This window comes from Sebastes fasciatus, chromosome 12 (assembly GCF_043250625.1).
Source record: "Sebastes fasciatus isolate fSebFas1 chromosome 12, fSebFas1.pri, whole genome shotgun sequence".
Taxonomy (NCBI): Eukaryota; Metazoa; Chordata; class Actinopteri; order Perciformes; family Sebastidae; genus Sebastes; species Sebastes fasciatus.
Window position 1 is genome coordinate 5208233 of NC_133806.1, and position 125734 is coordinate 5333966.

At 40.9% G+C, this 125734-nt stretch overlaps 2 protein-coding genes and 2 long non-coding RNA genes across 5 annotated transcripts; 3 read left to right on the top strand and 1 right to left on the bottom strand.

Annotated features, from left to right (window-relative positions):
- Positions 1-6522: 6522 nt before the first annotated feature.
- On the top strand, positions 6523-51122 carry LOC141778484 (lamin-A-like). 2 transcript variants are annotated; one of them, XM_074652776.1, is made up of 13 exons: positions 6523-6669; positions 8436-8818; positions 35923-36079; positions 37960-38085; positions 39024-39194; positions 40893-41018; positions 41289-41509; positions 43149-43533; positions 43841-43948; positions 45355-45474; positions 45562-45621; positions 45708-45866; positions 48080-51122. In XM_074652776.1, the coding sequence occupies exons 2-13, from the start codon at positions 8481-8483 to the stop codon at positions 48113-48115; spliced, it is 2007 nt and encodes a 668-aa protein (XP_074508877.1). In that variant the 5' UTR covers positions 6523-6669; positions 8436-8480; the 3' UTR covers positions 48116-51122. The 2 variants fall into 2 exon arrangements, with proteins under 2 accessions (XP_074508877.1, XP_074508878.1); XM_074652777.1 differs by having other exon boundaries at positions 6667-6803.
- Positions 51123-51174: 52 nt separating this feature from the next.
- On the bottom strand, positions 51175-120349 carry pear1 (platelet endothelial aggregation receptor 1). Its single transcript, XM_074652775.1, has 23 exons — positions 120145-120349; positions 88807-88917; positions 86564-86665; positions 86365-86465; positions 79612-79704; positions 73811-74057; positions 70997-71099; positions 70480-70616; positions 69822-70034; positions 68816-68990; positions 68513-68633; positions 68166-68329; positions 66915-67017; positions 64993-65145; positions 64738-64869; positions 64477-64608; positions 63820-63942; positions 63373-63594; positions 61246-61355; positions 60898-61024; positions 59217-59279; positions 58205-58399; positions 51175-53758 (listed from the first exon to the last, which is right to left on the bottom strand). Exons 2-23 carry the CDS (start codon positions 88911-88913, stop codon positions 53619-53621), a joined length of 3063 nt encoding a protein of 1020 aa, XP_074508876.1. The 5' UTR covers positions 88914-88917; positions 120145-120349; the 3' UTR covers positions 51175-53618.
- On the top strand, positions 62328-65100 carry LOC141778489 (uncharacterized). The gene is made up of 3 exons (XR_012596083.1): positions 62328-62452; positions 63858-63956; positions 64972-65100. It is a non-coding gene; the product is annotated as an uncharacterized LOC141778489 (long non-coding RNA).
- Positions 73926-84726, top strand: LOC141778491 (uncharacterized). The gene is made up of 3 exons (XR_012596086.1): positions 73926-74064; positions 82667-82743; positions 84601-84726. It is a non-coding gene; the product is annotated as an uncharacterized LOC141778491 (long non-coding RNA).
- Positions 120350-125734: the final 5385 nt, after the last annotated feature.

The window sequence follows — 125734 nt, forward strand, 5'->3', positions numbered from 1 at the left end:
AAAAAAGGGACTCTCTGTAAAAATCAGAAATTGCTTGTTAACAGTGACACCTGTGGTTGGTTGAGACTGAACGTGATTGACAGGTGTATCATGTTGATAACTGTTAGCAACATTAGCAGCTAAAACCACGATATCACTCTATATTTCAGCTGCTTGGCAGTAATGTTAGCTGACCAAACGAAGGTCCTTCCATGAATCAATGCTGATCCTAGTGTCAACCTTTCCTGCTTCAGCGTCCTGACTGTGGTCGGAGAGAACAGGGGAGACACCGTAGTTTTGGTCTCCTGGGCCGAACTATAGAGAAGTATAAAATAGCATAAAATTCAAATAATTAAGCAAAGTACAAGTACTTCAGAGTCGCAGTTATGTCCTGAGGTAGATTAGTTATTTTCCACAACTCAGTCGTATTTTTACTTTATCGACAAAACTGTAAATGCTGGTGGAAACAGATGTGGCTCCAGAGGTGAGATTGCTCACCGCTGTAAAATCACACAGATATGATTTTCCAGCCCACAGTAGTTGAGGATTATTGGGTCTAGGTGTGGGTATACTGCCCCGTTTACAGCTTCCTCGACTTCCACCTGGGACAGTTAACTTCCTGGTGTTTGCTGATTGAGGTAACAAGACAAGTTTCTTGTTCATACCTGTTTAGTCGCGCTCAAGACCTCTCATCAGAGATGACACATTGTGTTGCCCGAACTCAGCAATATTCAGTCCACATTATGAAAAATTATAAAAATGAATTTGCATAAGCCCAAAGGCTGCGGGATCATGTTGAGAACAATTTGCATGGTAAGCAAAGCTAAGGCTCACAAAGGCAACGGTACCCAATATCAAACTAATGTTTAGCTTTACTTTGAAAAGCGAACAGAGGTCTGAAGAACAGGCTCTTGTGCGTTGGACAGAGATACGCTAACAGTCTTTTATTAATGATTAATGCACATTGTGTGAACAATGGTCTCTTGAACTGCAGAGATAACACAGTGAGAGACTGCTTTACAATTATAGCGGCCGCTGCTGCCGAGGTACGAAGCACACTCAAGGACAGTTGACGTGTTTCTGAGTATACCGACTGCTGGCTTTTCAAATGAAAGATTAATGCGTCTGTGAACTGTTAAATTGTTCAAATTAGTCATCTTTGTTTTCGCCACGTTATCTGAATCAATACATGAGATATACTGTACGTCTGAACAGGAAATGGAGAAAAGGTGATAAGGGAGGAAAACGAGGAGCTGCTCCTCAGGTTTTGAAACTGGAATGGGTGCATTGTGAATAGTGACCTTGTTACTTTAAAAACATTCTTAAAGAGTTCCCCTCCAACTCCAAATCTTCTCACGCTGAGTCCTTCTCTGTCATTGCCCTTTCTCTCCCAGGAGAGCAAAAAGTCAGTGGCTCATAATGGAGGAATAAAACCTCATGATTGCACAACGGCCACGCCTTGTTTTGAGCTGCCCGGTTGTTGGAATGTCATGAAGGCAGAAAGAGAGAGAGAGAAGTGAGGAGGAGAGCTGACTGCTAACACATTGTTCAGTACTACTTGTCTCGTGAGTTGCATCACAGTCTGTCACGCCTCCTCCTGTCTCCCTGCTTGATGAGTGCATCTGGGATTTTAGACTCCAAAAGACTCGAATGCATCGGCAGTTGAAAAGTGATGGTTTATTTTTTTAATTTGCCACATTTCATAATTTAAAGTAGGGCTGATGAAGGAATTTCACCTGCGGTGATAATAATTGGCTCAACAGCAGGATATGCGATATTATTGCCTTTTCTTTTTGAAAATTATTTAATTTATCCTGACTTTAGTGCTATATAAATAAGATTTATTGTTAGGCTATGATTAAAGGGACTGTTTGTAACTTCTTACACGTATAAATCGGGTCAGTGTCCCATGCGTGTTCGCGTGTGGCTCCAACACAAACTACACGGAAGCACCAAAACCGCAAAGTTCTATCTAGTGAAGCCCGTCTTGCAAAACAGTGTCAACTCTTCCTGGTGCAGCCTCCCGACCGCGGCCAGAAGACACAGGGGAGACTGTAGCTTTGGTCTCCAGGGCCGGAGTCGATGCTGCTCTGCTCCTCTGCCTGCTCGTTCTCACTCGCTCCACCTCTCACGTGAATGCGCGCACACTACACACTGCAGAAGACGGGAGGCTGAAGCAGGAAACGCCAAGATCAGCACTGATTCATGGAGAGACGTTCGTCTTTAAAGCAGCATCCTAATAATCGACTACAGTTATTAACTTTCTATTTTTTTATCTATTTCAAAAACGTTCTCTCGTTGTTGCATGTTTCACTCAGCGTACGTTCTTAGCTGTCCATCGTGTCCGATGATGACGATTGCTCCAGGGGGTTAGGGGATGGGGGAGGGGGTTCAGCGTCGTTGGCGCTGGTGCCACTTCATGTGACTGTGGAGGCCGATGCGTGAGCCACACACTCGCCCGCAGATGGGGCAAGGGAGCCCAGATGTTGTTGTAATGCCGGCTGCCCGCTGGTGTCGTTGGGCACGCCTTTCGGTCCTCCTCTGTTGGGTGGTGTGGTGTATTTGTTCGGTTGCTCTGGCACAGGTGACCTGCCAGGCTGACCTATCAAGTGCCAGATGTTCCAGATGGGTGGGGTTTATGTTGCAGCGCTTGAGGAGGTCTTTAGTGTAGTCCTTGTAGCGCCTCTTTTGTCCGCCAGCAGCCCGTTTTGCGTTGCTGAGTTGCCCATAGAGGGCTTGGCGGGGCAAGCGGTGGTCAGGCATGCGGATAGTATGCTCTATCCAGCGGAGATGTTTTTTTGCTAATGCTGCTTCCATGCAGATGGAGTTGGTCATGGAAAGGATCTCTGTGTGAGGAGGCCGAGGATTTTTTGGAGGCATCGAATGTGGAAGGCCTCCAAGTTTTTGATATGCCGTCTGTATGGGGTCCATGTTTCTGCCCCATAGAGCAGAGTGGAGGCACATACCGCGTTGTAAACAGCCACCTTGGTACTGATCTTCAGGTTTTTGTTTTGGAATACCCTTCTACGGAGTCGCCCAAAGGCTGATGAGGCTTTGTTGATGCGACTGTTTATTTCAGTGTCAGGGGAGCAGTCTGAGGAGATTGTGGAGCCAAGATAGGTGAACTGGTGAACTACTGTGAGTGGAACACCACCTGTTTGAAAGTTAGGGAGTGAAGGAGGTTGGGTAGTGAGTTGTGCCATGACTTCGGTTTTTTGAATATTGACCTGGAGACCAAAGGACTGGTATAGGCTGGAGATTGTGTTAAGGGCATGCTGCATGGACTCTGGGCTGTGTGCAAAGACAGCGCAGTCATCTGCGTATTGGAGCTCATGGATTTGGCATGTCTTTGTCTTTGTGTAGGCCTGGAGCCGTCGGATGTTGAATAGACTTCCATCAAGGCGGTGCTCCAGGTGAACTCCATCTCTGTGTCCCAGGGTATGGTGGAAGAGGTGGGTAGTGGCTGAGAGGAGAAGATTGAACAGGACCGGTGCCAAGACACAGCCCTGCTTCACCCCTGTGTTGACCTTGAAGGGCTCTGACTGGAGTCCTCCTGTGAGAACTCTGGCTTGCATCCCATCATGCAGTTGCTGCAGGATGGAAAGAAACTTGGGTGGTACCCCAAGTTTTGAGAGCTGTTTCCAGAGCAACTCACGGTTTATGGTGTCAAAGGCTTTGCTGAGGTCGATGAAGGCTATGTACAGGTCCTTGCGTTGTTCTCTGCTCTTCTCCAGCAGCTGCCGTAAAACAAAGATCATGTCAGTAGTGGATCTGGTCTTCCGAAAACCACATTGCGTTTCTGGGAGAGCACTTTCCGAAATGTACTCCACCAGCCTATTGAGCATGATCTTTGCCAGCACTTTCCCTGCGGTGGAGAGGAGAGAGATTCTGCGGCTGTTCCCACAGATGGCTCTGTCGCCCTTCTGTTTGTAGATGACCACAATGTTAGCGTCCTTCCAATCCTGAGGGACTATCTCAGACTTCCAGATGTTTATGATCAGGAGATGTAGGCGGTGTGTGAGGAGGAGCCCCCCATGTTTGAGGATCTCTGCTGGGATGCCATCAGGTCCTGCACTTTTGTTGTTCTTTAGGCTTTCAATGGCTTTATGAGTTTCAGAGAACTGTGGTGGAGTGTCAAGAGGGAGGATTGGTGGAAGGTCTGGGAGTTTATTGAGGATATGGAGATCAACGGGGTTTCTGTGGTTGAGGAGGGTCTCAAAATGATCCGCCCAGCGGCCAAGAATATCATGGCGGTCCTTGAGAAGAGTGTTCCCGTTTGCTGATCGGACAGGGGCGATGGTCTGCTTCCTGGGGCCATATATGGCTTTGATGGCATCATAGAAGCCCTGGGTGTTGTTGCAGTCTGCAAACTTTTGGATTTCTTGTGCCCTCTGCATCCACCATGCGTCTTCCATGGTCCGGAGCGCATGCTGGGTTGTAGCTCTTGCTTTGGCAAAAGTGGCTTTCAGAGTGGAGGATCCAGGGTTTGCCAGGAGAGCTATGTGGGCTTCATGCTTTGCTTTGAGAAGTGATTTTATTTCTGTGGAGTTGTTGTCAAACCAGTCCTGATGACGTTTCCTTGACAGGCCAAGTGCTTCCGAAGCTGCAGCGTTGAAACCATGAGTTCATTATCACAGATTCGTTCTATAATCTGGGAAACATGTCGATTATCGCTCCTTTCTGCTTCGGGGAACTTAGGGGAATTTTGAGCATCTCTCGATTTGATTAGGCAATGATTATTTTCATTGTCGATTAATCTGTCGATTATTCTTTCGATTTATCGATTAGTTGTTTGGTCTATAAAATTAAAAATTACTGTCATAGAGGAGTAAAGAAACCAGAAAATATTCACATTTAAAAACCTGGAATCAGAGAATTTTTTACTTTTTTTTCTTCTTGAAAAATGACTCAAACCGATTTAACTGATTATCAAAATAGTTGGCGATTAATTCAATAGTGGAAAGATGGAGAAAATCCATCATCAATCATTTCGACTGATATTGCAATTGCGATATGATTTGCAATATTAGAGGGAATAATATTTCTTTACATAATTATTATCATTTTGACTGAAAGCATGATTATGAGGTGATTTTGGCAGGGATCTGTACCAAACTAAGATGTTTTCTTAAGTTTGTAAAATATGATGTGTAGGCCAGGACGTCTCTGCAGCACCACAATATTTAATTTAATAATTGTCTTTTTAGACACACATTTCACTTTTTAACAAATATTGCGCATCCTGCGATTTGTAAATCGCAGTAAGCCATGTTGTGATTTCGATAAAACTTTTATTAATTGTGCAGCCCTAGTTGACAACTAATCGATTAATCGTTGCAGCTCTAGATCTGATTATTGTTGGTGCTCACAGACAGCACAGGAAAAGGCCAGGAGGTTTTGGAGAGTCGTAGAAAAGCTTGTTGGAGAGAGATGTTTGGGCCGCCAGCCAGGCATTCTTGTCTTAGTGTGACTTCCATGGAAACACACAAACTTAGGATGGAAAGACAAAGAGAGAAAGAGAGAGAGAGGGAGGTAGAGGTAGAGAGGAGGAGGTGAACAAGTGAGCTGTTTGTAGAGAGATGCGTGACGCAGAGCTTCAGAACAGAAGCTGACGGCTCCTTTCCACTGGAAGGCCACGCTGAAGCCAGGATACTCCCTTCGCCACTGGGCCTGCCCCATGCCCAAAAACAGAGATGCTGTCTTGCCCCTTGTTTAACCACATGCACTCACACACACATGAATAGACTAACCTCCATTTCCATGGTGAGGACATACACACACACACACACACACACACTCATGCAGAAACCGTCTTTTTCCCCTGCATCAGAACTTGATTGGACCTGTGACTCCATTAACTCCACCCCGAGGAAATAAATATAAGACCAGAATCAACCCGGTTTTGAGTGTCAGACCTTTGGACATCCAAGATGACTTGTGGGAATTCTCCTATCACTCACTGGGAATATGATACAAAAGATTTCTGGACCTTTTTCCTCTTTGGATTCAGTGGACAAGCTGGCTGACAGCTTATTTTTCATGCAATGGATAACAACACAACACCGCTATAAGAGGTGATTACCATGTACTTTGGACTTGTTTGATTACCTCGTGATGTAGTGTGTGCCAAGGTCGTCTCTGCTCCTCTCTCAAGCATTTTTATTTTTTGCTCTTTAAAAGTGAAACCGATATTCTTCCTTGCTTAGGCCGTCACGGTTGCTTTCAACCAGAAAATGTATTGTTCATAGCTGCAGGGTGGAGCAGGGTGAGATCCGCACATTCACACACTTTCACCCACCTGGGAGCTGTTCAGTATCATCGGTGTCACTGCGTTTTATTGACAGATCACTTGCACCAGTCGCTGAGGTCAGTCTGTCTGCGAGGGCGCTATGTGAGTGAAATGAGAAAGGAAAAGATAGGGCCAGTGCAGGGAGAGATAAAGCTCAGCAGTTGCTCTGAGTGTGTGTGTGTGTGTGTACACAGTCTGTCTAGCCTGACTCCTCCTCGCCGCCTCACCCTCCCCTCTCTCTGCGCTCCCGCCTCCTCTCTCCCTCTTCAGCAGTAGGTACATGTGTGGTGAGCGACAGCTAGGAGAGCAGTTCAGGGCACGAGCCAAAGGCGCACACACCCACTAGCAGAGAGCAAGGCTGCATTATTCAACGGATCCTCTTCTCTCTACACTCCTCTGGGGTATGGCACACACACACACACTCACAGCAGCTCACACACACTCACAGCGCGCAGATAAACTTCTAGAAAGGTCCTGTACTCTCACTTTTAGTCCCTTCAGCAGGCTGAAGTCGAGAGGTTCCCACACAGCCGAGGTAAGGATCAGAGAGTCTGCTCAGATTTCTGTCTCCCTCTGAGACTTCATGTGTTTTTGTTCCACTGATAGACAGCGCTTACAGATAATGTTTCTCATCATATAGTGCTTGTTTAACAGCTCAGAGTTATTGTCATTTTGTCAGGGGAGCGGGTGTGGAATAACTTTAAAAAAAGTTGTAGCTCATTTTACAGCCTGCTGTTTCTAGAAGAGTGGAACACCTGTTAACGCTCGCCACATTTCGGGAGCGTAAAGTGGATGCTTCATTTATTCAAAGTTAAGGCCAGAGAGTACTTGTGAGTGTATGGGTCTGCTCCTGTGGGCGTGTGCACACGCTATCATGTGCATGCATGTGTGCGCCATCCCACCCACATGGGCGTGCATGTCCTTGTGTGCACTTTTGGTAATGGGGCGGTGGAGGGGAGGACGGTAAAGTCCACCCACTGCTGAACCAAATGGAGTAGGCTTTCCCGCCGTTCAGTGGGGAAAGGGCTGAGATTTAAGTTTTGATTAAGTCTCACCTGTTTAGCCACAGTTGATGATAACAATACTGATATTTTTATTAATATTGTTGAAGGCCACATCCATAATTGCTGATATGGAAAATAACGTAGTCCATTTGCAGGGTTTTTTATTCAGTGATTTATCGGATTTACACCTCGAAAAGTTTGCGTACATGTGCCATGTTGGATGCATAGTCCAAGATTTCAAAGAGGATCATTTTCCCTTCCCCCCATATTTTCACCCTCCTGCACTCTTTCATTCATTCTTCTGTTAGCACACTTCTGAAGCGGATATACTGTATGTCCTTATAAGGGCATATTGCAGCATTTGTTGATATTATGAGTCAACACTTTGGTATTACCATTGGTGCTGGTGCAAGCTTTTTTTCTTGTGTGGTTTGCCTCCATTTGACCAAAAAGTCTGTGGAGAGCAGAGAAGGAGGAGAAATGTTTTCATTTATTTTGGTGTCCCTGGCTACGGCTGCATATTCTAAGAGTCATTATAAAATGTTTTAATTGCCTCGCGAGTGAGCCGAAGGTGCGGGTTGATTGTAACGTGGGAAATATGTTTGCTCAGGAGGGAACTGCAGGAAAGTGGCTTAACTGCTCCTACAACAATTTAATGGAGCCGGAGGAGAGAACAGCGAGGCATATGTTGCGACCGTGTGTTACACTTTGCAGTGGAAATACCAGTGTGAATAAGGGACATTATCAGGAGCACTAAAAGCAGGAAAAGGGCAGGAAAACTGTAGCACCTTCTTTTATACAACAATGAGGGTTTTGTATCCAAAAAAGTCCTAAAGAGAAACAAATTCCTGTGAACGAGCTCTGCCTCTGCAAATGACTTTTAATAGCAATTCAGATACAGCAGAGGGTGGGTATTAAATGAAGTTTTATAGATGTACTGACTGGCTGTGGAATCCTGGAACGTTATCATGCAGATCTGTGAGCAGACCCAGCACTGAAGGCGGGCTGCCCAGACAAGGATCAGGGTTACGCAAGACTGGAACATTTCTACACTATAATCCCCATTAAAGTTTAACGTGTGATTCAACCCGTGATTTGGTGCACTGCGTTTCCAGTGAGGGCAGATACTGTAGTTTTCATTAACTCTCCTTCCTCCCCCACAGCCAGTGACTCACCCCCTCTGCACCTCTTGCTGAGCCATTATTACCATGGAAACCCCGAGCCAGAAACGCGGCAGCCGCGGCGGCACCGTCTCCCCGGCCCGCATCACCAGGCTGCAGGAGAAGGAGGACATGATCAACCTCAATGACCGGCTGGCCGTCTACATCGACAAGGTGCGCTCGCTGGAGTCTGAGAACGCCGGGCTGCGCCTGCGCATCACCGAGTCGGAGTCCTCCATGACCCGCGACCAGTCGGGCGTTAAGGCGGCCTACGAGGCAGAGCTGGCCGACGCCCGCAAGACCCTGGACCAGGTGGCCAAGGAACGAGCACGCATGCAGCTTGAGCTGAGCAAGCTGAGGGAGGAGTACAAGGAGCTCAAAGCCAGGTAGGAGGAGCACGTGGGGGGCGGAGCTAGAAAGGGAGTGGCTTTGTTAGTAGTTGTAGTTGGTATTTTGTCCATCACATATCATTTCTGTTAAGTGCATTAGAATAAAACAGACTTTCATGCAGTTGTACTTCAGAGTCTGCAGATGCACCAGGAGCCATCCATAAATCTTTCACATTGTGTTGCACTACTGATGACATAACATTTATTTGCCGTTGTCTGGTTCAACTGCCTTTTTGGCAACTGATCCCACGGTAGCTTGGGAATGTTCCTGTTGCATGAGTCACATTACAGGCCAGTAATGTTTACTTTGTAGCACGGTACAAAATCAGATAAATCGTTGTTTTGGAGAACAGAGTTAAGCCGCAAAGGTAAAATGAGAATAAATGATATGTGACATAACTTATGGTAACGTTATTACGGTATTACATTATGTTCCTTTACGTGCTGTGGTACATCCACCAGCAGGTTTGTTCTGGCATTTGTGTTCCTTTTTTTAAAATGAACATTATTCATAATGTTCCAAAGCCATCAGCATTTCAGCTTGGAGTGAGAGGCTTTCTGTTCTTTATTGTGTTTCCAAAACATCTCACAGTAGTGGTTAAAACTGAATGTTGTAATTTTACCTTTTTGTGCTGTGATGCCTCCAGTTCACACCTGTTGTTCTGCGCAACTGTGGTGGTGCAACACCCTAATTTTCTACCAGGAATGCCTTGTGGAGCGTGCAGCCATACCCAACATTAGCTCCGTAGATTACATTCCTGGCGGTTAAGTTTGTATGACTCGTCAGTTAAGTCACATTTAGCCACATGGGATTGTAGAAATGACACACCTCCACCCAAACGGGCTACACCTTTAACACACAGCCTGCTCTGTTACTGCCCTGATGACAGAGTGTCTTTCATTACAGTGCTTGACACAACTCAGCTGCATAAAGCTCTATGTGATAATACAGCCCAGTATTGGCACAGTGGACAGAAACTTAGAATTCACATGTGTTGCACTTTTAATGGGGTTAGATCATCAACATGCTGCCCGGTGTTCACAGATCACAGTGGATCAAGAAACATGTGGAGTAGGAACATATCTAACTATAAACCTAGGAGCCTCTGTCTGTCTGTGTGTATATGTGTGTGTCCTTCACATATCTCAAGACCCGTTCATCCAATCTACTTCACAGTTGGCGGATGTATTATTGGGGACCCACAGGAGTGCAGTGTTGAATTTGGTCCAATTTGGACACACGACTCATTCAATATTAATAAACTTTGAATAAACAAGCGGGGGCGGGGCTTCAGGGCTCTGCGCACTGAGTCCAGCATGTCGTCTGCAGCGGGCCGACCGCGGCTCATTGACTGCAATTTACTTTTGCTTCTGGATGCTGGATATAATAACGTCGCAACCAAATTCTTCCTCACGTACCTGGAGTCAATGAGCAATGAGCGGTTCTCGAAAACTCTGCAAACAGCACTTCCGAGGGCCAAGCAATCGCCCGTTCTTAATGTCTGAATGGCCACGCCCCGAACAGCCACAGCGCAAATATTTTACTACATTAGGAAGTAGTAAGTAGTAAGTCCAATAAAAGTGACCCTAGTGCTTTTAAGCCAACTTGGCACTGAAGGTGTGTGTCTGTGGAGGGTAATAAATGATTAACTTCAGGTGGTGTGGTGTTAAAAGTGTGCAATTATATTACTCCTACTGTGTCTTTTGAGATGTATCTCAGAGTTTGTTGTCGGTATTTTCCTCAGCCGTGATTACAGCTACTTAGGTGAATGTCTGCAGATCAGACTGCTGCTGCTGTACGCCTCAGCCAGTGGTGGCTGTTGAGGAATGTGTCAACGTCTTGGCAAAGCGCACCTCGGGTTAGAGGGGTCTGAGAAAATGGAAATACTAAATGGAAGGTATTTGTACTCCCCCAGTACATTTACTCACATGTCAGACTACATGTGCTCCTTTACAGTCTGCATTTTGTAGCACACAGATTCCCTTTTTTAGAGAGTTACAGAATTTAGAGATAGAGACATTCAACACATGCCTTTTTAAAAAACAACTGCATTTCAACAAGGCAGGGAGTACTTTCCCCAAATTAGCGCCATTGTGTTCTCTTCACTAAGTTGATGTTATTATTGGATGTGAACTGTGAAGCATGTGAATGTGCACAAAACTCAGTGGGTGTGGCTCAGTGCTGCGTGTGGAAAGATGAATAAAAATGGAAAAGCTCTGCAGGAAATGTGCCTTTTTAATGTGGCTCATTTGTGTCTTTGTGTGTTGACCTTCATTGTGGTGTCACTAGCTCATCAATCTGTGGTTTGTAAATTTGCACATACTGTAGGTGGATGAGGATGTTGACTTTGTTGTGCGCTCTGGATAAAAGGCGGTGTGTGTGTGTGTGTGTCCTGAAAGTGATGAGAGAACAGTATTATAACATTTTCTATTCACTTCCAGACTATCCACCCGTGTCATTATAATTCTCCAGCTACTTGGCAAGAGAAGCACCAACAGCTCCCGCAGCAATATACTTTTCTAAAGGAAGCGGATCTTTTGACGCATGTGTGGTGGAAAAGAATCACTCAGTCCAGCCTGGGCCGGCCTTATCTGTTATACTTTAGCCTGTGTGTTTGGTGTTTGGTTGCCATGGCGCTCTGAGAGTCTTGGCTCTGCTGTGTGATGGGGGGCGGTGACTCAGAGGTTTTTCGTGGCCTTTGGAATGGGCTGACTGTGGACTCACTGTAACCAGGAAGTCAGGTTTATTAATACACGCTGTGACGGCGGGCTGCTTTGACCGGCACGCTGAGCTGAGCTGAGCTTCAGGTGGCGACAGCAGCAGACGGCAGCGCAACAAACACTAGACAGCTACACTATGTTGACTTTTCGTCGGGCGTCCTTGGTTATTCCTCTCGTGTTTTACAGAAACATACACAGCAACAGGTGGGGCCGTCACTGCAGTTCAGTTGACTGGACACACCTGTTTAGCCCAAAGGCATGACACTGCGTCTCTTCACACACATCTTTGTATGCATAACTACTAACGGCAACACATGCTGTAACCCCCTCCGCCCTCCCACCCTGAGGCAGTAGCTGTAGCTGCTGTTGGGCCAGAATGCCAAACATTCTCCCTAAAGCACTATTTGACTTGTAAATAATTAAAAAAAGACACATAAAAAACTTGGTAAAAGTGGGTGTGGGTGGAATGTGTTTATTTTAAAATGAAGTTAAAGCTTGGAGCCAGGTATGCAAGGAGAGTAAAACCAGGTCAGACAACACTAAATATGAACCCTTGAGCTTCAGCAGGAGCCACAGAACTCAAGACCTTCTTCAGTCGTCTTTCCTTTATTCCTGAAATAGTGGGTCAGGCTGGCGTCTCTGGCCCAGTCTAACCTCCAGTGGTGCCACTGGCTGTGAAACATGAGCCTGTGTGGGGGAACTGGCTCATCAGTGTCACTGGTTGCAGGACTTGTTCTCTAAATCCTTTGTTAACGCTCCACCCAGGCAGAGTAGAGTAGGGAGTATTTACAAACTACACATGCATATTTCATGTCACAGTTTGCTTTATTTTTTTTTTTTTTGCAAAAGACATGTGCTCATATTTGAACTATAGAGCTGAAACAAAAAAAATGAAAATAATTCGACAACAGTTTGGACAATCAGTTGAACCATATTCCTAATTGAAAATGCCAAAAAAAATCACTGCTTTCAGTTTTTCAAATGTAACATCTTCATGGTTTTACTTTAGGATATTAAACTAAATATCTTTGTGTCAAGCCATTTGAATATGTCAACTTGGACTTAAGGAAATAATGGGCCCCATGCAGGATGCGATTTAAGGAATAAGTTCTTCTTATTTTTGTTATTTTGATTATTTTGTTAGTACCCATTGATTTCTGGGATTCACCAGTGTTTTCTTATTTTTGCTCTTTTCTTTTGTAAGAGGAAATTTTATGAGTGGCCGAGAGCACTCTGACCAATATAAGACAAAAACCATCCTGTTTTCACAGTCTTCAAATTTTTTTAAATGTTTTAATTTGATGAACATAAAAAGAGCAGATTTGGAGGTTTGAGAACATTTGGTGCATCTTGAGTTGACTTAGTTTTTCTCTTATTAAAATTAAAAGGAAATATAAGAGAAATATAAGAAAATGTTGCTGCATGAGGCCCAATGATGGGCATTTTTTTCTATTTGCTATTTTCTTACATTAAATCAAGAGATTTGTTGGGAAAATAATCTTTACCACCAGCCACTGTTGACTATATTAATGATTATGTAGTATTATCTGTGCCTAAAATCAAAAGCGAACTATTTGATAGTAAGATACTAAAGTTTGAACAGCTCCTTTTGGTCAAAGTCTGTCTGATAAGGATTAGACTCAACTGTAAGGGTTGAAAATTAAACCGTCAAACCCTTTCCTGGATCCGATCTGCTTTGTATACATAAGAGCAGTGATTTACCTGGTCTGGATCGGCCCCACCTGTCGGCACAGAGTGGTTTAGGGTGTGGCAGCAGGTAGAGGAAGCTCTCAGACATTTTGTTGCAGTCAGTCATCAATAGGAACAATGTTTTTATAACATGGATGAAATGACTGCTATGGTAGACATGACGTGGTAGAACGTGTCTAGGCGCAGCACAGACTGAAGCTCAATATAAAACAAAGATCTAGTGCTACGCTGACTGTACATGTTCTTGTGTTGTATTCAAGGACTGATATGAAATGTTGAAGCCAACTATCAGAGAACACAGCAGGAACAGGAAGTGCTCTTATCTTATAGCCCATTTCCTGTCTTTGGAATATTTGCTTTGTGTTACACTAGTGCAGTGCATGTTCAGAGCTCATGGCCGTCTAGAACGGGCCGATTGCTTGGACCCCAGAAGTTCTGCTTACAGCGTTGTCGAGAACCGCGGTATGGCTTCTTGTACCCGCGCAGTGTGAGGTTGATTGGACGAACGCTTCTCGAGATATGCGAAGGACAGTCAATCATACATACTGTTCATACACAGACCGACAGACAGGGACAGATACTCCCTTATAGTTAGATGATGCTGCTACAGCGCCACCTATCAGCCAAATGTCACCAAATTTGTCATGGTCACTCATACATTATATCTACACATGTCTACCAAATGTGGTCCCAATAGCTAGAAGCGTTCAGGAGATATGACATTGTTTGTAATATACGCCCTAACTTTGAGGGCTAGCTATAGCAAAACTGTATGGAACAATCAAAAATCCAAAGAAGTAACTATTTCCGACTTGATCCAGAGATGTTCTGTGCCAAACTGGGTGGTGACGATTGCTCAAAATTTGTAGGAGTAGCAAAAAAACAGATTTGGACAAAATTCTAAATGGCGGAAAATCAGTCTAGACCAGGGCTGTCAAAGTTAACGCAATAATAATAACGCGTTAACGCAGAGACGTTTTAACGCCACTAATTTCTTTAACACATTAATGGGCGTGGCTTATATGGATAGATTTAGTTTCTTACGGTTCAAAAGCTACAGGCCAAAACGTAAAGTTCATTGTTCTAGCGCCACCATCTGGTCAAATTGCACCACATTCGACGCTGCAGTCCGTTGGGTCCCCAGCAATACACCCGCCAAGTGTGAAGTAGATCGGATGAGCGGTTCTTGAGATATGCGAAGAACAGACAGAGAGATTCCTTGCTGTATAGTTAGATATGACCTATGTGTTTTTGCAGTTTATTGTTGCTCATGATCACCCACAATCCTCTTTGATTCAGTTAAGTGTTTGTTATCCCATGAACTACTGTACATCTCCTCATAATGGCCCATTTAGATGTAAAGCTGTATTCTGACCTTTCTTGCTTGTTACTATCTGGAGGCTTCATTTACCTCGTGTAGCACGTGACCGTTTTTTTATTGCTGTCTCCGAGCTGACACAGCAGGCGCTGACATTTGTGGTGCAAAGGAAACAAACCTCACACACTAAGCAACGCAAACAATAGGATAAACAAAAGCTTTTTAATATTCATCCCATGAGGAAAAAGGGGAAGTAAAAGGGGGAGAGCGTGATGCAGCGGTGGCAGAGGTGGACGTCATAAAGCGGTCTAATATTAGTCACAGCTCGAGTTTCAGTGAGTAAAGTGTCTATGTTTAACTTGAGGGAAACTTTAAATGTGACTCTAAGGTGACACGTTCTACATCCGTGCTATTATGGGACATGCTGTGGATAACAGGAGGACTCCTTCAAGCTGCTTGTGTCAAGTTTGTTGAGATGAAAATATTTGCCTTCAAAGACTCTTCCTAAAATGGACAAGAGCAAGCCTGCACTCTACGTCTGAAGCATTTCAAATGCCTGGGCTGTTTTTTTTTTTTTAAAGTGAAGCTTTCTTTCAAGAGTCTTGTGGCAACAGTGAGAGCATTATACTGTCTTCTCTTTCTTAAGCGATTGGGAAAGTACCTCTGACTGCATCTCAGACTAACTCTGCTACTGTTATTATACCAAACAAGAAATCAGTTTGATGTAGAGCTGCAACGATGAAACAGTTAGTCACCAACTATTGAATTAATCATCAACTATTTTGTTAATCGATTAATCAGTTTGAGTATTTTTTTAAGAAAACAAGTCAAGATTCTCTGATTCCAGTTTCTGAAATGTGAATATTTTTTCTGGTTTCTTTCCTCCTCTATGACAGTAAACTGAATATCTATGAGTTGACATTTTAGGACGTTATCTTGGGATTTGGGAAACACTGATTTTATAGACCAAAAAACAAATCGATTAATCAAGAAAATAATCGGCAATGAAAATAATCATTAGTTGAAGCCCTAGTTTGATGCACACAACAGACTGAATTGTAAAATAAAATTGCAAATGATTTATATTTAGGAAACTCTAGGAAATAACCAAAGTATTGTAAACCCAGTTAATTCTTTGTTGATATATATATTTAAAAAATGCTTTATTTATTGGTAGTTACAACTAAAGAAAACCTGATACATCCCAGGAAAAAGAAACTAGGGCTTTGCCTAACGATTACTTTCATTATTGATTTATCTGCAGGATATTTTTTTCAATCAATCGCTTGGTCTAATAGTTAAAAATGCTCATCACAATTTTCTAAACCCCAAGATGACGTCTTGAAATTGCCTCTTTTGTCCGACCAACAGTCCAAAACAATATTCACATTTTAGAGGCTGGAACCAAAACCTAAAAGATGAATTCATTATCAAAATAGTTGCAGATTATTTCTCTGCTGAAATCTCTACAACAAATAATAAAAATATTCTGTAGTGCAGCAAATGTGAATATGTTACAGCTTCAGTCTAATCTATGGCATATTATACTGTATGCATCTTCCTTCCAACATCTAAAAGACGGATTATGTAGATTTGATAAAAAACGAATGACTATAATGAGCTGTTATTAGGTCAGAGTAGCTCGCCAGGTTCTTATAATCCTCGTTGTTTAAATGTCAAATAGCCAACTTGACGGGTATTTTTCTTTTAACACTCAATTGTGGAAGCTTAAAGTCGGTGACCACCTCATTCATAATTGACTGCATCACTATAATACAAAGCCAGCAGCCATTAGAACACATCTTTTATCATAATAATTGCACCAATAGACCTTTTTCTTTCACCGCAGACATTTTGACTTGTCATATCAGGAAAAGCCGGTAGAACTGATTAAATTAACAATGGATTAATTTCCAGTAAGTGTTCCAGTTAAGTCATGCTACCATGAGCCTGGAACTGCCGTCATTAATGTTATTAATCACACCACAATGACATCTAACAAAATGTCAATTTCTTTCTCAAATGCATCTCATAGTCAGTGGCACCCTCTCAGGTTTGAATGTGGAACAAAATTAAACAAACATTTAGCATTTCATGGATTAAATTGAAGCTCAGCGCCGTGCGACCTGCTCCCCAAGGCCAGAAACGGGCTGCGAACCACCGTCAACCACCGGCAGGCAGATTTCATTGTGCTGCTGTACGTCTTTGCTCATGCCGTTTGATCGCACGTCTCTTCTGTTCTTGTGGCTGCCTCGGGAGGGAGGGAGCGAGGAGGGGGAAACCCTGTGTTCCCCTCCGATGATCTCAGCTTGTATTATGTGACAGCAGACAATCGTCTGTCACATTGAGTCACAGGATGGCAGATAAGAGGGCAGAGATGAGCCCGTGGTTTTGGGTGTCATCCAAGTCACTCTCTCTAAGCGTCACAACACTGAAGACTTTCAGGCTGAATAACTTGTTCAAAAGTACAAAAAAAACATCCTTTCTAGTGCTTTGCATATGAGAGGGATGAATAATTTAGACCTGAATTATTTTAAAGAGATGCATTAGTAATTTTTAGGTGCTGTTTTTCCTGCCCAACACATTCGTCCTAAAGTTTCTCTACGGCATTTTGTGAAATTACAGCAGAACACTGAAAGTTAAAAAGTGAAAACTAAAGGAGTAATGCACGTTTTGTTCCGCAACAAAATTCACTTTTTGTATCAAGAGATTACAGCTACAATTTATGATAATTTTAATGTAATTATTTGCTCTTAAACTGCTAGAATATAGTGGAAAGTGGAAAAATAGTGCTCCAGGGATGACATATTTTTGTTGCCCAACCAGGAAGTTAGCATCACCCTGGTTCCCTCGGCAAAAAGCCAATGGGATTGATCCATTGGCTTTTGGATTATTGCAGAAAATAAACTCTGTTGCAAACACACGTTTATGGTACTAACATGCGTTGTTCAGCAAGATAATCTTCACAAATGAACACCACTATCCACGGCAATCGGCAGAAGTAAAAAGCTAACGTTAGGCTATACAGGAATTACACCACGGTCACATGAACGAGAGTATACACAACGAGGCCTGTAACGGTGGACGAGTCGGCGTGATGACGTTTAGTAGTCTCATTTAGACACTTTTTAGCAACCGCCTTTTATAAGACATATAAAAGTTTCAAAATTCATGAAAGGGATATTTACTATTTTATATTGTAGAACAAAACGTTCACAGAACTTATTTCAGGCGTCTAACTAAAAAGCCATTCAAAAAACCCATTGACGTCCAGACGAGGAAACCGGAAAAGCTAAAATGCTAACTCATTTCCAGGATTTAGGACTCATTCCTGTAGCACTCTATATCCCAGATCCCAAGGTCATGTGTCTTCAGATTACTTTGATTTATCTGCCAAACGGAAATTACATTTACAATTATATAAAACAGAAAAATGCAGCAAATCCTCTCATTTGAGGAGCTGGAGACAGACATTTTTTGGGGCATTTTTGCTTGAAAAATTGCTTAAAGGATTAACTGATTATCAAAAGAATAGCAGATTATTAATTAACCATCTCAGCTCTGCAACAGATTGATAATAGATACTGACCTTTTTTTATGCCTTCCCACCGTCGACAGCCCTGTCCAGAGGCATTATGTTTTCAGGGACGTACGTCTGTCTGGTGCAACGTCCACTTGGACTCAAGAATGAACTCATTAGATTTTGGTGGTCAAAGGTCACTGTGACCTCACAAAACACGTTTATGGCCACAACTCAAGAATTCATATGCTAATTATGACGATTTCACACAAATGTCTAACAGGATCAAATGATGAAGTGATGGCATTTTTGACAGACATGGATGTAAACTGTAAACTTGACTGGTTGGTGGAGGCATACAATCGTGAGGCGGTAATTCTAATTTTCTGATCCATAATGCCGAGGTATTATACTGTATATACTGTATAATAATACAGATTTGTTTTGTAAATATTTCTATATAATACAGACAATGTCAGTAGATGCTAGGGATGCACCGATACCAAGTACTTACATTTGGGTACTCGCCAATACCAAGTACCGATACGAGTACTTCTCTGTGCCAAAAGACCCTCGTTAACAGCCAGCTGGAGGGTGTGAGCGACACACAGTAGGCTGGGGAGTACCGCGACCGGCGGTGCGCCGCGATCGGCTCTAGGTCGGCTTGGAAAGGCTCGGGGCGAGGATGCTTCCCGGGGCAGTGGACAAAGTGCTCGCTGCGCCCTCTCTCCCCGCCGGGGAGGGACGGGCCCCCTGCTCCCGGTGCAACTGTCGACCGGACCCGAAACATGGTGACGAGAAGTTAATGTCACGCTGCCGTAAAGCGGTATCGGTGCCGTTGTATCGGAGCTGTTTTGCGAGTACCAGTACATGAGCACAGTATCGGACCCGATACCCGATACTGGTATCCGTATCGGTGCATCCCTAGTAGATGCTACAAGTCCTGATGAGAGTATGGCGACTATTTGTTCTCTAACAGAATACGTTGTAATGGAGAACAGATGTGCCTGTAGCTGTGCTGAATGGCTGCCGTATGTGTGGAGACGTCTCTGTCGGGTTTATTGGTGTGCGAGTAATGAGAGAGTCGGTCTTGGACTTCAGCAGACCAGAACTTGGTACCAAGCAGAGGTTTTGGCAGGCTGCTGTGTGTGTGAGTGGAGTTTATAGAATTAGAGTTTCCATAGAGCCTTCAGAGCCAGCCAAGCCCTCGATGACTCACTCGCACATGGACAGAGTAAATCACTTTAACATGGTGGGACTCCAGTCTCTCTCTCTCTCTCTCTCTCATAGTCTTTCTTTCTCTTGCTTGCTCGCCCTCTCTGCCCAAAGTCCAGCCCATCGGGGGGAGTGGGCAAGGTTGGCTGCTCTGTAACCTCAACCATCCCCGTCCCATCTGGTTCGTTATGTAACTTTTGTTCCGTTTCCAGATCTGCAAAAACAAAGCGAATTTACTCTGAAATGAATTGAAGTTGGATGTTTGGAGCAGTTTCTACTATATAATCTAAACAGGGCGCTGAGTTTGAATCAATGTGAGACGTCTCAGATGTTCTGCATTAACCGTGGTTGTACTCTTGTTTATTGGGACTGAGGGAATTTGATTAGGAGCCAAGTTTTTACATTTTGATGTGGTTCCTCATCAGTTACAGTTTGTTGTACTTTGGTAAAATAATTAGAGATGCTGATTATTATCATTTAAAATCTTTATCAGCTATTTTACTCTTGTGTAAATGTGTTATTTTACGCACAACCAAAATTATTTTTTGTAACCTCTTCCACTCCTTGAGGGTGCCGGCACCCTGTTTTTCAGAGGCTAGTACCAACCATGATGCAATACTAGCGTGTCAGGAAGGAGGCTAAAGTTGAGCTAAATTTTGGCGAGGGAAAATTAGCACGGCGATTTTCAAAGGGGACCTTTGACCTCAAGATATGTGAATGAAAAATGGGTTCTATGGGTACCCACGAGTCTCCTCTTTACAGATAATCACATGCAGTTTGGGGCAAAAACAATGCAGTTTTTTTGCGTGCAGATTTTCCGAGCAGTTTCCAGAACAGAAGCGCTCGCCATCCAATCCCTGAAAAAAATGCAATCCTTGCAGGAATCTCAAAATGGAAAAAGTTTTTGATCCCAAATCACAGCATGGCTTTTTCTACGGTGTTCCTCAAGGTCTTGGTGTCTTAATGTGGTATTTTTGATCAATCTTTAGTTGTTAAATTTTTTTTTCAAATTTAGCACCAAATCTGTGTAACAAATGGTATCAACCCAGAAGTCTGCAACAATTTATGAGACATACTAGAGCATAGGAATGACCATCATATACTTCTATCATAATGTTCTACGCTCTTATACACTTTAAACATTTATTTTAATTAATTAATTAATTGTTTTAATTATTTCTGATTCATGACTAGAACAGCTTAACACACAGTGCTGAGCTGCATCTCAAATTAATCTCCAGGTTCCAGCTTTTAGATGATGAACACCACTTCTATGTGTCATTTACTGCTGACCTGCTATCTCCCCCCAAAGACCCCCTGGCCTGTACCCCCCTAAAAAAGACAGAACTAGGTCTAAGAAAAAGAAGGGTGGAGTGGAAAAGGTTAATATCAGTTTGTGTTTTCCCACACACACACCCACACACACACACTCCTCTGGCTCAGCAAGTACTTTGGAAATAGTTTGCATGTTTTTTTTGTTTTTTTTTACTTGATGCCAGATGGGTGGGGTTTGCCACAGAGAACAGGACACGGAGTGCCAGAGTTTAGACAATCACAGGATAGTCAACGTTTTCAGCGTTTTACAGCTCACCTGACACTACATGAATCTTCCCGATGCAAACTCCACCTCCACCTTTTGCCTTGCTTGAACACATTTCTCTTTCTGTTCGACGTGTTCGAGCCCTCACCAGTGAGCTCTGCTGCGTTTCCTGTCTGTCTGTATTCAATGCCAGTCGCGTGAGAGCACCCGATCGCCGGGCTCGTCCCACAACCACAACTTGGTTCTACTCCAGGCATCAAATCCTTTTTTTTTTCTCCCCCCTCATACGCTAGCAAAAACTAAAGAATGCTGACCAAAGCTCATCACCGTCTCATAAACTCCACATGGGATTTGTTTAGCTTAAAGCTAACATTAGCAGCACTCTTTGTACCCTTGGAGTTTTCATTGTAACTCAGTGCAGCTGGAAAGAGCGCCGAGCCTCAACACAATCTGTTGTTACTGCGTGGAGCATAAGTGAGGGTGGTGATAACACCGGGGAGATTTCTTGTTAATGTAAATGAGAATTAAACTCTAGGATTCAAATGGAGACACTGCTCCAGTCAGAGGGATGTGAATTGCTGCAGCACCATACTGTGTGTGAAGAGCGTCGATGCTTATAAAGTCTCTTCTGGCAGCAAGGTATCCCTGTATACTTAAAGCAAAAAGGTTGGGCGCCCACTTTTAAAAACAAAATGACAAACCATCGTGACCCAATCATAACAGGCCTTATCTATAAATCGTGAGAATTTGTAAATGAAGGTTCCTGACCATTTTTACTGCCATTTCCGCATCACCTTATATTATCTTTAATAGGTAAATCAGCCATTTCAAAGAGATATGCATTTGATAAATCACAACTTTGTTTTTATGCCTGTGTTATTGAAACATGTGCACATGTTAAACATACTTGCCAACCTTGAGACCTCAAAAGTAGGGAAGATTTAAAACCAAAAATGTGAGTTTCAGAGACTTTGTTTCCTGCATTCTGGCGACTTTTAAAGAATTAAAATAACAAAATAATAAGTACACTGCAATGGCATTTTTATGTTAAATAGACCTACTTTTAATTTTACTTTTAATTCTCAGGAAAGAAAACTGAATAACTCGCCCCTCTGGCGTGAATCTGGTATAAACTAGGCTAATATTCATCAGTTTTCATTCATTCATTCATTTCTTTCTCTAGGTACTCTCCATTTCTCTCTCCTTCTCTCACTCGCTGAATGTCCTTTCAGACACAATGCGATAACGGCACCTTTGCGCTCTGAATCCTGTTATTTCCAATGGCTCGCGCCGCGCCACGATGGCTTTGCTGTGATGCTTTGATGTGTGGCGAGCGCAGCTCAAACCGCGCCACGGTGTAACGAGCAGCTCTCATCCGCCCAGAAAAAACATTTGGTTTAGCTCTATTGTCGTTTGGCTGGAAACAGTAGGGCTGTTTTTGCACGCCGTACAGCGCCAGAGACAGGTTGAGATAACGAAAAGGAGAAAAAGGAGTAAAACAATTGACATAAATCGTGAGGAAACTGGGAAAGGGCAATGAAAAACGGGAGTCTCCCAGGAAAATCTGGAGCGTTGGCAAGTATGATGTTAAATACTTTATAAATGAGGCTAAATAAATGGAGGTGGAGTTAACAGGCTCTCCTCTCATCAGTAAAACAAACAGAATGTACGCTAGTCTTTCATATTAGATTCAGTGTTAGCACAACAGTACGAACACTCAGGCTCCCTCATGTGGCTCAGAGGTGAACTGCAGATATAAATGTTAAAAGACGATGGAAGAAATTCTGCAAATTTATTTGGCGACCCTAATAAAATCAAGTCTTTGGAAATCTCTGATGCAAGGAATGTGTGTGCAGAGCGTCGATGTTTATAAAGTCTCTTCTGGCAGCAAGGTATTCCTGCATACTAAAAGCAAAAATGTTGAGGCAATGCAGCTCAACCTGTTATCTAAAGGATGCAAAGGTTTTTTCAGGCGCCTGCAGGCTCAGCAAGGGTGCGATCAGAAGATAATTAGACATGGATTAAGTTTGATTGTACATGTTTTTCAGGTCTGATCCAGATCGTTTTGTTGAGAGGAAACTCGTTGTGGGCAACTATTAATAGTAACAAATTTGTATTTTGATTCATCGCTAGCGTTCCTTATCTTTGACCCCACGTTCTTGTGTTCTCCCGCTTATTTTATGAAACTGTAAATTGGAAAGTGAAAGGGTGAAGTGTTTACCTCTGAGTCTTTGCACTGCTCTTTATCATCGCAGTTAATCTGATTCAGTACCAGTAAAAAGTCTCTCATAAACCAAACCAAAGACCAGGCAACCAGCGTGTGACTCACTCTCAGATGAATCATCAACTAATCATGCAGCGAGGAACAAGGGCTGTTTGATGTGCCTTTTGGCGTCTGTGAACACACACACACACACTTTTCTAAAAGGCGGGACACCTCTCTCTTTCATCCCTTGTTGACTGACACTGTGTTTGAGGAACTGTATTAACACATGTAAATTGTCGCATGCGTGAACGGCACAAAGAGAGCACGTATGATTCTTTGCAGTTTACAGAGTTTGCTTTGGAGACAGCTTAAACAAAAAAACATGAGTTTGACATGAGAGAACATCGCCTATCCTCTCCGGCTGTCCCCTCCCTCTGTGGTTGTCTTGTCAGAAGACGGCTCCTGAAATCAGACACGGTCGGCATTTGCTCTGCTTTAAGGCCGAGAACACTGGCAACTCTGTTCCCACTGCCACATGTGGATGTGTACGGGTGGCCCCCATGGCAAAGGCTGCGTTGTTGACGGTTTTCTGGTGATTTATCACATGCGTATACACAGACACAATCCCTGTTATTGTGTTCTTGATCCCTGAAGAGACACAGGAAACAGTCATGTGCCAGCCTGTAACGTTTATTTTAAGGCATGTTTCTTTGGTAGAGTTGCACAACACACTTGGAAAAGCTCAGTCGACTTGAGCTAGCAGGCCTGAACGGCTTTTGCATCATCGTTTTGCAGTCTGTGCTTTAGATCCTGGTTGATACTCCTCACATCTCTGTTTAACTCTTACCTGCTGTACTAACACGTGTACTGTATGTCTTCATTTAGTTTGCAGTTAGTAAAACAGTAGATCTTACTTAGAGGCTTTCTGCAGACCTCTAATGCTTCTAGTATTTTATTTATGGGTTAAAGTAGGTCACTTCAAAGTTGCATTTTTACAAATAAGTGCTGAAATGATCGACTAAAAATGAATCAGCATGAATACATTTTTGTGGTCATTTATAAAGAGGAAATAGGAAAACATTCACTCATTCCAGTTTCTGAAATGTGAGTAAATCTGACTCCTGATCCTGGTCTCCTCTAAAAGGGAAGTCAGAGGAGACGCTGAAATGATTTCATAGAGCTACCTATTTTTTTATTTTATAATAATATATTATTATTTATATTATAAATAATTTGTAATTATTTGATTTGATTTTGGGCTGCACGGTGGTCCAGTGGTTATCGCTGCCGCAGGTTCGCAGGTTCAAACACGGCTTGGAGCCCTTCTGTGTGGAGTTTGCATGTTCTCCCCGTGTTTGCGTTGGTTACCTCCGGGTTCACCGGCTTCTCCGGCTTCCTCCCACAGTTCAAAGACATGCAGGTTAGCTTCACTGTTGTCTCTAAATTGCCCATAGGTGTGAATGTGAGTTTGAATGGTTGTCTGTCTCTATGAGTCAGCCCTGTGATAGTCTGGCCGCCTTGTGCCTTAAACTTGCATTCTTTCTAACAGCCAGCAGGGGGCGACTCCTCTGGTTGCAAAAAGAACTCTGATTGTATAGAAGTCTATGAGAAAATGAGCCTACTTCTCACTTGATTTATTACCTCAGTAAACATTGTAAACATGAGTTTATGGTCTCAATCACTAGTTTCAAGATGAGTGTGGATTGAACTCGATGCCGTCCCAACAAGTAAGAGGACTTACCCATCCTCCCAGCATGCATTTGGGCCACTGCTTGTTAACCGATTAGAGACCTGAGGGTATTGGATGATCAATAAGACAAAACAAACAATTTGTCACTTTGTGCTCCAGGAAAATGTGATGGGAATATTTGGCTCTCTTTTTTTAAACTCTTGTAGAAACAGCCGTTAACTGATAAATAGAAAAAAAATAATAATTACAAGATCAAATGAAAATGATAATTAGCTACAGCGTTCTTCAAAGAAAGTGTTTTATTCTAATGGCCCATTAACAGCGTATTAAACTGTACTGCAGCTTGTGTTTCCCGGTGCCGGCTCTATTTCTGTTTGTTTACTAAAAACCCCATTATTCAACGACCTTCCTCTTAGTCACCTTTTCCCTCCAGTGTTCTGCAAATAAAGCCGCTCTGTGAACGGCTGAACTAAACGGTAGTGAGGATGGAAGAAGGAAAGAGGGGCTATAATTGGAGAAGGGAACATTTTTTCGACAGTCTATAGGGAATTTGGGAGAACCCCTTTTTTCCTCTGTGTTTGAGCAATGAGTCATCGGGAAACCCCACCCACACCTGCCCACACATTCTTGCCAGACGCTGTGTGTGTGTGTTTACATAGTAACATACAATACGGATCAATGGACTGTCAGATGAATTATTTGAATAGTACAAGAGGAAATGAACCAGGTGATGAATTGTCTGTAACTATAGCAGCCTCTCACACAGAAACAACTGCTTTAAACAAACTGGCAGGGAAAACCTCCTGGGTGAAGTGTATGAGATGCCCCCCCCACATCCCCCGTTCCTCCATAGCAGATGTGCCCATGTGCAAAGCGCTGAACCCCCGACTGCTGCAGGGGAGCTGCTCCGTTGTAAACAGCACAAGGCTGCAGCCGTAGTGGGCAGCTCCCAGGTGTCGGTGTGTGCATGCAGGTATCTCAATCCCTTGAAGCTACTTTGCTTTTTTCATGTAACCACCTTAAATATGTTAGTCAAGTTTCCTGAAAAGGTAGGAAAATTAGAAGATCTCACTTCACTAACCATAGAGATAAAACTGGTTTTATTTACCTTAAGGGGTTTGAAATCAAAATTTTCCAGATGTCTGTCGCCGCCCCAGTAAAATGTGGGTGAATTAAATTTCATTTATGATGCTCACAACAATGAAATTATTAAAAAAAACAACTGGAACATCTCTTGTTTTTCCTTTATTCTACTCGTCGCTATGAAAACTGTTGACTAGGGCTGTCCCGAATACCATTTTTTTAGGCTTCGAAGCTTCAATGAGGAATATTGGAAGGTATTCGAAGCTTCGCAGCGCACACCACCTCTACACGCACCTCTACACGCACCTCTACACGCACCTCTACACGCACCTCTAAACGCAACAAACAGCGGTTCCCATCAGAGAATAACTAATAATAATTAATGTTGAATATGAATATTGTTGTTGGATTATTCCTTATTTCATGGGGGATTTTGGGATTAATACACTATTATTACATACTTTTATATAAAACAATTTAAAATAAAAAAACAGAAGCATTCGAATACTGATTTGGAGGTCGATTACCATGGCAACGGTTGAAGCTTCGAAGCACTCGGGTCAGCCCTACTGTTGACCGTGAACTATCCAGAGAAATGGGGACATTGTTTCCGGAAAGAGATGTTAAATTAAATTACAAATGAAACTAATTAGCCATTTACCTCAATTATATTTGTGTGGCAGCAGACATTATTACAGAGACGATTATCTCAAAGCCTGGGCAAAAAATCCTCCGTCTGTATGTGTAGAGAGCAGTAGAGGTGAGGAAGGAAATATGTTTTACTGCGACTTGGGTGAACTAACCTTTTAAACGGGATCCAGTGCAGCAACGTGCAGGACAGACGAGTAGACTACGTTAACCCTCGAGTCGGTAGTGAGGGCATGGATTTGGTTTGCAAAGTTGGAAAAACGGGGGAGGGCTGCTCCTTCAGTGCAAAGCTTAGATGATGAAGCTGTATAATCTCAAGTGTTTTAAATGTGGAACTCTTGTAAAGTGGAGCTGGAAACTATTCTGCACACAGATTTAACTTCTGCTGTAGTTGTTTTAATCCAGAGTTTAAATAGTGCTTCTGCTAAATTATAAGAATTGTACATGAAAAAAAATTGTTTCTTCCTTAATTCAAATTCGGATCTGCTCTAAAATTGCTAAGTTTATGTTTAAAAATGAGGTTTTGTTGTAGTTCACGATGCTGATTAACTACTCGGCTTTGGTGTTGCTAAGGTCTCATAAAGTCCCTTTTTTGGCCGTGTGTCTGCAGTAATTCGTCCACTATATCTTGTAGAAATTATAGGTTAGACTTTCCTTCAGGAGCGTACAAGAGAGCACACCCCTCTGAGTCTTGAGACTTTTTTTAAAATCTGCACAGAAAAGTCTACACCTTTTTTTTTTTATTCCATTGCGTCCACAGCGTGTTGGAAATACTAGCAGGCCTGACGACAAGGCCTTGGTTACCACGGTAACGGCATAGCAAAACAGGGGGGAGGGAGTGGGCTTTTTTCTCTCTTTCACTCCACGAGGCGGGGTTCGTTTCTCGTTACTGGGGTGGACAAAGATAGCTGTGAGTCATCCTTGAGGCTGGGAGCCGAGCCAACACATTCCTCCTCCTCCTCCTCAGATTTCTCGTCTCTATTATTCCCCCTCTTTCTCTTTTTCTTTTTGTCTCTTTCTTTCTCGCATTTCCATTTCACACTCTCCCCCCCCTCCACCAGCCTCTCCTCTCCTCCTCTCCCCCATCTCACACTGTCTCCGTCCAATAGCTCCCATTTTGTCTTTGTGCCTCAAAATGTGTCATTTGCTCTGTAACAAAATAAAAAGCTCTGATATTGCAGCTAAGAAGGCGGAGTGATGTGTAAACCTTTATTATTTTACAGTAATCTTTTTTTTTTCCAAGAGGGCAGACATTAGTATGTGGGAGGAAGGAAGACAAGTGGTCTGCACTTAGAAAAATACGAATAAATCTCGCCGAAATTACTCTTCTTTTTCTGTTTTTAATTCCTCCTCTCGGAGCAGAGTATAAATCCTGCAGCGCTGCCCTTTCGCCACAGAGGTCTTTCTCAGTTTGCCAGCTCAGAAACAGAACTCCGCCGTGCCGCCTTGTTTTACTTGCAACAGATTGCCCTTATCTTGATGAAACAGGCTGGTATTTTTTGGGCTTTATTTGCCTAATTTCCCAAATGTAATCTGCATTTGTTTGCTCATCTGTTGGCTCGCAGCCATTCTCAGCACCACAGTTGTTAGTCTCATGCTGACTGTGTATTGTTTTGTAAATATTAAGAGTGTGATTCTTAAGAAATAAGTGCAGAGCGACTCCACACGTGTGTTGTTGAGCGCAGGCTGCGATGGAACAGAATGTAAACATGAAGTCAGGGGATATTTATGCTGAGGCTCTCTAATTACACACTTCATACTGGATTATATAAACAGGTAGTCCCAAGCAAACGCCTCACACAGATCCTGCACTAGATTATGTAAATAGTATATGAGAATAACACGTGCACAGGGACATATATGCACATGTACTCAGCATTAACACACATACGTACAGTGCACACATGGTGGTGCACACAGTTTTTGCAGCCAATACTCCCACACAGTGCAGAACAGACTCAAACATGCACAAATACGCCCACATATACACATGCACTTAAAAGAAATACAAATGCGCACATGCACCGACAAGGTTTTCCAACGTTGTCTTCCCGTTTTCTTCAGACGCCACACACTGTTTTCAGCTGACATGCAGGAGCAACATGTTTAAGTACAGTTCAGACTTGTCCGTCATACCACTCTGTGATATACCAACACCGTCATACCACTCCGTGTTACATACGTTGAACTGAAGCAGGTGGTCTTTGTTGGGATGTTTTCTCTCTTTATTCATCCGCTGATTACAGAGGATTTTGTCAGGACAGTAAAACCATAACATTTAAAATATCTCCGGTCATTTTATCATGATGTGTTTACAGCTTAATCAATTTAGATATTTGCCAGCAGACGAGGCGTAGATGTTGTCTCCCTGTCGTTTCTTTGTTTATTAGCTAGAGCCCACTGGGTGGAGCAGGTCGTCCTCTAACCACGAGGTTGGCGATTCGTTCCCCGGTTCCTATTGGCTGCATGTTGAAGTGTCCTTGATCGAGACTCTGAACCCCAAGTTGCTCCCCGCGCGCTTCACAGCAGCCCGAAATGCTTCGGGTGGGTTAAATGCAGAGGTCAAATTTCATGTACGTACCTGTATGTATGTATATGACGAATCTAATAAAGTTTAAGTTTAAATTGTAGCTTCGGATCTGGCCCACATCCACCCTTAATCTGTATTAAATTGAGAGATCTTGGTCACATCAGAGGAAGTCGACCCCTAACGGAAGCAGCCGAGAGAATGACAATAACAGCACGCTAAACTAAGATGGTAAAAATCTGCATAATAGCATTGTCATTGTGAGCATGTGAGCATGTGAGCATGCTGACTAGGGCTGCAACTGACGATTATTTTCATTGTCGATTAATCTGTTGATTATTTTTTCGATTAATCGATTAGTTGTTTGAGCTATAAAATATCAGAAAACGGTGAAAAATGTCGATCACTGTTTCCGAAAGGTCCTCAAATGTCTTGTTTTGTCCACAAAGATATTCATCAATTTACTGTCATAGAGAAGTAAAGAAACCAGAAAATATTCACATTTAAGATGCTGGAATCAGAGAATTTCTACTCAAAAGGATTAATCGATTATCAAAATAGTTGGCGGTTTATTTAATAGTTGCCTACTAATCAATTAATTGATTAATCCTTGCAGCTCTAATACTTACTTTAGCATTTAGCTCAAAGCACCACCGTGTCCGAGTACAGCCTCACAGAGCCGCTAGCATGGAAGTACACTCGGTGTTTTTCCACTGAAGAGTCGTGTAATTGGTGCATCTCACAGCGGCCACTTGTACTGAAGCCAGAATACTATAAGAAGTTTCTATTAAGAGCATTGTTGCGCTGCACGCCATTCTGCTGTAAGGAGCCCTCTCTGTCTCGCCGTCGTACTTGTGTACGAAGAGAACACAAACAGTCAAGCAGCATGTCAATATAAACCCACTTGTGTCCATTAATTCTCTGCTAGAGCTGATCCACTGGGTCCATTAGCACTAATGAGCATCACAGCAGCCACTTCCACACACTCACAAGAATCACGCTGTTAACATGTTTCATTGAAAACGCCTAGACAAATAGCTGTAAAGCTTCAAGTAATGTTTACCTCAAGTTGTAAAGACTTGTGCGTGTACACGTCACTAATGCTTTTACAACCCATTTAAGTAAAAACAAAACACGTCTCTTTTTGTCTCAGAGCTGTTTTGGGTTTAATATTAAAGTCCATGATATGTTAATGAGCAGCGTTGTGGTGAATTTAAAATGTTACAGCCTTGGAAAATGAGTTTTCATCACACCTAGAGAGAGTTATACGAGCCTTTGCCCCAACCGGAGCTGGTTAAAACTCTATTATTTTAATAGATAATAAAAGATAATAAAACATTTTTACAGCAGTAACCATGTCTCATTGTACCCCAGTTACTAATCCGCCTGTCTTGTAGGTGTCTTGACACTGATCGATGGCTGACATGTTCCTATGGGGCGACTGTGTCACTGTCGGCTCCAGTCTTTGTAGGTTCAAGAATTAAAGTGTCTGTAGGTGTTAATGCTGTGCCTTAAGCCGACATGCAGGAGCAGCATCCTGGAGGAGCCAGAGGCAAAGACGATATGTTTAAGTTCAGTACAGACTTGTCCATCACACCACCCTGTGTTACATACATTGAAGTGAAGCCAGTGGTCGTCGTTGGGATGTTTTTGCTCTGTATTCATCCGCTGATTACACATGATTTTGTCAGGGTGTGGAGGCAATTTCTGTGAAGAAGGACTCGAAAATCAAGAGAGAGTCTTTTAAAGGTTTAATAAACACTTGCAAGTGGGCAAACAACCATCAACATAAATGTTCAGGGCTGAGAGCCCTGAGTCTCTCCGTTTCGTGACATTTATACCCTTGCGTACAGGCTCACAGTCGTATATCTCACATTGTCTGACACTTCTGTCCTTTTTAGGGTTACTTGTCCTCAAATAGGTGCTACAAGTTCGTTAACTAAGTATTCAACACCGAAACACAAATAGGCCTTAAGGGCAATGAGTGTCACCTGTCATGACCTTAGGAATGTGCAGCATGTTTGTATTTTTCCAACACACAGGACCATAAAATAATTTAAAAAATCTCCGGTCATTTTATTACATCTTAATCCATTTAGATACTCACCAGAAGGTGAGGCATGGATGTCGTGTCTCATGAGCCATCAAGGCTGAATGGTCCTAAACTAGTGCCTGAACATTTTCTTTATTTATCAACATTTTCTTTTTACATTTTGGCTTCAGATCTGGCCCACATCCACCTTTAATCTATATCAAATTCAGAGATCTTACAAAAATAATAAGGCTGTCAAAGTTAATGCGATAGTAACGCGTTAACGCAACTTGCGATTTTTAAGGCTGGTATCATATTAAACTATCGTATGAAAATTTAAGGAATCCATTGGTCCTACTAGTTTGTCACGTAGGAGGTTAAATAACGCTCCGAACTTACGCTAAATTTTGGCGAGGAAAAACTGTAATGGCCATTTTCAAAGGCGTCACTTGACCTCTGACCACAAGTTATGTGAATGAAAATGGTTTCCATGGGTACCCACGAGTCTCCCCTGTACAGAAATGCCCACTTTATGTTAATCCCATGCACTGTGGGACTTTTGGGTCATATTTTGTATGCTAAATGCAGTACCTGTGAGGGTTTCTGGACAATATTTGTCATTGTTTTGTGTTGTTAATTGATTTCCAATAATACATATATACATACATTTGCGTAAAGCAAACATATTTGCCCACTCCCATGTTAATAAGAGTATTAAATACTTGACAAATCTCCCTTTAAGGTACATTTTTAACTGATATAAAATGTGAGATCATTTGCGATTGATGATTTTTTAATCACTTGACAGTCCTAGAGTATAATACCAGAAGATAATAATCATTGAAACATTTGTACAGCGGTAACCATGTCTCATTGTATCCCAGTTACTAATCTGCCTGTCTTGTAGGTGTCTTGACGCTGATCGATTGCTGACAGGTTTATATGTATGTCACAGTGTCACTGTCGGCTCCAGTCTTTGTAGACTCAAGAATCAAGGGAGTGTCTGCAGGTGTTAATACCGTGTGTGCATGTGTTGTTGACAGACAATAATCTTAAGTACTCGTACATCTGGGTCGTGACGAGTCACATTCTTGTGTCTCTTTGAGTAGAAGAATGTTGACTGAAAAGAAAAACGTCCCTATCTCTGTGATCAACTCAGATGTCCTCCAGTGTGTTCAGTTTGTATGGATGCTAAAGAGAGGTGTTTCTGTTATTTAGCCTGCCTTCATTGATATAAATGGGGTGGACAAAATAATAGAATACAATACAACTCGACAGCACCATAAACTGCATCCTCCAAAGTTGAATCAACATCTCTCTAAAACATTTTCAACGAAAAAGTGCAAGCAGCTGTTAAACGGTAGAACGCTGTATTTGAACTTAGAGGAGTTTATAAATATGAATTGGTGCATTGCTACAAAAAAAGAGCGTAATATATGAACATCTGGTCCCAACATCTGGTCATTTAAATTTGGTCAAGGGCTCTGGGGAAGGTCATTGTTGAGTTTCCGTAGAATATATATACACTTTACTTGCCAGTTTATTAGGTACACCTGTACACCAAATTCAGTGTAACACAATGAGGGTAAACTACATAAACAGCTCTCAGTGCAACACAAAGCAAGTCAACAGCACCACAAACTAAAACATTACCCAACTAAACGTTATAACCTTCCTGAAGGGAGGGTTTATTGCTTTAACCAGGTGCAGGGTTCAACAATAAGGATTGCCAAATAAAATGCCACGTCAGGCTAGTAAATCCAGCAACTCACTTGCCTGATTGGACAAGTGGTTTAAAAAAAAGAATTAAGCACAGGAAGTGAGCGAGAAGTGAGCCATCTCGCTTCCTTCTCAATAAATAAACATGAAGATTAAACACGACAATTAACTTTGCTGACATTTGATAACCGCTAATATATACTGTAAAATGTATAGGGGCAAGTAAAACAATGACTTCAGGCAAGTAGATTTCTGACCCACTTGCCCGATTGGGCGAGTGAAAAAACCCCCATTAATTTTAAACCCTGAGGTGTACCTAATAAACTGACAACCGAGGTATATAATCCATTGTAGTATTTGGAGAACTTGTCTGATCAAGTGTGTGTAGATGCCATAGGCCGTATCTAAAGATGGACGACGTGACAGCTCCCCAAAAGTGAAGCCAAAACATCTGGATCGCCCCCTGGTGGCTGGCTGCAGTAAAGGTCATAAAGCCCAGCCCCACCATGTTAGCGGATGGAACATGGGCCAAACTAAAAAGTTAAAGTGCTTATAAGTAGTTCTTATCACGCTGATGTACGTTCAAGTTTTCATTTTAGTTTGGTTTTAATTAGTTATTTGATGCTATAAAAAGGGGGCGGGACGTCTTGTTTGACAGCTGTGAGTCTCTCTCGCTAACAAGCCGCGTCCGTGCTCGGCCTGCGATTGGTTCTGGCGGGTGACCTCGATACCGCGGCTCCACCGCCCGATCACTACCGCGCAGACTCTGGCTCCAAATGACTTGAAAGGAGCAAGATAGCAGCTCCCGTATTTGGGATATTTTGGCTTCACTTCCGTACAGTGGGAGGAAGCGGAGACGCGTCGTCCATCTCTGTATACAGTCTATGGTCGACACTAGATTCACACACTGTGATTCAGTCTGTGTCTGTGCCTCCTTCTCATAGCTTCTCGTGTGTGTGTGTGTGATTGTGTACTGGGGTGGCCATGATGGTTATTTGATGTAGATCCACTCAAACACTGAGCTTCCTCTTTTGCTTTTTTCTAAATCTGAACAATGAGCAATGTGGGAGGCTTTTATATAATTACCCATTCAAGTTCTCCAAGCTTGATTGTACATCTGTAAAGCATCACGGATATGTTTCCTCTGGATTTAATTTTAGACTTTTTTTTTTTTTTTTGCTGGACATAAAAGACTCATTCAGCCACAGTGTAGTTCTGCTTTTCTTGTTGCTTCCTCTTTTTAGGAAGCAACATTTCATTTTTTTAAAGCTCTTCTTCTCGGCGTTTATTGAATGCAGTGATAGATATTAATTGCTGTGTCATGAAGCCGAAAAATTACAGTTTTCACTCCCGAGGTGATCGCTTGTGAATGGACTCGATCATTATTCTGCTGTGGAGTAACTTTGTGAGTTGTGAGTGTGTCTGCCTGCTCGTCCTTCCACTGGCTGTCCTAACACCCGGCTGGCGGTGACCGCAGGACTCTGAGGTCTGTGTGAGCAGCCTGGAAGCCGTCTCCTCCAGCAGATGGCCATTATTAGTGACAATGAAGACTGGCCTACAGGGCCAAATAGAATAACAGGGAGCCCATTTCCTTCTTGGCTGTGCATGAACCACCTATACTGCTAACAACCCCCCCCCCTCTCTCCCTCTCTCTCTCCCTCTCTCTCTCTCTCTCTCTCCCCTCCACTCACTTCTTCTTCTCCTCAGAATATATATTGTTTTTCCATGGCTGTATCCAAGTTTCTTTTTTTCCTTTCCAACCAGAACTCTAAATTGGTTCCTGTAGAGATGTTAGAGGAGAGGCGTTGCACACATGCACAAGCACATGCGCAACAAACGTGAATTCTCTTAATTCAACCTAGGCCTCCCTCCAGACAGAGTTTAATGGACTCTTATCCAGTGCAGAAGGCTAATAACAGTACGCTGATGTGTTGGCCTGAGTTCAGCTCACATCGACAGTGGACAACTGCTGCACCGTACAATGGCAGTTTGTGTCGTCCACAACGTCTGTCACTGCAGCACAGTTGTCCAGAGCTGATCGAGTTTCACTTTAAGCAGAAATAAAGCCACATGTTCTCATTAGTATTACTATTAACTTAGCAGATATGACACCTTATGGGGGCTAAAAGTAAATGTGACTCAACTGACTGGGTGAAGAGAATAGACTACATCATGTAAAGCTCTCACAGAAAACTACTTTTAGTGCACTAATCATAGGGAACCTCTGGGGTCTGAGAAGTGAAGCCAATGCTGAAGTGCCTTAAACTTGCATTCTTTCTAACAGCCAGCAGGGGGCGACTCCTCTGGTTGCAAAAAGAAGTCTGATTGTATAGAAGTCTATGAGAAAATGAGCCTACTTCTCACTTGATTTATTACCTCAGTAAACATTGTAAACATGAGTTTATGGTCTCAATCGCTAGTTTCAAGTCTTCTTCAATACAGCATGATGTTCATTTAGTAAACTATGGTGCCATTTAGAGTCAAATGCACCATAAAGCAGGGGATGCTTTAGGGTGTGGCTTCCGGTCTGGGTGTTGCCTGTGTTTTGGTCTTTTGACAACTTTAACCCTTTCACAGTGTGTTTTCAGTTCATGAAGTTTAATGGTAACATTTTGGTCGCCTGAAAATTATTCAGCGTTCGAGTTAGTAGTTAGTTCCATCCTCTCGTGTCACTTCTGGTTGCAAAAAAACAAGATGGGGACGGACGAAATGCCGACCTCGAGGCTTCAAAACGGCAGTCCACAAACCAATGGGTGACATCACTGTGACTACGTCCACTTCTTATGTACAGTCTATGCTTCAAACACAGAAGCAGTTCAGACTGATTTACAGAAAGCAAAGAAATGCATTAGAATGAAATTTGAAAACACAATAGAATAAGAGGTGCGTAATGTTAGTGCACTCAGCAACATTTGTCAGAGTTTTTAAAGCAACATGAGATGAGATACACAGCTCCAAAGAGGCAAACTGCAGAGTTAGAAAGAGCTAAATTATATATATATGTCAAAGAAAATAGTCCTGAATAACAGACAAGCTGCATCGCCAGAGAGGAAGAGAGGCTCACCAACAGCGATATGACGGACGTACAGAGCAGGGGATGATTATGGCACATACAGTATCGAAGGGACAGCAAACTGACGTCCACATCTTGTCTTGTCTCGTGTCTTCACAGGAACGGTAAGAAGGAGTCTGACCTGGAGGCGGCGCTGGCCAGGCTGAGGGACCTGGAGGCCCTGCTGAACTCTAAAGATGCTTCCCTCTCCACTGCCCTGGGGGAGAAGCGGACCCTGGAGGCTGAGTTGAAGGACCTCAAGGCCCTGCTGGCCAAGGTAAAAACATCTTTATAGGAGCTGAAGTCTTACATGTTACATTACATGTTGTTGGCACATTTTAATGGCTCAGGGCAAATACAAGCCCTTTCAGAAAGCTGTTCAGAAAAATGTCAGAAATGCCTGTTTATTTCTGTTTATTTATAGTGCTGTGGCACAGCGAGCATTTACACTGATATCAGGATGATTTCAGCTTAGAGAGGAAATCTTCCCCATTGCACATCACTCTAAAGCAGGCCTATTCAGTTGGCGGCTCATGGGATTTTCCTTTGATCGTTCATAAATATGAATAAAAGTATTTAAAAAAAATAACTAATTTTTTCCAATAAGAGTTTATTCCGGTTCATCGTTGCCGCTCACGCTATTGACGCTGCTACGGACTGTTTAAAGCAGTATCATTGTGTTTTAGTGTTTAATAACCTGTTAACATAACACCAAGTTTATGTGTTTACATTGTTTGACTATTAGAAGATCATCATTTTATGTCATTAGTTATGTCTTGATAAGCACAGAAATACATATTTTAGCCCTGTTTCCACCACAGGAACTCTCCCCTGGAACTCTGAACTCATTGCGTTTCGACCGCAGGGACCGGGGTCTGACTTAAGTTCCGGGGACATTTATGGAGCCTTTTTATTACCAGAACTGTCAGGGGTTGGGTTTGCAAGGATATCCTTCACCGATTGGTCAAACACTCAACTCGTGTACCGCTTAATTCATAAAACAAGGAAGTACTCTAGTATTGATTTGGCACCATTTTAGGACGAGAGCATTTCTCTTTGTTTGATAAAAAGTTGATTAAAGGTTAAAGTCAGGCTTCGCTGTCGGCTCACCAACTCATTTTAAAAACGACAGAGAGAAAAAAAGCGAGCTGAGAGGGCGAGCGGTAGAACAGAGAGAGAGACGTAGTGCGGCAGTTTTGTGAATGAGAGAAAGAAGAAGTTATTTCCATGGCGGTTACCATCAAACCATCAAACACTCAACAGATGATTTACTGTGGAGACAGACGCTCTTAGTTTCATTTTCCTCCGCTGCATTTCATTCATTACATCCAATATGCATCAGTAAATACTATGCAGCAGTGAATATCGTATTGTGGTTTATTTTTCAGTGTGTTTACAGAGTAAACTGGCGGACACACTGAACTGCAGGCTGCAGAGTGTATTTATTTACTCCTGTGACCACCAGCAGCCCTCATCATGTCATGTCAGGTTGCTTTTTCATACGTCAGCGGACTAATTTGTCTAATGTTTGCAGGGTTTAGACCGCGGTGGAAACGCAGTTAAAGGAACCTTTTAGGTCCTTGAAAAGTAGTTAAAAAGATGTTGAAGGCAAAATTGTATTTATTAAAACAATACTCTACTAAGATTAAAAAAAAAAAAAAATTAGAAATGTAAATGTCCGGCCTCTTGGCACGTCACTGTTTTTCAAATCTGGCCCATCTGAAAAATAATTGAATATGCCTGCTCTAAACTGTAAACAGATAACATTTTGGTCCTGTTACTGTTCAAATCAACATTCTGTTAACCTCCAAAGACGTGCATTGATTGTAATAGGGGGGAAAAGTTTAAAATCCTCAGTGGTTGGAGTGCAAAGCTGCAGTGACTGACATTTGAAATGAAGCTGCTGGAAGTAGTGATTTTATGTAAACCCTCCAGGCAGTTGATTATGAATGAGGACAAGGTGGCGAGGCAGACAAGGTTGCATTCTCTGCTGTTTGTTTTATCAATGAAGTTTACCTAAGGACTAACGTAGATACAGTTGTGGCCCTGCTCCACCTACTGGCCACACTCACGAACTACAGGTTTTCTCTCTCGAACAATGCCGCACACATCACACCTTTTCACTCACACGCAACTTTTCTCTCTCCTCCATCCCAGTTGGAGAGCAGCCTAGCCGATGCCAAGAGGCAGCTGCAGGACGAGATGCTGAGGCGGGTGGACGCCGAGAACCGCCTGCAGACGGTGAAGGAGGAGCTGGAGTTCCAGAAGAACATCTCCAACGAGGTTCCCACCCTTCACCTGAACCCTTCTATTTTTATTCAGCAGTCTAAGTCATCTGTCCTACTTTTCATCTTTTCCACAGGATATTGATTCACTTCCAACCTCCTGCTTGTTCGTTTTGCATTTCCCCTTCAGATATGTCTCTTCTTTCTGCTTCTTACTTCTCTTTATTTCATTCCAAGTAGAAATATATACAAATCGTATTATAAAGTATTTATATCATGGCTGCCCCATCTTACTAATCAGACTAATCGATAGTTTTGGTCTTAGTTGACTAAGATTTCTTTAGTCGATTAGACGTTTTTTGTAATTTTTCATGCTGAATGACTTATTTCCAAGAAACTTATGAGCACATCTTTAGTAAACACAAGATTTAAAGTGGTGCTTTTGTGTGATTCTTTGTGGAGAAACTCAGATCTGACGATCAACTAATCAATTAGTCGACAAAATCGTGTAATCGTGTTAGTCGACTAAGAATTTCTTTGGTCGAGGGCAGCCCTAATTTAAATGCTTAGATTTAAATTCTTGCTATAATGAAGTGACACTTTCCACAATGCTCTGGTCGTAGCCGTAGTCCTGACCAAAACTGGCAACAGAAGTGTGTTTTACAAATTTCAACATAATGATTAGGAGTTGCTTAAAGGTCACCAGGGAGTTAGAGTCCTCTGCTGGAGCTCTGAGCTTGTAAACAAGTAATTACTGCACAGCGACTGACTGACTAATCAATGCAATTAAGTTCATTGGCCATAACAGGTTTTCTACAGGTGGAGTCTTTTAAATTGTTTATAGTGCCTGTGAAGAAAATGAACCAAACATCAATACAAACGACTCTTTTTGTAGTTTAATAAAGAGTTGAGAAAGTCAAATCAGCTCCTAATCGACACAAGTCCAAGTTAGACGAGTAGTCCGAGAAACTAAAAGCAACCTGTTTGTGTCTGCAGGAGCAGCGTGAGTTCAAGCGCCGCCAAGAGACCCGCATTATGGAGGTGGACGGCAGCCGGCAGCGGGATTATGAGAGCAAGCTGGCCGAGGCCTTGATGGAGATGAGAGCTCAGCACGAGGAGCAGCTCGACCTCTACAAGGAGGAGGTGGAGAAGACCTACAACTCTAAGGTACAGCAGGAGACGCAGCTCTGTCGCCACCTAGAGTCCAACTACAGGCTGTTACTCAACTTCAGCTTTGTGTGGAGATGTTTTGCATTTTGCAAATCTCTTTAATGAGCTACGAATAGTCCAACATCCGCAGATCCGATAGTGCGCATTGATTTACACCCTTTTTACATTCAATCAGTGTATAAATTCCTTCCTTAGCTTGTCTCTTAACTTCTATCTGCATACAGAAGGGAAATTAATTAACAGCCATGATCACTGTGTTGTGGTGGGAGGAATGTGGATAAACACAACAGCAGTTTTTGTCTTTGGAATTAACTTGTAAATGAAACCGTAGCAATTCTTTGTTTTACTAGAACCCTTAATAAAATCTATTTTTGGAGTTACTGTTTCTAAATTAGTTAACTTATCTCTTTAGCCTATTATTTCTATTGTGGTGTTAAATGTCTTATTCATTGGATGAAATACAGTAAACACAACTCTGAGACCCCCTTTACACCTGGTATTCAATTAACAACAGAAAACAATGACAGATATTGATCCAGAAACCCTCACAGGTACTGCATTTAGCATAAAACAAATGCTCAAATCATAACATGGCAAACTGCAGCCCAACAGGCAACAACAGCTGTCAGTGTGTCAGTGTGCTGACTTGACTATGACTTGCCCCAAACTGCATGTGATTATCATAAAGTGGGCATGTCTGTAAAGGGGAGACTCGTGGGTACTCATAGAACACATTTACATTCACATATCTGGAGGTCAGAGGTCAAAGGACCCCTTTGAAAATTGCCATGACAGTTTTTCCTCGCCAACATTTAGCGCAAGTTTGGAGCGTTATTTAACCTCCTTCGCGACAAGCTAGTATGACATGGTTGGAACCGATGGATTTTGGTTTTCTAGTTTCATATGATACCAGTATCTTCACTCTAGCTTTAAAACTGAGCCCGCTACCTAAAAATAGCAAGTTGTGTTAAAGAAATTAGTGGCGTTAAAAAAAATGTGCGTAGATGTGATTTAACTTGATTAGATTTACACCTGGTATTAATATGTGTCTCTAGTGTCCACATTGAGATCTGATCGCTATGTCTGAAAGGACTGAGAGGATGGCTGCATACAAACGGGCTTGCAACCGAGCCTCAGCCTCAAAACGCTGCCATTTAGGGGGACAGGGCCCAGAAACGTGACTTTGGTACGACTACGCTGACTACGCTGAGCACAGAGCGGTGGCGGTGATTCCTCCCTGGTCACGGTGGTCTTAGTGACTGGAGGAGTGTGTGCTGCACACCCGGCCAAATCTTTGAATATTTGCAGTTGATCACTACTGAAGCTCCGGAGCTAAAAAAATGGTACTTAGGACAGCCATATTTCAGTCCATGTAGTTGTTAAATGTGGATTGAAAACACGATTGCATTTCCACTTGTGTTCAATGTGGTCACAATGCGTCGCTGACCACCTCCGGAGGTTGTTTGGTCGATCGCATCCCAGTCTGTCCTCAGTGTGTTTTGGGTGCATTTACACCTGTACTGTCATGTAGTCAAGCACCATCCGATCGCAATCCGATCACCCAAAACACATTTTAATGGCAGGTGTAAAGGGGGTCTGTGTCGATCATCAGTATCAGTATTTCAAACAGTCAGGTGGGTTGAGTGCAGGAAGCCGCTGTCTGATATCTGACCGTACCTTCTCTGTGTCCATCAGCTGGAGAACGCCCGTCACTCAGCCGACAGGAACAGCCACTTGGTGGGAGCCGCTCACGAAGAGCTGCAGCAGACCCGTGTTCGAGTGGAGGGCATGTCAGGTCAGCTCAGCATGCTGCAGAAACAGGTACACACACACACACACACACACACACACACACACACACACACACACACACACACACACACTCACACTCATAGAGTCTGTCAGGGGTTTGTTATCTATCTGCTGGTTTTACTGGCCACGCTGCTTTGTGGCTGACTGAGCACCATTGATTCGTTTAAGCTTCACCTGACTCACCAAGCAGAGTCACAGTGTTTGTACTGTTACGAGTACAGACTGCTTAATTGGTCTTAATTGACTGGCCTTTGTACGTGCACACTCTCTCTAAATCAGCTAGCGGCGAGCGAGGCCAAGGTGCGGGAGCTGGAGGAGGCCCTGTCGAGGGAGCGGGACCTGATGCGGCGGCGCCTAGAGGATAAGGAACGGGAGATGGCTGACATCCGAAACCGGCTGCTGCTGCAGCTGGACGAGTACCAGGAGCTGCTGGACATCAAACTGGCCCTGGACATGGAGATTAATGCTTACAGGAAGCTGCTGGAGGGAGAGGAGGAGAGGTGAGGACGTTAAACAGAAGCTAGACCGTTGGAACGCATCGGACACTTTGAGGCAGCTGAAGGTCAACAGGTTGTTACAGGAAGAGAGGAAACACTCAGAATACAAACAGTCAAGTCATTACGCTCTCTACCGACTTCAAGCAGAAATCGACTTAGCAAACAGTTTAGCGGGTAACCACTTAGAATCTCTATAACCCCACATACTTGTGTACTCATGGTCTGGGGCTGTTTTTCATGGTTTGGACTCCTTAATTTCAATAAAGGAAAATCGTATTGTTACAGCATACGATGGTATTTAAGACAATAGCGTGCTTTCAACTGGGGCTGCAACTAACGATTATTTTCATGGTCAATCGATTAGTTGTTGTGAAAAATGTCGTTCAGTGTTTCCCAAAGCCCAAGATTGCAACTCTACTTTCAACTTTGTTGTAACGGTTTGGCGAAGAGTCTCCAGGTCCATTAAGAAATAGAAGTAATATATATTACATATTATATATGTAATATGTATATATTTATATATATATATATATATATATATATATATTGTTTTATATATATATATATATATATATATATATATATGTTTTATATATAAATATATATATATATAAATATATATATATATATATATATATTTTATATATATATATATATTTTATATATATATATATATATATTTATATATTTTTTTATATATATATAAAAGTAGGAAGACCAGACTTCACCCAAAAATTCGGGACGGTCCCAAATTATGAGCAGTTGTCCTGAATCCTGTCTTGTTTGTCCCGAAAATTAGACTAAACCAGAGAAGTGAATATATAATGAATAAAATCAGCCAGGATATGGACAGTTATTATAATTTATTAACGTACAAAACCTTCAATTAATATGCTCTCCTCAAAGCCACCAGACTCCATTGACAGACACAGTAATTTTACCTCTGTGGTCATTGTAAAACAAACTTCATTCAAACTCAACAGAAACAAAATAAAACTCATTAAAACCATATTTGTTAGTCTTTCCACTGTTCCAACAATCACCCACTCTGGTTTGAGAGAGAAAAAAAGAAAGGCATACACGTCTACTGGCAATGGGAAAAGACGTCTATTGCAAATTTTTAGCGAGTTTTTCGGTGTTTAAAAAACACATATTTTTCCTTGCTACATTCGTGAAAATATAAAGAATTAGATTTCTCGTTCCTGCAGCCCCACCTGAGCAGCATTTCTCAAGTTTGTAGCACTTGGCTAAGTGTACCTGCTCTTTTACAGCAACGCCGTGTTAACAGATGAGCACAAACATATGAACGAAATAACAGGACCAGAAAGAGTGACTTAATATCACAGTGAACCGACAGAGAACAAGTTACAGGCTCAGTGAAAGCAATCCCAGGCAGGCAGAGAACGGTCACTAAGAATGGTCTTAACATTACAGTAAGGTAAAAGTGTTGTTGATGCAGCTTTTTCTATGAGCCAAAGGCAGTTTGCATCACTGGAGCAGGTTGGTTTCGGTAGCTACTGTGAGCGTACGAGTGTCAGAGCAGTAAGGAAGAGATTTAAAATGGCACTTTACCAACAGTGAGCCTGTTACACTCACTGCTTTGGTCTAAATCATCTGAATCTCTTCCTCCCTCTGTCCTCAGGCTGCGTCTGTCACCTGGCCCTTCACCCACCACCAAGGTCACCGTGACACGGACCTCCGGCTCAGGCCACAGTCACACCAGCCGCCTGGTCCAGGGCTCCGCCTCCGGCTCAGGCCACGGCCACAGCCACACCGGCCGCATGCTCGTCTCCGGCGCTGCCGCAGGCACCGCCAGTGGCACCGCCTCCAGCAGCCGCAACTCCTCCGGAACAGCCATCGCCAAGAAGCGCCGCCTCAATGACAACGACAGCGAGACCTCCAGCCAGGCGGGGGGCACCGTGACCAAGACTCGCATTAGTCAGCACGCCTCAGCCAGCGGTCGCATCACAGTGGACGAGGTTGACCTGGAGGGCAAGTTCATCCGTCTCAGCAACAAGGCCGACGAGGTCAGTGAGTCCATCTATCAGGTGGCTTTTCAAACCCTTTTAACCTGGTTTACGGTGATTTAACAGCACTCCAAAAGGTGGTAAAAGATTTATATAAAGACTGTCCCGGTTACGTAACAATACGTAACTAAAATGTTTTGATAATTTGATTAACCAATATTTGATCAAAAGTAGCATTCTGTTATCACTTTTGATGCCAGAGTAGAAGGATAGGTGTAATTATTTGTAGCTTCAGCCTTTTCGGCCTATAGAATATTTTTGTTTTACATGTTCTGTCCCATCCTCTCTTCCTATTCGTCTCACGCAGGACCAAAATCTGGGCAACTGGCAGGTGAAGAGACAAGTAGGTGATACCAACCCCATCATCTACAAGTTTCCCATCAAGTTCACTCTGAAGGCCGGAGGAACTGTCACCGTAAGTTACACCAACATTTGTCCGTTTGTTGAAGTGCTGCACAAGTAATTTAAATTTTTTATCAAAATCGCAATATATAATAATATGCTGCAATATTTGTTAAAGGGGAAATCTGTGTCAAAATACCATTTTAGATTAAATATTGTGGTGCTGCAGAGACGTCCTGGCCTACACATCATATTCTACAGACTTAAGAAAACATCTTTGTTTGGTCTCTGCAAAAATCCCACCACGACCATTTTAATGCTTTTCAATGAAAATGAGAATAATGATGTAAAAATGATCATTCCTTCTAATAAAGCAAATCATATCGCAATCACAATATCAGTCAAAATAATTGCAATTAGATCTTTTTTCAAAATCGTGCAGCCCTAGTTTGTTGATCTTTGCATTGTTAATTTGACTGTTGTTTCCCTTCACATAAAGTTACTATTCTTTTTTTGACCACTAGTAGTGCTAGTGGATTAGTGGAGCAGTATTTAGATGGTTTAGTGGGTGACGTAGTCCACAATCATGCCAATGTCTTTACCTCTTTCACTGATCAATAGGTGGCCGTAATGCGCCAAGAAAAGTATCAATGTGATAAAATCATAGACTGTTTGTAAGAAGTGGACAACCTCACCCGTTGGTTTGTGGACTGACGTTTTGAAGCCTTGAGTTCGGCATTTTGGCCGTTGCCATGTTGTGATTCGGAACCAGAAGTGACACGAGAGGGTGGAACTAAATACAACCGAACGCTGAATAAGACATTTTCAGGCAACCTGTCAACCACAAGGTAGCCCCGCCCCAAAGCATCCCCTGCTTTATGGTCTATTTGACTCTGAATGGGACCATAATTTACTAAATGAACATCATGCTGTATTGAAGAAGACTTGAAACTAGTGATTGAGACCATAAACTCATGTTTACAACGTTTACTGAGGTAATAAATCAAGTGAGAAGTTGAAGTGAAGGCTCATTTTCTCATAGACTTCTTCTATACAATCAGACTTCTTTTTGAAAGCACAGCAGTCGCCTCCCGCTGGCTGTTAGAAAGAATGCACTTCATTTTTCAGACCCGGAGTTAGCCACTGGCCGGTGACGTAGTCCACATTCCTGCCAATGTCTTGACTGATCAAATAATGCGCCAAGAAAAGTATTAATGTGCTAAAATGCAGGGAAGAAGACGGCAAACTTCTTAATATGGATTTAAATGAAAAAAATGGTTTAGAAAATGTAATATGTGGAGAGAAAGCAGGCCTCACACACTTATAAACACAATGTTTTGGATGTAAACAGAAGAAAAACTCCACAGGACACCTTTTTACATTTTTAATCTTTAACTCCTTTTTTTCTGTATGTGAGTAGCAGCTTAAGAATTAATTAGTTAAGTTGTAGATCTAAACTCTGACCTTTGACCTTGGCAGATCTGGGCTGCATCTGGCGGTGGAACCCACAACCCCCCCTCCGACCTGGTGTGGAAGAGCCAGAACTCCTGGGGCACCGGCGACCTCCTGCAGACCATCCTCATCAGCGCCAACGGAGAGGTAGGACGTCGCCTGTGTTTGTTTGAGCTCGTCTTATATTTCTGTTCCTTTTTAACTGAATCGTTTTGTCACTTTATTCACCACCAGGAAATGGCCATGAGGAAAGTGACACGCACCCTGTTCCATGAGGACGAAGATGATGACATGGTACGTACCTCTTCTGTTGAGGCATCTCCCAGTTGAGCAGTAAGTGTTACTCACTAACTCGCCCCGTTGTGTGTCGCCCCCTGCAGGAAGCTCACAGCACCAGCGGCGCAGACAACGAGTACAACCTGCGGAGCCGCACGGTGATCTGCAACTCCTGCGGACAGACGTCAGACCGCAGCGGCGGGGGTCTACCTGAGGGCCTCGTGGGACAAACCTTCTTCATGGGGACCAACGAACGCAAACAGGTACTGTACGGTTATTGTGTTACAACATGAGCAGCAATTACACACTGCAGAAAGTAGAACAAAATTTTACAACTATCACACATTGATCGCACAGTTTTTATCTGTTCAAAATGTACAAGGAGATTTTGTCAAGTATTGAATACTTTTATCTGCTTTATGCAAATGTATGTATATATTTATTATTGGAAATCAATTAACAACACAAAACAATGACAGATATTGTCCAGAAACCCTCACAGGTACTACATTTAGCATGAAATATATGCTCTAATCATAACATGTCAAACTGCAGCCCAACAGGCAACAACAGCTGTCAGTGTAAGATCGGAGCGTTATTTAGCGTTCTTCCCGACAAGCTAAAATGACATGGTTGGTACAGATGGATTGCTTAAGTTTAATAGTTTCATATGATGCCAGTATTCCCTTTAGCTTTAAAACTGAGCCCGCTACAACCTAAAAATAGTTAAAGAAATTGGTGGTGTTAAAACAAATTTGCGTTAACACGTTATTATCACGTTAACTTTGACAGCCCTAATTAAAATATAATAATATCGTTATCGTTTAGTTTTTTTTGGCCACAATAATCACATAGTAAAAATCTGATATTGTGACAGACCTAATTTAAAGTTGCATGAAACTTGATTTAAATTAACGTTTCTTTGATATCTATACGTCGGAATACACATGATGTTACTGAAAACATCAAATAACTAGAATTACTTTGTTGTGACTTTCTCACTAAAGCACACACACCAGGACGGTATGGGCGTTTCAATTAGATGCAAATGAAATCAATGACGACCACAGAAACAACGACTGTCGCTATAGCGATACACAAATGACATGGCAGATGTGGTGTAAAGGTAACAGAGGAATCCCACAGCCATAAACTGTAAGTGTTGACCGAGATGAGCCTCCAACAACCAGAACTGGAAACACCACAGAACAAGTTCAACCCAACAAGAAACCCAGTAGACCAGCTGGTGACTCACACACATCAAACAATTATATAAAAACTCCATATTTAACTCTGTGTGTGTGTGAGAGAGAGAGAAAGAGAGAGAGAGGGAGGTGTCAGCGATGTGGATGAGCTGTTAAATTTGTTCTCAAAGCTGCAGCTGTAAAATGTGTATGTATTCTAGCTGCCATTTCACAGTTAATTAGGGGAAAACTCTCCTGTTGCTCTGCCTCACAAAATTCCCACAACAGAGCCGCTCATAACTCACATAATTAACACTTATTTTGCCACAAATGTAGCAAAGTTTTCCGAGTTTCTTGAACTACAATAACACACAGGTGTTCCAGATGTTTTAGCAAGTTCTGTGACGGATGATGTGCATCATTCTTGGCGGATTCCTATTTGCTTTGAGTGGCTTTAAGGTCACCATCCGATGTTTCATTTTCTGTCCTTCATCACTCCGCATTAGTTTGATTTTTAACCACTAGGAGGACGAACACAAACAGTGCAAAAGGATGTATGGAAGACCGCTTGATTGCTTGGTGAAATGGAGGAGTAATCCGTTACTTTAGTATTAAAAAAAACTGGCCACTTCTTTAGAAAGTTTTGCCTGGAAAGAACGGCTCCATTCACACCCAAACAAATATCTAATTGTTATTCATTTGTTACTCAAAACTTTATTCTCCATTTCTGTTGAATTGTAGACAAATGTTTTCATTTGTACATATTCAGCCGACCTGCTGTGCGTTGTGTCGGCTACACCAGCTATTCATTTGGATTAATTAATTAGAAGCGCACCGGTTGAACACTGTTTTGTTTTTCTGTGTAATTAATAACAAAATTACATCAATATTTTCAGGAAGCTTTTTAGGAGAGGATCACAATATTATTTGAACATCACGGATCGGTAAAACAAGGCAGCTTGTTTTTTGCAAACTATTCTTTAATTAACTTATTTTCTCACTCCTTTTTTAATGTAAAAGGTATTTATTGTATTAAGATAAATTGTAAATCCTAGAGGGGATTTCTGACCTCTTCTGCGCAATCGATGCTGTTTCTTGTTATATACTTTTGTTTTTATCACTTCTTTTGTGCTTAACTAAACTTAAAGTTCAACCAAAAGAAACCCAACAATCACCTGTATCCACGGATAAACGTACAACGAGCTTTATGAGCAGCAATAGGCTCTTTTTGTGTCATTGCAGGATGATTTTTCTCCCCATTTAACGTTGCACTGTGTCACTTCCTCCTTCAGGGCCGTGCCAAGCCGGAGAACTGCTCCGTCATGTAAAAACCAGAGCGCACCTCACCTGAACCCAGCACCTCCTGCAGCCCACTAAGGAGGAGAATAACAGTTTTCTACCGTTGGGTTATTTGTCTTTATTATTTTTTTTTATATATATATATGATCTTATTTTTTGTACTCAGATTAATCTGCAGGTTAGAATTGCTTCGAGGTTTTTGGGCAAAGGGCACAGGATTCTCATATTCTGAGTTTGTATATTCAAGTTATGTTATTGCATGTGTGCTGTGCTTAATGCTTGTCCTGCTCTTCTTGCACGTTCTCACACACACACACACGCACACACACACACAGCTCCATTGACCAGTGCTCGTGCTTCGATCCGAGCCGGGGTTTCACATTTAATGGCCATGCTGTCAACACTCAACACGCACAGCTAGTGAACCCTGTCAGGAATACGTCTCTGCAGCCACACAGACGACAGGGAGACCGAGTCCTGTCGGGTTTGTTAATCATGTTTATCACCCATCAAATTGATCAAATCTTTATTTAAGGTGTTGTTGATGTTTACAATTTAAATGTCCTCGGGGGTTATTTTTGGAACAGTATTGTGCTATCTTTATATGCTACAGAGAAAATATATAGCATTTTGTTTTTGTTTTGATAAACTATGTTGGAAAAGTCTCCAAAGAAAGCCAAAGTACTGTAAGCTCAGGGTGTTCAGCAGGTTGTTTTTTCACCTTTTAGCCTTAGACAAACATGTCGTAGTGCGTTTTCTATGTGGATTTAGATCATACAGTTGGGCTGCTACGGTGCACACAGAGAAAATAATCATTTGAGACGAATAAATGTTTCTCTGCAGAGAGATGGCCCCCAGAGAGATGTATTTGGTTATGCTTTTGAAGGTGTGTAGAAATAAGGAGTTCTTGTTTGCTGGATAAGTCGAATGTACTCAGCTCTAAATGTGTATCTCAGTTTAAGACACGTTGCTTTATTAAGTAACTCCAAAGATGTTTTGTCATGATGATAGAAAAATTTAGGATTTTTTGGGGAAATATCAGGAATAGGTGCTATGTGTTGAGTCTTTACTGGTGCAGTATATACAGTATATATTTGTAGGATTTTACAGCTTATTCAACCAAATTGACATTATTCTAATAGTAGCTTTTTGGGAAACATTTTAACAAGATCTTTTTACAAAATGCAAATGTGCCTTCAGTGGACAGAACAACAATCACTGTTCTTTATGCAGTCTTGTGACTGTCATCTGTCTGATTTGCTCCTATAAACTGGTCATATGGGCTTTTCCTTTTCCTCTTAAGCTTACCGGCTTTGCAAATCCCCAGGCGTGGTTTTGGGATCTGAGTGGGGTTGTGGGGTTTCTATACTTTGTGACTTTGGCTTCATGCGCTGCTTTTATTACGGGCCTCAACAAATATGCACAGCAGCAGGTAGATTTGTACTGTAGTCTGGCAGCTTAAGTCATTTATACTCCAGTGAAAAGCATATCAAAACATTTACGGAAAATACTTGATAGCTTTTGATATTTTCTTTTTTTTGTATTGTTCTTATTAGATGGTATTTGTGCTACATTAGAATTTTTTGTTGCCTTTAGTAGATTTTGACACTATGATCCCCAAAGTGCCTTAAAAAGTCCATGACAATCGTTGGTTAAAGAAATGGCCAGCTCCAAAGATAACGCTGATTTATAATTAACAAAGACGTAGTGTTTATCTCATTTGTGCATGCAAATATGAGACATGATGACTGTGTGAAATATATGCAACAGAAACAGGTCATTTAACAGTTGTGGTCAGGGTGTTTCAGAGGCCTGTCAGACGGATTGTAAACCAGAAAGAAACTTCTTCTTGTTTTAGTGTTGACTTAAAGGGGACATATCATGCTCATTTTCAGGTTCATACTTGTATTTTAGGTTTCTACTAGAACATGTTTACATGCTAAAATACACATTATTTTTCTCATACTGTCCGTCTGAATATTCACCCTCTGTCTGAAACGCTTCGTTTTAGCATCCGTCTCTTTAAGACCCCCTTCTGAAAAAGCCCAGTCTGCTCTGATTTAGAGTAAATATAAAATATGGTGCACCTTTGCAAAGGTATAGTTCTCAAGCTGTGGGTGGAGATCATGGATGTAAAATAAGACCTGGATACGATGCCGTTGCTCAGCCTTGTTTCCAATTCTATTCCAGTGGACACTGCAGCCCAAAAAGGCATTTTCCACATTGACCACCATTGTGAAAGAGACGTCAAAACAAGGTCAATTATGACTCTGCCTATTATGAATTTTTGAACCATGAATGTTTTATAAAACTTTCCTTGAGCCGACAAAAGCGATTTTCAAAATCGGTGACGTCATCACAATGTCAAGGTTGTGTCAGACACTACTGCGCATATTCAGTGGGCCGCATATCCCGGAAACTAGAAACTTCCCATTGGACTGAATAGGCGCCATCTTGGGGTCCGGTATCCAGTTATAATACATCCATGGTGGAGATACTCAGATGGGGGGGGCGGTATATTCTAATGAGCCTGCATGTGACGTAGGAAGGGGAGCCAGATCTGAACGGCTTGTTGAATCACAAAAAACTGACTGGGTCGTCATAATCACAGTTTGTGGGTTGGTAGACACTCCAGATGACCCTAATGTATGAGCACAAGCACTGAAAAAGAGACTTTGTCATGATATGTCCCCTTTAAGAAACAGACAGCTGCTCTTTAACATGTATATGCAATGTTAGTTCAAGTTAAATTGAAACCACAGATGTGCTCTATGTGCCTAGAAAGGCCTTTGTGAGATCCTGAACCCTCCCTGTTAAAGTCATGATTGAAGGAATTGAGGATATAAAATGTTATTGAAAGGGATTTCTTATTGTGATGCCTTTAATGCCAAAGTTGTAATTTGATTGATGTAGGATTTGTGTCCATCATAACGATGCAGTTATCATTATGGAAAAGCCATTCAGTCGATGTAATGAATGTTTTTTTGCTTTTCTAAAATAATGCTGAGTAAAATTCTTCTTTTTTTTTCCCAGTGACTGACTGTTGTTGTTATTTCATTGATATAGAATTGTCATTCAAAACCACTGGTGAAAAGTGCAGCCATTTTTATTTACATTATATACACATGTTCCCATGGTTACATTCAAAAATATATGTCCATATGTTAACAAGCTGAAGCTCTACCCAAAACTATAGCATTTAAAGCACATGTACATTCTCTCTGGTACACAGGGTTTCTTCATATGATACAAAACATTATAGCATTTCTAAAATTATAACACAAGACTTTGGTTTACAAAAAACAATTTAAAACAGTTTAAGTCTAAGTACTCTTTTAAGTGAGATCCTTTTTGGGGGGTATTTTGGGTGAACCGGCCCTTTAAATACCACGCAAAGACAAACGTCGCTGTAGGACACTGCTTTGACATTCATAACGCTGCTTTGATTTGGCTTGTTATTCCCCCGTTTGATGATGGCTTATTATTATTCACAACATAATTATGTATCTATTAGTGTCTAACGTGTGATCTTTGGTCACAAGCTCCTTAAACACCTTAAAATAGGGCTTTACTGTGAAGCAACAATATATTCATTTTTATATTTACAAAGTTGTCATCTGACAGCAGCAATAAATGAGCCACGTTTGTTTAAACCAACGGGACGTGTGTGTCATTGTTGGAGAGAATACTGATATGAATTATTGTCTCAGACCAAAGTCTGGCACGACTTTTTTTTGCTGTACAAAACAAACTGTTACGTATCAGAGGACATCTTTAAAAAGGTCCCATGATCTTTGTCTCTTTCCTTTTCTGAGGTTGATTTGAGGCTCTTCTAATTTCTCAGTTTGTACATCCTTGATTCCTTTCCTCTCCTCCTCTCCTCACGTCTTAGTCCCTCCCACCTGAGATGCGAGGTGAGGAAGAGACGCGAGGAGAGAGAGGAGTCGAGGTATTTAACAAAATAAGACATTCTTGCCTCAGAGCCGTCATTTTAAAGGAAGTGTGTAGGATCTGGCGGTATTTAGCGGAGAGAGAGAGAGCGGCGGCATCGGGAGCGAGTAACGTTATCGACTCCGGCACAAGCAGGAAAAGTTAACAGAGTTTGGTTTATCCGTTCTGGGCTACTGTAGAAACATGACAGAGCAACGTGAAGAGGACCCGCTCCCTATGTAGATATAAACACCTCATTCTAAGCCAACAAAAACACAACGATTCTTATTTTCAGGTGATTAAACACTAAAGAAAACATACTTATTAATATTATATTGCATTCCTGGCAATAGATCCTCCCTAAATGTTACACACTGGTCCTTTAATTCAGTTCACAACGCGGCATAATGTGACAAGAAAGTGTCGTGCCTGTTTTAATACGTCACAGGTGCCTCAAAGACTTCCACAAAGGATACTCCCGTGCATCCTCGCTCATATAGCTCCTCCGGAAAGCCTCCACACTCCTCGAGATGCATTTTAGGAATTAAGACGTCCTTGAAGATGGTGCGCTGAGACTGATTTCTGGGTCACAGGGAGGAGGACAGAGGAGACGAGGAGGCACAAAATAGAGCTGCAATATTATGAAAAAAATATGTAATTGTGATTATTTTGACTGATATTGTAATTGCGATATGATTTGTGATTTTAGTTATGATTTGCAATCATTGAAAAATATCTTAAAATGATTATGGTGTGATTTTTGCAGGGATCTGCACCAAACAAAGATGTTTTCTTAAGCCTGTAAAATATGATATGAATATGATGTGTAAGTTTGGACATCTCTGCAGCACCACAATATTTCATTTTGACACATATTTCACCTTTAAAAGATATTGCGTCTCCTGTGATTTGAAAATTGCAGTAGGCCAATCAAATTTCGATTCATTGTGCAACCTTAAAACAAAATAAAGAAATGAGAAGAGGAAGTCCAGCTGTGATGAGTTTAAGCTGCCTGTTAAAAAAAAGTTTGGATTTTTGTAAATGTAATATAAACAAATTTAACCAAACAATAAGATCATGCATAATTTTTGATGATAAAATTAGAAGAAATTCCGTTAAAAGGGGCCTTTTGAACATGCACACCAGCAAAATGTGTGGGAAACTTCAATTCCAGCATGTTTAAATGAGTTAAAAACATTCCCAAGTCGCTGCTTTTAACCGTGAAGTCTTCTGGCCTGTTTTTCCCGTGGGAGGTGAATGCAGCTGAAGCCCCACTGGCGTCGCCACAGTCCAGCCTTCCTCCCCGCAGCCCTCTGGCTCCCCAGTCTGGATGACAGGTCTGTCACGGTGAAGCGAGTACCACTTTAGCCCACAGAGGGGCAGTGTTGAGTCGACAGTGGGGGGGGGCATCCACAGTAAACAAAAGATCCTCAGTGGGACAGACACCTAGGCGCTGCTGGGCTGTGGGTGGTCTGCAGCTCTGATTGTCAGAGAAGAGCATCAAAGTTTACTCTTTCTTTATGAGCACAGGCCTGAAATCATCCCCAGAGTGAGGAGGGTGGTGGTGGTGGTGGTGTTGGTGGTGGTGGGGGGGGAGGACTGTCACTGAGTTGTTCTCCTGGGGGAGGGGGGACGGCGGACAGGCGGCAGGTCGTAGTGTCCCGGGATGTGGCTGTTCACGGGGAGGTCGTAGTGGCTCTGGGGGTCCTCGTGTGGAGCGTGACCGAGGGAACTCTGACGCTCTGTTGGGGGGGGAGATGAAAAACACACTGAGATAAACAGACACTACAGAGGAGCTGCTCTTATACATTCAATTAAAAAAAAAAATACCATGTCTGCTGATCATCCTTTTGATTTTTGGGGTTTAAGTCTGAGCAAAATGTTGACTTTATTTTATTTTATTTTATTTTATTTTATTTTATTTTATTTTATTTTATTTTATTGTATTTTATTTTATTTTATTTTATTTTATTTTATTTTATTTTATTTTATTTTATTTTATTTAATTTTATTTATTTTATTATTATTATTATTATTATTATTTTTCTTTTTTTTATTTTATTCTATTTTATTTTGTATTCTTCTTTTTCTTTTTTTCTTTTTTTGGGCCCACCACCACCCTCCCTTTTTTTTTGGAGGACTACATTAATTTTTTTCATTCTTTTTCAAATGAATAGCCAATGAAGGAAAAGAAAAGTGATAATACTAATAATAATTATAATCTGAGTCAAACCATATTACTTATATATATATACATATATATATATATGTATATATATATAAAATAAATTACAAAAAAAGGCAGGGGCGAATAAACTGGCCACCTTAATGACATACAAACAAATAAACAGACAACAACGACAAAAAAACGCTCAACAGTGGACATGGACACATACTGTATGTAAACAGACAAACATAGAACAGAGACATAGAAAATAAGGCCCCTCTTTTAACCGTGTAAGATGGTGTATACTGTAGGTAAGGGGTGGGATTGTAATATGAAGATGATAATAGTGACGGCGCAGCATTTAGCTCACCGGCAGATTAACAGGCAGGATCAGATATGAGTCATTGAATTCCTTGATTTGGTTTCTCTGTTTGGCAGACACTTGATCTAGTTTACCTTTAAACAGAGGGGTGATTTTATTCAAATTGCATTTGGACTCAACCTGACAGCATTTATAGCCCACATTTCAAGTAACGGATCTTAAAAGCTTTCAGAAAATGAACAGCAGCAAGACTGACATAGTCCTAATAAACCCAGATCTCTAAATCTACCACTCTAAATAAGACTGACTGACTGAATGAATGAAAATAATGATCTTATTGCTGTGTGTCACATCATCATATCAGAGTTTCTATTGGCCCAGAGCTAACGTGGGTGGGACTAATCAACACAATATGCTTAATATGTTTTCTTGGTGCTAATGGTCACCATCTGTAGATATGTACTTTTTAATGACACAGCAACAACTTTATAATTTATAGCAAATTATCTTGACAGAGTGCCACGGACCCTTTGACACTTTGAGAATCACTGTAATAGATTACATCTGTGTACTGTATGGTCACAGTATTGAGACCTCTTTGAACCGGTTAGTTTGATGTTGCAGGGAGACACGGAGCTTCTGATCTCATCTAGACCCAGACTTGGTCGGTTTTGAGATTTACTCACTCAGCTCTCTAACAAAGGGTTTAGTGTTGAAGGATTTTACTATCGTATTGTATTATATAGTAAACGTAGTGCACAGTATGGAGTTTATCACACTGATAAAATATAAATCTTTTCATCCATACATATGAATAAAAACATGGATTACTTTTAAGCAATCCGAGCAGGAACTACTGGTATCACTTTACTTAGCTCTCAGTATATAAACATTTATTATGACCAGTGGCGGCTGGTGGATTTTTTTTTGGGTAGGGCCAATCAATTTCAACAAACATCCTAGTACGATTCAATGCAAAAAAAGGTATCAAAAACGCATTACTACTTTGCAGTTACATTTTTATCATTTATTCCAACACTGACATAAGGACATCTTATTCATACAATTCAGTATGTTAATATAACATACGACAGATCATTTATAAAGGAAATGGGCTGTGAGAGAAGAGAAGTGGAGAGAAGCGAGAGACGAGAAGACAAGATCACGCGAGAACTGACATGAGCCCTGACGAGAACAGAGAGAGACACACGTGAACGTGCGCGCGCACACCATGGGCCAAATCAGTTTGGCCCTCCCGGAAGTCTTTTTTACGGCGCTGATTGGATGAATTGTATGTCATTCATGCTTGTAATCATATATCTTTAATCAGTGATTGGCTGTACTGCTTATTAGACCCGCCTTTCTGGGGCCAAATCCATTTGGCCCCAGAAAGTGCACGTGCAGCAGAGCAGCTGAGAGGTGCACTAGCAGAGAGTTCAAGGAGGAAAGCAGATATTTGGCGCAGTTATCCTATTTTACAAATATTACGGGTATATTCCATAGGTCAAAAACACACATATTGACAATTTTTAGAATTTTTATAATTTTTATAATTAATAATTTTATAATTTTTTTTTTTTTTTTTTGGTGGCTCAAGGTGGGTGGGGCCAGGCCCCGTGGCCCTCTATTGGCCGGCCGCCACTGATTATGACTCACTGTAACGTAAGCAGATATAAGTGTTTATGAATGTATTTGTCACTAACTATAACTCCTCCTGTGGACTTAAGAAGCTGGAATCAGAGACTTTTTCTTTTCTTAAAAAATGACTCAAACCGATTAATTGATTATCAAAATAGTTGGCGATTAATTTAATAGTTGACAATTAATCTATTAACCGTTGCAGCTCTACCGAGAACCACGTCATTAACTACAGAATCACTGATTTTAAGTTAAGAGTTTATTATTACACAAACGTTGTTCCCTTTATTAGTCAAAGCTGTCTTAGCAGATGTGTTTTTTCTATTATTATCTTCTGTGTTCTGCTTCCAGTAGAGCGAGTGTGTAAACATCAGTTATTGATAGAGGGGAGTGCTCTCATTACCAGGATCCAAACTGGAGGAGAAAAGACTGATATCAAGCCAATATTTCCATTCATCCAAGGAAGGAGTACACGTGTTTCCCATCGTCATTTATTAGTGTGACGTCTTCGGGTTGATGTATTATTACTGCTGTCTGGACAGACAAAAGAACGTCCCGCTCGTCCTCTTCCCTGTAAACAGTTTCATCAGGAAGCCTCCGTCCTCCCCATCCGTCAGAGCACAAATCCTGATCTAAAGTCTGACTGATCGAAGGAACTTAAGGAGGTTTTCATTTTGATGTGAACGTTATTTTAACATCTCTCAGAAGGATCGACACGCTTGTGCACAGTTTGGATTTTAAAGGAGGATGATTTATGTTATGCTGTTCAAAAGAATTGCACTAATTGACCGGACAGGGTTTAGAGCAGAAACTATTAGTCTATTGATTGATTAGACCATCGACAGAAACATATTCGGCAACTATTTTGATAACCGTCACATAAATCCTTATTCCAGCTTCGACATTGTGAAGATTTGCTGCGTTTTTTTTTCATTATCTTACGTGATAGTTAATTGATTATCTTTTGTTTTTTGCTCTACAAGGGTGCTATAATTTAAAGGTACAGTGTGTAGGATTTGGGGACATCTAGTGGTGTGGTAGCAGATTGCAAACAACTGAGTACCCCTCCGCTCACTCCTCCCTTTCTAAGACAGCGGTAACGTGAGTCGTCGAGTGCAAAACCGTGGTAACGCTGTTCGCCTCGTTCAGACGACATCCTTACCATGATCACAGCTGGCGGTACCGCGGTTTTGCACTCTGAGGCTAACGTTACCGCAGTTTCACCAGCGTGTTGAAGAACTACGGTGGCCTTCAAGTAACATAAAAACATGATAGGCTTTCTCCAGAGCCAGTGTTTGGTTTGTTCATTCTGGGCTACGGTAGAAACATGAAGAGGACCCGCTCCCTATGTAGATGGACTCATTCTAAGCTAACGAAAACACAATGATTCTTATTATCAGAAGTTTATACACTAAAGAAAACATAGCTATACATATTATATTCCATTTCTGCTAATAGAGCCCCCGAAATGTTACACACTGGTCCTTTAAGTTACAATTTTGAATCACTTTTGATTTTAATAAAACTCAGCAGTACGACACGTTTACTTTTGTCTCATTCAACTTCTTGTCATCTCCTTTAAATTCTTCCCCCAATATATTTAAATATCCTTCTTTCTTTCTTGAGTCTTTATTGAGGTAAAAAATAAAAGTGCTCGTACCTTCCTACATGTGATTAGCTCACAGGAATGTGCAGTATGACTCTAACTCTTCCTAACAACCTGAGGTTTATAGGAACTGTGATTTAAAACATAAGCACTAAAGATTTACCACTCACTTGTCTCACTTGTTATTGTTATTGCCAGTTATTAAATGCCAGACATTGTACCATTGTACATTGTACAATATGCAGACAAGCCAAGTCCAAATGCAAACTACTTTCCCTCTCTCTTAAAGCTGGTTGTTCCTGTAATACTGATGATGTAGAAGTAGATTTTATTTACAAGTCACAACTGGTTGAAAAGCTAAATGTCTATAAAAAAACATGAATATCAACCAACTGTTTTGTGAAAAATTAAAACTCATCAGTACGTTGCTGAAGGCGGTCTAAAGTGTTGCTCACCTCTGCGTAAGGTGGCCGTGTTGAACGGCGGCGGGCTGATCTCGGTGTACGCTCGCTCTCTGGGCACGGCTGACTTCATCTCCATGTAGCTGCTCTCCGGGGGGCAGAAGGGCAGGCCCGGCAGGTCTTTGATGGTAGCGTACGGATTCTCGCTGTTCAGAGAGCTGCTGCTCACCGCCACCGCGTCCTTCAGCTCTGTCACCACACAGGACGCAAAGACAAACACACGTCAGACAGTCAGAAACATGTGGCATAACAGCAGGATCAAGGTCAGCCTCTAGTCTGTACACTTTACTATGTTACTTTGAAACATTTATGTGGCTAATACTCATGTAATCTTTGCATTGTTGCACCTATACTTCAGCCGATTAGACTGTTATCAGGCTATTAAATAGGCGTTATCAGTCGCTATAAGCCCCATAGATGTGGGTCAATAGGGGCCTACTACACCCACTAGTGTATTTATCATCTATTCACATGGTAGATCATCGAAAGAAGGTTAAAGAACACAACAGCGACCTCTAGTGACCGTGGTAATTATGACAGAAGCAGAAATCAGGTGCTGTAGTGTAGACAGTGTGAAACTCTATATGGTGTTGAGGGAGTTTGCATCCCGTGTGAAATCAACAATGTGTAGTTGTCTATGTGTTCGTAGTTATTTTAACCCTAAACAAGTGTTTTTTTATTGTCTAAACTTAAAGAAGTTGTAGTTCTGTTGCCTAAACCTAAAGACGTTTTTTTGTTAGTGTTCAAAATGTGATGTTTCACAAAATGTTAGAACGTGTTGCTTTCAAAGTTTCGCTTTCACTTTTCCAACGTAGTAGGTGTAGTAGGCCCCTACTGACCCACATCTATGATGCTTTTAGCGACTGCTATTTAATAGCCTGATAACAGTCGAATCAGGTGTTTACTGTTATGAAGCTTCCTCTTGCTGATGTAGTTCTGGTATTCCTACTTCTCTGTAGTAGGTAATAGAAGAGGTAAAAAGGGTGTAAATAGGGCAATAAACTACCTTTGTTGTAATATTTTCCGAGGCTGGCACTGTAGCTGTAGCTGCGATCGATTCCAAAAGCTCCTGTGAACAATAAAAGACAAATCTGGCACCTTAATCTTCATTTATGGTAAACTAATCAAAAGCAGATGATCCGCTTTGGAAACCTGCTAAATCAATACCAGGTGAGCGAACGCTGGCAATGCAAACTACCACTTTTTTATGAAGTCTTTAGTGCTTTTATAGTCTCGAATCAAATTGTTGACTAAAAGGATTTTCTCTCCAAAGGAGGTGTGATGGTCCATAAACTTTCTAAGTTTCCTCCTCAGCTGTACGCTGCACGTCTCTGAATAACGCCCTGAATTTACACTCCTGACATTTTAGTTGCATCTGAGTTTTTTTATGTTTTTTATCAATACAGGTATTTTACAGTAATAGCTAATATTTTCTGATATGTCTTTAAGAATTATTATTTTATTGTTAAACACAAACAAATTCAGTGTTTTCCTCTGAAAGATTCTTCTGTTCTGGTGATACAACTTAAGGCAAGACACTACAATACTAACTAACTAACTAAAATATTGGTTTTTTTTATGCACTGGTCAATTTTAAGAGTTTGGGCTATTTTGCTTCAACATCCAAAATACACATTTAGGTGTTTATTTTACTACTTTGTCTATTTGCGTCTGCAGATTTCTCCTAAATACACTAAAAGTTATCATTAGATAATGCCTCATTTGCATATTTAAACATCAAATTGTCTTAATGTAAGTAGTAATCAACTGGGGAAGTTTCATGGTGATATCTATTAGTTACATACTTCCTCTGTAGTGTCTTGCAAAATGTGTGGACTTTCATAATACATCTCTTTAAAGGCTGTTTTCTCAAAATTATTTTTTTTCTCAAACTCTGAGCCAGAAATCTCCACTTCAGTAGCTCTTATATACACCAAACTACCCAGTTTCATTCCTATCTTTATTCTGAAGGTTTTTTAAAGAGGGGTTTGTTCATATATCATTCATAGCCTAATTTATACAACATTTTATTACTAAAAACATGGTGAAAATGGAATTTTTACAATGGTTGTTAACAGTATTTTTTGATTATGGAGTGGTAAAAAGAGATATAAATAAAATTGTATCAATTTATTCATTAATATTTATTTATCTATTTATTTATTTATCTATTTATTTATCTAATATTTATTTTCTGTAAAAACCTTTGACACTAATATGTCAAAAAAAAAAATGAAACAAGAATTGTGAATCTGGCTTTATCCAGTGTTCAGATTTCCGGAATTTTCTTTCCATAAATTAGCACATATTTAATAAGATAATGCCTCATTTACATTTTTAAAAATAAAATTTCAGAAAACTTGTAATACATAAATAATAGTCTTGATGTAAGTAATCAACTGGTGAAGTTTCATGGTGATATCTATTAGTTTACCCCATTCACCTGCAGTGTCTCCCTTAAACTACTGTTGGACACTAAGCTTTCCACTGACACCCAGAATAAGGAAATCCTTTGGTGTGTTAGCAGGAGGTTATATTCGCAGTAAATTGCAGGTTTCACAGATTATTTTTTTTATGTAGCTGCAGGTCAGGAGGTCAGGAATCCAACTGTGTCAGTGTCTCCTCTAAGTGGATAAAGTAACTGATCCTGAATGTGAATCACACAGTGGAGAGTCACCCAGACGGACCTGAGTCTTTGCGAGGCTCGTGGTGTTTCCAGTCTGCAGGTAGAGTGGCGTTGCTCTCAACCCCAAACAGGCCGCGCCGCTCCCTCTCCATGTTTTTCACGCTGCAGAACAGCTGGTTATTGGTGTTCTGTGTGGCAGGCAGAATAATAAACCAATCAGAAAATGTTCAAATGTGCTTTTGACATAACGTTCAACATGTTACGGTTTATGATTTCATGGCCATGAAAACACGGCCAGCTGTTGTCGACTGGATAAATTACATATTCGTCCCAGTGCTGCACTACAGTTGCTATGAAAACTGCCTAAAGTATCAGATCGCTGCGCTGATGTAACAGAGGTGACGTTCACCTTGATGGTGCGGTCGTGGTTGTTGGGGAGGTGTGGCAGCGGAGGCCTGTTCTGGCTCAGTGTGTGGTAGCTGGGGTTGGAGTAGTAGTGGTGGTAACTGTGAGGAACATCTGTAGCCCAAAACAAACACAGGGACATCATGTCTGCTGCAATTAAACTACCTCAAGGTCAATTAAATGCATCTCTGTGGAACACTAATTAAAAAAACACAACAGTGAGATGCAATTTAAACCCCGTTATGACCAAGAACAACTATAAAAACATCAAAATATAATCATTTTAAAAATGAGAAAAAAATGCATGTCATTTTAAATTATGTCACTCCATCATATTTATATCTTTTACTAGCATATCAATCACCATGTCACCATTTATCAGCGCTACTTGCATCAATTTAAAATGAATAACTTATTATAGCACCGTGCTTTCTGAAAATGTAAGCAATGAGATTTATGATCTTCATGATCTGTTTTTGTTTTGTTTATTTGCTTTTGATTTATGATGTTGTTATTTATTTTATTATATATTTTTGTTTTGTTACACTGCTATTTCTGGGTAGATTAAGGGTAATGCTTCGTTAAGAATTAAGGGAAGGCACAATAAACTCAGGCTTCAGCTTACACCAGAATATTACTTTTGATTTTGTTTTTATTTTTGATATAATGATTTAGTACTATTTAACCACTTTCATAATTGTATGGTAAAATTAAATTAAAAAAAGAAAAAAGAAAAGAAAAATGTGTATAAAGTGCCTCACAAAATATGTAGAATATTTAAATGTGATAATGTTGTAATCTTAAAACCATACCCACCCTTTCATGTATTCCAACTGAAGTCCAACTGAAATCATATTTGGTCATCCCTTTATGTTTATGCAGTCAAAAAATAATGTCAAAATGTAGTTTTATACAATTAAATAGAATTAAAAAGGTCTTAAATATTATATTATTATACATATATATATGTATATATATAATAATTATATATATATTATATAATATTATATAATATTATTATTATTATGATATTATTCTTAAATATTTCTTTTAATATTGTATTAATATATATTAATGCTCCTTGTCCTCTCCACCACTAGAAGGCATGTCTGTGTTTGATTGACAGCAGCTGGCAGGTTGAGCTACAGCAGGTGAAGGAAATGAGAGTAGCAGTGGTATGAGAGAGTGAGGACCTCACCAGCTTCTAAACAGTAAGTTTATATCAGTTTATATAAGTTTAATGTTCTTCATCTGACCTGCTAACTTCAATTAGCTAGTTAGCTATTTAGCTGCTATCATGCTTACCGACACTGGTTGCTATGGTGAAGGACATTACATGTGTTCATGTTTGTTAGCTGGATGAAAAACATTTATAAAGCACAATACATTGTTTAGGATTAAAGCTGTGGTTTCTAATGTGGCAGTAATGGTATTTATAACATCAGTCACAGGGCCCTTTATTCTGCATAACAAGTACATTTAACTGATAATACTTATATACTTTTATTTAAAGGGACTGTTTGTAAGAATCAGAAATGCTTGTTGACAGCGACACCTGTGGCCGTTAAGTCAACGAAAGTCAGCGTCGGGGTCACGCTTGTGCTCGCTCTACATAGACATGAACGAGCATCGCTCCAAACAGTGAGGCGACACACGTCAGCTAAAAGCACAATATCACTCTATATTTCCAACCGCGGCCGGAGGGAACAGGGGAGACGCCGGCGTTTTGGACGGAGACGATAACGTTTCTCTCTGCAGAGCCCCGTCACTTCACAAGACACGGGAAACCTCTGTTGGTCTGGAGGAGCTGCAGCAGTTATTTCTGCACAAACGTCCCCTGTACATTCACTAGATATTCTCAGAGCTAAACTAACTCTTCTGCAGTGTGGAGTGTGCGCGCATGCAAATGAGAGTGAAGCGAGAATGAGCGCATTGTGTGAGTCACCAGCTCAGCAGTCGCCATGTTGAGAGCTGTGTGGAATCAATCCCTCAATCATAGATATGCTCTGAATTTGGAATTTTATTTTGTAATCGAATATTCTTACATTGTTGTATTGGTACTCTTACATAAGTAAAACGTCTGAGTAGTACTTCTTCCACCACTGTATACAGTATATGATAATTGACATACCTGGTACGGCGTATTCAGAGTTGACCGTGCGGCTGGTGGAGAAGGACACAGTCGGCGTGTTGTTCTGTTTGTCCTTCTGCCTGCGGCGGTAGAGCAGCAGCAGGGCTAGCAGCAAGACCACCAGGATGACGAGCACGACGATGCCGCCGATGGCTCCCCACGACTCCCTCTCACCGGGAGGAAGGGGCACCATGACGCTCCCTGACTGAGTCTCAGACGAGTCTGTCACACAGGAGGTGGAAAGAGAAACCAAGTACAGCAGCAGTTCATTAACTTTCCACCTCGGAGATGGAACAAGGACAGCCACAGAAGCCACTGAATTTCCAAATGGAATATCAAAGCAGTGACATTTTTTCATCCGCTGGGTTTTTAAAGAAAGAGCCTGAATTCATTCACAATATATTAATGTATTAGCTCCTATATTGTTGATACTGTTTGTATCTTTACCTTGTTTACAGTCCTCTCCTTCACTTTCACACACACAGTCTCCAGTGTATCGGTCACAGATGAGGTTGGTCGGACAGGAGCAGGTCTGAGTGCAGAACGGACCAAAACGGCCTGGACTACAGGCTGGAAAACATAAGGTACACATCACATCCAAGCATTAAACACATGCAACAAGTATTTAACTATAGTGCAAACATAATAATGCTCCACTTGTGCGGTCATATTTCACCAGATTTGGGATAAATAGTGGAATAGTGGATGTAATGCTGAGTACAACTACAGCTTGTTATCCTATTTCACCTATTAAAAATTAGACTGTAAAGCTGCAGCGATTTAATCGATTAAATTAATCTACTATAATCTTAATAATTGATTAATTGCTTCAGCCATTTCTCAAGCAAAAATACTCTAATCAGCAGATTGATTGATGATAAAAAGTGAGTTAGTTGCAGCCCTATTAGACTATGCAAAACAATGACATTTAACAGGGCATGCATGACAACTCTCAATATTTTGGTAATGACAGTTGCTTCTGCACTCACAATACCAGTTAGTTAATAACATAAAGGCCTTTTGGATCAGCTGTATTCCTCATTCAGCAGTCACATTTCATCCAGAAAAGGCTCTTTTCTAGTTGCTGTATGATGTTGCACTCACGTATGGAGCAGTCGGTAGCGGTCCAGCCAGGCAAACATTCACAGTGACCGTCCCGGTGGTCGCAAGTGGAGTTGTTGGCACAGTTAACACACACGTCAGAGCACTGTTTGCCGTAGTAGCCAGCTGGACAAACTGTAAAACACACAGTGTCATAGCCTATATAAAATGACCTGCACTACCATCTATGTCATGTGCTTATGTATTAAATGAGTTTGGAGGGTTTGCACATGAGGGTGGATGATTATTGGTGTTAATGCCAACCTTGATCACAGTTGGGTCCTGTGTGTCCAGGCAGGCAATCACACTCTCCTGTCACATGGTGGCAGCGGTACGACTGGCCGCAGGATGGGCATGACATACTGCACTGCTCACCGTACATACCAGCTCTGCATTCTGGGAGACAAAGCGATAACGAGTGAGCCGAGGCAGATGTTGCACAGTCAATCCAGAACACTTCTGCTTTTGATCTGATTTGATGTTTTGCTCTTTTGTCAGCTGGCTGACGACAACACTCACTGTTCTGACAGGTGACTCCCCAGTAGCCTGGGCGACACACACACGCTCCAGTTTCCCTCACGCACGTGTCACTGTTTGGGCAATGCTTGAAACAGGTCTGGTTACAGTGGCGCCCCCACAGGCCCTCCGAACACGGCTCGCTACAGCGGGAACCTGGAGGGGAAAAATGGAGAATGGATGAAAGAAGCAGTGCAGGCCCACTCTCTGTGAGTTATAAGAAGTAAACTTGGCAATACCACAATGGAGGTATACTCCATCCAAGTAAAAGTCCTGCATTCATAAATTTACTTCAGTAGAAGTAAGAAAAGTATAACATGTAAAATGTATTCAACTATCAAACGGAAAAAAACGTCAACGTGAAGAATGGTTCCTTTGAGAGTTTAAAGTATTTATGCAATAATCTGTCATGTTTCAGTCCATTAACTACACATTGTTTATACTTTATATACTGACTGATGTAAAGCATAACATAAGTCTGATTTCCTTCCATCCACAAAGACACTGGTCTTCTTTCATTTTAGAAATGTAGGAAAATCAACTTGCAGAGACTTGAAACTTCAGATAAATAATCTATAACCGGTGTCACGTTGTCAGAGTTCATTTATAATCATAATGCAGTTGCTAGCAAAGTCTGTTTTTAAAGAATGTCCTGGTTGCTGTTTTTAATGAACTACCAACATCTTAAACTATTATATTCATGTGTCAAAAATAAAACTCAAACGTCAAATGATGATGCATATAGAGATGGAGTGAAAAGGATAATGTGATTTGTAGTTTCTTGCTTTAGACTATAAAATCTTTAGTGTTTAGCATCCACGAACAGGGCTGCACAATTAATCAAAATTTTATCAAAATCGCAATATGGCCTACTGCAATTTTCACATCACAGGAGGCGCAATATTTGTTAAATGTGTGTCAAAATGCCATTTAAAATTAAAAAAGTCATGCTACAGGCCTGCACATCATATTCTACAGACTTAAGAAAACATCTTTGTTTGGTACAGATCGCAGTAAAAATAACACCATAATCATTTAAATATGTTTTTCAATTAAAATGAGAATAATGATAATTCCCCTCTAATATCGCAAACCATATCGCAATTGCAATATCAGTCAAAATAATCGCAATTATAATATATATTTTTACTTGTACTTTACTTGAGTATTTGCATTTTTATGCTATTTTATACTTCTACTTCTGATATATTTGAGAGGGAAATATTGTACTTATTAATCAACTACATTTATTTAAAAGCTTTAGTTAATAGTGCAGGGTTTTTTAATTTATAAAATGTGATGCATTGTTATAAAATAAAATATCCACCAGTTTATAAAGTAGTTAAAATTAGCTCCACCTTGGCAAACTACAACAGTAAAATGATATATTAATGCATCAGTAATAATAATACAATATATAATAATAATACACTCTTCTTTTTCTGGATAATAAGTACTTTTAATACCATAAGTACTTTTAGCTGATAGTACTTTAACATATTTACTTAAGTAAGATTCCGGATGCAGGACTATTTGTATTTTTATATTACAATATTGCTACTTTTACTTAAGTAAAACATCTGAATACTTCAAACACTGAATGTGAAAAAATAATAAACTACTCTCTGTGATGTATTGCCTATCCTGTACAGCTTTTAAAATGAAAACTAATAGCTGCAGGGAAAGCAGAAAACCTTTGGTGTTGTATAAAAAATGGTTGTCAGTAGTGTAAATTATGTGATTTGAAGTCAATGGGCAAAAACACACAAAGTCACTGGTGGTCCTTTAAGTCAGAGAACAGTACAATCCGAATCAAAGAGACAGAGTGGTTTAAAACCTGTGGCTTGCTTAGTTCTGTTGGAGCAGACTTATCTGTGGAACCAAAGCCAAGCTGGCAGCGACACCAGGAGGACGTCATCACTTACCCCACCAGCCTGGCAGACAGTGGCACTCCCCGGTGGTAGCTTGGCAGCCGTCGGCTTGAACACAATCACACCTCTTCAGGCAGCCTGGCCCAAACGTGCCCATCTGCACATGTGAGCAAATGCCAACGGGCAAAGAATCGTCAGGGGAATCTCTTCAACATTCGGCCAGCTCGGTCAGAGTCAGACAAAATACTACACTGGCAATGTGGCGTTATATAGACAGCCTGGCGGGCTGGCATGACAGAGACAAGAGGGGCACACGTCCAAAACCCAGATTAAAGCATACAGAGCGTGAGGTAAGGGATGAGGAGCTGGACAACATTTGTACAGACTGTCCAATCAGAACCTACATGCTCTGCGTAATTATCACCCTTATGATTTGTTTATTAAACTTATCAAAGATAGCAGTTCATTTATCCTCTCAGCTCGACATAGAATAAACATATAGTGCATTTTTCTTATCTTCTACTGTTAGTATTATTTTACAAAGTGGCATGTGTTTTAATGCAATGCTGTGGCGTGAGTCCAGGACATTTTTCTGTTGCTTTGGGAGACAAAACAGAGAAGACATTTAACACTTTAAAACTGATCTTTTCATTAAATCATTGCACCCTAATTTGTACTTTGCATTTCCTTTTATTTCATATTTTTCTACTTTTATTCTATTTTATTTTACTATGCATGTACATAAAGAATATTTATATTTTCCTACATATATCGAGCATCTTTTGCACAAAAATGTCTTTCAGCATTAATAAATCTAATCTCATTTTAGCTACCTTTATCTTATTTTTTTTGCATTTTTACCCATTTTTGACTGACAAAAATATTTATGACCTAAATTCTTCCTCTAGTATACATCAAAGTGATGCAAGTTTCATGAAATTAAACATGAAATAAAGCAGATTATTGTCTGTATTGATGGTTGTATGCATTTTTCAAAGATCACAGACTAGAAGTTAAAGTTTACCCACATTTTTTTACAACTGCTGGTATAATCTACTATCTGTGCAGAGTGATATGTAAAGCACAATTAGTATGTTTCTATATAATAATATATATTGTTTTAATTTGTATTCAAGCTTGCTTTTGTTGTCTCCTAAAAGACAAAAAAATGTCTTGGATTAAAGGAATTGTTGCATAAAAACAGACACACTTTGTTTGTCTGGTTTGAGATTATTTGATGACCACATCTGTACCGCTTCACAAACAAATAGATCAAACTATAAAGCCTCATATCCAGGTATTTACCGGGCACGGTTGGTCACAGCGCGCCCCCTGCCAGCCGGCTCTGCAGGTGCAGGATCCATCTGCAGGGTTACATTTTGCCCCGTTGGCGCAGTGGCAGGTGGCGTTGCATCCTGGGCCCCAGGTTCCCTCAGAGCAGGGGGCGGAACAGTCCGGCCCACGCCAGCCTGCAGACACACGAGGGACCGTCAGCCATATTTGATAGAAAGTCATTTCACCAATTTTGCTCCAGTCATGCATTCATCAGTCTTTCAATCAAACATTTCTCACCATTTTCTGACATTTTAAAGACCAAACATCTAATCGATTAATCAAGAAAATAATCGTTAGTTGCAGCCCTATTTTTTTACCCTCTTTGCAGAAGCACGTCCCGTCAATTGGCGAGCAGTCGATAAAGTTTTCACAGGAGCACTCCAGGGAGCAGTTCTTGCCATAGGTGCCACTTTTACAGAGACTCTCACAATGAACCCCCTGCAAGAACAACAAATATTATCTTTAATAATAAACCCAGATAATAGGTGAGATAAACATAAGATCTGAGAGCTACTGCGCATCAGCACAGAACGGGAAAACAAAATCAAACCGCATCATAAACTTGATTTATAAATTCATCCTTGACTCCTAACTAAATCGTACTGAACTCCAGCACTCACCGTATACCCGGGGGCACATTGGCATCGTCCGGTGGCACTGTCGCACACCCCTCCGTTCACACACAGACACGGCTCCAGGCAGCCGTGACCGTAGAAACCGTGAGCGCAGGTCTCGTTACAGAACAGTCCTGCCCACCCTGGCTGGCATGTGCATTCTCCTTTCATTGGGTGGCAGCTGGACAATGATAATAGAGGTCAATATGATGAAATCACTACACAAATACAAAGAAAGTGCTGTCAGGAATGAAGATAAGTTTAGATGTCAGCACTAATATTGACCACAATTTATTCTTTTCCAGTTACCAGGATGTTAACGTTAGCACTGTCCAGAAGGCGGAAAACCTCCCAAAACTGTTGAGGACTTGAAAACATACTTGGATAAGACTGTGAAGGTAAGATTTGTGCTTTATTGGAAGTATTTTCAAACTGCTTTACGTTTACGAGGGAAAAGTCTTGCTTAGGAATTGAGTTTGTAAAATATCTCAGGTAAACTTTCCCACCTTCTATAAAAAAGGAGCACAAATCTTAAAGGGTCTAAATTCAGATTATATCTAGTGCCTTCACACGGCTCTCAACATGGCGACGGCTGAGCCGGCGTATGAGAGCAGTGGTGCACGCTTACATGCACTAAAAGGCACGTGCGGCCAGTCTGTCTATGTCAACAAAGCACAGAGAAGCTCAGATTACAATATACACATAACAAGAGGGACTTCATTATCTGCTCAGGTAGACATTACTCCTCTATATCTTTACATTATAAATAGATGTTTGATGCTATATTAATTCTCTGAATATCGTATAGAATCCTGTGCTAACCAACCAGGACTGGCTACTGAGGAGTGGATGAGCTAAAGTCTACAAAATTGTGTGTCTTCGGTTCCGCTCAATGAGATTTCGCTCAACTAAAATTGGATTATTTCTGCCTCGAGAGTACCACTACCTCAGAGAAATGTCTGCACAGCTTAAACCCCTTCTTCTTCTTATTCTCCTGGCGACATCCACTCACCTGAGTGTCTGTTTGTCCTGGCAGAGACACTTGCGTTCACAGTGCATGCCGTATTTGCCGGGTGCACACATCCTGTCCCTGCAGTGGGGACCGCTGAAGCCCGGCTCGCATAGGCAGCCTCCATCGATGTTGTAGCAGCGTGCGCCGTTAGCACAGTCACACGCACCTTTACAGTCCTGACCATAAGTGCCTGCAGCACACTCCTCATTACACCTGAGGGCAATAACGCAGAAGGTTATACACAGAAGAACTGGACAAAATCTAAAGTAATGCACAAGTCTGTTGTTAATTCGTACATGAACTGAACACAAAGTCAGTCATGATGTTAGCCAAGGCTGTATTTGTCTGTCTCTGGTGTCTGTTAAGTAGTTGGAATTAAATCTATTTGACAGTGAAGCTGCAATGTTTGACAGTTCAGTGACTAGAAATCATGCAGTCAGACATCAGTTAACTGCCCACAGCATGCTCATATTAACCAACCCAGCTGGGCTGTGATGCTTTAATAGCAAAGGACACAAAAAGACAGTCTTAAGACAGTTTTTTGTTTTGGTTCTTCACTTGCAGTGGAGAAACAAGCAGTCCTTTTGCATGAATGGACCTTTAGGAAGGCCCCATGCACAAGGAGGACAGTCAAAAGCAGCCACGTAAAACACTTTACCTGTTACCAGTGAAACCTTTAGCACACTGGCACTGTCCAGTTTCGGGGTCACATTTGCCCCTGTTGTGGCAGACACACTCGTCAGCACAGTTTTGTCCAAACCTTCCCTCTGAACATCGCTCCGTGCAAACCGCACCCTGCAGAGTAATAAGAAAAAAAATACAATGATGAGGCGGCAGAAAGAAATGCCGAGTAAATACAGATGCATCATCGCAAAAACTGGAATGAGACACCAACATTGAAACTGAAAATAAATGGTGAGTTTGCTCTCTGATGGGATCACAATCACTTCTCTTCTCATGCATGTCTTCCAAAGACACATTAGTGGAAAACTTTGCTTGCAAGTCTCCAGAGAGGACAGGTTGCTTTCAAAATGTCTTTGGAAATAAGTCAGAGACTGTTTGTCCAAAGTTTGGAGCCAGCTGGAATATAACACATGTGGCTAATTCAACATCTGGCAATCTCCACAGATAATATGAAGGTTAGCGTCAGTGCAAGCTTTCACTTGAAAACGTACCGTCCATCCAGGTGGGCAATCGCAGATCCCTTTGCCTTTACAGATACCTCCATTCTGGCAGGAACATCGTGCCTGGCATTTTCTGTGACACGCCTTCTCACAGCTGGGGGGGAGTGGGAGGATGGAGTCGATGTTAGTAACAACTTAATGGACCACTTTTGTCAAAAACACTCCATTTGTCCTCCTGGGACATTCCTGAGGACTTAAGTTAAGGTCTTGTTACCGCAATGGACAAAATAAGTTGTTTTTAAGAAATTGGTTATTCAAGCATCAGCATAAAGAGGTGTAAAGTTACTATGTACATTAACTCAAGTACTGTACTAAAGTACAATTTTGAGGTTGTTTAACTTTACTTGAATATTTCCTTTTACTGCTACTTCATACTTCTACTCCGCTGAAATTAAAAGGCAAGTATTGTACTTTTAAGTCATTTTTTACTAATAACTTTAGTCACTGGTTACTTTGCAGATTCAGATTAATAATCCAAAATGCAATCAATCAATACATTATGATGTATTATTATAGATTAAGATAAGACTTTATTGATCCCTGGGGGAAATTCATAGTACATAAAGTACCAGCTGGAACATTAAATTGACGCACACAATAATGCATCAATAATTATGATACAATATTATAATAAACATTATTCTCAAATGTAACATTCCGCATAATGAGTACTTTTATTTTTGTTACTTTAAATACATTTTGATGCTGATACTTTTGTACTTTTACTAAACTTAACTTTACCTTTACTTTTTCTTCTCAGCTTCAAAATTTTGAAATCGTGTAACTCTTTAGCAGTTCAATACAGACATATCAGGCTTTTTCACATGCATATTGTTAACACAGGTTTAACATGAGCCCATGAGCTATACGATTCACACAGTGGGCTACCTCCGGGTCTGAAAAGTGAAGCCAATGCGGAAGCGCTTTAAACCTGCATTCTTTCTAACAGCCAGCAGGGGGCGACTCCTCTGGTTGCAAAAATAAGTCATTGTATAGAAGTCTATGAGATAATGAGCCTACTTCTCACTTGATTTATTACCTCATAAACATTGTAAACATGAGTTTATGGTCTCAATCGCTAGTTTCAAGTCTTCTTCAACACAGCATGATGTTCATTTAGTAAATTATGGTCCCATTTACTACCCATTTGCTACCTTGTGATTGACAGGTTAATCCGTTGTCCGGTCTGGGAGTTGTCTGTGTTTTCGTCTTACGACTTTAACCCTTTCACAGTGTGTTTTCAGTTCTAGAAAGTTAATTAACCTGAGTGTGAGAAGTGACCTTTTTGGTCGCCTGAAAATGTCTTATTCAGCGTTCGGTTGTACTTAGCTCCACCCTCTCGTATAACTTCTGGTTGCAAAATATCAAGAAGGCGACGGCCAAAATGCCGAACTCGAGGCTTCAAAACGGCAGTCCACAAACCAATGGGTGACGTCACGGCTACTACATCCATTTCTTATATGCAGTCTATGGATTCACACTGCACTTCTACTAGCCCCGGGTTGAATATCCGCTGGAACACGTGACTAATGTTTACATTCTTGAATGACTCTTAAAAAGATTGGACAACAAAAACGTAACGCAAATCCCATTGTTCACTTTAGCCCTGTTTCACACTGTCAAATCTTAGCCCCGTGTTTAGTTGATTTTTAGAGGGTAACCACGCAAAGTTGAGGCTAACCCTGCTCCGGATCAGGGCCAGCAAGCCCTATGCTAAAGCCAGGGTTAGCCCACTTTGGATTGTGCCAGTGTGAAAGCTTTCTTAGCCCCAGGCTAACAGCTCATTTAGCCTGGGGCTACGTGCAGTGTGAAAAGCCCTTTCAATGACCTTATAGACAGCATTGAGCAGTTCCTACAGCCCTGTTATTATATGCTCCTGAACTACTCTGAAGGAAAAGAGTAGAGAAAGGAGAGAGCAATAAAATATAACAGTAGCTCTCTGATTACTATAAGACTTGGCATTTCAACAGCGTTGTGGGAATCATCAGCGCGGTTGGAACGTGTCTTCGACCAATCAGATTACTTGGCTGAAACTACCTGTAGTACAATTCAATGTTGGGATATTAGATTTTCTAAATACACTCTTGAGGTGAAATAATATGGACGGATTTCAAATATACATAACTCATCAAGTAGCTTTATCCAATAATCAGTGTTGCCAAGACCCCATTCTTATTCAGCTCAAAGTGGTGTGTTGTGTGTTCACATTGGCAGTATAAAAGTTTCCACTCATATTTAGTGGGGAAGAATTTTCATTGCTTACTCATCCTCAGGGGCATCTAAAAACAGGGCGTAGCAGATGACTCATGGGTAATAGTGAAGGGTCGTTTTTCCGTCTTTAAAATGTAGCAAATAACTTGGTAAGAACTGACAGATCTGCGTCTGACAGACCTCCTGAGAAAATTAAAATAATTAAGTCAAGTGTAATGAAGTGATGTTTAATGAAGTGAGGTATCAAGTGTCTCCTAAATGAAATAATTAACTATACATCTCTGAAAATGGCTCATACCAAAAAGGACATTGTGTAAATCTTTAGCTACGTTAGCGGCATGACTTTATGGTGGGTTTGGTTCAGATTTAAATATCTCAACAATTATTGGATGAATTGCCATGAACTTTTGTACAGACATTCATGGTTCCCAGAGGATGCATCCTACTGACTTTGATGATCTCTTGATTTTGACCATTTATGTTCATCTCAGGATGAATCGGAATAACAATTTGGTGATCCCCTGACTTTTTGTAATGAATATCCTATTATGCAAGGCTACAATTTAATATATATATAAAATTTTGTGCACTTACAAAGTTCCAGTGAATCCTTCCCGACATACACACTCTCCGGTTGTTTTATTGCAGGATCCTCCGGTCCCACACTTGCACCTCTGCAGACAGCCCTTCCCGAAGGTGCCTGCTGGACAGGACTCCTCGCAGTAGCGTCCTATGAACCCCGGAAGACACTGACAAGTCCCCTTGACGGGATCGCAGAGAGCTCCGTTCTCACACTTGCACGGCTGACTGCATCCTGATCCCCACTGTTTGTCATCGCAGGCTGAAAGGTAACAGGACGAACTGTTATTTATTGATTATGAAGAATTATGAAGATATTGAAACACAACCTCTCATTCTTCTGGTTTGTTTATGCAAAATTATCTTTTAAAAAAACATATTGTGACTTAAAACTTTTGGTTTATGGGATTTGCTTTGTTTTTTTGTTTAACCTCAATCTCCGAATTTGAAATTTCATGATTCTGTTTACAGAATTCAGTTAAAAACAAGATTAATCTCATTTATCTACCCGAGGAAAATGGATCCAATGAGACTCAAACACTACCATCTTTACATCGAGCAGCTCCTCACTTCTTTAAAAACGTATTTACCCAGAAAAGGTTTTATTTTTTTTCAGTACCGCCACTACTCGTGCAGTTAAACAGCTCTCACTATTCTCACCAGGGAGGTTCTCACTTTCATTGCCCACATTTTCCAACGATTCAAACCAGTCAGCTTCCAGTAATACGCCTCCTACTCTAAACACTGAGTCAAACCTACTCTGCAATGCTGGAAATGAAATAAAAACACTGAGGCAAAATAAAATTACTGATGATTATTGTAACTTGCAGACGGCGCATGTATGATCATTTTGTGTCAGTTTTGTTTTTCCTCATTCAGTTTCCCTCCCATACACTGTGGTGTACGCTCACAGTCATATATGATGTCATGAAAAACAAATAAACAGAAACAAATCGGATTAAATTCAACAACACAGAGACGCAGAACAGAACAGAAATGAGAGGGGAAGCTTGGGGGATGACATAAAGTACTGACTCTTGCACACATTACTGTTGATCTCCCTCATGCTTCCACATCCAAATCTCCCCCTTTAGCCCTGGAGTGTTATATTACCAACGAATAATTTCAAATTGGCAGGGAGATTTGCATGGAGCTCAAAAAGACGGACGAGTTTTAAATGGTTAATTTTTACAGAAGCCAGAGGATCGGCTCCGGGGGGTGGGGTGGGTTCACACAAGGTTTGGATTTCAATTCACGATGAAGAGATCTCAGTCCACTGGGTCGCGTTATGAGATCCCAGATTGGTAATGGGTGCGTTCTTCAAATTTCTCATCAATACCTTCGACCGTCTCGGACACCATCGAGAAAATGTGATATCCAATAGCACTGACGTAACACATGGCTGGGCGTCAGTTATCTTCTCTCGAGCTAAAAACAATTCCAATAATTTCATGCTGACCTCTGAATCATGTTTCTTTATGTGAGCAGCAGGCCAGAGCTACACGTCATATGTGTGCATGTTCCCAGTCCCCCCCCCTACCTTTTGCCTCTGCTGCACATATTCCCTTCCACAGCATTGAAAAGTACAAGGACTGCTTTGACAGAAATTACACAGAGGGTAGAGTAGAGCCAAATTTGGGCTGGAGCAAAGCGTGCTGCCATGGACTGTAGTGTTTATTGCACTAACGCGGAGCAGGACCCTTTCCTCTTTTTGTTTAAATGAATCATACCTTCACTTGTTCTCCTGTGTGGGCATTGGAGAGGAGCTCTGCCGGAGTCATGTTGACTAATGAGAAACTCAGCTGGAGCAGCGATTTATGTTTACACAGACATTCTCCAGGACAGCAGGGGAGATTTACTGAAGGGAGTCTGCAGGAGTATCGGCATAAGAACTGAGAGGATGATACACGCAGACGGTACTTGAGTGAATGGGTGAAATTCACAAGATTGGACGTGCAATTTTTGAGCAACCAGTTGGCAGAGTCCAAGCCCTCCAGTGACGGAAACTCATGTGTTCGTTTATGTTTATCACAGTGGGCTGACTCCGGGTCTGAGAAGTGAAGCCAATACTGAAGTGCCTTAAATCTGCATTCTTTCTAACAGCCAGCAGGGGGCGACTCCTCTGGTTGCAGAAAGAAGTCTGATTGTATAGAAGACTATGAGAAAATGATCCTACTTCTCATCTGATTTATTACCTCAGTAAACATTGTAAACATGAGTTTATAGTCTCAATCGCTAGTTTCAAGTCTTCTTCAATACAGCATGATGTTCATTTAGTAAATTATGGTCCCATTTAGAGTCAAATAGACCATAAAGCAGGGGATGCTTTAGGACATGGCTACCTTGTGATTGACAGGTCGCTACCACGGCGTTGTCTGTTCTTGGAGTGTTTTTGTCTTACAACTTTAACCCTCTCACAATCTGTTTTCAGTTCATGAAAGTTAATTATGACCTTTTTGGTCGCCTGAAAATGTCTTATTCAGCATTCGGTTGTACTTAGCTCCACCCTCTCGTGTCACTTCTGGTTGCAAAAAGACAAGATGGCAAAAGATGACAAGACTTCAAACGGCAGTCCACAAACCAACGGGTGACGTCACGGTGACTACGTCCACTTCTTATACTGTATACAGTCTGTGGTCTATCTGCATGTAAACATACGTCCTCCAGTGCAAGGCTTTCTCAAACAGTGTTGCTGAGTTTGTTTACCTTCACCGTAGCTTAAGTGAGTCTAACTTTGATTTAACTATTGTAACGACAAGCACAGATAAGCCCAACATTGCCAGACGTTTGACATGAAAGTAGCATTCATGGCCAATTTTCCTTCTAAGCGTTTAAATCTGTGCATGATAGTTTGATTATTTATCACAGTGATACAACAAAACAGTGTGACGACCACACAGACTCACTGAACTTCTGAACTTGTGATCTAAGGTCTTGATCTCAATGAGACTAATGAGATCTCAATGAGACTAAATAATAAAAGCTGTGATGGAGATATGAATATTTATCCATACAGATTATCCTTAACATGACATCTGTAGTGATATAAATCAGTTATCTGTAATACTGCGTGCATGTACAGTAAACCCACTGATTGACACACACACTTCAGAACTGGCATCTCTTGGCTGTCTGTTATTAGGAATGCACACTGGTATGGTGGGAAAATTCTTCCTTTTCCCCTGAGAATTGCTCAAGCGGTGGTTTGCGTTTTGCTTGCGTACAAAGTCCACATAATCTCCTGGATATGTTGCTGCTCATTTTTTGATTCCAGCTCTTTGTGTCCTTCTATCAAAATCTGCTCTGAAACGGGGCTTACACTACGTAAAGCATTAAATACTTTGACATGACATTTTGTAGCTCCCAATGAGCCACATTCCTGCTTTTCTCTTACCTCAATCATCGTCATTGTCACCATGTTCCCATTTTTCATTCTCTCCCACGCCTCCACTATTTTTGTCTGAGTACATTTACTCAAGTACTGTACTTAAGTACAAATTAAAGGTACTTGTACTTTACTTTACTTGAGTGTTTCCATTTTATGCCACTTTAAACTTCTACCTCACCACATCTCAGAGGGGAAATATTGTATTTTTTACGCCAGTACATTACCCTTCCTTTCCAGTGAAAACCATGTATCTCCCAATTTGGTGATTCTGAATTTGAGTTTTTCTAATAAACCAAAGGATTAAATGTTCCTTTATGTGTTGAGTAAATTCTCCTACTTCTTAAACTAAATAAAGTCTTTGGAAAATGCATCATCACAAAGCTGAAAACGGGGCTGTTTTTCTGACACCATGAAAAGTTGACTTTGTAGAGATGTTTGGTTCTCACAGGACAGCAACGCTACAAACATTTGATGATCTTATAGAATATGATGCTGTAGATTAAACTAACCAACAGTATATAAAGAAGTTAAAACATCTACAGCAGTAAAATACAACATAATGTAGCTTCATCATCATCATATAAAACACTGACAGGGAACATTTTACTGCACAATGAGTACTTTTACTTTTAATAATTTAAGCACATTATGCTGATAATACTTCCATACTTTTACTTAAGGTTTTGAATGCAGGACTTTTACTTGTAGTGAAGTATTTCCACAATGTGGTATTGGTACTATTACTTAAAGAGGACGTATAATGCTCATTTTCAGGTGCATACTTGTATTTTGGGTTTCTACTAGAACATGTTTACCTGTTTTAATGTTCGGAGAGCTGTCTAAGCCACTCTGTTGTGATTGGTCAACCGAACCAAACTCTTTGGACTTCGCTCCAAACAAGTCGTTATGCAAATGTGTTACTTAGTGACATCACCATGTTACGGAAGAAAATGAAGTTTAGGGTAGTTCAGGAGCAGTTTTTCTGTGTGGAAGAGTTACTCCCTTTGGCGTGGACTTTGGGCTTTGTAACTTTGCAGACCTTTTACAGGCATAACAAACTATATAACACACTAAAGGAAAGGGAAAAGCACACAAGTATAATAGGTCCCCTTTAAAGGATCTGAATACTTCTTCCACTGCTTTTTGTCACTTTCTTTCATGTATAGAATAAGGAATATTGAGTATACTTCTCCCTCCCCTCTTCTTTTCTCCATATTCATGGGCAAACAGTCCTAAAAGTCTTCAGTATGAAAACCTCAGTCCCCTCTCCTCTTTCCCATACTTAGATAGCTCAACACACAGGCATCCAGGAAGTGTCAGGGCTCATTCTGCCAAAAAGACTCCATTATAGGACGATACGGTGGAGCCAAGGCTGGAGGAGGAGGAGGACGAGGAGGAGGAGGAGGAGTGGAAGGAGCAGAGTGAAAGCAAAGGAAGAAAATTTCAGTGAGGGTTGGAGGAGGGAGGGAGTGTAAGGAGAGACGGAGAGAACTGGGCCATGCAAGAGAGAGGGGTAACATTTTCCATTTCCCCTTCCCATCATCCCCCTGTCAAGACATCAACCACTACCAGTTAAAGCTAATTCCCTCTCTCTGCAGAGGAGTAAGGGGGGAAAATGGAGGAGGAGTGCTGTGTACTATTGACCCAGCTGACTGCGTTGAAACGGGCTGAAGGTAGTGGAAAAACTTGATTTCAGCGAGGGGGACAGCAGCCCCGCGAAATGTGGTTCTGGTTTCACACTCCACGTTGTTTGGACGATCACATTTAAGGAGATTTCAGAGAAGACAAACTGGGTTAGACTCACTGTTCTGAGTTGGTGCCTTGAATAGCTATTATATAACCATTTCTGCTGACTTTAGTTTTGTAAAAGAAGTCATAGCGGGTAGAAGGAGCAGGTTTAAGGTCTGTTTCTTTAATAAACGGTGGCTACTTTCAGTATGTCACTCATAACTTATTGCTTTCATGCTATCATGAGTATGACTTTGTCAGAAGTTTCACTTTTATTACACTTGATTGTTTTGACTTTAGAGGACTCTCATCGACTTTAATTAGAAGGGCTGCCTTAAAAGTTGAGTTATTGTTATTAATTTTTGAAAAGTAACTGAGTGAGAGTTGGAGGTGCAGCTCCTCCTGGTCCAGTAAACTGCTTTCTGGACTGTGGCTGACATTAATGACTCATTGCTGTGGATGTGGTAATGCTCCCTTGCTGTTTCCATTGGAAAGGCCTCCTGTGTGTGATGGATGGGTATATGTGAAGATCAGCCAATTGACTAATGGCCTGTTGTCATTTCCTCTTGTGTATGTCAATTTTATTTGTGTGTGTGCACCTGAAGAGAGAGGGGAAGAAAGAAAGTGATGGGAGGAAAAGTAAATAAGAGAGAGGGAGAGAGAGGAAATGTCTGAGCGAAGGGAAAAAGCTGATTCATACCGCTGGAACAGTCGTCGCCTCGCCAGCCTCCCTCACACTGGCAACGGTCTGGAGCGACACATCGACCGTGGACACACTCCTTGGTGCAGCGAGCTGTTGATGAGAAAACGCACTTTATAACAGACCCGGCTTTGTGGAGAATAGTCAATGCAGCACCAAGGCACTTTAATTTGTCTGGTGTATCGACACACAGCACAATAATACCTCTTTCACACCAATGACCAGGGTCGGACCAGAGTTATCTGACCCATGTTCAACTCTTTTTTTGTCAATTCAAACCAAGCCAGCACGGGTTAATCCCTGCTCATGGCAATTCAGACACGATCTGGGTCACAACCCGGTTAATGCATACCAATAACCTCAGGTGCTGGAAATAGTCGGGGGGGTTTACACATCTGGAGGACTACAGAGAGGGGTTATGATAGTGGCATCATCAATGTGTGCAAAAAAGTAAAATGTCACAGAATTATGCATGTTTTTCGGATGTTATTTAACACTTATAATATTGATATAATCACTAAAACATAGTAACACTTGAATTGTCTGTGTTCAGACTCTCTTCTTTTGTCCTTTTTTCAACAAGTCCTCCAAATTCAAAGACAAAATACATTGTCGCTCTATAGAACAACGTCCCCTGACTCCCTCCTGCAGCTGCTAGAGGGCTTTCTCACTTATGTCGCTTTGGGGCACTTAAATGATTGATGCCACTCCTTTTTTCACTATGTTTGGTCAGGTTTGCGTTCATAATACTACCACTTAGTTGTGCGACTGCTTTTAGTTATGTATTGTTACATCTTTGTTTGTGTGTTAACTAGTTTCCACATAGTCTCAGTTGCAGCACGCGGTGTTCAGGTTCAGGTTACAGCTGGCTCAAGTTTGTAGGAGGTGTGTCCTGTGCAACTGATCCTAGTGTAGCTATTTGTTATTGTGAAAAATAAAGATACTGTTACTGCTTTTTTAAACAAGTTATCCATCACTAATCGGGCAAAGCTCACTAGCATAACCAACACTGCTGCCAGGATAATTGGTCTCCCCACACCCAACCTCACAGAGCTAAACAACAAAGCCGTTGCACGCATTGCAATCTCAATAGCACAGGACATCACACACCCACTCAATCACGACCTCACCATAATGCCCCGCTCCGGGCGCTGGTACAGAACACTGAGGTGCAATAGGGCTCGCTTTGGGAAAAGCCTGATACCTGCAGTCATAGCCGCCTTAAACAACAGGCGTTGCTGAATAGGCCTGAGTGTGTACTGCTGTCCGTTTTTGGCCATACCTCAAGAATTCATATACTAATTATGACAATTTCACACAAATGTCTTAACAGGATGAAATGATGAAGTGAGGACATTTTGGATTGATAGGGATGTAAACTGCAACTTGACTGGTTGGTGGAGGCTTATATGTGGATATACATTTTTTTTTGTTTTTTTTTACCAAATCCTACTTTTTATTTTTTATTTGTTTTGATTATCTTAAAGGGACTGTTTGTAATCATCAAAAATTGCTTGTTAACAGCAACACCTGTGGCCGTTAAGTCAAGTTAAGAAAGTCAGCATCCTGTTGCTCGGGCTCGCGCTTGTGCTCTCAACACAGTGAGGCGACACACGTCAGCTAAAACCACAATATCACTCTATATTTCAGCTGCTTGGCAGTAATGTTAGCTGACCAGACGAAGGTCTCTCCATGAATCAATGCTGATCCTAGTGTTGGCTTTTCCTGCTTCAGCCTCCCGACCGCGGCCGGAGGGAACAGGGGAGACACCGGAGTTTTGGTCGGAGACAATAACGTTTCTCTCTGCAGAGCCCCGTCACTTCACAAGACACGGGAAACCTCTGTTGGTCTGGAGGAGCTGCAGCAGTTATTTCTGCACAAACGCCCACTGTACATTCACTAGATATGTGTGTAGTGTGCGCGCATGCACGTGAGCATGGAGCTTAAGAGCGAGATTGAGCGCGGTGTGTGACTGAAGGCAAGCAGGCAGAGTAGCAGAGGAGCAGAGTACAGCAGAGACTCCGGCCCTGGAGACCAAAGCTACGTCTCCCCCGCGTCCTCCGACCGCGGCCAACACTGTTTAACAGACGGGCTTCACTAGATATAACTTTGGGGTTTTGGTGCTTCCGTGTAGTTTGTGTTGGAGTCTGAGTCTGAACAGCGTAGCCACACGTGAGCGCGCATGGGACACCGACCTGGATTGATTTATACGTGGAAGAAGTTACAAACAGTCCCTTTAACTCCACAATTTTTCCATGTACACACTGGTAAGTGCAGAAGTACCCGCTGGGGTAGAAGAATCCCTGATTGGGAATCACTTGTATAGGACATATAAACCTATCAGTATTATCACAGAAGTTTATCAGACCAGTAAGAAAATCAATCAAACACTTTGAAAAATCACTTAATCAACTTGGTATCTGCCAGTATACGTTTTAAAATATGATTTTCAAATAACTTGGATGTCACTATTATTACTTTTTTGTAACATCCCCAAGGTAGCCTACTCATTTTGTGTGTGCTGTTTGTGTAATGTGTGTATGTGTGCTCTTTCAAACGTGAAACTCTTTGTATAAGACGAGCTACGGAAATGATAAATTCTTATTATTAAAGACCACACGTGTTCTATTTCAAAAGTGCACCATTTCAAGGGTGTTTTTTTATTCAATTAAAAATCTATTCAACTGAATTGCATTCTTTCCCTCTAAATTCGTTCCACCCATCGTAAACAGTGTGTGAGCTGCCAGCTCGACAGCTGGGCTCAGCTGTACAATTGAAAGCACCAGCGTTAGAAGGCAATTAATACTGTCAAGGAGCCTCCTCTTAGAAAGTCGGCCTTTGAGTTGTGTTCCTGCCAGCATCATAAATGCTTCTGCTATTAATTAAGTTAATTCAAACATGCATTTATGACTAAGACTAATAATTCTGCCAGAGATCTCTTCATTTTTTTGATACACTAGACAAGTGTTTTCTCATCACTCTGAGGACCGCGTGCTGTATTTTGCACACTCTTTTCAATAAACTATAATTTAACTGATTATTTTCTCCTCTCTAGTTGAAGGTGTGTGAATACTGGAGGCTGGAGATTTGGGGGGATCTAAGACAATGCTAACATGTCATCAAATGAAGGAGGTAAGCATAATTATATCTAATTATATTTATTTAGAAAATAAAAAACACTTTACATAAGTGGGTCTAGGAGGAGTCATAGACGACGCGTTCAAAGCAGAGATATTTCAATTATAAAGCTTCAAACAGCAATCAGTGGGCTCCAATCTTTGCTTTTCTGATGTCAGTCAAATCAAAGGCTTTTGTGTTTGGCTACAAAAGAAAACACTACACACACACATGCAAGACCGCTGTGAAAGGTGGCTCAACAGCAAGCGGCCAAAAATGCCCGTTATCTCCGCTGAATGAAAACATTTATCTCCAAAATGACAGTTTTTGAAGCACGAAGCACAGAAACCTTGTCATTACCATCATGCACTTCTGAGATCATCCAGTGATGTATGAGAAGGTTTGTAAGGCTAAGGTAGAATTTTCTCAAATCGTGCGGCCGTGTATGGTTCCACTTTATTTATATGTGTCACCACCCGCTGTCGGGAATAACAGTGTTTCAGTAAACTGTTGACAGCTGCATCAGTTTGGTATTTTCAGATGACAACAGTGAACTATTTATTTTTAACTGCTGTACCCAAACATTTATTGTATAATACTACCTTAATTTGACTTTATGGTAAAGTACTTAAGGCAGAGAGGGTTCAGAAAGGATACGGCACACTGAGAGTCAGTTTCCTGTATCTGTGTTTCGCCACTGCCCCACCCCTTTAGGAGTCCTGAGTCTATTAACCTCAATAGGAGAAGTGAATGCAGATTATGACCGATTCTTTCACACCATTGTCACCAAAGAAAATATTGGAACCGTTTTTCAGAAGCCACATATCTTCCGAACATTCTGACACTAAAATGGGATTTTTCAGACGGACGGATCAGGACAAAATTAACTTTGTTTGAGACCTTTCTCTGTCTCAGCAACACATTCTTATGAGATCTGGCAACTAACGCTCGCTAACACCCTAGCTATCTAATTTCCGTAATGCTAAATATGGCTGTGGGGAGAGTTGTGCCGCCCGACTAGACGGAAGTGCTACTCCTTGGCGTGGCGCACTGCTCAAAATTGTCGCCGAGCACTGCGCTCAAAGTTCAGATTATTTCAACTTTGACCTCGGTTGCCGCTAACCTTTCAAAGCGCAACCAATGAGAACAGCTGTTGTTGTTGCCTAGAAACAGTGAGTGGTGTTCCTTTAGCATCGATGTCATATTATACTTGCGCTGAGCTTTGCCTCTGCAAGACTCTGCGCCCTACCTCGCGGTGAGCAAAAGGCAAATTTCATGTATCATGTAAAGGCAGCTTTTCTCCATAAATAAGTCATCTGACATCTAACAGTCCCTCGTGTTTTGTGTAACCTTGATTTATGTAATAGAAGGCTTCAACTTGAGGCACACTGGCCCTGGTGTTGTCGTCAAGCTGAGAGAGTTTGCCCACTGATGATATTGTTCATATGATGCCGTTTGTGTTGTTCTAGCCTGAGCTGTGCAGGCAGCGGTGGCACGCCTCTGAACTCATCAGTAGCAGATGCTTAAGTGATGAAATAATAGCTGCTGAAATCCTTAAAAATGAAAATTATGAAGGAGGGTTTTCATGGTGTCAGCAACACACTGTTTAGTTAAGTTTCAAATTCCAGCTTGTACAGCCAGTATCAGCATGAGAAGCCCCAGTACCCATAATTGTGGTAATTCCAGTGTCATGTGCGTCTCATATTGACTATGCATGATTGCATGGAAAAAAATACATTTTGGTATTGTGTTGGATTACTACCAATACTATTCATCCAACATCAGGTTACTTTGTTTATTCAGGTTCCCTTTTAAATGTCTATTTTACTGCATTACAAAAATGTTTCAAGCCCAATTTGGTTCTTTTTTCAGTTACGGAGGAATCAGACGGACTCAAGTCTGGCCCTTAAAGGCTCTGAACAGCCACACAGGTGTTTTCAGTTCACCTCTGCTCGGGACTCTGTGGGCATGTATAGACTGTAATTGATTGACATCTTCTTGAGTCTTTGTTGCACCTTAGGGTGGGACAAATTAGGTGACTTATCTTATTTTTTCTGTTCGGAGAAAATCAAGAGAAAAATGTAAGATAAGTTTAACACAGTGTTTCTGCATGAGGGAGGCCCTGTGTTAGTTTACAATGTACTACTGAAGTTATTCACTCATGGGTGGGACCAGGGGCGTCGCAACCACTGAGGTCATGTCCTCAGTATTTTTCCTGGGATTTTGAGCTTTTTAGGAGACGTGTACGTTCTATAAATAAACTCTTTGAGGACATTTCACAGGCTGATTCCAGTATCTTTCATCTATATATTTGTATTTGACGACTTTTAGGTCAACAATAAAAAACTTGATAAATTAAGATTGCTATAAGTGATCACAATAACTTTGTTATTTTGAACTTCTATTCTTAAAATAGCCTCTGATGCATTTACAGGAATGTTTATTAATGTGCACTGTCCCTGTTAAATCAAACAATAAATAAATTCAGCATTTCGTCATCAGAAATAAATTCCTAGCGGAGAGGGCTTTGGAACTAAATGTAGATGCTTTAGATGTTCATGCTGGGAAATATGAAAAATTCAAATAATTATTTAAGAACAAATAATTAAAAAAGAAATTAAAACATTGCACAGACTTTATTTTTGGTGGTCAAAATCCTCCGAGGGATGGAATTTGGGGGGTTTACTTGGACTCATTATAATAATAATAATAATAATAATAATAATAATAATAATAATAATAATAATAATAATAATAATAATAATAATAATAAAAACTCAAAGACATTTTACACGGATAAAAAGATCATAAAACAAGGACATCATAAAAAAATATATAAAACACAATATTAATCATACATTAAAAGCAGTTCTAAAAAGGTGAGTTTTGATTTGTGATTTGAATGTGGACAGGTTAATAACCTCATAACCTCAGTTTTCTAAAATCCTGTGTGGGATAAGACTATTATTCAATGACACACATCTTAATGTGCTTTGTATTTCTGTACCTCTGTACAAAGAGACAATTTGGGCTTGAAACTTTTGGAACTTTGACATCTTAATGGGAACATTCAACAGTACTCCAGTCCTTGGGAAGATGAAATTAAACAACATTAAACTATTAAAAATAAACTGAAATAATCAAATGAATATAGTAAACATTCAGATTGTTTATCTGGCTTTTTAAGTTCTCTATAAGGTAAATATAAAATAAAACCACAGATTAAAACCTCTCTGAGCTCTGACTACATCTTGCCAAAACGTTTATTCTTCTTCTCCATTGTCTCAGTGCTAAACTACAATTACCGCCTCACGGTTGTACGCCTCCACCAACCAGTCAAGTGGCAGTTTACGTCCATTTCTGTCCAAAATGTCATCACTTCATTGTTTTATCATGTCAGACATTTGTGTGAAATTGTCATAATTAGCATATGAATTCTTCACAAGGTCACAGTGACCTTTGGCCTCCAAAAGTGGACGTTGCCAAATGGTGAAATTCCCCCCAGGCGTTCCTGAGTATGTACGGACAGATTGACGGACAACCCGTAAACATAATAAACTGGCCACAGCTGTCGCCGGCGTGGAGGCATAAAAAGTAAGCAGGCGAGTAGTTTAAAAGGTTTCCTTAATTACTTACGGACACATTTGTCTCTGCTCTCGTAATAGCCTGGACAGCACTGGTATCTCTTGCGGTAGTCCGTCTTCACCGCCTGCCTGTAGGCCGTCTTGTAGGTGATCCTGAAACAATAACACAGTCAGACAGGACACTTTGACCCTCCGCTGACAGGAACAGGAAGTCAGCCCCGACAGGAAATGAGTCATTGTGCTGATGTTACCTGTGGCGCATGCATCTGTAGGAGGTCCGCGGGTCGGAGCAGGGCTCCTCCGTCACGTGGTCGTAAGGATGCGAGTAGGACTCTTTCACTGAGGTGGTGAAGCTGAAAAGCAGAACATCACACATACAGTACATCATTGAAGAAATGCAAAAGCTAATCAGCTCTATTAGTTTAATGTTTGAACAAGGACCATCTTATTAGCATGAAAAGGGAGGATTTGTTTTAGGCATGTCAGCGGTGTCGTGGCTCTGGGGACGGCAAATTCAGTCGGTCGGTCCACCACTTTGATCCCAACTTTTAGATGGATTAACAATTTTGAACAGTCATGGTCCCGATTAATAGTCCCTGTCAACAATTAATCAATATAGTTAATCATCAGAAAGTTAATCAGCCTCTACTTTGATAATCTGTTTAATCATTTTAGTCAGTTTTTTAAGCAAAAATGTGAAACATTTGCTGGTTCCAGCTTTCTCAAATGTGATGATTTGATGCTTTTCTTTGTCATATACGATAGTAAACTGAATATATTTGGGTTTTGGACTGGTGGTCAAATAAAACAAGCAATTAATACACCCCCTTGACATGTGAGAATAATTATTACATTCATTTAAACTATTTTCTGATGTTTTATACATAAAGCAATTAATCGAGAAAATAATCTGCAGATTCATCAATCATGAAAATAATTGTTTGTTGCAGCCCTACATGTAGATGAGTCCTTGATGAATCCTATGACTGTGGTGATCCCTGTGGCTCAAAATACATTACAGTCACATCAATACTTATATCAGTTGTACTTAATTAATCCACTTTTTAGAAATTGTGCAAATTCATAAAATGTAACAGAATAAGCTCAGATGAAAATGAAAAGCCGATCTGTGCTACTAAAACATGTTCTTTTCTTGGATTTAGGTGAACTGTTGCAAGTGATTTGAAAGCTATGGATTTGTGTAATAAGCTATGTGTATGTCTCTGGTTGGAAAATAGCAGAGGTGGGACCAAGTCATTGTTTTGCAAATCACAAGTAAGTCTCAAGTCTTTGCACTCAAGTCCCAAGTCAGTGCACTGAAACAGAATAGAAATAACAGCTAGGAACAATAGTGACCAACAATAAAATAAGAATACTATAATAAAAGTAAAAATAAAAAATATCTATATACAAGTCAAGTGTTCTGGAAGTTGTAAACAATTCAAATAGTGCAAAAAAATAAAAATATTGGATGGATATACATAGACTGGCAGTAACAGATGATATGTACATATTACAATATGTACATAGTGTGACAGTTGATATGTACATAAAAAATGTGCATTTAAGACTGTATTATAATCTTTAACTCTCTATTGATGTTAGAGAGTTATTGACAGAGACTGATTAGGTGTTCATCAGAGTGACGGCCTGAGGGAAGAAACTGTCCTTGAGTCAAATCCCAAGTCTGTTATTTTCTAACCGCATATTTGCAAACAGCAGTTTTTGTTGACGGCCACATAGTTTTATGATCTTATCTTGGTATCTGTTTTTTAAACTGGCTCACAGTAACGTAACGTTAGTTCTTCATGGTTCTCTCCTACAATTTGATTGGATGCGTGGAGTTAAGTGTCGACTTGCTGGGAATGAAAAACGTTAAGTTGATTGAGGAGGGAAGGGAAATTATTTGATTCATGGCAAACTTTGAATCTTTCAGCTTGAGGGACGGTATATCAAGTATTTTCAAGTCAAAAGGCTCAAGTCCAAGTGAGTCATGAGTCACTGGTGTTAAAGTCCGAGTCGAGTTGCAAGTCTTTTTTTGATTTTGTCAAGTCTAAAGTCATCAAGTTTGTGACTCAAGTCTGACTTTAATTGTAGTCATGTGACTCAAGTCCACACCTCTGGAAAATAGCAATGGCCACTAATGCTGGTGGTGGTTTTAAATTTAGATTTTGGTGACTGTGATAATTTACACTGGGCAGGTAACCAACCATCAGTTTCTATTCTGCAAACCAATTTCTGTGGTGAAGCAGCAAAAGTGGCGAAAGAGAAAGTGTCCCGTCTCTACAAGTATAAAACACAATGATGCTGTTTTCTTTATTTCTTAAAGTTTTCTTTGTCATTTATGTGATGAGTGAATGTCTGAACCAACCGCTCATGAATCCTGTTAAAACCATAAACTTAACAGAAATATGTATGCAGCACTGTTTGAGATGTTTAATTGGATATAACAACAGTGACGTGTATTTGTTTGTCAAAGTGAAACAGGCCTCACCTCTCCCACAGGCTGCACACATTGGGGTCTTTTGGGTTCAGGGAGTAGCTCAGACCAATCAGGAAGCTCAACAGCAGCAGGACGGCGGAGCTCTGCAGAGTCGGCATGGTCCTGAGGGGAAAAAACGACAGACATTTACAAAAACTCAAACATCTCAGCAAGAACGGCACCGGGCCAAAACATATTCCTTTTTGTTATTAGGGGGGAAAAAACAGAAGACGGAGACAATAAAAGCAGCATTTGTACGATGCAAAGCAATCTGGTTCTGCAACAAAAACGTATGTTTTGTTTAGGGCATGCTGAAGAGGTGATGGACATTTCTGAGGTTGTTTATTTGGATTTCAATATGGAAATAGTCCACCTCGTTTACATGCCTTAATATGCCATTTGAAAAACAAAAATCCAAACAAAAGTAGTATAGATTTATTTTTGTCGATTAGTCATTTTTCATGCTGAATTACTTATTTCCAAGAAACTTTTGAGCACATCTCTGTTAAACAAGATTTAAAGTGGTGCTTTTGTGTGATTCTTTGTGGAGAAGCTTAGTTTTATAGATCTGTTGATTAGTCGACAAAATCGTATCAAGGCCTTTACACCGGCGACATTTTGTTTCGTGCAATTATTGCACGTCAATATATTTTTTGGAGCTGTTGTTTTTGTTATGAGTACTTTCACACAGAACGCGAATATTACGCGGCGAAAAAGCAACGTAATTGTTTTCCTGAACAAGTCAATTTTTCCTGATCTTTCACACTGCGAATAAAGGCATCAACCAGTCACGTTGAGCGGAACGAGTTGCACCTTATGAAACAATAACATGGAGACTCTGTAGTACGAACCAGGACGGCAAACTTTATTGCATCTTTCAACCTCGACAAAGGCAGCGCAGACCAGAGTCCACTCCTTCCGTTCTTACCTTTCACAATAAAAGCCCTAACCTATAATATTTGCATTGTCGTGTCAAGTGTTGTTATGGTGTCATTTATTCGTCACGCCCCCGGTGTGTAAAGGTCAGGGACAGCCTAGCTTTTTTACTGAGTGACAAATCTGAGCAGCCTTGAAACAGCAATAACTCTGTAGCACTCTGTCAGGCAAACCTGCAGTGGAAAATGTTGCACACGCAGATGGAAAAACAAAAGTTCCATTCCTGCTCTCAACTAGAGATTTACATTCATTGTTTTTGTTTTTCATTTACTACAATTAACATTTCACAGCGTGGCGGATAGGAAGATTCATTGAAAGCTGGTTCTCGGTATACCTATAAATTGTGGTTGAGATTTAACCTCTGACTGTTAAAGAGTTTATTAAACGCTCAGCAGAGGTGAGGCAAAGAGCCAGATTTTAAAGCGTAAGGCTGTCTGCTCCCCGCCGAGCCCAACGCCGTCTCAACAGGGTACATAAAACACAGGCGTCGGGAGACAACCTGACAGCAGACAGGATAGATGGGGTAGAATGAGAGCATAAGTAAGAAAGAAAAGGAGAGAGACAGGGATCAGAGTCAAGAAATGTGACTCCCAACATCATCCTGACCCCTATCAATCAGTGCTGCCGTGAGGCCTCCACGCTCCTCTGCTGTCCCCTCCGCACTCCGGCAGCATCTGGATCCGATCAGTGCATCGGCCCAAGAGAGAGCGCCTCGGCACGGGGACCCTGTTGGGCTCTCAGGGATCAAGAGGGAGGCATTTTTTCCCCCGTTTTTGTCCCAACAAATATCCCATGGAAATGAACATTAGTTCAGCAGGCCAGTGGTGTGAGCCCTCTGGTAAAAGCATCGTGGGAATTCAACGGCATTTCTAGAAAACGGGAACGTCATGTTGACATAGGCTCAGTCAAGCCTGTTCCTCTCTGTTTTCTCAACAAGTCCCGTCTGACAGAATCACTGTACCAAAGCTTCTTCTGTCATCTACTCAGGGCCTCGGGGAGATTTCTATGTTGGGACAGTGACATTGTATAGCCAACGATCAAGAATATCTTCTTCATGAACAAAACATCTCAGATCTCAGAAGGAGTAACAACAAAAGTGTCTCTTACTGTTAAAACTAAAGTCCCTCCTCAAGAATCTTTAATGAAATCTCACAGATTGTGTCTTTTGAACCAAAATGTTACCCTACGAAAGATTTCAGTCAAGTAAGATGAACTTAAAATCAAATCAACAGTCACCAGCCTGCTAGCAGCTCTGTGAGGATGTACTGCTGCTTTGTCAGGCAACAAAACCACTTAGTTAGGTTTAGGAAAAAACGACATGGTTGGGCTTAAAACAAACACGTTTTGTAAAGTAAAAATGAAACTTAATGTTGTGAATACAGGACATAAACATACAGCTGATTGTGAAGTGAAAGTTAAACTTAACGCACGGGACACAAACAGCGGTCTCCTGGTGAAAGCCTTTTGTTTGTTTTGCCTATCCATCTCCAATCCTGCCCATCCTGTGTGTCTCTTTTCGCTCTTTAAACTACGTCATCACGCTCTCGGAGCACTTTATTGGAGCGTTTAATATTGCAGCGGATGGGCAGTTTCTCATACAGGTGCTAAAGGGTAACTTGTGTGGCGGTATCACACACGGACGGCTGTGACAAAGCACTGGTATTTGACGCCCTGGGAATGATGGGAATGTCATAAGTTGTGCAGGTATTTGATCATAAACTAAAGTGACAAATTCAAATTTTGACCTGATGATGGTGCCAGAAGAAAAGTCACCAAATCACCAAAGTTATTATAATTAATCATAACGGGGACATTCATGTCTGAACCAAATTTCACAGCAATCCACTCAAATAATCTAAATAATATATTTTACTAAAAAAAAAACATCTTGTTGGCTCTAGTGGAAAAGTCAGGGGGATCATCAAAGTCAGTAGGATTCATCCCCTGGAGATCATGAATGTCTACAAAATAGAATGGAAATCCATCCAATAGAGATATTTAAAGGTACAGTGTGTAGGATTTGGCGACATCTAGTGGTGTGGTTGCAGATTGCAACCAACTGATTATCCCTCTGCTCACTCCTCCCTTTCCAAGACAGCGGTAACGTGAGCCGCCGAGTCCAAAACCGTGGTAACGCTGTTCAACTCGCTCAGAGGCCATCCTTACCATAATAACACTACTTTAGGAGCAACGGAAGTCAGACGGTAGCTGACGGTACCACGGTTTTGCAGGTTTCAGGTGATTATACACTAATTAAAACATAGTTATAAATGTTATATTCTAGTTCTGCTAATAGATCCCCTGAAATGCTACACACTGTTCCTTTAAGTCTGAACCAAAACTACAACTTGTTTCTCTCATTTTTGATGCACACACACCTAAAAAAGATTTGCCTTTGGCTTTTCTTAAAAATGAGCATGGATTCTCCAACGCAGATTGTCTTTTTCTGAATTGTATTATTTTTACCTGACTGCCGTCACACAAATAGGTTAGCAAAAGTTAAGTTTAGGTGACTAAAACTTCTAAAACTAAGATTTATTGGTTAAGTGGTAAGGTTAAGTAAGATAAACTAAAAAGTAAATCTGTAAGAAAACTATGATTTACAGATTTGACCCTGGTTTCTGGCAGTAGTTTCGACTGCATCATTTCACCGTCAAACTGCTTTCTCGCCCTGTCTCCTTCATGCCATCTATCTGTGGTGGAGAAACATATTTCTCTCACTTTTCATGCACATATTTGCATTTTAAGTCACTGCACAGGAACTTTGGGGAAATTTCCCAAGATGAGGAAAAGATTTGCCTGTGGCTTGGTGAATAATACATGCCTCTAATAGTGCCAAGGTCAGCGGTTCAATTCCCATCAGAGCCAATTCATGTACATTTATAAAATGTGATCTTTATGGTGCTTTGCAGAAGAAAAAAAACCCATCAGAAAATATGGATTATTTATGTGTTTGTAGAAGCAGTCCACCATAAACACCTCCGCAATCAATCAAAGGCTCATTTAACAGATTTACGTCTACGTTAACTCTATCCAGTGGCTGGTTATCACCGCTGGAGATTTGGCATGGGGAGGGCTGCAGCATGAATCAGTGTGCTTCTGCTAAACTGCCTCTTACTACTCTCCTACCCACCGTCAGGAGTTAATTCACTCGCTGGCACAAACGCTAACGCCTCAGAAATCTGTACCACAAAAACAGAATTTTATGAGAACAGGCATATGGCTTTTATTAAGAGGAGTCATCAACTTCACCAGCCACTTCATTGGACTGGGGGTAAATATTTTTCATTACCTTCTTTTCATTTTAATTGTGCTTCATTAGAGAAAGGCTTCAAACCGCATGGGAATTTTTAAGCGCTGAGAAAGAGAGCTTAATGAGTGCAGACGGAGTTGTTTTGAAGTGGAACTCGGACGCTGTTTGCATTGCATGTTTGGGTTACCTACAGTGGGGAGGGGAGGGCAGGTAGACGTCTGGAGCTCCAGGTGGTAGTATCATCATCTGGAAACCGGACGCTTCAAGGAGGCTGCCCTGCGTTTTAGTGAAATAAAGGAGGGCACGTCCTCTAAAAATTGAGTTTTACATGAAACTCCACCACAACTGTGGACTGATTGATTCTCCCCTTTTCCTCCTTTTCACATAATAGCCTTCTGCTCCATTACATTCAGCCATAAGCTATCATTATTTCCTTTGAGCTTTTTCCAAACTGCAGCTCTGAACCTTCTCACTCGGACAAGCTTGGCTACGCGGCAGAAAAACACAAGTAGCATGATGTATCGCGATAGTTTTTCCGTTCAGTTTTGATGAATTTAGCGAGCAGCTAACTGGCAGTAATGCATGCACACATTCACACTTCACATCCACAGGTCAAAGATCAGTTAAAACCACAACAGTAGAGGTTGCTCCAGCATATTTTGATCTTGTTTGTAATGAAAAAAACAGGCAATCTCATCCAGTGCAAAGAAACTTTCATGTGGCTCTATAAACCAGTACAAAATAGGCGAAACACCACACACACACACACACACACACACACACACACACACACACACACACGCATGTTCACATAACGTCTGACACCCACTACACAGTTTGTAACTCTTTCAAGGACCGATCAAGTGTTGTCATGTTCTGGAGACATTACACACACACACACACACACACACACACACACACACACACATCAAATGAGTCCCATACGCTGAATCCAGTTCAGAGAGAAACTATTTTTAGTATCTGAGAACATTTTGCTAATTCACTGAGCTTCTCTTGACTGACTCATACCGTCAAGGCCCAAAGCGGCAGCCCACGCGTACATGCATCGTACCAACTGAGGAATGCTGCGAGCTGTTTAAGAGCCCCGCAATGCTCTTAACAGAACCGCACAGGGGCTTCAGTGAAAACAAAGCCCAAATGAAAACAGATGCACTGCTTTTATATTAATCTCGCCAGACACTCGTACCCATGTTATGACCGTATTCTGCTTCAATCAAGGGCCCTTCAGTGCTGACAGCTAGAAAATTATTTTGATTTCGGTTTTATGCAAGAGAGCCGTTTTCTTGACAGATGAATATTCCCATCGGCCATGTTCGCATTAGTTGTTGGTCAGGACAGAGGCTACACCCATGTAGAAACAGGACCTCCTTCTCTAATGGTATTATAAACAGCATGAAGTAACAACAACCTCTTGAAGGAACAGTTTGACATTTTGTGAAAGAGTTATTGATACCACTACGCCCATGTCTGTTCATTAAATATGTAGCTGGAGCCAGGAGACGGTTAAACGTATCCTCTACTAATAGGTTCAGGAAAGATCAACTTGGTTAGGTCTAGGCAACAAAACCCTTTAGATAGGAAAAGGTCATGGTTTGGGTTAAATCACTCTGGAAGTGGCATAACTTGACACAAGTCGGGAAGTTACGTAACAAATAAATCAATGTTGACATCTGGTTTCACACGAGGTACGAACACCGGTCTCCTGGACGAAAGTCCAGTGTTTTTTTAATCCACCCAAACCTCCTCCCTACGCGGCGTTTCTTGCTCTTTATACTTCCTGGATCACAATTACGTGGATTACATACACATTGATTTAGTTGAGATATACTGTATGCAAATTACAGTGCATTCATTTTCCTAGGTATTAGTATGACGGTGTATGAGAACAGCCTGGACGGTTAGCTTAGCTTAAAGACTGGATACAGGGGGAAACAGCTAGTCTGGTTCTGTCTGCCATCCAGCACCTCCAACGTTTACTAATTAACACGTTATATCTTATCCATACAAAAGCTGAAATGTACTAACAAGTAGTCTATTGTCAGTGGTTTTTACAGGGGGTTATTTGCGGGTCTATTTCTTGCCGATCAAAGTGACTTCCTGAAGTCTTGTCACCGTGAGGTTGCTGGTTGCCTTGTGCTAAGCTAACTGTCTGCTGGTTCCAGTATTGAAATATGACTCATATGAGAATATCGATATTTAGATATCTTCTCATCAGTCTCTTGCCAGCCAAGAAAGTAAATAAGTGTAGGCGTATTTTATAAAAGGTCGAACTAGTCCAACAACAGTTTAACCAACACTCACTTTCAGTATCTCAGTATGATAGCTGAAACACATACAATTACAAAATGAAACCATTTGCAACAGCCACTTCTTGCATGAGCCATGATGGACGATTTAGACAATTTCTTAACGTTTAACTTAAGCTGTTTATCAAATGTATTAACTACAATAAATATGGAAATGTGATTAGTTTTGCAGATATTTGGTCATGAACCGAAGTATTGGACAAATTAAAACTGATGGAAAATCAGGGGATCAAACTTATTACAATTCATCCTGAGGGGAACTTGTAATAAACCAAATTTCATAGGAATCCATCTAATAGTTGTTGTGCAATCTTACTTTAAACCACAAATTTCAACCACATGGTGGCATTAGATGAAAAGTCAGGGGATTCCTAAAGTCATCAGGATACATCTTCTGGGAATCACGAATATCTGCAACGAAATTTGTGCACATCCAGCGTGCAGATGTTGAGATATTTCACTGGAATATTTTAACCCTGCTGGTGGTGAAAAGAGGAAAAGTCAGATTCTACTGCAGATTTATCAAACACTTTTAATAGTCTTCACTTTGTTAGATTTTATCCTCTTGAGTAAGATTAAAAATAATAACCTTTTTTATTCTGGTGGACTTTTAGGTCCACCAAACTGTTTGCTTCTGTTTCCTTTCCTTCTAACCTCAGATTTCTGTCTTTTATTTAATTTATATGCAGTTGCAGTGCTAATTGAGGTAGAAAATATTAGTCACCCACTGGAAGGGAAAGCCATGGGGGAAAGAAAAATAAAACAGACAGAATAACATATCGGTCGTGGTGTTAAGAGAGACAGCGACAGAGAGACAGAGACAGCGAGAGAGACAGCGAGAGAGACAGTCCTGCCAAATACAAGTTCACTTTCATGTCGAGGTGCTCTGATGTCAGTCACACAGAAAATACAAAATATGTCTCCCATCTTCCACACTCTCTCTTTTATCCTCTTGAGCTTTCAGATCTTCTCCTGGCGTTACAGACTCTAGTGTGTTCTTCCAGAATCAATAACATAAAAACTTAAAGTGCCTTTATGCTTCGCACTATTTTAAAACTCCAACCAAAGTCAACAAGGCTACAAAAGAAAGGCGGCGTGGTGAAATACTGAACATGGAGTTATGACACACGATCCTGCAGGTGCAGTGCATTCTTGTGTGACTTAGAAGTGTGAATCAAACTGCAGATAATTCACATCTTCTTTCATGCTATTCTGGATAATAAGTCACTTCATATCAGCACCAAATCCCCGCTACAGTTTAATGTCTGATGTAACAAAGTTCATAATAAGGTCATTAATAAAACAGGCTAGCTTGACGAAGATGGATGCGAGGTTAGAGCAGAAAGCGTGTTTTCCATTAAGAGAGTATTATAATAGAAAACAAAACTGGAACTGAAATATAAGATGCATACTATTATACATGTTTTGAAAAACATTAAAGGATTTCTTCTGGGAATACTTTTAAAAATCAAATCAAGGAACTTGGAAGGCTCTTTAAATGAAGGCAGGTGTTCTTTATAAAAAAATTATTTTAAACATGATATACATTTCCTGAACTTTGTCATAGCAGTGCAAAATGAAAAGTGAATCAATAGGAAAATTACAGTTATCTGAACACATTGTTGAGTTATTGTAATCCCTTGGATTACAGTTTTAATGAGGTAATCAGTCACTACAGTGGAAGAGTTTCAGAATAAAGGCCTGGCCAACACGTCAGCATACGGCTGAGGGAGAGATTTAATCGACCGGTGGTTCCCACAGGGAGAGATAAGGAGTGGTTAAACTCTATTATAATACCATTAAACAAATGAGAGAGCACAAATGAAGAATCATTGCTCTTGTATCAGACTTTACTCCCAAGTGCTCTGCCCACCCAAAGTGAGCTCTGTACGAAGTCAAATCAGGAGCCGTGTTTCCACTGCACGGTACGGCTATGCTCGACTCGACTCACTTTTGGTACGAGGTCCTTTTCTCTAGCCGTGTTTCCACTCCAGATAGTACCCCCTCAGTTTAGGCGGGATTCTCAGCGGTACCTGTAAGGATCTGCTCTTCGGCAGGTGTACGGTGTAGTTTTGCGAGCTGCCATTTTTTTTAAAATCCGGGTCGAGTGAACTATTGATGGTAGCTTGTAGGGTTGGGTGATTGGATGAATATATGGGCTATTGGCGATTGGCTAAGTACATTGCCATTTTTTTGTGTGAGGGGGCTTGGATGATGTTTGTCATTTTATTTTGCAAATTAAATGGTCCGCTTCCGAAGAACGACAGCTGCTCAGCTGCTGCTCAGCAGACTGAGAGAAAGGCTATATATCTATGCGTCTGTATTTTTGTTTCGATGCTCTGCACAGAGCTGACACCCGCCCGCTCACTCTCATCCCCGGCTCTGAAGTCTGGTTTCAGTGGTCCGGAGGTACCCGGGAGCTGCTGGTGGACAATAACCTTATAAAGTGCTTGAGTACTCCCCTTAAGTTCACATGTTGGCGTGTGTATCGGCCGGTATCAACAATCTCTTGCGACATATTTTGTTGAGCATGTTAAACTGTGTCAGACATTACCAGCTGTGGTTTTATTGCTATTATTATACTTGGGCTATGCATCTGCTTCTGTATGGTAGGCCTATAACACTCCAATAATATTCCAACTGGAACATTAAAGGGTTAAGGTGCTGTGTTTGTACTGTATATTTGTCTGAAAATGTAATTCTTCTGGAAATGTTTGCCCTAAAAGAGCAGATTAAGAAAACTTTTAAATAATCTTTCATGAATTATATTTGTTAATAATTAAAAAAAAAAGTTCTGACAAACAGTCTGCCGTGGCCGTGCCGTGCATCGGCTCGTCCAGGTGCCCCCCACAGTTTTTACACGTTCACAACCTGATATGGAGAGGGAAGAAAAGAGTGACGTCAGCTTGTGAGAAGTGCCGGTATGCAAGGAAAAAGTCACACCAATGAGTAAAATGAAGAAGTGCCCACTAGAGCTCTGACCTTATATTTTTATGTTAATAAAATGTACCCAAATTCACAAATATGTAGGATATTACTACTGATCCCTGTAATCTTATGTTGCAACGTCTGCTGTATTAGTAATTTACTATATGTTAATTTGCATATAGAGCGGGGTAGTGAGATCTGACCAGTGGTCTCTCGGGGGGTTAACTTCTTCTAGTATCAACTCAAGTCACTGGGAACCTCAACTGAGGTGGTATCAAGATTGGACTTGTTCTATTGGTACCATCCACAACTTCTCCTCACGGAAACACAAATATAGCCACTCTTATGTGTAACAAACTGAACTGAACTGAACTGCTTGTTAGAAACTAGCCATAATTGAACTCCTTGAGACACAATTGTAGCAAACAGGAGTCTGTGGCTGACTGCAGGCCCTTTAAGGGGTCCTTGACATGAAAAACTAAATGGGAAACCAGTGCACTCCGCTAAATTGTGTGCATTATAAATTGGCAAAACCTCCAGCAACAGACAAAGAAAAGAAAGACCAAAGGACAAAAAATCAACTCAAATGTTTCCTGGCAACAACATGGTCACTCTGCACATGATTAAAGCATTTCTGTGCACCATTACACTTAAAAGTTGGCCAATACAGTTGCGGTGTGTATCGCGGCCTTAAGGAGATTTAAATGATCACCCTCTGATTGTGATCATCGCGGGTATCGAAAAATACCCTCCACAGGAGAGAACAGCCAGAGGTTCGCGTCGCAAATTTACAGTTCGGCTCTTAGAAAAACAAATCTATAAAACTGCTCGAGGGCAGAAACTGACAGAAACTGGAATATATTAGCCCGAGTCCTCCATGTGACACACCGACCGCAGTCCCCTCTCCCCGTCTCCCCTCTCCTCCCAATCCCACCCCCACATTTAACCAGAGTTACTGTAAACTGAATATAAAACCCATAATCCTTTGCATCTGGGTTCTCATCTTGGCGCGCAGGACGGGTTCGGCTGCTAGACCGCAGTGAGGCTGGCACACGCTCCTCAGTTGCTGCTATGCCTCATGTTGGGTGGGTGGCTGGTTTTGAGGAGGGGGGAGTGGGGGGGCAATAGAGATCCTTAACAACACACTGGGGACTCTGAGAAACAATTACATGCCACACCCAAAAATGTAATGCGAGAACACACATAAAACTTAAAAAAAACACCCACAAATTTCACGGTGTTCATCAATTTTGCCACATTATCAACCGTCAATCCAGAAAGCCTACATCAACATGTTCCCCTCTGTTTACAGTAAAGACATCGTATACGGTAAAAGGTGGTATTCTGCCACATGAGCTGAACCCCCACACTGGAAAAAAAAAGCTTTTCAGTGGAAAACTCTTGGCAGCTCAAACGCAGTTGACGGTTCTCGGGGGAGTTGCGTGACAAAAGGATGATCTAGCGAGGGAGAGAGGAGGGGGAGGCCTGCACAGAAGTCTGAATTTCGCTGAGCGAGCTCTGCGGTGTTTGTTATCTGCAACACTGAAGCGAGTGAAGTGAGGATTCTTGAACTTTTGAACCTTAACTGTACACCTTTGCAAAAAAAATCTGTTTCTTTTGTCTCCTTTTACAGACAGTTAAATGGTCTTAATTTGACCCCTTATTCTGCAACTGTATCTTATAATTGTGTCAGCAGATCTGCCCCACAGCTTTGCTAGAGTTTCCACTAATAACACAGGAATAAATTATTTGGATCCTCCTCGACAAAAGACTTCTTACCAGCAGGCTCTTAAATACAACGACAGATGCCTTGTGCAGCCTGCCAATCTGTGCTCGGGTTCGAGTCGTTTTAAAGCTCTGTTAATTAGGGGAGCTGCAATGGAAAAACTAACGAAATCACCTCAAGTCAACTCTGTCATCTCTACGGCGCAACGTCAGGCCAGCTTTCATTTGGCAATCAGTCTTTGTGGTCTGGGATCCTTTAATTAACTGAGAAAAACAGGATGCAGTATGTGCGCTCCCCTTTCCTGGTCCCCCCGTTACGTTCATTCAAGTTTAGGTTCCAGTGGGAACCAATGACAGATTCATCAGGCAGCTGATCTGAGGTCAGTTAGCTGTATCACTTCACTTTATTGTCTCTTCATATCACCTCCCAGCAGCCAATAAAAACACAATTTATGGGAACAGAGTGTAACATTTAGGGGGATCTATTAGCACAAATGGATTATGATATTTATAAGTATGTTTTCTTTAGTGTGTAATCACCTGATAATAAGAATCGTTGTGTTTTTGTTACCTTCGAATGACCTAAGATCTCAAGGCAGGAGACAAAAAAAGTAACTTAAAAATGAACTCTCCCTCAACATGAAAGCAGAAGCTGATTTAAAGGTCCCACATTGTAAAAAGTGAGATTTTCACGTCTTTTTTTTTTATTATAAAGCAGGTTTAAGTGCTATATAGGGATGCTAATTTTGAAAATTTTTCTTAACCGATAATTGACCCTCGTTAACTGATTATTAACCGTTAACCGACAAGATTTGTGACTCGCATGCAGCGGTGTGCCAGTTGCAGTGTATGAGCACAACAGACAACGGAGTCCCCAGTTCACCGTCCGAGAGCGTTAACTTAGCAGATAGATAACTTAGATGCTGCGTGTAGTGTCGCGGACATGCAGCCACTTTCCCAGTAAAAGTTTCCACTGCATATTTAGTTTAGTTTAGCAGGTTGTCAGCTGTGTGTCTGCCCGGCGTAACGATACTCTGTCTACAGGGATTAACGATAGCGATTGCCTGACAAACAGTGTGTGTGTTTGTGCTACATTAGCAGCTGTAGCTCTGCTGGTGGCTCCGTGCTCAACGTAGTCACACACATACACATACCCACTTCCCGTATCTTCAACTCCGGCTCAGACTGTCTTAAGGTGGACCAGCTTTTTTCCTTAAAGTGACGAGTTTTTCTTAGCTTTTTAATTAATTATTAACATTTCTTTTAACCGTTTTAACCGATTGCGTTAATCGGTTAAAACGCTTAGTGTCGGTTAACAGTTAAACTGTTAATTATTAACATCACTAATCCTATATAAATACTGTGAAAGTATCGAAACGCTCAATCCACGGAGAAATACACACAGCCCGTATTCAGAAACTCTATTTGAAACAAGCTGTCAGGATTTCTGTAATTTTGTGATGTCACAAATTTACAATATTTAGACCATTTCACAGTTTTAAACGTAAACTTTCTAAATGTGTCCCAGTTGCAGTGTATGTGAATGACATCAGCTGACAGGAAGTAAACATGGACCCACGCTGTTACCTAGCAACCAATTCCGTTGCAATTCCGTATTAGACTGAGGGTAAATACAGGTATATTCAGACAGACAGTATGAGGAAAATAAAGTTTTTTTGAACATTACAGCATAGAAACATGTTCCAGTAGAGACAGAAAATACAAGTGTGAACCTGAAAATGAGCACGATATGGGACCTTTCAGATGACGGCATCCAAGAGGATGTAATGTGCGATTACCAGACCTTTTCCTGTAGTGGTAAATAGCTAGTAGTACGATAAGCTAGAGAGTTTGTGTGTGTGTGTGTTTATGTTGGAGAGTGTCTTTATGAGTGAGGTCAGAAGGCACTGGAGCTCATGTGACAACATCTGTCCCCACGGTGATTGAGAACAGAGCCCATGGATATCGGTGGTTGCAGTGATAATGTCTCCATGGTAACACTGTTGTTTTGGAGCGCATGAGGACATCAACATGAGTCGAGAAGAGAGAGCTGATTTTGTATTGACTCCTATCTCAGGGTACTTGCGGGGTCTTAAAAGTATTAAGTAATAAAAACAAAAAATATGCTCAAATCCTAACAGGGCAAACTGCAGCCCAACAGGCAACAACAGCTGTCAGTGTGTCAGTGTGCTGACTTGACTATGACTTGACCCCAACTGCATGTGATTATCATAAAGTGGGCATGTCTGTAAAGGGGAGACTCGTGGGTACCCATAGAACCCATTTACATTCACATATCTGGAGGTCAGAGGTCAAGGCGGAAGAGAGCTGCTCAGGACCATAGATATGTATACGCTCGCGACCGACACAACACGGTTTGAGAGAAGGAGAGAAAAGACAAGACACGAGAAACCTCTGTTGATCTGGAGGAGCTGCAGCATTTATTTCTGCACAAAAGTCCACTGAACATTCACTAGATATTCTCAGAGCTAAACTAACTCTTCTGCAGTGTGGAGTGAGCGCGCATGCACGTCTAGAGGTGGAGCGAGAACGCACGCGCTGTGTCAGTGAAGGCAAGCAGGCAGCGGATTAGAGACTCCGGTTGCCGGTGTCTCCCTGCGGGCGCAGGAGGGAGGCTGAGGCAGGAAAAGCCAACACTAGGATCAGCATTGATTCATGGAGAGACCTTCGTCTGGTCAGCTAACATTACTGCCAAGCAGCTGAAATATAGAGTGATATTGTGGTTTTAGCTGACGTGTGTCTCCTCACTGTGTTGAGCGATGCTTGTTCAGGTATATTTAGAGCGAGCAAGCGCGAGCCCGACGCTGACTTTCATTGACTTCACGGCCACAGGTGTCGCTGTTAAGCAGCAATTCTGAAAGTTACAAATAGTCCCTTTAAAAGTCACCAGACTGGGGGGAGGAACCCCAGACTCCCACCGCTTTGGTTGTGAAATCCTCCCTTTTTTAAGATCCCAAGGTTGGCATGTATGACCAAATATTTGACATGATACAACAGTATAACAGCACGGGGAATAAAATTACAACAACTGTTGTAACTGCAGTCTTTAGGGATGTTGATGAGAAAGCAAATAAATAATCCTTGTTTTCTCCATTCATGAAGTGTTTACTTTGTGCAGATGTGTGTGATCTGATGTGGTTTACACTTTTTTTTTTTGGAGCTGGGCTTCTTGCCAGTTGGAGGCCTTTGCTCTCCCTGTTGCATTACTCCGACACGTTTGAGGCTCGTGCGCTCTCCTACAGAGACCCACAGTGCAAACTGCTGCCTGGTCCTCCACACTCCAGACCAAAACCACAGGCAGGATGACTGTGGCTTCGATGGTCAGAGAAAGCAGAGGGTCCACAAAAACAAAACTTCAACACTGAGACACTGTTATAAATACACCAGTTCACCTCTACGGAGCAGAATAAACACAAATACAGACTTACACACCTTGGATTCAAATCCTGTCTGGTCTCTTTAAACAAGTGTTTTATCCAAACTTTTAGCGAGTGAAATGGTGGAAAACCCAAAATGGAGGCTCTGGCTGAGGTTTCAGAGGGACATGACCATACAGAGCTGTAATTACATGTGCTGTAATGCTCTGTGGATCACGCTGGTGCAAAGACGCATAAGAGTCCTTGTAAAAAAACACAGCCTTTTCCACAAACCGAGACCAGAAAACATAGCTTTGCATTGTAAACTCTCACAGTAAGAACCTCTCAGTCCACAACATTAGAAGGCTGCAGCTCGTATAAGAAACACAAGTTGTGTTTCAAAATCATTCACACCATTTTAAGTTCGTTATTTGTTGCATGAACCATCTGTGTCCACAGTGTGGCTTTATCACATAGTGACAGGATAATAAACCCAACCGGTCGAGGCAGATGGCCGCCCGCCCAGAGCCGGGTTCTGTCCCGAGGTTTCTACCCGTAAAAGGGGAGTTTATTTCTTGCCATTGTCGTATAACAATGCATGCTTATGGGGGATCTCTTGTTGGGTCTCTAAATTATAGAGTACGGTACTTGTGATAACTTCTGTTATGATTTGACGCTCTATAAAAATAAATTGAATAGTGTTCAAACTTGTGAATGTCACTTATACTGTGATTATAGCAGCAAATTAGCTTTTGACACGGGGGTTGGGTGGGTCTTTGTGACCTGGTAGGTAGACAAACCATGAAAAGTGAAATGGTTACACTCACTTTGTAATAGCGGAACATAAAAGGGAGCCAGATTCAGACTTAAAACAACAAGAATTTACCATTTTCTGTCATATTTCTGCCTCTTTACTGGTCATACTAAGCTTCATGTTCAAGTGAAGCAGATTCCTCCTCATACCCTTATTAACAAAATACAGAAATGTATCATATTGCATGCATGTGGTATTTATTTATTTTATTCTGCCTTTATTTACCCAGGTTTGTTCCTCTGAGAACAAAGCTCTCTTTAACAAGGGAGACCTGGCCAAGAATAGCAGCAACACATTTCACATAAAAGCACATAGAGATGAGTGACATTGAAACTTATCAGATGAAACATTTGCAAACGGACATCCTGGACTTTACCGTAGTTTTAAACTTGTTCAGGGTTAGTATATTTTGAAGCTTAAGATCAGTTGGTAGATTGCTCCATGCAGTGTGTGCAGAAAATCTAAAAGCTTTCTTTCCCATTTCACTTCTGATTTTGGGAACAACCAAAACTCAAAAAGGCCTGCAGAGGAGATTGTAATTTTCATAATTGAAATTTAAAAGAAAAGATAAGTAGGTAGGAATTTGACGAAGAATAGCTTTGTAAATAAAAACATACCAGTGACTGAGGCGACGTATAGATAAAGCAGGCCAGTTCACTTTTGAGTATAAAACACACAGTGGTGACTAAGAGATCCACAGTTTGTAATAAATCTCAGAGCCTCGTGATGCACGCTATCCAGCATGTGAAGACAGTGAGCAGAGATATTCATGTACAACACATCACCATAATCAATAACATAAAAAGGTAGACTACACTAATTTCTGTTCCACACCATATGAAAAACAAGACTTGTTTCTAAAGTAAAATCTAAGTAAAAGCTTCAACTGATAAGAGCGACTGTAGTGAAACACATAAGTACTTAATTAAATCATTCTGGTTTGTTACAACAACTAATTAGCCCTTTCAGTTTTGCAGGTGTTTTGTCATAAATGAAAGTGTTGGACAAATAAAAATGTTCAGATGAGGGGAATCACCAAAGTGACATCAATGCTCTCTGAATTTATGGCAATCCATCTAACAGTTTCACTTAAAACCACAAATGTCAACCTCATGGTGGCGCTAGAGGAAACGTCAGTGGATCACCAAAATCAGAAGGCTACACTGTCGGGGAACCATGAATGTTTAAAGGAACAGTACGTAACATTTAGGGGGATCTATTGGCAGAAATGGAATATGATATTAATATTAGGGCTGTCCTCGACCAAATCAATTCTTAGTCGTCTAACACTCGTACGATTTTGATTAGTTGATTTAATCGACAGATCTGTGAAACTGAGTTTCTCCGCAAAGAATCACACAAAAGCACCACTTTAAATCTGGTGTTTACCAGAGATGTGCTTATAAGTTCCTTGGAAATAAGTCACTCAGCATGAAAAAAAAGCATAAAACAATAACTAATCGACTAAGGAAATCTTAGTCGACTAACACCAAAGCAACTGGTTAGTCGACTAATCGACTAAGAAGGGGCAGCCCTAATTAATAAGCATGTTTTCTTTAGTGTATAATCGCCTGAAAATAAGAATCGTTGTGTTTCCGTTACCTTAGAATGAGCCGTTTATATCTATATGGAGCCGACTGTCATGTTTTTACAGTAGCCCAGAACGGACAAACCAAACACTGGCACTAGATATAGGGCAGTTAGTGTTTTCACATTTTGCGCATCGGCCACCGTAGTTCTCCTACACGCTTGGCACACGGGAGAACCTCACCACTAGATGCCACCAGATCGTACACACTGCACCTTTACCTTTCATAGCAACCCGTCCCGCAGATGCTGAGATATTTCACTAAATAAGTCAAAAATGTGACCTTCTGGTGCCACTAAGTGAAAAGCCAGTAGATCATCAAAGTCCGGGCACCATGAATGTAAATATCAGAGATATGTCAGTCAAAGCGGTGGATCGACCAGCGGACACTACCAGCCCTAGAGCTGCTCTGCTAACGTGGCTAAAAATAGGAGCCAAGTTGTAATGAACTGCATGTATCCGCGAATGAAAAACATATTGACGACATAATCCTTCCAACTTGGCTGAATCATGTTGTAACTATTTGTAAAAGAGGCATAATGATTCTATAAGCAGGATATTTCTAATGGCTGCGACGCTTGATTGATCAGTTGGAATGTCCTTTGTGCTATTGTTTCAGCATGTATCACAGACCAGTTGTTGATTCAGACGCACACTTCCTCTCTTCGTCTCTTCCTGTGCTTCACTGTCAAACTAATTCTCCGCTGCCAGTCAGGAAGCTCTCTGCTCTCTGGGCTGTGGATGTTTGTGTGAGTCAAGTTATGCTCTTGAATTTGCAATGTCATTGTATGACCTTATGATAAGGCCATGATGCTGTTTTATTACTTCCTCATCTCAAAATGAGTTAATAGTAATGGTATGAAAAAATATTGTATATGGCAGGTTGAGAACGGCTCACTTTGAGGGCGATTATTTTAATAATCAATTCATTTGCAGATGATTTTCTTTGGTTAATTGTTTGGCCAGTAAAACTTGAGAAAACAGTGAAAATCACAATATCCTAGAGCCCAAGGTGACATAATCAAATATTAAGTTTTGTCCATCTAAGTTTTTGCTTGAAAAATGACTTTTGTCGGTCAACTAATCGATTAATAGACCAGTCAATGCAGCTTTACTCCCATTAAACTCACCTCAGTCTAACATAGGTATTAGTTAATTTGTGTGTTAACCTGTGTGTTAACCGGTAGCTCATCGGGTAGAGCAGGTTGTGCTTTAAACGCAAGGTTGTCTGCATGTCAAAGTGTCCTTGAGCGAGACATCGAGCCCCAAATTGCTTCCCGGGTGCTTCACAGCAGCTCTCTGCTCCTAAAAAATGCTTAGGATGGGTTAAATGCAGAGTTCAAATGTTGTTTATGCACCTGTATGTGTATTACTAATGTAATAAAGTTTAAGTTTTTTAAGTGTTTTGGATCATTTACAAAACAATGATGGCTGCAACTACTGATTATTTTAAATATCAATTAAATCTGCCGATAGTTCTCTCAATTAATCAGTTAATAGTTTGGCATATAAAACATAAAACAGTGACCAAGACAAAACAGTAAATTCCCACATATGACAACCTGGAACCATTAATATTTGAAGTTTGTGATTAAAAATTGCTTTAAATTATTAATTGATTATCAAAATAGTTGCAGATTAATTTTCTGTCAATTGACTAATCGCTTAACGGACAACTCGTTGCAGAATTCCCCTCAATTTAACCCAAGAAGAAATGTGTCAAACAGTGGATGTTTTGGAGGATCTTGTACCTACAGTACGGTATGTTATTGATTTGCTAATCTGGGCATTGTGAATGTCTTTTGCATTTTTGCAAGTAAAAATATAAACAAATTGTTTGCTCTTCCAGAGATGTATCTTTATCGTCACCCTGCACAGTTGAACAACACATCTAAACTTTATTGTGTGCTGTACAGTAACAAACCTTAAAAAAATAGTTTGTTAGTTCTTTAACAGTTTTTGTATGAGGAAAAAAACATAAGAGCTGCAGCTTTAATATGTTTTAGTCCTAATTCTTTATCAGAGCATCATCCTCATGCTCATTTTCCCACCATAACCAGCTAACTTCTTTAATAATAATGTCTTTCTCTTTGCTTAATATCCTCTTAAAAACAAATCATTTCTGTCCTCTTTCAGGGTCAGAAAGTTATGGGAAACGCTGCTTTAAAAAAAAGATTCATAAGGAACTTTAGTCACTGCGTCTTTAGCTGATCTTCCCATGATAAAACTATACAAAGGCCAACGCTTATTCATCCATATTTATTAGTACACACAGTTCCCTCAACATATACAGAACAGGCCACGAGGTTAAGAGCCTTTGAAAACTTCAGAGGAGCTTATAAAAACAGGAACAGCCTCTGCTGAACTCTCGCAACAACCATGTTAATTTCTCTGAGCAAAATAAATCTTTAAGAGAAAAAAGTCAGTAATTATATTAAGCGAGCGAGTATTGAAATGGGTGCCAGACCACATTTTTTGCAGTCTTTGTTTGGTCCTTTCTCTTGGACATGTATTGATCTTGGTCAGTATTGGACTTTGTCTTGAGTGCTCCCAAATTACAATAGCATATGGGGCCAGTGCATTGGAATTGAATCTATTTCCTACCCATGAATGCAAACCTGTAGAAACCTCTGTATGCAATGAGTTTGTGTAGAGTTGATAGGCAGCTAGATCAGCATCTCCGTTCAGGCTGAAGAAACCCCAAATCATTATTTTTTTTACGATTGGAAACTGTTCATGCTGCAACTGTTACTGTGGTTTATTCTCTGTCTTCTTTTATTTGTTTCCTTCAGTCAGAATAGCTCAAATCGACTCCAGTAATTGTGGTTTGGTCTCATATTGATCTCGAAACCGTCATGGACTCTACTTGGATCTGATTTTAAAGTTGACACGATTACAGCTTGCACTGAAAGTTTGTACTGTTGAATAGCCGGGGGTATGGATGGGAATTTACTGAATGGGCCTACTGGGCACAGGCCCAACGGGTTAGGGAGCAAAATGTCTATCAAGAGATGCAAAACGAGCAAAAAGAGATGCAAAACGTCTACAAATAGATGCAAAATGACTAAAAAGAAGTCCTGTGATAGTCTTGCAACCTATCCAGGGTGCACCCCGCCTTCGCACAATGTCAGCTGGGATCGGCTCCAGCTTCCCCGCGACCCTGAATAGAATGAGTGGTTACAGATAATAGATGGATGAATGGATGACTGAAAAGAGACCCAAAAAGACCAAAAAGAGACACAAATCATCTATGAAAATATGCGAAACAACCAAAAAGAGACCCAAAACGACCAAAAGGAAATGCAAAACGACTATAAAGAGACACAAAACGTCTACAAATAGATGCAAAATGACCCAAAAGAAGCCCTGTGATAGTCTGGCGACCTGTCCAGGGACCTGTCATAGATAATGGATAGATGGATGAATGCCCAAAAAGAGACCCAAAACGACCATAAAGAGATGAAAAATGTCTACAAGAGATGCAAAACAGACAAAAAGAGACACAAAACTACTAAGAAGAGCTAGAAAATGACCGAAAAGTGACACAGTATGTCCGCAAAGAGATGCAAAATTACGGGAAATATGTCTCTTTGAATCTGTGGCTCTTGTTCTTATAAGGGATGGGGGCCCTTTACATGCCTGTGCCCAGGGGCCTGTTGTCTCATAATCCGTCCATCAATGAGCTACACTGTTGCACTGGGTGACACGTTCCTTTAGGATGATGAACACGAGCACTGTAGTTTATTTAAGGTCAATCGATCCCACATGCACCGTCCTGCAGCTGTAAATCCTCTATAGCATATCAAATGTGTATTAATCAGCGGCTGAACAAATGCTCATTTACCTCTATTTGAGTAACATTTGTTAAAAACTGAAGTACCCAGCTGTTTTTTGTTTTATTTTTAATTACTGTTTTTTTGTTTTAAAGGGAGTTGTTTATGTCTTCAGTAGGAAGCAGTGGGCTTGGGGGCACAGACCAGGAAGTCTGACAGTATTTAGAGACATTGTTGGTTTTGGTGTTTTCATATTTGTTGACAAAAGGAAAAATATAGAACACCAGACTCATCCTTCAAATCTGAGACATAGAGAATCATTTAGTCACACCGTGATTATATATTGACTGTCACTCGTGCAGAGACTCATATGCAGTATATTAATGACTCTAGGGTGTCATATATGCATTATGCACATCTGGATGTACTTCCAGTGTGGTGACGTATGCAAAAACAATCTGAATCTATTTCACAGCTTTGCCAAACTTTACAGCCTGTCCCGCACAGGCTGGTCGATCACCGGCGTGCACGTCTCCAATCGCCTGTTTGACTTGTAGTTCCTTACGAGGGGAAACAGGCGATCACACTGCAGCCACTAAAGGGAAACGCTGAACCACTGCAGGCAGCCAAAAACTGCCAAGTCATCACAAAACTCTGTATCGAACATCGACATAAACACAGATGTGCACACACAGACCTTGCCTGTTCCATGTACCTCAACACACACACACACACACACACACACACACACACACACACACAGAGGCACCCCTTCTCTCTTTTCTTTCCATTACGACCTTTGTTTTTGGCTCAAAACCGTGCAGATTGCTTACTCTTGTGGGTTTGACCCTCGTTGTGGGGGAGCTGCTGTCAAGGTGTGAAATCGAACCCCATCTGCTTTGGAAAAACCCACCACGAGCACAGAAGCTGAATGTCTGCAAAACCCAATTATAAACTTCATTTAAATAGGGCTGTCAATCGATTAAAATATTTAATCACGATTAATTGCATTATTGTCCCATAGTTAATCGCGATTAATCGTAATTTAATCTCACATTTTTTTATCTGTTCAAAATTTACCATAAAGGGCAATTTTTCAAGTTTTTAATACTCTTATCAACATGGGAGTGGGCAAATATTCTGCTTAATTCAAATGTATGTGTATATTTATTACTGGAAATCAATTAACAACACAAAACAATGACAAATATTGTCCAGAAACCCTCACAGGTACTGCAATTAGCATAGAAAATATGCTCAAATCATAACATGGCAAACTGCAGCCAAACAGGCAACAACAGCTGTCAGTGTGCTGACTTGACTATGGCTTGTCCCAAACTGCATGTGTTTATCATAAAGTGGGCATGTCTGTAAAGGGGAGACTCGTGGGTACCCATAGAACCCATTTACATTCACATATCTGGAGGTCAGAGGTCAAGGGACCCCTTTGAAAATGGCCATGACAGTTTTTCTTCGCCAAAATTTAACGCGAGTTTGCAGCTTATTTAGCCTCCTTGACAACAAGCTAGCATGACATGGTTGGTAATGGCTTTCTTAGGTTTTTTAGTCTCATATGATGCCACTAGCTTTAAAACTCAGCCAGCTACCACCTCCGAAATATCGATTGTGTTAATGCGTTAAAGAAATTAGTGGCGTTAAAACTAATTTGCGTTCACGCATTATTATTATTATTAACTCTGACAACCCTCATTTTAAATAATTGATGCTGCACTTAGTAAGAATTGTCTTTTCTGACTCAAACAAGGCCTACTGTATAAAAACAATTCAGTGTTTTGTTGATATTTTGTAAAATATGGGCTTCCTGTGAGGTCTATGGCGACTGACAAGATTATGATAATCCCTCGTGAATGTCTGCGGCGTCTGAGTAACATCACAGGAAGCATCATTCTTTACTGAGACACAATGTTTTAGAGCGACATACTTCATTCTGCGGATAACGTTCCCATGCAGAAGCTTTAATGCGAGACTTTGAGTCACGGTTGTATGAAAGAGAGAGAGAGAGAAAGAGAGAGAGCAATTTACGGTAACAGACTTTAACCACGCCACATCTGGTTTAGATTAAGACAACACTTCTAATGTGACTGGATGGCAGCTTTTTTTTTCTCTTTGCAGCTGCTACGATGCAGCGAGCTGGGAACGATTGGAGCTCGTGTGGCCATATTTTTCTGTCGTTGTTGATGATATTCTTCTGCCACTTGTTTCCAGCATTAATTTATGTCTTCTACAAGGAAAAATAATGGGTGATTCACCAAAGTGTTGTTGCCTGTAGGGTGGTACAGCCATTATGCAAGGAGAGCAGGAGCTGCACACTGGGAGACAGATGTGCATTTTCAATTACTGCCATGTGGTCAAGCGTCTGCAGTAACTGAGGTACTTAGATAACCAGGAAAGGCTTCAGCACTAGCGGAGTAGCATCAAGGCAGGTAGAGTTCACCAGAATAGTTATCAGTTATTATCTCTATTGGCTTTCCTTCTCTATCTCTATTTCCAGGAAGTCCAGTCTGGGCCAGTAAATTCCTAAAAGTTAAATCCCGTTGATTTACAGGCTATACCTCACGCACATGGTGTGCTGCCTTTCTGGAGGACAAGGTGGAAACCTGCAACTTATTACAGTGATCATTTTATTTCTTTTTAGCCCAAAAAGCTCCTTGTCCCTCCCTCCCTCTCTCCCTCCCTCCCTCCCTCCAGATGGGCCTCATCCTGCAAGCATCTGGAAGTTAAAGCCTTATTTTCTTCACTCAAAAAACTTCAGCCACGTGTGCTACCCTGAAGGTGAACCCTGGGAGATGTTCCTTTACTTAAGTCTTATCCCTCCATGCTTTTCCCAGCAGTGTCACTAGACTGAAACAGTTTCAAACCCCACAGGTGGCGCCATTAATTCATCTTGTTGGACGGCCTCGTGGCTAAAGACAGATGAAAGTAGGCGCTGCAGAATGTGCTCGAGGTAATTGAAAGCCCTGGCATGGTCCTCTGTATTGTGCAACACATTAGTCTCTAGGGGCTTTTTGGTAGGACACCTGCATGTGTGTCCAACACAACAGGAAGACAGGGCGGGCAAAGAGGAGACAAGAGCCAGATACCAGCCACCACACAGGACATCCTGGGCAACATCGTGGGAGGGCAAACACTGTGGATGGTCGGAGGGAGAGGGTCCAGGGGCCTGTCATCTTGTTTAGGTATGACGTTCCATCTCAAGGAAACCAAGTGGAGGGGAAACTGTTAACGCTTTTCTTTTTCTGGACGCCCAGAGGCAAAAAGAAGCAGCAGGAATCACAGCAGGTCTTCTGTGAGTCATGGAGGAATATATATTTTTTTTTATCTCGGTGAGGCTTCTCCCGGCTTTTTAAAAAGTGCTGCAAATTAGTTTAAACTATTTACCAGTTAATAAGCAATTTTGTTGTTAACACATTGCAAAAGCAAGTTACCACAGAGTATCTTGTCAGCACTTTATTGACAATGTCTTTGAAGCGAACATGCTTTTCTCATTACTCTTTAATTGACTACAACTCCCTGGTTCATTATCATCTGTCTCCAACCAATAATTTCATCTCTTCAGCCTTCTGTTTTTCAACAGAATCAGACCCTGTCCACACAGTCCCTCAGGTCCATGCTCTCTCCTCTGTCTTCAATCATCTTTGCAGCAGACGGCGGCACCAGGGGAGTGAAAACTGGGACAAACAATAGGAAGCCGATAGGAAACATCTTGCATGTACATCCAGGTCTGCATCTCAACACTCTCTTCCTCTGACATGTAAACAGAAGAGAGTTGGGAATAAAATCGGGTAAAAGGAAAAGTCCTTGAACGATGCCATCCGACCTATACTGGCTCACACTTCTTTTTTTCCAAACCTTTTTGGCTTCTGTGTCCATTTTCACAAAGAATCCTTTTTTTCCCAAACAGAGCTTGTGTTGTTTTGAGTAATGTGGACGCTGACAAATAGTGAAAATCTGTCATCCTGCCTTCCCTGAGTCTAGGTTTGTCTTTCAGAAGTGGCCTGGAAAATGGAACACAAAAAAGAAAATAAGTCCTCTCATAAAAATGCAAGATGGACGAGTGCGAGAGTCATAGCTTAACGCAGCTGGTGGAGTGGATCTGGGTATAAGCTCAAGAAAAACATCAAGAGGTCTAGCAGTTCATGTCCGCACGGTGCCAAGCATGACACAAAGGCCATTTGTTTTTCTCATGCAACGCTCACATCTTGCATGGTAAACTCATGATATTTTATCTTGTAAATGACTAAATAAACATTCAGCGCTCCATCTGCACGACTAGTTTCACTGAAAGCAAACAAAAACATAAACGTAACACCATTTTCATTACATATGAAAACAAAAAGCGAGAAGCTCCCTGGGCCTTGAATTCGGTGCTGTATGTCCTCTAATTCTGCATCTCAGGTTTCACTTGGTTCCAGTCATCCTGCATAGACACCACAGCGAGACATAGACACCAATGAAAGCCCCTGAAATCTTAATGAACAATGTCTCCACTGCTGCTCCACCCACCACCCCAAACACCACCCACCAACCACCAACATAAGCAACTTCAGGAAAGACCCTCACCACAGTACAAGTAGTCTGTGGTCACTTCATCAAGCCGCCGTTAGCTCCTCCTCCTGTTCCAGCCCCAAACCCCCCGACCTCTGCTTTTTATGATTGGTTATTTGAGCCAGAGCCCAATGAAACTGTACATGTTCCACGGCCAGAGCAGAGCGAGCGACCCAAAACCCTCCCGAGCTGGAGGGCTGCAGTCGAATCTGCTCCAAATTACTTGCACGGCTGCAGAGCACATGGGGTTGAAAGGCTTATATAAGCCTGTGGTAGGAATATTCAACCCGTGTCACCTTCTTTTGAATTCCCTGTGCTCTTTGTCTTTTTCATCACGACTATTTATGCATCAAAAATAGAAGCTTGGGGAGTAGACAAAGGTCATTTTTTACATCTTATTAACTTTCATAAGGAAAGCTTGTCACTGATGTATAAAAAGTATGGGGTGTATAAACAGAATTTCCAGTGACATGCAACATTTTATACATAAATAAAAGTCAGTGTATAAAATCAACACGCAACATAAGGAAAAAGAGCCACCCAGTCCCACCCACATGATTGACAAGTAGAATGCAAAAACACTACAACAATGACAATTTAGCACCAAAGGACACCACAACTAAAAGAAAACAAAAGAAACAAGATTAAAGATGCTCTCAGACAGTGAGGGGTCTCTGCTGTGGCTGACGTAAGGCAACTTCTGACCGCTTCTACATCCCCCAGCTACCTCCAATACTACTCTACAGTATACCACACACGACAGGCTGCTGCTATCCACCTGCCATAATCTCATCATGCAGCTAAATAGAGCCGGTTGGAGCTTAAAATAGAGGAACTTGTTCGCAACAAGTCAGTTAAACACACAATATGTCATTTCTGCTGCTAGGGAGTTTTAATCAAAACAATAACAAAAGGAGTAGTTTGATGATGTCTTGAAGTAGCGTGGGATCATGGGAGTTGGCGACTTCACCATTGCCGATGAGAATCTATCTGACGTGACTCAGGCAGAACTCATGTTAACGGACGAGGTAATGTATACAAGTTTTATTCACGATACGTTTAGTCACGTTTATTCACGTTATGTCATTTCATTCTAATGAAATAGCCGCAAGTAACGTAACCATAATTTGCTAACTCACCATTAGATGAGTCGACTACCCATACAGCTTATGTTATTGTAACGTTAGCTAACGTTATGTGGTGAATTTCATCCAGCGCTGTGAACCGTGGTCAAAACAATCAGTGTTGAACTTTGTTGTAATGTTATAACGTTACTGTGCACAGAAAACGGCGATGAATAATAGTGCTCCATCACGAGTGTCCAAAAAAAAACTACTGTAAACGATAGGGCGTCTAGCTACATAGCTGTATTGCCGGCTTCCTTCCTCGCCCTCTGACGTATCATCCGGTGTTTTCCGTGTTTACGTCCCAAAGTGTTGTTGAGTACGTTGTTTCTGTACATATTTTACTTTGTTTATGTACTTATTTTAAGCCCAACCATGACGTTTTTCCTAAACCTAGGGGGTGTGGTTTTGTTGCCTAAACCTTACTGCGGCTGTTACCGTAGTTTTGTTGCGTAGCGTACAAATGGCGAATGATGAAAAGGATGAAATGCATTCTCATGACACACTGTCTATTTATATGCCTTCCCATGAGATCAGGTCGTGGATGTAGGCCTATAATAAGAACTGGATATGGCGTCACCGCTCATTCTTGCTTCCAATTTTGCCCAAACCATCTTGTAGATGTTGAGATATATAACTTTGACCTGCTGGTGGCGCTAAATGAAAAATCTGGAGATCACCAAAGTCAGTCGGCTTCATCCTCTGGGGACCATGAATATCTGTACAAACAAGTCATGGCCATCCATTAAATAGATGTATTGAGATATTTCAGTCCATAGAGCCGAGCCTCTCTCCAAGACGATCTCTGCAAGAGTTTTGCAGATTACCATTTGAAAGTACACAGGTAATTCTATAGCACAGAGTCCATGCTTCAAAGGATAAGACAACACTGTGATCTCACTTAAATAACACACGACTGTGTGGCCATCGTGTATAAACTTGTCAAGAAAAATTGTGGCCTTCAAGAGACAACATGCAGAGACTGTGGGTGCACTGCATGGTGGTACAATAAATTTAAAAAACGTCCAGGCACTGGGGGATCAAATTAACACTAATGCCTCCTACCTCATTTCTTTTTCCCTTTTTCTATCTCGTTGTGTCTCTGGCCAGTGTCATCTCCAACCAAAACATATCCAGTAGCTCTCCGGAGCCCTGAGTCCTCTCCTGGACAAACAGATGGTAAGTGAGCCAGATCTCCAGCTGTCAGACTAGAGACGGGTTTATGGTTCGACCAGACAAAAGAAAATGGGTCACCATTATGCCACTGATAGCTGGAACAGTCTGGAGGACGGCAGGGGGAGATGCTATTTTCTACTAATAATGATCTCATATGAAGACACTGAGGCAAAGCAAAGATGGTTTCAGGGTTGACAGTTGAGTTACTTCTCGCAGGCAGCATTCGACTCATGAAACCAATAAACGTGAATAATGGCGCTTTTATAAATGGCACAGTGCTTTTAGGAATACTTGGACAAGGACAAAGGAAAGTTCAGTCTGCAGTCAGAGAGACTTCCTGGCGATGTTTGGTTGCCAGAGCAGATGTGAGGTCAGGAGACCAAACCAGGTGCCTGAGATTTACTCTGATATTAATCATATCTTGCCTTCCTTCACAGATGTTTTTATGCCCTAAATGGTGCCAGGGTCTCTTTAATCAAAAAGCCTTCATTCATAAGTCACAGACAATAAGTGTTAAAGTGCAAAAATGCTGAATTCACAGGGTGATTTTACAGCTCTGCTGAGGAACAGAAGTGAGGGGTTTGTTTCCAAAACAGTATGCTTCGTTGTGCAGCAGTTTATCATTTTATAGCTCTAAACTGACAGAGGACCAGGGCTGTAAACGTGTTAGTCAATTTGTCAACAACCTTTTGATGTGCAGCAGTTTATCATTTTATAGCCTCTAAACTTAGAGAGGATCAACGCTGTAAAAGTTTTTTTTCCAAGAAATTCACGCGCACATCTCTGATAAACACAGAGACTGAGATTTAAAGTGGCTCTTTTCTGTGATTCTTTCTCTATCAATTAAATCAACTAATCGATTAGTCAACAAAATCATGTGTTGGTCGACTAAGAATTTCCTTGGTCGAGGACAGCCCTAATTAAAGAGTTGCAGCCCAGTCGCACTGCAGTTCGTGAAATAGTCACGAAATTGAATGTATTGATTCGTATACATAAACAAGAATATCACATTTTTCGTGATGGTCAGCACGAAATCAATTTGTATGTAATCGTCGCGTAGGGAGGAGGACGGGATGGATATATTGGTAAAAGTAGTGTTATTTCGAAAAGACTGGAGCAGAAATTGACACGTGCGTCATGTGTTGCTGGACATTCGTAGGAAAACACACAAATAATGCGCGGTCGAAAGTCAGGAAAAAAAAGGGAAATTTGTGTTTATGTACACGAATCAAATAGATTACATTTTGTGACTATTTCCCAAACTGCCATGAGACTGTGCTGCCATTTGTCAACAAGTGACTATGAACAATCTGGTGACGTGCAGGAGTTTGTGTTAAATGTGGTGCTTTTATTCTTTTTGGAAAATGTCTTTTTACCCAAACTCTGCATCTGCAGAAAACAATCAGTCAAAATGAGGACACAATCAGTTTATGAAAGCATCATATTCCCGTTTATAAGTGGACCTTTATATATCAGAGACTTGTTCATAACCATTATTGTTTTCAGTGTCACACACTCGTAAATATAACGCACATGCATGAAAGCATCAACAACTCACAGGAGTCTCTCTACATCTGCAGAGAAAAAGAAAAACACTCCATCTCCATCTGCTCCACCTGATTAACTTCACTGACAGGACATGAAAGTTGAGTCACGCCATCACACACACACACAGGATGTCACACAGTTGTTTGGGCTGCAGCCACCTCGCTGCCACGTTTCATTGGCTTGAGTCACGGGGCACACAGACCGAGAGATGAAGAAGTTGGATTAAGAGTAAACGACTTAATAAAAATCAAACACAACAGAGGAAGAGGAGGAGGAGGAGGAGGAGGTGGAGGAGGTGGGCATTGAGGAAACAGCAGACCTACTCCCAGCCAGCCACTTCCTCTGTAATGAATCGATAGAGGAGACATGCCAGAGGAGCACAGCTTTTCTGAGTCACGCTCTCTTGATAGTAGCTGGAGGAGTTATCAAAGCGGAGCCAGAGATGCCAAAAAACTCAGTCAGCCAGGGAAAGTAAAGCAAGTGCACGAAGCAGTGACACAATGCTGGGAGTTCACTTCAACAAGCTGTTTTAATTCCCTCACTGATACGATAAGTGTCGGCTGTTAAGTCTTTGTGTGCTGACTAATAATATAACTTGTTGAACAGACAGATGATTTATTATTAGTGTGTCTCTTCTCATAGAGCATCAATAAAGCAACAAAACTGGGTTGAGAAATCTGCTTTAAAAGAAATGTGACCCTAGATACACTCTCACAACCAGTGGTGGACAGTAACTAAGTACATTTACTCAAGTACTGTACCTAATTTTGAAGTAGTTGTACTTAACTGGAGTTCTTCTGCTACTTAATACTTCTACTCCACAACATTTATTTGACAGCTGTTTCCCTTGAAAATTAAGATTTTAAATGCAAAACATGTTGCCTTCTAAAATATGACACGTTGTTAACCAACAGAATAGTTAACGTTGGCTGTCAACATATTAACGGACCAGTAATAATAAAGCAATATTATGATAAACATAATACTGAAATATAACAGTATCAGTGGTGTTTTGTGCATAATGAGTACTTTTACTGTTACAGTAATACTTGGAAGTACATTTTGCTGATAATACTTCTGTATTTTTTCTTAAGCAGAGGTGGAGGAAGTATTCAGATCCTTTACTTGAAGTAAGTAAACGTTGCCAGACTGCAATATAAAAACACACTATCACAAGAAAGGTGCATTGAAAATATCACTTAATTAAAAGTATAAGTATTGTTAGCAAAATGATCTTGAAATATCAAAAGTAACAGTACTCATTATTAAAAAAAATTGTGTTATACTATTTTAAAAGTATTAAATTATTATTTCTGATGCACTGATATAATAGCTTTTTACTTTAGCTCATTTTAATTATTTTCTAACAATGCATCACATTTCATGAGCTCATCACATGTCAACAGCACTGAATTGTAGTGCAGTAGAAGTATAAAGTACTTTATAATGGACAAAATTAAGTAAAGTTGTATTTACAGTACTTAAATTAATGTACTTCTAGTTGCTTTCCCATGTAGGACTTTTACTACTAATGGAGTTGATTTTACTTAAGTAAATAATAATATAATAATACATTTGTTTATATAGCACTTCTCAAAACAGATGTTACAAAGTGCTTCACAAGACAATAAAAGCAGATGAATAAAGTAAAAGATATGGTAACTGTTAAAACAGAACATCACAGAACATATCAATAATAATAGAAGTGGTAAAATGGTGGGACAAGTATGATAGTACTTCTTCCTCTATTGTTCACAACTTCCAAACATACAGTATGCTTTACAGTACAAGGTACCATCTTTTATAAAAGGACATATAAAAGAAGTCTTCCTACAGAGCTCTGAACCTTTTAGATGGATATTAATGCCAGATGAAACTGCTCAAATGTGCAAAAGGTTATGCATTCTAGCAATTAAAGTCCATCTAAATGAAAACATCATTCATAAAATTGACTATAAACTCACAGTAGATTAATACATGTCCACTTTAAGTCCCTAGAGGTTGGTTTTTAGGATTCTACTGCAGTATTTTTCAGCACATTCCCATACAGTAGTCTATTAAACGAAAGCATACAGAGTGTAAAATGTATCTGTTGAGTCTGTTAATCACTAACATGCATCATCATGTTTCATAAAAGTCACATAAAGCGACAAAGTCTTTGTGACAGTCTGTTTAGTTTAGTTTAGTTTGAATTCATTGACAGTGTTTTACTCACCTTGCCGACCAAAGAACTCCCGGATTATTATTATTAGTCGCTCTAATCTCGTTAGAAACCAACTTCTTCCATGGACGAAATACAGATGAAACAAAAAAAAAGGCGTTTGTTTTTGAGGACACTGAAAAAAATCTTCAAGCGGAGTAAATATTCAGAAGAGTGAAGAGAGAGAAAGAGACCAAGTCGCATCCAACGGGGGAGGGTCCTCCTGAAGGGGAGGCAAGAGACTGGAAAAACTATGACAGAGAGGAGGAGGGAGGAAGAGGAGGAAGAGGAGGGGGAAGAAGAGGAGGAAGAGGAGGAAGAGGGAGAGGAGGAGGAGGAGGAGGAGGAGGAAGAGGAGGAAGAGGAGGAAGAGGGAGAGGAGGAGGGAGAGGAGGAGGAGGAGGGAGAAAGAGGAGGAGGAGGAGGAGGAAGAAGAGGAGGAAGAGGAGGAAGAGGGAGAAGGAAGAAGAGGAGGAAGAGGGAGAGGAGGAGGAGGAGGAGGAGGAAGAGGAGGAAGAAGAGGAAGAAGAGAAGGAAGAGGAGGAAGAGGAGGAGGAAGGAGAAGAGGAGGAAGAGGAGGAGGAGGAGGAAGAAGAGGAAGAAGAGAAGGAAGAGGAGGAAGAGGGAGAGGAGGAGGAGGAAGAGGAGGGGGAGGAGGAAGAAGAGGAGGAATAGGAGGAGGAGGAGGAGGAGGAAGGAGAAGAGGAGGAAGAGGAGGAGGGAGAAGAGGAGGAGGAGGAGGTGGAGGGAGAAGAGGAGGAAGAAGGAGAAGAGGAGGAGGAGGAAGAGGAAGAGGAGGAGGAAGGTGAAGAGGATGAGGACGAGGAGGGGGACGAGGGGGAGGAAGGTGAAGAGGAGGAGGGAGAAGAGGAGGAGGAGGAGGAAGAAGAGGGAGAGGAGGAGGAAGAGGAGGAGGAGGAAGAAGAGGGAGAAGAGGAGGAGGAGGGAGAAAGGAGGAAGAGGGAGAAGAGGAGGAGGAGGAGGAGGTGGAGGGAGAAGAGGAGGAAGAGGAGGAGGAAGAGGAGGAAGAGGAGGAGGAGGGGGACGAGGGTGAGGAAGGTGAAGAGGAGGATGAGGAGGGAGGAGGAGGAGGAGGGAGAAGAGGAGGAGGAAGAGGAGGAGGGAGAAGAGGAGGAGGGAGAAGAGGAGGAGGAGGAGGGAGAAGAGGAGGAGGAGGAGGGAGGAGGAAGAGGAGGAGGAGGAGGAGGAGGGAGAAGAGGAGGAGGAGGAGGAGGAGAGGAGATTTAGGAAGGTCAAAGGGAGATTGAGAGAGTTGATTTTGTCTTTAGCAGGCCTGCAGACCTTGATGTCTATAGATAGATAGATAGATAGATAGATAGATAGATAGATAGATAGATAGATAGATGGATAGATAGATAGATAGATAGATAGATAGATGGGATGGTAATCTGTTCATTAGATTTTTGATATTTCTTCTGACATAATGATTTAGAAGATTGTTACCACGCTCATGTCTGTAGGGTAAATATGAATCAATTATTTAAAATATTTTGGCGGGTCCAAAATGAATGATTTGCTTATATCTGTAGAAGGTATCTGACGTTTGGTGTCCACTTCTAGCAAGGCTTGTGAGCCAATAGTAAGACGACGTTGGTATCACGTAGTGTCTCTGGGTCGTCAGTTAATGTGGAAAACACGTGTAAATGGTGAACTGACGGTAAGTGCCTGGCAACGACTTGTTGCGAAGTAAATGCAATGGAATGAATGCGACATCTAGTAGCTGAATGTTATCAGTATTATCACCTTTAAAATATATATTTAGTACCTGGCCAAAAGTATATGGACACCTGAACTTTAATCTGCTGCTATAAAAGCCTCCGCTCTTCTTTGAGGACTACATCCACCAGAGTCTGGAAACCTTTCTGCAGAGATTTGCTTCCATTCAGGCACCAGAGCTTTAGTGAGGTCGGTCACTGATGCTGGGTGATAAAGCCTCGATCACAGTCGGCGTTCCAGTTCATCCCGAAGGGGTTGGATGGGGTTTGTGCAGGCCAGTCTATTTGTTCGACACCTGGATTTACTCATGGGTTCATGTTGAAAAGGAGAAAGGAAAATATATGTGTATGCTGTAGCATGAAGATGTACCTTAATTGGAACTAAGGGTCCTAGCCCAAACTCTAAAAACAGTCGGTGGACAGGTATGTATACTTCATGTCTACTTTCTTTGTGTCTGTCTCAACCAGGCTCTCTTCATTTTCCTGTCTCCCACACACTCTTCCTCTCACACACATACTCTATTGACAGCTGTGTAATAACCTCCTCTGAGATAACTGTCAGTCAGCCTGCAGACAGCAGTATGAGGGCTTCCTCCCAAACAGTAGGCCAGCCATGATAACCAGCCTGTTCAGGACGGGTGTTTTTCTCCCCTGCTGAGCGCTGACACAGATAAACAACTCATGGATGGAGGCCTGGTGGAGCAAACATCCTCACTGCGCGGAAAAACCGAGAGCGGGGGAAATTAAATTGTTTCCTGTCGGCCACATAGAGGCTGTGCAGCAGCCCCATGCTGAGGACAAGGAGCGGGGGTGTCATCACTTTAGTGCTGCTCTTAGTTGAACTTGTGAGGTCAGAAAAGGTATTTAAAGAGTAACAATGAACCATCCTGGATGTAACTTTCTATTGCACACAAACAAATGTCATTCCTAGCATTCAAATCTTGATTTCTTCATCAAGTAACAGTGGTGGAGGAAGAATTCAGATCCTTTAATCACGTATTATTAATAGTACTAATATCACACTGTAAAAATACTAAAAATGCTGCATTGAAAATATTACTTCAGTAAAGGTATGTCAGTATAATCAGGAAAATTATAAGTATTAAAGTAAACGTAGAACAATGTCCCCTGTGCCTGTTATACATTTATTATTATTATTATTATTATTATTATTATTATTATTATTATTATTATTATTTATTTATTTATTATTATTATTATTATTATTATTATTATTATTATTTATTTATTTATTTTTATTATTATTATTATATCATTAGATTATTATTACTCATGCATTGATGCTCATTTTGAACTATTAATTAATGATTATTTTCATTATGGATTAATCTGCTGATTATTTTCTTAATTAATCGACTGATTGTTTGGTTTGTAGAAATTCTGAAAATAGTGAACAATTACCCAGAGCCCAACGGGACACCTTCACAATGTTTGTTTTGTCCAACCAACAGTCCAAACCTCAACATTATTAAAAAATACATTAAAAATATTAAGATAATTTAAAGGAAAATTAGTAAATCCAAACATTTGTGAAGCTGGAACTTGTTGACAATTTGTTTTCTCTCAATCAACTAATCGTTTCAGCTCTACTTGTACGTTTTCATGTTTTATGTGCAAAAAAATCTTAATTTGTAAAGTAACTAAAGCTTTCAGATAAATATAGGGAAGTAAAAAGGACAATATTTCCCTCTGAGATTTATTAGGGAGAAAGAAGTAAAGAGTGGCATGAAAAGAAAAGACTCAAGTAAAAAAAACAACTCAAATTGTACTTACAGGCCTACTTGTGTAAATGTACTTTCCATCACTGCCCTGTAAACTTGCTGTTCATGAGTCTGTCTCTACTAGTTTTATGGCTGAAATGTGTCTGACAATAACCGTTTGATTGTCAGATCCACATAAGCAGATTCATGTAATAAAGAGTATTTGTGTTAATGGTTTCTGGGAGAGCGTGCTGACAGACTACTAGGTTAAAAACATCATCTATACTTTTAAAGAAACATTATTTATGTATTTGATGTGCTTAAGACATTGAAAGAATGCTGTGTTATTAAATTACTAATAATAATGCCTGGTTTGGGATCTTTTTTTCTCTCGTTGTTTGGAAAGCAGAGAGCCTGAACCTGTCAGGATATGATGATATCTGAGGTAGTGAACTGTGTTTGACTCTCATAAAGGGGGATCCTGAATCCTGCAAGCCATTTGTTGAATAATCTGATATGTTGTGATCAGAGAGGAGAGCAGCCAGTAGATCTGTTTTGCTTATGCATGCAGACATAAACCTGTAATACTCCCCTTATTAATGCAATACTTTACAAGTAGTATTATATATTATTATTATTATATATATTAGTATTATATTATATTACATTTTTATAGCAATACCTTGTTTAAATTTAATTATTGTTGAATTTTTTACCCAAGTCTTATTTTCAACATTTTATTATGGCCTATCTTTTTACGTTTTTATTCTGTATTGTTTTTATCTTGATTTTTGCACTATTTTAACTTATGTACTTTGTAACTATGTTGGGAAAGGTGCTATACAAATAAAGTTTATTATTATTATTATTATTATTATTATTATTATTATTATTATTATTATTATTATTATTATTATTATTATTATTATTATTATTATTATTATATGTTTGCAACTGGGATGCTTTTGAGTTTATCACTTGAATTCTATATATTGTATTTGTTTCTGGTGTGAAACACTGCCATCTACTGGCATCCTGGTGTTTTATAGCTACTACTGTATATTCTCTGATCCACCACTGGGACAATCATTTAAAATGAATGCTGCGCAGCCAAACATTTTTCAAACCTGCATCACTTTATTATAAATTGTAGTGGAGATGCGAACGTTTGCAAAGATATCAGATATGTCAGGGTGAATCTGGGAGAAATGTGTATAAAATGATGCACGATATAGAATATTTCCATTTGATGCCATGGTGCAGCCATGAAAAGCAAAGATACCCAAAGTGCTTTACATTAACATCAAGAAATAACAGGAATAAAAACACAACATATCATAAAATCATAAAAAGGTACATAAAAAGTACAGGAAAAATGTCACAGCGTTACTAGGTATTAAAAGCCAATCTAAATAAAAAAGTCTAGAGCTTAGATTTCAAAAGTACGAGGTCAGTGACAGTGCGTATATCAGGGGGTAACTTGTTCCATAGTTTAGGAGCAGCGAAAGCAAAATATGACGAAGGAAGAAGGGAATTGCTATCAGGAGTAGATGATGGAAATATTACATGGGGGAATCTGCTAGGAAAGACATCTAAGAAAGCACACAATCTTCTAATTAATTACCTAAGGGCAACAGGAATAATGGAGAGAATTTAATTATTATTTGTATTATTATTATTGAATGAATTATATCTGTCAACAATTTCTTCCTCACAAAACAAAAAAGCAATGAAAACAATGAATGTATGCAATATCTTTAAAGTTTTTAAGTGAAATTATTGTCATTCTCTCGCGTGGTCTCTTTTTTTTTATTATTATCTATTTATTTATTTATTTTTAGTTTTTTTTTTTTTATGTTGGTTTTGTTTCATTTCTGTTGTCCTTTTATGTTTGTCACAGCTCTTTGTTTATGTTTTTGCTATGCTTCTTTTGTATGTAAATGTTTTTTAATGTTTTCTGCTGTTACTATGGATACTGTAATTTTTAAATAATAATAATAATAAAAAAAAAAATATATATATATATATGACGAAGAAAGAAGGGAATTGCTATCAGGAATAGATGATGGAAATATAACAATCTGCTAGGAAAGACATCTAACAAAGTACACAATCTTCTTATTAATTACTTACGGGCAACATGAACAA

Coding starts and splice junctions, on each gene's coding strand:
- LOC141778484 (XM_074652776.1), top strand. CDS start 8,481: ATGGAAACCCCGAGCCAGAAACGCGGCAGCCGCGGCGGCACCGTCTCC. Junction 8,819..35,922: donor TACAAGGAGCTCAAAGCCAG/GTAGGAGGAGCA, acceptor GTGTCTTCACAG/GAACGGTAAGAAGGAGTCTG. Junction 43,949..45,354: donor AGGCCGGAGGAACTGTCACC/GTAAGTTACACC, acceptor TGACCTTGGCAG/ATCTGGGCTGCATCTGGCGG.
- pear1 (XM_074652775.1), bottom strand. CDS start 88,913: ATGCCGACTCTGCAGAGCTCCGCCGTCCTGCTGCTGTTGAGCTTCCTG. Junction 86,666..88,806: donor GTGTGCAGCCTGTGGGAGAG/GTGAGGCCTGTT, acceptor TCTGCTTTTCAG/CTTCACCACCTCAGTGAAAG. Junction 71,100..73,810: donor GAAGGATTCACTGGAACTTT/GTAAGTGCACAA, acceptor ACTCCCCCCCAG/CTGTGAGAAGGCGTGTCACA.